The sequence below is a fragment of the Aspergillus costaricaensis genome (genome assembly GCF_003184835.1).
Source record: "Aspergillus costaricaensis CBS 115574 unplaced genomic scaffold BO79scaffold_67, whole genome shotgun sequence".
Classification (NCBI taxonomy): Eukaryota; Fungi; Ascomycota; class Eurotiomycetes; order Eurotiales; family Aspergillaceae; genus Aspergillus; species Aspergillus costaricensis.
The window spans coordinates 1-113,951 of record NW_020291867.1 but is presented as its reverse complement, the minus strand read 5'-3'; the positions used below and the strand labels follow the sequence as shown (position 1 = coordinate 113,951).

Sequence of the window (113,951 nt, the reverse complement as noted above, 5' to 3'; positions counted from 1 at the left end):
AAATAATGCGCGGACGTGTGAATATGAAAGGGAATTAGGTATTATTACTGGTCATTATAAAGGAGGAAATAAGTTCGTGTGCGTTAATTAGTAGGAAAGGAAAAATGAGGGGGTGGAGGGAGGAAGAGGAGTAAGGTGAATGGTAGGATGTGATTGATTGATGGAAGGTTAGTTCGTAGTGGTTGGTAGAGAGGATGGGATGGAATGGGGATGGGATGGGATGGGATGGATGGGCCAGTTGTGGATGTTTCCCAATCGTCATCTAGACAGGTGGAAGTGGAGATGGCAGAAAGACAGAGGAGAGGATTACATACTCGCTCGATCGTAGGGGCGCGGGTGGGTATTTGGGAAAAACGTGGACCGGGCGACCCAAGCTTACCGCGAGTGAAAGACATAAAGGGAGAGATGGAGAGACCAAGAGAGAGGAGAAAGAGAACTTTTGGCGCTAAATGGGGGTTTGAATGGGTGAATGGATCTGATCGATCTTGGGGTTGTAATGTAAGTATAATTGTCCCTCTCTCCCCCCCCCCCAAAAAATAACAATAATAAAAAATAATAATAATAATAATAATAATAATAATAATAAATAACAATAATAATAATAATACCCTCTACTATTCCGATCTTTTATGTCAATGGTCGGGTTCACTTGATGGCCAAAGTTCTCCCTCTCCAGAGCATGTCTAAGATAGTAAGAACTCCTACTTCTTTTAGACCCTCCCCATTAACCCCTAAAAGAAACATAACCCACGCTTTACCTACTACTACTAGACTACTATTCTTGTGGTCAGATTTGTGGGCAGGCCGGGGGAGGCAAAAAGAAAAAGGGACTAATGTACTAGTAACTCAAAACGCCAGTGGCAGCAATTACAACGAGTCAGGCCAGACAGGACACACTCAGTTTGCCTAGCTAGGCTTTCTCTGTCGCTCGTAATATTTTAGCGTGTGTCTTGTATTCTTCCTTCCCTTTCCTCCAACCAACACTTACTACAACGACTACTGTGCGTCCACAAACCCCGAGTGAACTAAGGGTTTGATTCTCTATTGACGGTATTGTGTCACATCTGGTCTAGAGCCGATTCGGTGGTACCCCGTGCTCCTGAATATCCAAACAAACATTTTTCGCATATTTTCTTGACGCAGGGAGTGAGTGTCGATCCTCTTATATACTTAGATCTTCTATATTATACATTTCTTCTTTGGTTAATTATTGTGTATTTCTTATCTTGTATTGATGGTATCCTTTTTCTCAGTTTCATTTACCTTTCGGAGCATCATCTTGCCCAGCAGCACATGAAGTGAGGCTGTGGCTAACAACAGCACCCGAGTGGAACGCTGTGTGCTTAGAAGATCATCAGACTAACCGGGCAATTCATGAGGCTACCTGGTCACTTGTCGCTACATCCAATAGCATCATCCAACCGTCCCAATTAACTTAGTACTTTACGCTTAAGCATGATAGAAACCAGTATTCGCTGGCCTGTCGATATAAATCAGCTCAGCCCCCCATTGACTGCAAAGTACCCAACTTGTGTTATAGCCATGCTTTGGCTGTATCAAGAATACTAGTGTAGGGGCGCCCCTTGTCGAGCATCCCGTCCTGGATGATCGTTTTGGACGTATCCGAAAATGAATGACTTGATTCTAAGTTTTCTCATTTTCTCACTATGGAGTACACTAGTATCCGTTTTGAACTCCTCTTTTCCCCCCACTGCCCTCGAATCCTGCGTTAATAATAGGAACTTGGATCGGAGAAATGTTTTGAGACAACAACCATGTGCACATGAAACACTGGCTGTAGCTACCACAACTAAAGACACCCCTAGCTCTCTTTCCTTCCCCTCACCATAGTTACATCCATTTTTATTCTCTTGCCCATCAGAATTTTATGCTGTAAGAACAGAAGAGGGTGTGGTAAATCCCAAACATCTCTTTACACAACAGCAGAAATTCACTTCGAGAGCGTGCCATGCGAGTGAAAGAAAACTGAGGATGGACAACCGAGTTTAGATGCAATGGAATGATGGATTCTAATGATGACATGCCACTTATATTCATATCATGTCAGCAATTCGCGCTCGGATTTAATATTGCTCGCCCGTTGCATCTTATAATTCTGGACTTTGGAGACACGGACGGGTGACATTACACAACACTCGAGGTTGATTGGCCCTGTCATGTATTTGTCTATATATTCACAGCGACATTCTGCAGCTTATAGAGACATGTTAATTGATATTGAGCCTGAGAAGCATAAGCATTGTCCAGAACCGTTAGTCGCGGTCACTGGCTTTAATCAAGGTTACATAGAATGCGGCTTCATGGACCTACCGGGCTTAGACGTTACCTCGTGTAGTAGCATGCCAACGAGTCTACGGAGTACCGCTGGTCCCATTCCCAACGGAGCCACCTTCAATGTGTTGACTGTAGTGTTAATGCTGATATTAATTTGTTCATTGGAAAATAAGACATGCAGTGGACCATTTACTCAGGAATGTAGAGCAGTTAATAATGACTCGAATTTAGACACTGTCAATTGATCTCGCAGTTTACAACAGAGACTCTTCATCCAGTGTTTTGACATCAGCTTTGCAACCCCCTCACATAGAACGGTCATGCCGTAGGACGTTCCTTTCTTCATGCCAACATGAAACCAGTCTGTTGTAGTACAGCAGGGATGGCCGTGTCAAAGCGGCATGTCATGTGGCATTTGCCCATTGTCGAAACGTACCTCCATTGTGCCACAAACTCCTTGCAGTTATGAGAACCAGTCTTCTACCGGTCGCTCCGAACTTGAAATCTTGTGTACTTAGTATCAGGGTTGGGAGAGAAACAGCTTTATGGTCAGAGCGCAGATAATGATGGGGTTGGACCATCTCGGGTAAATTAGGTTGTATCGGCATATAGTCAGTCATCCTAAGACCTCGCTCCCCTCCTGTCAGGCAGCATGGCCGCTGCCGAGCACTAGTAGCTGCGTTGGCACCCCGTGCAAATTTCCTTGTGCTGAAACTCCTCGATTCTAATAATGGCGTACGAAGGGAAATCTGTCAAACTAATAATCATGACAGCCTGAACAGCCTTACACAAACCCGGATATAGTTTCCATACATAGCACGGAATACTGTACTAATGTTAGTATCACCTGATTGTCCTTTTCTGTCCTTTTTCCCCCCGGTCCCCCCCTTAGCCAGAGTTAGAAGCTTTGGCGGATACAAGATTGAGTGTGCGAGAAGATCGTTGTTCGGCCGACATGTTAGATATGAATTTATCAATGGACAGGAATAATTTTGGATGGGTTGTTCGTCACGAAATTGGTGGAATTGATTGGAACCGGCTGAGCCCCACCGAGGGGGGGGTATGATGACATTGAGGAGCACAGCTTGATGCTAACTAGTACTGATAGTATGGTTCGCCCCGGTTGGGCATTACGTAGTAGTAGACGCCTTCTTGGAATCATACTTACTGTGAGTAGTATTCCGATCGATCGCGATGATGGTAGCCCATCCATCGATCATTACTCTAGTCAGTGGCCATATGAATGGGCTGACACGGGATCTTAGGGTATACCGCAGAAGATATGAATCTCTCCCACATACACACACTCTCTCTCGCCATATTCTGGATAGTTAGGTTGGGATGTTTGTAAGTACCAGTAGTTAGTCTGGGACAATACGTATATGCTCCATGACTATTCGCCTTTTGAGATTGTTGCTGATGTACTGGAGGAACAATTCTGGTAGACCCCGCGGGGGCATTGATACTTCTTTATATATACAACATCGCAAAAGATCTAATAGAGAGACTACTAACTAATGAAGGACTAACTATATATCAATTACATGCCAATGATAATGATGATATGATTCTCTGGATAAAATTTCCCATGGACTGTTATGTAAGCGTGACGGACTTCTTCCCTGAAATTTGGAACCCTCTTCCAACCAATTCAACCAATGGGTATGACTCAAGAGTCTAGACAAGACCGCGTCACAGTGGCAGTGGCACTAGTAGTCGATCGGTAGACGAGAGGGAAGAAGAAAAAAAAAAGGAACCAAGAATCGCAGAGCTGCTCTTACACAGTACACCGTAGTAATAGTTGTTGTGCCCACACCCAGCCGGACCTTTCTGCGATACCCTGCTTCCGTCGCGGACGTCATCGGTCTTGTTTTGGGCGTTCCGGAGACTGAGAACCTCAACGGACTAGTAGGAATTACTAGAGAGAGACTCGTTTTCCCCACACACACCCTGCTGGGCGCCACCTACGGTCTTTTGCTGCCTCTTTCTCTCTCCAACACCAACAACCAGTTGTACCTCGTTCCTACTTACATCCCGCATTTTTATTCTTGCTCTTGTCGTTGTTCACTTTAGCCTCTCCTGCTACTGCTTCTTTTTTTTTTCCCCCTCCAACTCTACCTGCCTCTCCCACCTCACTCTCCTCGATCTCTTGTCTCTTTTGGCTTCCACTCCTAATCCCCAGATCTCCTGAGAACGAGCTCCGAGGCTCCCACTTTTCCCCCCTCCTTGAGTGCGGTGTACCGTCATCCTTACTCCAAAATGGCGGAATTCGTGCGTGCCCAAATCTTCGGCACCACCTTCGAAATCACAAGCAGGTGCGACTCTTTTTGACGATTTGAAGAAGATCAGTATGATCTATCGATCATTTACTCATTCTCTCGCAGGTACACAGACCTGCAGCCCGTGGGAATGGGCGCTTTTGGTCTCGTCTGGTGAGTTCGACAACCCCTCTTCTGGATTTCGCCGCCACGCGGATGGCTTCTGTGGCCCGCCCGAACAGCACATGGACTGACGCCTGTCATGGTATAATTCAGTTCTGCGAGGGATCAATTGACAGCACAGCCGGTCGCCGTCAAGAAGATTATGAAGCCGTTCAGCACACCAGTTCTGTCCAAGAGAACGTACCGCGAGTTGAAGCTGTTGAAGCATCTACGACACGAAAATGTTAGCCAAAACCCCCCCCACCAAGAGGCGGTCCGCCATCCGCCGTACCGCAATGCTGACTATGAGCAGATAATCAGTCTCAGTGATATTTTCATTTCTCCGCTCGAGGATATGTAAGAAATTTTGCCTGCTTCGAGTTCTCACTTAAGTTGCCTTGTTTCTTTTTCATTCTGACGATCGCTGCAGCTATTTCGTCACGGAACTCCTGGGAACCGACCTCCATAGACTCCTCACCTCCCGTCCTCTGGAAAAGCAGTTCATTCAGTATTTCCTCTACCAAATTTTGGTACGCCATTCTGATAGTTGTTTCCGCGCTTTTTCTATCGTGGATCTGTCCCCTGGCGTACGCTGACCATCCGCAGCGAGGACTAAAATATGTCCACTCGGCCGGTGTTGTTCATCGCGATCTTAAGCCGAGCAACATCCTCATCAACGAGAACTGCGACTTGAAGATTTGCGACTTTGGACTTGCCCGTATCCAAGACCCCCAGATGACAGGCTATGTCTCGACCCGGTATTATCGCGCTCCCGAGATCATGCTCACATGGCAAAAATACGACGTGGAAGTGGATATTTGGAGTGCGGCCTGCATCTTTGCGGAGATGCTGGAGGGAAAGCCATTGTTCCCAGGAAAGGATCATGTCAACCAATTTTCGATTATCACAGAGCTTTTGGGCACCCCGCCGGACGATGTTATTCAGACCATCTGCAGTGAGAACGTGAGCATCTCCTCCCCGCTACCGTGAATGCTGCTCTTTCGATGATCTATCGCTAATACTTTATCATGTTAGACTCTGCGATTCGTCAAGTCGCTGCCTAAACGCGAACGTCAACCTCTGGCTAGCAAGTTCAAGAATGCCGACCCAGATGGTATGTATATCACCATTAATCAAATCAGTCGACGCTGGCCCGGTCTCTAACATCATCATAGCTGTTGATCTCCTCGAACGAATGCTAGTTTTTGACCCGAAGAAGCGAATCCGTGCAGGCGAAGCGCTTGCGCATGAGTATCTCGCACCTTACCACGATCCCACCGACGAACCTGTGGCCGAAGAGAAGTTCGATTGGTCCTTCAACGACGCCGACCTGCCGGTGGACACCTGGAAGATTATGATGTGGGTACTTGCGAAGTAGGGTTTCTTAAGTATTGATTGCTAACCTAGAGTAGGTACTCGGAGATTCTTGACTTCCACAACATTGACCAGGCCAATGATGCTGGCCAAGTGCTCGTTGAAGGAGCAGTCGCCGATGGACAGCAGGCCTTCGCATGAGGAGGTTCCACAATATAATGCCATGGACAAGGCGCAGGCAGCGATGCGATATGATTATGACGTCGTCAATTCCTTCGATTTCTCTTGGTATGTAGACTGGAAGCGGGGACTGTGATATGGTGTTTTTTTGCCCGACACGGGTCTTCTTGTGCTCCCTTACCAAATTTTTCTTTTTACTCTTTCATCAATCCTACTTCCAGGCGTTTACACACGACCCACGCTTGGAAACTTTTTCTACCTGCGTTGAGAGTCGGACGAACTGGAGATTGGACCCGTCTGTAACACGACTGAATTATTTTTTGTTACCCATTCTTGATGCTATATATACACTTCTTCTTGGTCCACGATTGATGAGCATGCGTGTTATAAATCTCTTTTTGATTAACTTGAGTGTATTGGGGTGTGTGTGTTGTGCCTGTCCCTCCCTCTCTCCCTCTGTGTGTGTGTGTGTGTTTGAGGAAACTGTTTGGATTTGCGTATGTGCGCCATAGAATCGAATTTGAGAAAAAAAACATACTAATTTCGTGACGTTTGAGGTCTTTCTGGTTTCCTTTGGGTCTAAGGAGGGAGGGTGGGGAGATGGAAATGGAACACAAGTACAGTGCGAGATCGTAGTCCCTAATAAAAGTGCTAAGGAGCAAGAGGGCGTCAATTCCTTATCTTTCATCGAAGCCATCAGCACCTTAAATAGTAGCCAACCTTAATCCCGAGGCAGCCTGTCCAGCGGGGCGTATGGGGCCCTCCTTTTGCAGGAGTAAGTTCTGTCTCTCTTTCCCCCAACTTCCCGTCACCGCCCGGCCGGGGGAACCAATCTGCAGCGGATCTGGATCAATCTGCCAGCAGCTTGCTCCTTCCCCCCCTGGTCGGGGGTCCAGTTTAATTCCAAGACTACCGACTGACTCGGACTAGTGATCGCTTCCTCGAGTCTTGCATTAATTGTCTGTCGTCCCTTTCGTCCCACGTGAGGCTTCGTCCAGTTTTATCTTTTATTGGGTTCTCTTCTAGACAGGAGGGGGCTTCCTCCTATTTTCAAAAAGGTGGAAATTGGCTTGGAACGTGTCACTTCTCAGTCCCCATTTTCTATGACCGTCCCCACGCCATGTCTTGCGTCCGCAGTGGTCAGGATCCCATTGTCATGGTCATAGATTTTCACCATGCAAGGTGAGTGTCTCGTCGTCGGCTGAAGCAAGCCCAAGAGGGGCAAGAAAGATGTTCTAGAAGGGAGGCTATGGAGTGGCTTGCTCCCCAACCACTATCAACATTCCTCGATTGCACACCCTTTACTACTACTACTAGTGGCTCACCTCCCCGCTATCATGGTGACTGGGTCGGAGTCAAGCACTAGCACTTGTACCTCATCTCTGTTTCCTGTGTCTCACTTGTTTTCTTCATTTGATCCATCGCCCCACGAGCTAGATTTGCTAACCATCGATATTTATTTACTCTACCAGGGGTCCCGAAATAGAACTATGCGTTGGAGACGATGGAAGCGATCCTGCAGCGGAGAATGACTGGTCTTTATTACCGTTTATGGCCTTATCTGATGGAGCGCATATGTACGACCCGAACTGTCTTATCCATCCCTCGTGGACCAATACGACTACCGAGAGATCGCTTTGAGCTGCGTTGACACACATTGTACCTTCTAGGTCCACCGAAGAGTTCTCGTACTTTACCGTGCGGCGGAAGGAGACCCCTACCGAACCTGCGACTTCACTCTTCGGCATCTCTTGTTCCCGACAGATCGATTCGAATCTTCTCATATATCGCCCTCCGGATGTTACAAGATCCACGGTGCAAAAAGCGGTGGTAGTGGTGACGGATAACCCTCGGAGCTTGGGACAACTGAGGGAGAAACTGTCTGTTGTGACTTCGGCTTGGTTTGCCCAGCGGTATGTCTATCAGCCAATGCCAATTTCTGGGACGATCTGCTCTCGCTTGCTATTGGGCAATGGTACATTGGATAATATCGTCGGGTGTCTTGGCTGACACAGCATCAACAGGGATTTTTCGGATATCGATATTCTAAAGGTGCGCTCTTAGATAGAAGTCTGTCTCGACCCTTACTCACATCTTCTTAGAAATTTAGGGAAGGCCTCGTGATCAGTCTGAGGAAGGATGAGGGATCAAAAGACCAAAACCTAGGTATGACTGCCCTGCATTTTGGCTTCGCGATTCCCTCTGGTTGACGTTTTGTATCAAGGTCTTTCCCTGCGGGAGATGATCCATGAGTTCAAATATCAAACCTTGGTTCTCTTCAAGGCTCTACTTCTACAGCCAAAGGTAAGCAGTGCCCAGAACAACGGTATACTCACATACTAATGTTACATAGATGCTCTTCTTCGGCTCCCGATGCGAACGGCTGTGCATGATTCAGTTCTCTCTCGTTTCTCTCATTCCTGGGCTTTTGAATAAGTTACAGGACTGTGCTGATCCCGCGTTTGATACCTACGCACAGACTGTGGAACAGCCGACGTCCCTCAAGACGAGTGATAGAAATTCTTGTACGTCATCTAATCCCTTCTTCACTGGGTGTATACTAATATCCACAGTATTGGCATATATGGGTCTACCTCTGCAGATTTTCGGCAAGGTTCGTGAAAACACCATATGTAGAGTTTAGGCTCTTCTAACATGATCTAGGGAAGCATGTTCGGGCCCTACACGCCATTGCAGCAGCTGGATCTGCTAGCCGATTATGGAACAAAGTCGTACGTTGTCGGCTCGACTAATTCATTACTGTTACAGCAAAAGGATCGCTATAGCGACATACTAGTTAATGTGAGAACAGTTCGACCCTTTATAGATTCTCTGCTAACATCTGAAATCTTAGCTTGACGAAGATACCATTAATATCTCATCTCCCACCCTCCGGAATGCCTTGGCACTATCTGTCGCAGACCGGCGCTGGATTGACCTTCTCACCCAAATCATCAACGACACATGGGATGAGGCCCATCCAGAGCAGCCTAAGACCCACGGATATATGGGGTCGGAGGAATTCATTAGACTACAATTTGAAGAATACCTCTTAGCACTCCTCGCCTGCATGCAGTATCACGAAGAGCTCAACTCTCTGAATGCTGACGAGTTAGGCCGGAGGAGCCGTGCCCATCTAGAAGCATTCAATATTGAGGGAGACCCGGCTTTGGAATTCAATTCCGAATTCTTGGCGCAGTGGAGGAACACGCCGAATTATTCGCTGTTCAAACGTCTGACCTCTGATGCGCTTCTTTTTTCGATCGTTGAGCCTCGCCATCCCTGCGCAGGAGGGCTCACCATTGATGATGTCCAACGACGTTTGTCTCAACAAGTCGCGGAGCTTCACTTAGACGAAAGGGTCCGTGAAAGTCGCGAGGCTCTGAACAGGCACATTTCTACTGGGCAGAAGAAAGTGAGCGCGGCATTCAACAGCTTCTGGGCGGACATCGAATCCATGCGGGAGGCGCAACGCAAAAAGAATGAAGAGAAAGCCTCCCAATCGCAATCGCAACGTTCATCCTTGGACAAAGGCTCTCGGAACTCTCCACCGTTTTCACCGTCCGACACCGCATCGGTGCATTCCACCAGCGGTGCTTCCTGGTTCTCTGCGCGTAAAGCTCCTGCTGTCGATCTCACCCAAGCACAGGCATCCGTGAGTGCAGCAAGCCAGAAGGCAGGTGCTTATCTCAGCTCCTGGGGCTCTTGGGCCAGTGAGAAGCGGAAGGAATGGCAAGAGAAGAAAACCACGCCGGCATCACCAACTTCCGTCAATTCGCCATCGGCTCCGGCACTAAACAGCATCACAGAAGCCAGCGAGGCGGACCGAGGAAGACGGCGGTCCATGCAGTCTCGCCGCAGCGAAGACTCCACAATCTCCCGCAGTGGAAGCAGAAGAAAGCGGTGGAGCAATATTCTCCTGCGGCGGGAAAGCGGGGAGTTCAGCTCCGCCTACCGAAAGGACGACGAGAGCAGCAACAACGGCGAGCAGGACACGTATTCGAGATCGCCCTTGTCTCGCACAGCTTCATCAGTTCACGATGACGAGGTCCCCGCGATAGAATCAACCCAACCGCCTATTGAGCCCACAACCCATTCCGCACCCGAAATCAATGAGCCCGCACCTACCACTGCAGCGGAACATACGAACAAGTCACCACCTGATGAAGCCGAAACCTCTAAACTGAAGTCCCCGGAAGACGAAGCGAAGGCTCCTACTACTACCCACTTGCAACCATCTCCTGACATCAAGGAGGTGTCCCCGGAACCGATCGAGCCGCATGCCGAGAAATAAGACAATCATTCTGTTGATGTCTACTCGATCATTATAATAGTAATAAGGGAACAACCAATTTCCCCCTGTTCCCATTCTGTATGTAAGCCTCCCGCTTTATGTCACGACAGGCTTTTTTTTCTATTTCTCCCTTTCGGGGAGACACCCCTCTCACCCATGCTCATCTATCATCGAGAGCTCCTGATACCCGAAGAGGACACAAATAATGCCTGTATATATGACGACGCATGCCATCTATCTCAAATGTCGTGTATACTCTGTCCCATCATGTGAACTGATACATAGTAATAGCATAGTAGCTAGATAACGCTCATAGTGTTTTGATACCAATCATACATAATATTTGCATCAAATATTTACTCACTAGTTCTTGATTGTATAGTCTAATATTAATGAAGGGCTGTCTTTCAACATATAGAAAAATATTCCAATTTTTACTAATTACTCAGATCGCTGCTCAGCCCAGTCTCAAATCGGAGTTTCAGTTTAGATGAATTTAGATGAAGGAATATGATGAGAAAGTGAAAAGTGGGATCCAGTCTAATTGTATATCTGGGTTGTCATTTGTCGTAGCAGCGCTGTGAAGAAAGCAAAAAACACAACGTTTCCCATCCGCCGCTCCTCGATGTGCCATTGGGACAATATGAGTCAAGATAGAAGAAGACTAATGTAAAAATAAGGAAGCTACCGCGCTAACAGGACATTTGAGATGATGGTTGATGTGGTGTTGTGATCTTGATCCAGGATGAGGGGATTGAACCGCCAGATGAAAGGAAAGGATGAGGAAAGGGAATGGAGAACTCGGGCTGTATGGCGATCACGCGATGTAAGCGATCTCATCACCGTCCAGCCGCTCTATATAATCCTTCTCCATGAGTGCTTCGATGTTCTTCTTGATGTCCGGGACCTTGGGAGGGAAACGCGACTTGACCTGTTGAATCACTTCTTGGACAAGTTGCACGTGCTTCATCTTCTTGCGGGATTTCATGATACGGACAATGGCGGACTGTGTTATACACATGTTAGCGACATGGAAATTCTTCCAATATGGCATATTTGCAAGGGACATACCTGAAGCAGCAGCTTCCGATCCTCCTCAATCGTCTTGTGCGTATCATCAGACTCAACCTTCTGCTCAGACTTGATCTGGATGTTGAGGTTGACCTTGATCTTCTTGTTCTTGAAGTTATAGTTCAGGGAGAAGGATGTACCAGGTTCTGGCTTCGACCCCTCCGGATTTATGATGAGCACCTTGGCCTTCAGGAAGATACTCAGGTTCGGGTCAAGGATCTCGGGAGCAAGGGATGTGGCTTTCTGGATTTCCTCGTAGGACAGAGTGTCATGTTCGTTGAACAGTAAGAGAATACCCATCTGGAAGGTCGACACCTGGAACGTGTACGGAACCTTGGTGTTTTTGATGTAGTTGGTCTTGATTTCACCTTTGCATAGCTGCCAGAGCCATGTCAACTTACGACCGTTATGCTTGTCAAAGTAGAAACTCTGGAACCGTTCAGCAGTCTTGACGATTTCCGGTGGCGCGAGGAAGTCAGTCGAAGGCGCACTAAGGGGCCAGAATCCAGTCCCCAGGATCTGGAAGTGTGAGTCCACCAGTTTCCTCCGATCGTCATCGTCGAGAATCTTCTCCTGCCAGTCTCTGTAGCTGGCGTTAAGATCCTTCGAAATCTGAATGTCTTGGAACATGCGCTGCAGCTTGTTGGTGTACTCGAATCCACACGCCTCCTTAAGCTTGCTAATCATACTGGTCTCTGCATCGTCAGAGACCGAGCTGACGTGGACGAGACGTTTAGCCAGCATCTTGGAGTAGAACTTCTGGAACACATCCTTGTCTTCAATGTACTTGAAGACAGTCATGATCTGCACCAGCATTTCTTCGAGTTCAGACTCTTCCGCTGCCTTGGAGCCCTTCTTGAGCAGTGAGTCGGTGTACCGGGCCAGCAATTCCGGGGTCTTTGTTGAACCAGATTTGCAGATCTTATTGCGGTTTACAAATTCACGGCAAGCATTATCTAGAGACCGGACGAACTCCGACTCGCCGTTGAAGGCTTCGCTTACCAGACTCTGATACCGGGTGTGCACCTGCAACAGTGCATCGACGTAGAGCTTGGGCTCAAAGGATTCGCCATCCGCGGCAACCTTTTCCACGGCAGCCAAGCCTGCCTTCCTGACGTGGGCTTCAAACTTAGTGCGGAGAGGGTCCAGGCCGTCTTTAATGCGAGACAAGAGTCTGTACATCCGGGCTAGATCTTCTTGGCGTTCATTATCCAACAACACTTGGAACTCGTCCCGCAGGAGTTCGGAGTGCGCGGTAACAAGCACATCCAGGCACGTGTCAGTGAGGTGCTTAGAGATATCCGGGTGCAGATACAAGCCCACGCGCGCCTTCTCTTCGTCCAGACGAGCCTCCGCCTTCTTCATGTACTCAACAACACTGTTCTCTGCGACAAACTGGCGTGATTCATTCTCGTAATAGACCCTGGTGGCATCAATGAAGGGCTTCTCGAAGTAATACCGATAGACCTCCAAGGTGGATTTGCTAGAGTCGCTCTCGTCCAAGCCAAGGGAGACGAAGGAGTCAACAATGCTCTTGATCTGAGACTGCTCGATGGTTTCGCCGTTTCTCTGCTTCTCAACCAAGTTGAGCACCGCTTCCATGACCTTCTCATGGACCTTCATGAAGAAGTCATCCTTCCACTTGACCAAGTGCAAGGTATACACATCGTATACATTCTTCTTGCCTTCGTCAATCTCCCGCTTGACCCAGTGACGGTTCAAATATTTGAAAAGATGGTTGATGTACTTAGCCGCCGTCGTGTAGCGGAGCCACTCTCGGATGTAAAATCCTAGCAGGGCCTCTTCCGCATGACCCTCGGACTCCTGGTATACCGCGTCAAGGTGACGAGAAAGGTACTCCCCGAGCAACTTGTACAGTTCCTCTCCTAGTAGGTGTGCTGGTGATGCCGTCAGCTGTGGGGTTCTGAGACTCAAGAATTTGTGTGGTTGTGACCGACCGCCATGATGCGCTTTTATGTTTTGGCTGCTGCCGATGGCCTTTTGTGACGTGCAAAAGTTATGAACGGCGCTTGTTTCTGCAGGTTAGCCAATACATGGGGGCAGGAGACGCCTCGGAACCAGGACATACGTATACAACGCCATGTACTAGAACAACGAAGATGATATGTCAGCACACCATCCAGCTCGGCAGACAATGATGGTCCTGACGGGGAAGCCAGGAAAAGAAATTTGAACGGCATACAGTTTTCATATCCACACCTTCCTCCAACTTGAGCATCACGCTGTCGATGCCCTTCTCTAGGAACGTCCATCTGCGCACCGTCAGCCAAGGTCCCGACCAAAGCCGCTATATAATTCCTTCTGACAAGAGCGGCCGCCCAGCTCAAAAGGACTCACGTTTCATCCAAATCATCCTTGTGAGGGATTTGGGGGATAAGAGCAGGCATTCTGCGAGCTATGGATAGTCGAGTTCGAGCCTTGAGCACAGGTCTATGGAGTAAACGGGACAGCATTAGCTTATGCGAATTTGAGACGACTCCTTTTGAGGAGTTGTCAAGGCGGAGGAAGGTTCTCGTTATGGGACGAAACAATGGACAAGGAGACGATAGCGACCAGGCACAAAGACATGTGAGGATGAAAGGGAACACGGAACTTACCTCAACGTCTCAAGGATAAAATGAGTGACCGCACGATGAGCGGTGGGCGGCTAAGCTTTAAGGCAGCGATGATGAGTCTAAATATCAGCTTCAGGACCTCAGCCTAGCATTTAAGGCAGAAGAGAAGCTGGCGCGTTGTGGGAGACGACCCAAGGAGCCACGAGGATTGCACTGCAAATGCCCGGAACTACTAGAGTAGGTAGTGACGCGCCTTGGGGGAGAGAGGGTGGGGAGGGTAGAAAAGCGAAGGCGGGAGGAGATATGATTTGAGCAAAGGAAGCAGAAAGAGGGCGTGGCGGTTGGGCGGAAGAACTAAGATGGGGGGGAGAATGATGATGGCTGGTGGTTGGTGGTTGGTTTAGTTTGGCGGTTACTAAGTAACTTGGTGGAGGTTCCTCCAACAGAGGGGGGGAATTGCTCGCTATTTGCGGTAGGCGGTCAAGCGTTCTCGATCTAGATTTAGATTCCCCAGGCCGCCCTGCTGATGATCGGGACTAGTACAGAGTCCTGTGAATAGTCTTTCTTTAATTTTAAATTACTCCAGGGTTCGTTCCAGGTCTCTTCAGCATCGTGTTACACTGTGCACGTCCAGCTTTATATTTCCCCCAAGACCTTCCCCAAATTGTATCCTTAACACCCTTTGGGTAGGCTGGCACGGGACCCGACCCTTGGGATCAACCGCTACGTAACCGCCTACCTTTTTTTCTGACCCCCCCCCCCCCCAAAAATGTTCATCTGTCACACAGCCAATGTCGATCTGACTGGACACATCCTCCGCCGTTGGAGAGAAGACGTATCTAAGATCTCCTGGCATCAATGACACGTTGGATGCGAGACAATCAGCTCATTGCGTGACAAAATGCTAACTGTCATGCATTCTTCGTCCCCTCACAGGGGGCAAGCAGTACCAATGACGTCACACATATTCTTATTACGGATGAACTGATCTTTAATTTAAACCCTCAAGAAAAATGAACCACCACAACTCCGATTCCATTAGCACTAATATAAAGGAAGTAAAAAAACAAGAACGAATGGCCGTGTTGACACTCGATCAATCATGTCGTTCTCTCCTCCTTCAGAAATTTCCGTGACATCTCGCCAGATCCCCAAATGGGGTGGTATCCCCAACACCTCGATCCAGTCTAAACCACTCATGATCTACCACAAAGCTTTTAACGCGTCCGCTAACGATCTCGCGGCGCACCTGGAGGAAATTGGTGAGGTCAGACCACAGTGGGTCTATTCCATGTACAGTCAAACGCACTTTCACAGCACCACTCACGAGGTGCTGGGGGTGGTTTCCGGCCGTGCACGGCTTTGCTTCGGTGGGGAAGCGAACCCCGAACGCTTCGAGCCGACCGTCGAAAAAGGAGATCTGATTATCGTGCCCGCCGGCGTCGGCCACCGGCTGCTGGAGGAGCTCGGCTCTGACCAGGGTGACCCTTTCCAGATGGTTGGCGCTTATCCGCCCCAGAAACAATGGGATATGTGCTATGGTGACTCAAGGGAGGAAGACAAGGTTTCGCGGAATATCCATGCCTTGAGTTGGTTCCACAGCGACCCCTTGTGTGGGCAGGATGGGCCTGTGCTGCACGTCTGAAGGATTTCATTGGGATAGATTTCCGAGCGACAACAGCGGCCGTGGATTCTTTACCATCAAGATTTCATATGTACATAATGTTCTTATCGTATATGCACAGTGATCGTGTAATCCAAAAAAAGAAATCAGATTTTCCCTTTCCGACCCAATGCTTTGAAACTCCAACCGACCACCACGACAAACATAAAACTCCATAACTAAGCTCGCGAAGCAAGGATATAGCGCCCAAGTAAAGCAAACGGGGGAATGAGAAGAAGAAATTGAAGGAGGTTTGAAAGGGGTAAGCCAAGAAAGGAGTAAGAAAAGAACTACCGGAAAAGCAATTCGGGGTATTAATGTGGTGGAAGGGGGGATAGAAAATTGCCCCAGAGGGACTATAATAGAGAGATGAATAAAGGGGTTGGGGGTATATTGTAGAGCTGCACTTCATGAAGCAACTCGTTCGACAAGTCTAAATCGAAGCTGTCAGTATCGTCATTTGTGTAACATGGTAAGACTCTCGTACCTGAGGACACTGATGGAAAAGGTAGTAAGCCAGGCTAGTAGCGCAATCAGTAGTACACAAGCCAAGGCGATCTGCCGGTCGCATATTGCGTCGTTTTTCGGCGCAACCTCTTGATTGACTTCAGCCATTGTGCATGCGCCTCTCACGGTCGAGAGTGATTCAAACGCCAAACTGAGATTGGCTGAGTCGAACACAATGAAAAAGATGTCCAGAAGAATGAGTCGTGCCTTGGCGGATGGAGAGCGAAGACCCAACGGCTTGGATGTGTATTCATCAAATGTAATGTAAACGAGGTAAACCAAGGCAACCGCATCGACGATAATCGCCATTAGTGCAGAGGGGCCTTGGGGATGCTGGTACTTCCCCGAGAGATGCTGAATAGAGCCTCCAAGAGCCAATGCAGTGAGGGAAAAGCACCATACCGTAAGTCGAAAGATCAAGGGAACCATAGGGCTCTTGAGAAGCGTACTGTGGAAGCGCTTGAACCAAATTTCTCGTCGTCGTCTCATCCTCAAGGGGTCTTCGGTATCTTCATCCGGTTCGCCCTCGCCTCGCCAAGGTTCAGAATAATCACCGAGATTCTCATTCAACCAGTCCGGCGTGACGGATTTCTCCTCAACTCCTTGTTCTCGAGGGTAGGCGATGTCCCTGGAAAAGTTCTTCCAGCGCGACTCGCGCTCTCGTCCGATGACACCCCTGCTACTTTCACCCTGTCCACTCGAAAGGGTAGGTCTTGATGCTGCATAAGGCGAATGATTGTGCTGGGCGACAACGGCTTCTCCTGGCTGTGATGGAAGTAGCCTATCTGTGACAGCTGCTTCTACATCGTCCTCCGTATACTCGACTGAACGGATCCATGCTATACAGATCATCGATGGTTAGTTGACTTAATCCGGTGGATCCGAGATCGATCAGGATACAAGGGGAAACTCACCTGGTAAAGTCCGAGGTTTCTTCCCCATTGCCGGAATGTTGTCGAATTCGCCCACGACTGTACTCTCTGGCGAACGTGAGTGTCCAGCCGAGTAGTCTACTGCATCATGTGGGTGAACGATATCATTGTCGCTGTGGAGCGCGCCAGTAGAATGGTTCGATTGCGCCGACATCCACTCGGTAGCGGAAGGTTGCTCCGACAGCTGTTCGTCAGAGAGCGGAGCGGCATCTGGAGGCTGCAAATGTGAGTTGCGCACATCTTGTGCCATTGCCGTACAGTTCAGCGGTGGTTCCAGGCGAAGGTGCGTCGGCGGGTCGGAAGCTGGGGGCAAGCCGCGGATCTAGTCTGCATCGCCTCAAATGTCCCTCGGAAGATTAGCGGGCACCGGGCTTGACTGAAATTTGGGAAGCCTTGGCCCTTGGGAGAGATAGGATCATCGAGAGAACAGTCAAGATGGGTGAAACAAAGCGACAATGAACTGAGATCAGACGTCGCAGAAGGAGGGGAAAAGAGAGCGAAAGGCTGGGAGGCTGGTTTCAAGAAATTTGGATGATGGAAGCCTACGTAGTAATTCGTCCGGGCTGTAATCTTAGCTTGGAGGAGCTAAACCCCCAACCGGTTAGCTGCGTAACTTACAGCCAGGTACAATCAGTACTTACCATACCGTACAACCTGCAGTCACAAATCTCCATATTGTCGGCAGTTGCAGTGTCATGCATACCGTCACAACAGTAAGCTGAATGACGTCTGAGATGCAACTAAGCAAAGCATCATCCATCATCACCGCCGCCGCCGCCAATTAATGGTCCGGCAACCTCCACGCATCCATCTCGGCTACACCCATTCATTCCCTGATATCAACTCAGAAAACGGTAACAACTACGACTCGAAAAGCCAATTCAGGCCCCTTGACCTTCGAATACCCTCATCAGACAGGAAAGGCATGCCACTTTCATCTACGCCCTTGAATCGGTTATTTTCTCTCGTCGATCGCTAGCTCTCCCTGGCTGCCTCCCAAATTTGCCCAAATCAGCCATTGTCGCTGATCCTTGGAAACACGCCACGGCACTTATAGTAGTATCACAGAACGGATCCCTTCCTCAGTTGCTATGCGACTCTTCGTCATCCCTATCTCGACGCGACAAGCTCTAATCTACGCTCGACCCCTCCGCCGTGGTCCGTCGCAAAAGCCTTCGATACATGACCGGGTCATACAAAAGGCTGCAGAAACATGGGCGAAATGGGAGGAGGCCGATAAGGGCTGGAAGAAGCATTTGGTCTCCTGGGGTAATCGGGTGCAGCAACGCATCCCGTATCAAGAATGGGGTCTGAAAAGTATTCCATCTCTCGCAGCGGTGCGGCGACTTGATGAATCTTACGGGACCAAGAAAGTGGACGTACTATTCCCGGGGAATGCTATTCGGCCAGAAAAGCTACAAAAGATGCTGCAAGCAATTGCGACGGAAAGGCAGGACTTGCATCGCCGAAGGATGTGGTTGAGCTTGCTTGCGACGCCCTTGACCGCTCCCGTTGGGCTTATTCCTCTGTATGGAGCCCTTCTGATTTACCCCGATTTGAGTGGCTTGGTTGACCCGTATATGCTAATCACATAACTATACCTACAAAATAGTGTGCCTAATGTCCCTTTCTTCTACCTCGTGTACCGAGCATGGTCCCATGGACGAGGTTGGCTTAGCCCCCACTTCTTTCCCACTCAAGACAGTTCGTGAACTGACCACTCCAAGCACTTAACGGCTCTAAACACTTAGAGTTTCTTCTAGAGAAGAATCTCCTGAATCCGATATCATACCCTGGGCTCGAAGAACTGTACGCGAAGCGCGTATCTTACGCATTGGAAAATACTGGGGTGGACAAACCCATTGCGGAGATGGTAGAAGACGTGGAGAAGAGTGATGACAGGTTACTTCTCCGCATGACAGATGCGAAGAAACTAGCCTCGATACTCGAGGCACCGGATCTTGCGCTGGAAGCTGAGCGAGCCATCATCCAAGTGGAGGAAAAGCTGAAGGCGGATGCGAAGAAAGATGCTGAGGATGGGGCCTCTGAAAAGAAAGATACATGAGCAAAGGGGATAATTATGGGAAGGATTCCTACACGGCAACCATCATGGCCCGTGGCTGCCCCAGGTCTTCCGAGGACAAGTCAGTACATAGTGTTTGTAAATGGTGCATGGCGAATGGAGCTTGGAAGCACACGCCCAGTTAGAGTGATAGGAAGTATCTAGACATATTGCAAAATAATGGAAATCACGCGACTCCCCAAGCACTCCATAGCTATGAATATTGAAGCTATCCAGAAACTATCTATCTAAGATAAAGTCGATTATCTAGAGCAGTACCTGGACGGAACTAACTTGTTCCGGTAATCCCAGCGGAGCCATTGCGGGACGCCCGAACCGGATGACGCCCAGCAATCCAGCCAAACAACTTCCCCCCATTTATTCCCCCCATCCTGTTCACTTCATTCATTCTTACCTCCTGTCTCCCATTGCTTGGTGTCCTGCTGAACCCCCCAAGTCGACAAGCGACTCTGCCTCCAATCATGTCAACCAAGAAGATCGAGCAGTGGGAAATCGAACGGTACTGGGAGATCTTCGCATCGCTGGCAGGCGGCCAGCCGCGTTTGAACAACTCCCAAGCGGCCTCGGTACTCAGGAACAGTCGGCTTCGTGATGACCAACTGGAAAAGGTCTGGGATCTGGCAGATGTTGATGGTGATGGCGAACTAGACTTTGAGGAGTTCTGTGTTGCCATGCGATTGGTGTTCGACCTTGTCAATGGGGTATGTGAGCTCCCCTACTGCGGCGCCTCCCGGTCCTCCTGGTGCTGCATGTCTCCTTTCCCGCCCGCTTCTGCAGTCCAATGCTCCCCCCACTCCATTACGTTCCATGCTAATATATCCAATCCGCAAAGGAATTACAAGCAGTGCCAAACGTTCTGCCTGATTGGCTCGTTCCCGAATCTAAAGCTCATTTAGTCCATGCGACCCGGGCCCTGAGCGGTCGTCCGGAGCAATTCGAAAGGATAGAAGACGAGGATGACACTCCCGGCCTAAAAGATGGCTTCGAATGGTACATGAACCCATCTGATAAGTCTAAATACGAAGAAATCTATCTCGCGAACAAGAACCACCGCGGGGAAATCTCCTGTATGTCCGAATCCAAGCTCCCCCCCACCCCTCCCCGACTTCAATCTCCTGGGCCATGAAACTGACATGATGCGGGTCTTGTATAGTCGAATCGCTACAGCCTCTTTACGACTCCCTTGACGTCCCAGACACGGACATCCGCTCTGCGTGGAACCTAGTCAACCCTTCTGCTTCCCCGACCATCAACAAAGACGCTACGCTTGCATTCTTGCATATGCTTAACTACCGCCACGAGGGCTTCCGCATTCCCCGCGCCATTCCTGCATCCCTGCGCGCTTCGTTCGAGAACAACCAGATCGACTACCAAGTCGACAATGCCCGTCCCGCCCAGAAATGGGGCGCGAGCGGCGATACGGAGACTCTCACGGGCAAGAAAGCCAAGTTCGGGGATACCTATCTGAGTCGGCTGGGTGCCGGAGGGAAGACATCCTATACACCCAAGGGCACGGATTTCAGCGACACCATCCAGGATGAAGAGTGGGAGAAGGTCCGGTTGAGGCGCGAGCTGGCGGAGATCGAGTCCAAGCTGGATTCCGCTAGAAAGGCCTCCGAAGGACGACGCGATCGACCTCGGAACGACGGCCGGCCCAACTGGGTGTTGATCAAGAAAGAAGCACTCCAGCTGCTGGAGTACAAGGAGCGGGAGCTACGGGAGCTGCGTGAAGGCGCAGGCCGATCCAAAGACGGCCAGAACGTAGAACGTCTCAGAGATGATGTCAAGACCGTTGGCGAGCAAGTCGAGGGATTGAAGAGCCATCTGGCGCAACGGAGGGAGGTGCTCTCTGATCTGCGGGCACAGGTCGAAGAGGCAAAGTTGTCCCGGTAATCATCTAATCTATTCCTCGTTCGACTTGTCTTCCCTTTTCTTGCTTCGTTTTCTTGAATATACTTTTCACCTGGGTTGCTTCTGGTATTTCCTTCTTGCCGTGAGGGGTCTACGCTCACGAGCTTTGCTATTGTGTTGTTGTCGTTGTATAGCCATTTTCTTGGCGAGGAGCATCAGGCGCTTAATGGATTGATTCGTGTCTCGAGTGTTTATTTTCATGCATGCTTCGCTTCCACTAGAGGTGTGATTTGTTCCAACTCATTTTGAGTCCTCAGTTTGGACTTGCTCTCGCGCATTACCCGCCTATTACTCCTCTTCCTTTTCCAGTCACCCCCTCTATCTAATGTACAGTACATAACAAGAACGCCCTATAGGCCTAGCCTAGGTTCCGCTTTCCCTGACCTGACGCCCACCCCATAGTAAGTAGGTCATAATGATTGATGAAGGGCACAAACAACCTAAACACCCGCCTTCATGAGGAATAAACAAAAAGAAAAACGAGAACCAAAAGAAGGAAGAGTAAAGAAACATTACTTCCCAATAATCTGCGCCATCAAACCATCACCATCCCTCTTCGTCTCGACAGCCATGAAGGCCCGTCCAGTAGTATCCAATCCCTTCTCAGCACGAGCATACGCCTCCTCACTGCGATCCGTCAAGATATCCAAATCCTTCTTCGAAAGCAAAGTGGCCGGGTCCGCACCAGCCTCAAAGCTCTCATATTCATCCTGCCCCAGCGCCTTCTTCAAATCATCAACGTCATTGGAGCTAAGTCCACCGGAGTCCAACAGACTCCGGAACTTGCCCTTCTGAATAACCAACCGTTCAAGACGACGCTTCGAGTCCGCTTTCTCTAGCAGCGTCTGCTCCACGGTTCCCTTTGTCGCGAGGCGATAGACAATGACCGGTTTCGTTTGCCCGATACGGTGGGCGCGGTCTTGCGCCTGCAGATCCTGCTGCGGATTCCAGTCGGAGTCGAAGAGGATGACGGTGTCGGCAGCCATGAGGTTGATTCCTTGGCCACCGGCGCGGGTGCTGAGGAGGAAGAGCTTGTAGTTTTTGTCGGTGTTGAAGGCTTTGATTTGAGCGCGGCGATCTTCTTGGCTGACGGCGCCGTCGATGCGGCAGCAGTTCCAGGAGCGGAGTTGCGTGGCCCAGTCTTGGAGGATGTCAAGTTGGGTTTTGAATTGCGAGAAGATGAGAATTTTGTGGCCCTTGTTGAGAAGACAGGGGACTAGTCGGTCTAGGAGGAGCATTTTTCCCGAGGCTGTGACGAGAGTTTCGTCGATGGAGGTCGGGTCGTCCATCCAGGGCCAGTAGAAGTTGTGTGGGGAGTTGCAGGCAAGTCGGGCTTGCATGATAGGGTTTTGCATCTTCTTTTGAGCGATTTCTTTCTCTAAGGGGTGGGAAGGAGATGTTAGTTTTACGATGTAAAGTGAGGGCAGGGATAGGGAGGTGCTTACTGGCAAGCCGGATGGTTTTGGCTCTCTCTTGCTCCTCCTGTTCTGTCTCGCTGGGTTGTTCAGCGATGTCCAGATCTTCTTCTAAGCCTTGCTCGAGTCTGCGAAGTCTAGAGTTGAATTCGCGATCGCTCAGCTCCTTGTAGCTCGACACCTTGCCGCGTCTCCGGGATGTGGGCAATGCTGCACTGGCTGGTGTGGATGAGCGGCTAGATTTGAGACTCTTGTTCGGTGATGAAGCTTCGCTGGTATCAGCGCTGCGTTTCAGGCTCTGAGATCGTGACGGTCTTCCACTCTTAGCCATGAGACGTTCCGTGGCTTTTTCCTCGAGGTACTGGCGACCAGTGCCGTTGAGAATCTCACGGTATAGGTCCTTCTGTTCTGCTGTCAACGGCGCATACAGGATATACTCCCGCTTCTTGGGGAGAGATGTCTCAACGTCGGTCTTCACACGTCTGAGGAGGAAAGGCTTCAAGATCGAGTGCATCGTGGAGACCAGCGTGCGCTTTCGACGTTCCATGACATCCGTCTGACCATTGTTGTCCAGCATGGACGAGAAGTCAAACCAACCCTGAAAGCTGTTGAGATCATTGAAGATCTCAGGTAAGAGGAAGTGCAGTAGTGACCAAAGTTCTGTGATGTTGTTCTGTAATGGTGTGCCCGTGATGAGGAGCCTGTTGGCCGAGTTGTAGGTGAGCAATTCCTTGATCAGTTTGCAGTTCATGTTCTTCAAGCGATGTCCTTCATCCTGCAGACATGTTAGAGAATCGAATCATCTCAAATGGTCATGCGATGGGGGAGCAGAACATACCACAATGATATACCGCCACTGATATTGCGCGAGGAACTTTCGATCGTTCATGCAGATTTCATAGGAAGTGCAGACGACAGGAAAATCTGCACTCCTCTGGTCCTTCATGTTCATGAACTTCCTCCTTAATGTTGCACGTTCATCCCTTGTCCCATGGTACAAGACCGTCTTAATTCCAGGCGTCCACTTTGCAAACTCGTCCACCCAATTGCTCACCGTGCTCAAGGGAGCAGCAATCAGGAAAGGGCCAGAGACATTCTTCTCCTTGAAGAACGCAATTAGTGAGATAGCCTGAACGGTCTTCCCAAGACCCATCTCATCGGCCAGAATGCCACACAGTCCATTCATCCAAAGCGACTTAAGCCACTCCAGCCCCTCCAATTGATACTTCTTCATCTTCCCTCCAGTCACCAACTCCGGTTGCTGGGTAGCAACCAGTTCCTGACCACCCAGTGCCGTTGGATTCGCTTCATACTCATCTGCGGCATGCTCCAAAGCTTCCTGAACCGTCGGCTTATCCTCATCGACCTTTACATCCGCCTTCTTGAAGTAGCTGGAGATGGTGTTGCCATTCGCAGCCGCAGAAGCAGGCTTCCTTCCCCGGCCCCTCCTAGTCTTAGTGGTTTCTTGTTCTTCCTCCTTCTTCCCTTCTTCAGTGGCAGCTTCCGTTGTAGTGGCAGCGGACTGCCTTGCACTCGTGCGCGTCTGTCGCCGTCCAACCGGCTCGCTAGCAGCCTTGGGTTTGGTTTCAGTCTTTTTCCCTTGCTGTTGCTGCTTGGCTGCTTCAAGTCTCGCCTCTTCCTGCTGTTTCTTCATTTTATCCGCCATGATCGCAACGAAGACCTATCAAGAGAGAGCGAACTCATCAGCAATAGTTCTGCGCCACCAAAATCCCTTCCAACCCCAGGATCGAACAATCGCACCTCACTGGTGTTAAGAAGATGCATCAACGCCTTCGCCTTCACATCCATCCCCTCAATATCCTCCGATAAATCCATCTTATCCTGCGGCGTGGTCTTCTGGTCTTGGTCGGGTCCATCTGTCATCGGCGTGGACGCCTGCGAAGAGCCTGATCGTGGGGCGAATTCATCAAGGGAATCGGTCCCGGTGATGGGAGTATCTGGATTCGACATCTTCCCACTCCGATTTTTCGTCTTTCACGGATATCGCTTATAGGGTCTGTCGTTCAGCTAAATATTCCTTCTGCGCGGTCAAATGTCGCAATTGCCTCCCACAGCGGGATACCGGAGCAGAGTGAACTTGTCCGATTGCAGATTCACTAAAAAGGCTTGCGGTGAGTCTTTATCTCCCAGATGTCCTGCAACTCCGTTAAACAAGAGGCGATAAGGATGCCCTGTAATTGGGACCAGAGCATCAACACTGGGCAGGCAGCCTGCACACATGACGGACGGGCGGCGCGCCTTTGTTCTCCCACGCGGATTTTCGCGTCAGTGCACGGACCATCTCTAAATGGGTTTTTGCCTTTCACATGAACAACCGCTTCTTCCTCTTCCTCACGAAGGCACACCCTACTTGATACAGTACTGCAAATACTGCAAACGATGTTTTATGGTCCAGGTAGTTGTGGACCTCACCGATCATGCTGATAATGAATTAAGATTGAATAGTGCATCGTGGTTCTGCTATAATCAAAGCCAGTTCTGCAGGACCCGGAAAGTACTGTATATCTATGGATTATCCCCCGACATATAAACCATCAATCATCATCACCATGATGCATGGCTGTGTTCAGTGCAAGTTGCCAGCTTTTAAGGCACAGCTAAACTACTATACCCTGTACCTTCTATCGGGCCCCAGTGACACTTTTGTTGTCTTGCAACGGAACATACCAAGCATCCACGCGTTCTTTGTCTCGATGCAAGAAAGATATTCACGCCATGGTGCTGACGTCCTTCGATGCCCTTTGCTAAGCCTGAATGTCGCTTCTCCCAGAAGAGACAGTTTCCTACTAATCTAATAGAGTCCATTAGGGACCTTCCATTCAATACTGCATACCCCGTACAAAGGACTCCTATGGTTTATGATACCTGAGCTTCCTCCACATATCCATGCTACAACATATAAGATGCAGAGGGACAACACTAGGTCTCCCAATTTCCTGCTCGCCCATTTCAGTGCAATCCCGGCTGGATTTAAGCTAAGCAAGAAACAACAACACTCTCGCAAGATATACCTCGCTCAGGCATCATGGATCGGTTGCCCCCCGAACTGCATGTAAAAATCGGCCGATATCTCTGGTTCAACGATTTATACCAGCTGGTTCTCGTCTCGAAATTCTGCCATTCCACTTTCACCCCGGAGCTTTATCGCGAGATTCAACTTCAAGGGGTATACCGGCTGTGGGAACCCAATTTCCACATGGACGAGGATACCTCTTCTGCCCGATGCCTCCCTTATGCCATCATTGAAAACCCAGGTCTTGCTGGTTTCGTCCGGTCGCTGCAGTTGGTCCCATTCATAAATCCGGGTACTCCAAAGATTGAGCTGTCTAGAGTTCTTCAGGAAACAGGACGGGGAGACTTCTTGCACTCTCATCCGCTGACCAGACAGATGATCCTGCGTTGGCATAAGGAACTTGAATCCGACCCAAGACTCGATTCCTGCCAGCCCCTGAGGAATCCCTGGTTCGCTCTGCTATTGCTTCAGCTAAAGTATCTGCAACATCTTTATGTTTTCTTGCCATGCGATGAGCACGGGCATGGCCAAAAAGGCCCCGCTCCCACGCCACATTTTGACGAAGTCATCTCCTGGGCAGCAAACCCTGAATCAGGGATCCTCACCCGCTTGACACATCTCACACTTGAGGAATCTCAAGCACGTTTTGATTATAAACCGCCAGGTATATCCGTGATCCGCCTGATTCCATTTCTCGAAATCTCTTCCTTAAGACATATTCGTGTTACGCGGATTGCCGATCAAAACGAACAAGCTCTCCCTCGCAAGTTCAACAGCAAAGTAACCCATCTTGACGTCAAACAGTGCGATAAAACCTTCACTCAATTACCGCAGCTGCTCATGGGGTTTCAGAGCTCGAATCCTTCACATGGACGCTTGAGGAGTCAACACACCACCTATTCAGGCGTCCGCACCGCCCTGGCTTTCACTGGGAACCCAACCGCGCATATGATGCCATTTACCAACTCCGCTCCACGCTGCGACACCTTAGTATAAAATCTCACATATGCCGTGGCGACCTCTACCTTCATCACGATGTGGAGTATCCCCAGCCAGCATACTTCGGGTCCTTATGTGACTTTCCTGTCCTAGAAACCCTACAAATGCGGATGGTTAATCTACTGCCTTCTCAACCCGGCACTCGTGTCCCGACTTCTCCTCTGTGGAAAATTCTCCCAAGTTCGCTGCGGTTCCTCTCCATAGACGGTTGCCTTATGCAGACATCTAATATGCTGTGCGATGAGCTGGAGGACTTGGCAGCACATTGCCAGACACATCTCCCTCAGCTAGAAAAGGTGCACATTGCGTATTCCCATTATGAGAAGATAAATGAGCAACAATGTCTAGCCTGTGAAGGCCCGGGTTCTGTCATGTCGTACAAAAAAGTTAAGGCAGACCCGGCGATCGTTGCGCGGCTTCGGGCATTGGGAGTCAAATATAATAAGCAAGGGGTAAGGCTCCGCCCCTTCGGTAAGTTCAAGGACGGGAAATATGTCGATGATGCTAACCGGTGGTGGTACTAAGTATTATGAAGAGTTGTTGAACAGGGCTTGTGATTATGGTCAGTGTCTTAACTTCAATATCACTTTGCTTTTTTCATGGTTTACGTTTACTATAATCATATTATGGATCGGCTGTATTAGGCAGATGTGCATCAGCCTCCCTACTGAACACCGATAACTTTCATTTGAAATAGTCCAAGTTAAAGTATCAGAAGGCAAAATAGTTAGTGGTGTGGGCTATCAAGCAAGGCCCTCATACATAAAATCTGATGTAATATTGAATGCATGTATTCGACTTGGCTGTATACAACAGTGTATTGTATGAAAAGAAAGTTAGATACATGGCTTTGCAATACATATCGATGCAGTGGCGAGTCCAGGCTCTCTCCCCTCTTTCCATAGATCTCAATAACGATAAATCACATGCTATGCTCACCAGCAGAATCTTAATAGTGACACAGTGGTTTCGTGAATTGCTTTTCTCTGTCATGGTGTGTGTGTGTGTGTGTGTGTGATCTTCATACTATCCCCATGCCCTCAAACTCCAAAAGGTATATAAACTAGAACTTTGTAAAATCCAACTCGGACTGTTCACGGCAAAACGAACTGCGCCCTCTCTTCAAAAACTTCCCGTAACCCTTCTGACCTACGATACCCCCGTTATCACGATCCCAGACGACCTCCCCACGCAGCAGGGTGTATCGCGGCCACTGGGTTACCATGTGCCCTTCATACGGTGTATAGTCCACATTATGATGTAAAGCAGAATTCGTGATAGGGAATGGTCCCAGAGCAGATGGATACCAGATCGTGAGATCCGCATCGGAGATACCCGGGATAATGGAGCCTTTCTGCGGATATAGTCCGTACATTTTGGCTGGGTTGGTGCTCGCGACCTCAACGAACTTCTGAGGAGTGAGACGGTTGGAGTTCCAGACCAAAGGAAGACGTGTTTCAACTCCCGGGCAGCCGTTGGGGACATTTCGGAAGCGGCCTAGGGGTTCGTCGCCATTGATGGCTATCTTCTTTCCATTGACATCGTCATCGTAAACGTATGGGCTATGATCAGAGGAAAGGATTGTAAATGTTCCATTTTGCAGCCCTGTCCAGATGCTTTCCAGGTCGTTCTCACCCTCGCGGGGCGGGGGTGAGCATATGCATTTGGCGCCCTCGAAGCCGAGCTTGTCGAGGTCTTTCCTGGTCAGAAACAAATACTGTGGACATGTTTCGGCAAAAATAGGCCATCCGTTGGTCTGCGCGCCGCGAATCGCGTTTGCGGCTAGCGGCGAGGAAACGTGGACGATCAAGATTGGTGTGTGGATGAATTGGCTCAGGCATATGGCTCGACTGGTAGCTTCACTCTCCAGGATTTGGGGCCGCGAAGTGGCATGATATTTCGGTTCTAGTAACTGGCGATTTTCGAGTTGCTCAGTCATCCAGGTGAGCATGTCGCCGTTTTCAGCATGGATAAGTACGGTTACTCCATCTTTGCGGCCCTGCATCAAGACATCCATGACCTGGCAGTCACGTAGCTGCATAGATTCGTAGGTCATGAATATTTTGGCCGAGGACACGCCGCGCTCGCGAAGAATGGAAAACTCGTCGAGAACCTCTCGGCTTGGGTTGGATATCATAAGGTGGAGAGAATAGTCACAGTATGCAGCATTTTCGGCTTTCTTTTGCGCTGTTTCCAGCGCCTTGACTAAGGATGGATCAGACTTATCTTGAGGAGCAAATGCGATGATGCTTGTTGTGCCACCAGCAATAGCAGAGCGGCTTCCTGTCGTGAAAGTATCGGACGTTTGACCCTGGCCTCGCGGTTCGGCCAAGTGGACATGCGCATCAATGCCGCCTGGCTAATAGTGACGTGTCAGTGATTGAGACCATTACTGTACTTTCTGTATGGATGAAACTTACCATAACATATGCACCCTCGGCGTCAATAACTCGAGAAGAGCGAGCTATGGCCAGGGACCGCGCAGGAGCAAGTATAGCAATCTTCCCATCTTTGATGCCAATATCATACCGACCAACATCAGCGGCCGTAACAACGGTGCCATCTAGCACAACACAGTCAAATGAAGTAGTGAGCATTCTAGGTGCCAGTGCAGCTGTTTTGCCTTAACAACTCTTTAGGGAGTGGACTAAGGTATTGAGATCGTGGAGAAGCAGCAAAATTCCCTTGTTTAGGGTGCAGTGATTCATCGTTCTAGGCAAGATGAACGCGACACCATCAACGAAACCGGCAAACAATTGCCAGGCCTTCAACGTAAACCACACGAATTCGATAGATCTACTTATCTCCAGACTGATCAGTAGGGGATGAGCTTACCCACTATCGACCCCGGTTTCTCGGGGCTTTAAAATGCCTTTATAAGGCATCCCAATAGTATCCAAAACCCTGAAAGTTTATCGCCAGATCAAACCCCGAATTAAATCATGGGTGCTAGTGGCTGTCAGATCCTAGGTCGGGGGGCTTCAGCGTACGTAGACAACCACTGTTGTCGGATAAACAAGTCATCCAGCCGAGCAAAACAGGTTTAACGCCAATTACAGATGGTATCCCCATAGCTTAGACCATCGTCATGTGGCGTCGTGGTGATTAAGGTTATCGCTTCGAGTACCATCAACCTTCTTGTGGATACAAGTACCTTCGTACACACTCTTACATGGAACTGATCACCTAGTCATCTGGGTCTTCTAGGTCGGTATTATGCACTTTCAGCAAGCCTGCCGAGAAGCGAACCCACAGAAAAGGGGCACAGCCAGCTTATCGACACAACTGTGACACAACCGGGAAGGAACCTCTGGTGTTGCAAGGGCTCTGATGGATACACGATTCCAGGGGCGATTGTGCCATTTTTGGTAGCATCTCGCCTCTCCTGGCAAGCTGATTTCATGGTGCAATACTCCTCCCACAAGCCTCGAGTGGTTATCCTCCTTTCGGTCTCGATAGCACTGGGTACTAGATGACTTCCTTGGCTGCCTAAGCTTTAAGCAGTGCTAGGCTCAGTTGGAGGCCTGCTGTCCGCTCGGCGCTTCGAAGTAACTGCTCTTGTAGACCGCATCTATCACTTGATGCCGATGACCCGTTCATTCAGCTCGTAAGAGTGGGCCTTGGATGCTGGCTCAATGGCTTTCAAATCGAGTAATGGTTCCACCTCAGCTCCTGCCTTTCGCGTATCAGATCCTTTGCCACTGTAAACTTATTGAGTATGCTTTTGCATTTGGGAAGAGATAGTTTTGTGCCGGGTATGTCCGTAGTATAAACCTGGCAAGCTGAGGACTTGATCAGCAGCCCTTTTCAAAATGGAGAGTTAATGGCATTACCCAATGAGTAAGGTTTGTCCCCAAGACGCACTTACCTGGAGTGCTTCGAGAGGCTGCTGACATGGATCATGAATCTCAAATATGATGGGCTATAGGTCGCATACCTACATTGACGAGATGGGGATTGCACAGATGAAGAAGTAAAGAGATGAAGAATGAGAAAGGAAAGCTCCCGTGACTCGTAAATAATATCACGCGACGTGTTCTGGTGTGGCCCTGCACACCCCAAGATTCACAAATAGATGCTGTTCCAATCTCTTGGCCTCGCGTACTTCTGGTGGCTTCTAGTTCTTGATCTTGCACTTAGATCGCAAGTAATTTTACTCTTGAAGGACTAAACCCGCTGGGAGTGGCTACAAACCTAAGAAAATCAGCAAATACAGAAACGTCGGACAAAGAAATTCAAAAGGTCTAGGTTGTATAATGCATCTCAGTTCCGTCTTTGGGGCCAGATATTCATTATGGTCGATATTACTCTTTGCTGCGTGCAAATTACATTTGATGGTGAAGGAGCATTAACGAAAATGTGGGCAAGGTAAACGGTAAGGAGTCTTCAACAGCAACAGTCTAATTCTCGCAATTTCTGGAATACCTGGTCAGTCTAACTCGGGTACCATTGCTCTAGGGACGGGCATTCTCGATCTTCTTCCCTAGTTTGCGTCCTTACTAGAGTTTCTTGTGAGTGGCTATACAGGTAGAAGTACCACCTCGTCATAGTCGTTGTCATGGCTATCCTCGCTGCTGTCATCTCCGTCGCTCAGCTTTTTAGACAAATGCACTTTGTTCTCTTTGGAGACTAATGATTCGGCTGGACGTTTCGGGGGGGTTCCCAGCCTCGAGTCTTCAATTAGCACTTCGTGACCCGAATTCTGTGCGGCTGATTCTCTGAGGACCTTTCTTGCTTCCAGTGGGAACTGCGGTGCACTGGTTACATGCGGTGATTGTTTGTTCTCATCTGCGGGAAGACAGTCGGGACTTGTGGTGGATACTGCTGTATTTGGGGTGGCTTTGGGGGTCCAAATTACGGGGCTCGAAGTTTTCCCTGATTCAGATAAGGTAGCATACGTGCTGCCACTGCTTGATCTGAGTGGAATCTCTTTGCGTACCTCTGATGCTGAACTTCCGTGTCGTGGGTCAGGCCTCGATGAAAAGGCGGTTTGGCCTGCACGCCTGTCAGTCATACTTCCATAAGGGAGCCTGGTCGGAGGAACAAAGGCTGCATTCTGGGACCTCCTTGCGTCGAATTTGTTGCCGTGGGTATTATAAAATGTCCCAAGGATTGGTCGTGGCCCATTAAATGACAGACTCGTCAGAGGCATCTCCCAAGGTCTCGATGCCAGCTTGGGAATTCTCCATCTCGTATCGCAAACATGAGCAGCTTTCTCCGCGCCAACGCTCAGACGACAGGGCTCACTCCCTCGAGGGTCATAATACACTACCTTGTGTCTGGGTTGAGAGTCTTTGTTACATTGCCTGGGCTTGTTGAAACGGAATTGGTGTAGGTACTTGTTCCTTTCAGAGTTCGGGCAGTATTTGGCCATTTCATACGCCTGTATCGTGCAATTATCATCCGGGTCAGGCACATTAGCATTTTCGTCCCCTCGTGCTGAGAGACCTGTTGCATCAAATTCTGCACAATCCACTAGGCGCTGCTGGGTCCTCTCGTCATCATCGAGACACGGCTCAATGTCATCGTCTTCAAGGGCCTGCCAAGCAGACGTACCATTACCCCATTCTCCTGCATACTTGCGGTCGAGTCCACGCGTGCGCAGAAACAGTTTGGCATCTAGCAGCTCACTTTGCTGGCACATTGAAATGTCCGAGTCGATCTGATTCTGTAATTTTCCGGAAACCTGACGGGAAATTTTGCTGAAGATACCTTGGTGTGGAACGCGATTATGTCCACTTTTCGTATTGTCGACTCGCAGGAGTGCCCTCAGTTGCCTTTCTCTCATATCTTCCAACTGTATATCTTCCTGCTTAGCTTGCCGATCCCGTTGGCGAATATTCTGCTGGGTTTCCTCGCGCTCCTCTGCCGTCAGCCCCAGTAAATGGCATATGGTTGGCCAGTCAAATTCTTGGAGCATATTGTCAATGATCTCAACTTGAATTTGTGGGGAAAGGTCGCTCCATTCACAGGGACGAACGGAGGCTGTCGCTGAAGGAGCCTGTGCAAGGATAAGAAGTTTGTTAGACACTGGCTGTTAAGAAATGGGAGAAGGATAGAATTTAGTTCATGCTCAACGTACCTCTATATCCTCCTCGTCAGGGGCATCAGTCATGGCTTCATCCATGTCGCTGTTCATTAGATATCTTTCGATCGATGACTCCCGACCAACATTAGCAAGAATGGTCATATTTCTCCTGTAGACCGGATTAAAGTTCCCGTTACTTAAGAAACAATTTTGACCTGACGCTGGAGGTCTGGTCTGTACGCCTGCATCTGCCCCACGCACACGCTTGTTCTCGGTATTTTCGTCATCTTTCTCCTGCCCTCTGGGGCGCTTGGAGAGATCTGCCTCCTGCCCTTTCCAACGTCCCTTATCTTTATCGCGTAGGCTGGCGGGAGACGGATGATCTAGCGTAGGAAACGCTGCCGGAGGTAGGTTGGGATCAAACTGAGTGCTATGAATGCAGTCTTGGTTTTGTGGCACACGTAAAGATCTCTGTGTACATGGGCTGTAGAACTGGTCTTGGTTGAAGCGCTCTGGTGGGCGAATGCTCTTGCGAAGTTGCATGGTGCTCTTGGGTGGATAAGGAGTACACGTTGCTAGAGATATGTAAAGTCACTGTGAAATAAAGATGAGAAGTTAATCGTCATCAATCCCGTATATCAGTTCATGGTGTGGGGAGGTGAAGGTGAAGGCAGAAGTAGTAGCATAGACAGGGCAGTGAATGCTATTTCATAGTTGACGGGCTGAAGGCGAGCCTTAATTCAGCTTCAGAGCAGATGCTCCGACTGTGTGGTGATGGATTTCCCAGGGAGGCTTCCGGAGAAAACACCATATAAAAATGAGAAATTTGTATTGATGGGCCTTGCAGGTTTTTATTTGCCATTGGGCTTTGGGGTCATATGTTGACTTTACGAGGCGACAAAAGCACGGCGCCTTCCATCTCGGTACGGTATCTGATTACAAGCACATCATGCATGAAATGCACGAGGAAGGAGGCAAAATGGAAGACGGTTATTTCCCGCTTTACTCTAACATATATCTTGTCGCTACCAAGCACAATCTATCTATTTCCTGTGACAACTACTCTCGGAGAATAGCATTGGAGATCAGTTGGTAAAACGATCTTGGAACGGTGCCAGTGGTTTTCTCTCCAGATCCCAAAATTCGATCTCATCAATATCCATGTCGTCAGTATCTCGGCTATTGGTTCGCTTCTTCGAGGAAGCCGATGTATCCAAGATGCTGGCTCGGCGCACTCTTTCGACATCCCGTTTGGCCACGATGATAGCCTCAAATGCCAACAGTAACTGCGACGCCGGCCCGTCCACGATTACGCTCAATCGCTGCGACTGGACCAGATCCAAGGCCTTCATTGGACTGATATTGAGCATCACCATCAGATAGGCCATCACCACCAAAGCCGACGAATGGTTGCCTGTTTCACAGAATACAAGAACCTTCTTTTCGGTGCTCCGGCTCAGGCCGAGGGGAACCGAGGACGCGATGTGTTCATTGATGCCGTTAATTACATCACGAAGATTGCTAATGAGTTCTTGATTATCTTGATAATCAATAGAGGCTGTCATGATATTAAGCGCGGCGGCTGTCTTGGCTCCAGAAAGAAGACCCGCCTTGGCCAATTGACTATGTCGGATGCCTAGGAGCAGGGTGATTCCCTCTTGATTGAGCCAATCTCTATCCGCGAGGCAGCTCCAGGGCCCCAGGTATAGGAATGGAAGTATTTGATGAACCTGTCTGCGCTTCTCGTATCTCCAGTCCACACTTGGAGAGAGGGTATCTTTGAAGAGATTTATGTCGACCTTGTCGAAGAACCCAAATGGAACAAACTCCCCCTCAGGGAATTGATGCACAGCAGGGTTATCAGTGTCACGGAGATTTGAGTTACCCGCCCCGAGCGGCGACCACGTGTATACTGAAGGCTGCTGGCTGGATTTCCTCGAGCTATACTCTTGAGTTGCAGTGTATTGGGCGTTGGCGCTATGGGACATGGGAAGCTCCGCCGGATGGTATGGTTGAGCCATTATTTTCCCGGGGGCTTACGTGCACAGCACAGCCCAATTTCAGTGATTGAAAACCAATTTCTTCTTGGAGTTTTCCACGGAAACAAAAACTTGAAGTTGTGGAGTGAGTCGGGGAGAGGGAGGAGACCGTCCCTTATAAAGCGGGACTGGGTCAAGTTCAAGTGAATTGGGTCTAGTCATTGGGGGAGGGGGGAGGGACTCTATTCCAACCATTGTGGGCCATCTCGACATGTGTTTGTCTTGTTTCTCTTTCACTCTTATTCATTGTCAGATGGGTTTCTTTCTTATTCCTTTGTAGGCTTCTGAGGACAGTGCATTTTCTTTGCTCACAATCTCGCATTTTCGGATAATACCAGCTTGCCAGAAGGGGCATAGTTCTCCGACACGTTCATCCTTGGTTCACTCCGCCGTGGATTATTCCCGACTCGTCCGGCGTTTGTTGCTTCTCAACGTACCCCTATGCCTGAGATAGCAATGCTTTAAGCGGCTGTCAACTCGTTTGATACTGTAGCTACATGGTTGTCTCCGACTGGACGATTTCTGGGCTCTTCTGTGAGGCTTAATGTACCTAATACTCTGTTACTCTGCTGCCTTATGTTCCCGTATCATCCATAAGAGGCCTGGGTGTTGGGAGGGTGGTGATAACCTGTGGGTCGATAGTAACCTTATGCACTTTGCGGCTGGGAACCTGTTGGGTCGCCAGTGATAAGGATGTTGCTGTGCAATTGATATGAGATATACTACACGACCGGGCTCTTGTTTGAGCACGGAAGATGTGACTATCACCCGTTTTGCTTCACGGTCGGCGCCTTCTAGCCTAATAATTGCCCCAGCGAACATTGAAGATACTGGATTTAATTCTACTGATATGATAGACTGGTCTGGGACTGATCTACAGTAGCTAGATTTCAACTAACTAGTGCGCTCTAGTACCACCCCAGATTGTCACTTGGTGGGTCTCCTGGGGTTGTTCCGGTTTCGAGGTTCTTTGTGTGCGACATTGCCATGGGCTGCTCCATTGTTTAAATCTAGTTGTGGGTGGTACTGATGCCGCTAATACTAAGCACTGTGTTCATTGTCGTGTCATTCGGCGGGGGGGCATTTGCGGGACATTCCATTGGAGGGTGTTGTCCATATATATATATAATCTGACCGTGCACCAAAAACCCTCTTAAAACGATCCCGAACATGTCCCGATGTAGTAGTAGTAGCACATTTTCATTCAAGCTGAAATTGAGGCCACTGAAGTTGCCCAGTGGCATTCAAAGCCACTTGGTCCAAAGCTTTTGATGATCATAAACATCGTGGTCTAGTACAACCTCCACTTTGTACACCCGCACCATCGATCAACAGCCCATCGGATTTAGATTTTTGGGAAGGCCACCCCCAAGCGTTTTATTCCTCACATAATGCTAAAAACTTGAGCAAATCACTATCACAAGTCAGTGTGGCCGAGTGGTTAAGGCGATAGACTAGAAATCTATTGGGTTCGCCCGCACAGGTTCGAGTCCTGTCGCTGACGATCTTTTTGATCTCTTTTTTTTGGATCCCTTTTCCCTTACCCAGCCACTTCTTGTGGGAGTGGATCCAGCGGGTAACTGACACCGCAGGAGTCAGACTGCACAGCCAGGACTGCCACCTCGGCATACTGACAAAGTTCTTTTACATATAGACGCCTCGATACCTGCCGGAGAATTGCATTATTAATTCATGACTGCCACTGTCAGTCAATGCTGCCTCGGAAAAACATACACTAGACTCGGTGAATGGCCCCAATCCTGCCTCTGAGGACGCTCATATTGCGCTTGGTAGTGCTAGGAACTATAGCATGCAAGTCCAAGACGTGCTACCTGGAGGCATTTAGGCACATATAGCCTAACCACAAATATGTACCGTAATAACGGCTTCCAAAACAAGCAGCAGTCAGTGTGGCCGAGTGGTTAAGGCGATAGACTAGAAATCTATTGGGTTCGCCCGCACAGGTTCGAGTCCTGTCGCTGACGTTTCTTTTTTGTTCTTTTTCTTCTTTGTTCCTATCATGATGTCTCGATTCAGATCCGTATCTGCCGGCACAACAATGCCGAGTCATTGTTTGGCCATTGAAGAAGAATGCCCGGTACCCATTCTTCCAACAAGTAGTGCCCCAACTCATACACACCAGGGGAGACCGTACTGATCGAATGCAGCATGCCAGATCAAACAGTTCTTCTGTGCTGACTCGTTTCATTGCCAGCCCTGACTTGTATGCAGAACTAAAGAGTCCTTTTATGGGGGAGTTCCTTCTGAATTCCCCTGGTAACCTGGGGCAAGCATGGTAATGCCGGGGAACTCGGCTCGAACATGTGTACATTATTGCGTGTGACCTTGGGACAATACACTCCAAACTCTGCCGGGTTGTAGGGAGTGGATGGAAGCCCCAGAGGTTGAGTGCAGTCTTATATGCCTCGAGCCAACAGACTATGGGCTACTCCACTCAAGTAAATACTGCTTGAGCACTATCGTGCCTCTCCACCGCGCATATGGCATGGATGCCGACCATCGTAGGCCTGAATATGATTTCAAATTCCCTCAGATATCTGCCCTTGTCAAGCCAGGGTATTGCATTCTGTTTTGCCAGCCCTATAGAAGATGCAATTCCTATAACTCAGTTCAATAGCCTGTAATAGAGCAATAGGTGCAAGGTAACCTACCTAATATGTATACCAAAACGAGAGGGTCGAATTCGCAGCGAGCTAATAGATCTCCGAGGAACGGATGATCCATAGGTTTTGTTTGTCGCACTCGCCACCAAGTCAACAATATGTCAACCCCTCGAGCTGCAGGGTAACAGTGCCACCAAAAACCAGAAGCAGATACATACGTCAGGAACGCACGAAAAGCTGCTTCCGGTAGTTTGACGTGGGCAACACTCGCACCTTCCCGACCAGGGAGGGATGCCAGCGGATCTTCCACATCTTGCGCTCGTTCTTCCTCCTATATCATTAGCTAACTTCTGAAATAGAGACATTCAGCATTTTGAAGCGACCATCCAGAGCTTTCTATATCTTGTTTTTCATTTATAGAACAGGCATCAAACCGCAGCCCGAGACGACCGTGCCATACCAGCCTCCACTAGCACGGCCAGGAGTCACACATAACATGCAAACACATCGTCACAGGCAACACAAGACGCGTATAGACATCATGATGAGGTGAATGCAAAGTTTCTAACGCGTCTCTTCGACACGTCCCCATTGGACAGAAGCGAGAAGTGGATTTTCGCGATTGTTCCAACATCTCGCCCAGCTGAGGGTCCTCATTGGTCTGCCAGATCATATCAGATTGATCTCACAGTTACTTCAATTTACCGTGGGCCTGACGTCTAGCTCATTGTTATTCACCAGCCGGGCTCCCGTACTGTTGACCTCACAGCCCAGCGACACACGAGGTCGCCATAGCCGAACTTCCGACCCAGGGGTTCTAAGAGAGTCGACCAAGCTTCCATCTAATTCGTGCTGAGCTGTGAGTTATAGTGACTTGTAGTATACTGGTCAATCTGTTCTAACTTTGAGCTTTAGAAGATAAGTCCTGCGCTTGACCTCGTGAGCATGCCTATATCGCGAATACAACAACATGGAAGCCAGATGAGCTAGCAGCTTCACAAAAACATACACTGCATACTGTGTGTCTTGCAGCTGGTCATGTATGCAGGTAACTGAAGCTGGTCATGTATGTAGGGTCAGCACGCATGATAAGGTGTACTCAAGCCAGAGGCCATGGAAGTATCTAGTGCAAGCTTGGTACGATTCAAAGCTGGCTCTCACAAGGCAACACATAAAGATAGACTTATCAGGAACATTGCCATCATTGTTGATGGATTCGACATGAGACGAACCTGTATTAGCGCCCTCATTCCCACCTACGACCAGCAAACTGCCCCGATCATAGCTGAATGCCAGCAAAACGATCCATATGCACTTTGCACATTACAAGATACCATCTTCTATGTCGCAGCCAGAACTGCGCGATGTAATACTTACCATGACGCATCGTGCCGCTGACGAGGAGATCTGTCTCCAAATGGAGAGTCAATGACAGGGGTTTATGACAGCCAGAGATCCCTTTCGCAAAGACTGGACAGCAATGCAGCTATATCTCGTCTATAACAGAGGTCTGACATCTCAAAACAATCAATCCAGTGATCACCTTGGTACACCCATTCATAAGAGCGTGGAGAGGAAAAAAGAAAGGGAAAAAAATGATGTGGTGGAGAATACTGAACGGTTCGATTCCCCAACCGAATTTGAAGAAAGCAAAAAACGTCAGCGACAGGACTCGAACCTGTGCGGGCGAACCCAATAGATTTCTAGTCTATCGCCTTAACCACTCGGCCACACTGACTAATTGATATAATATGGCTCAGTTTTAGGAAATAGGAAGCAGCAATAAATTACCCAACACATGGCTCAGCTGACTTACTGTGGATGCTGCCTGCACCACCAGGCATTCAACCTTCGAATATCAACCTCCTTCTCAGCATCGTTATCACATGCGATCGATGCATCCTAATACATTACCTTTTCCTTACCACGCCCTTCTCACCTCCACCACTAAGCGTTACCCAGTTTAGTCCCGACAGATACCGCCTCAGGATCCCCAAGCGCTACCACGGCGCCTACCCATAACAGTACATATCCGCCGAACACGGCGCAGCATTCATAAGCCATCAATTCTCCTACCCCTCTCCACAACACATCTGCCTCATTCTACGGCTGTGGATCCTCAAAAGAAGCTAGGTGTACACTTGTCACCCAGCACCAACACCGCAACACATCTCATACTCCATCGACCCGATGGAGTATATCCAGGGCATGCATACAGCCAATCACCAGTAAGCAATCTATACCCTCACCACAACCGAAGTAGATCCCTACCAGCTAGCTCCAACAACCCACCCATCAGATTCAGACATACTACCCTCGCCTACAAGGCTAACATAACAACCGACCAACCAACCACCCAATAAATCAACAAGCACATGAAATCCGAGCTACCACCCCTGAGTCATATCAGATAAGCACCCAGCCAACTACCCAGCAAACAAGCTAGTCCAGCAGTAGATATCTACCGAAAGTGAGTGCTTACTACCGAGACGCCAGAAGTGTGAGTCACGGAAAGAGTCACGCGCAGTAATCTAGACCGGGTAGTGTCTGTGTCCTTCCTGGTAGGGAGCCACGTTGAGCTGGCTGGACCTTATGTACTATGTAAGGGGGGAAGAGGAAGTGAGTGAGTGAGTGGGTGACGACGACTGACTACCAAGTAAGACTCACTATGGGGCTTGCTTGTTACCCGGACTACTGCTGTACATGGCTAGTTGGCTGGTCACTGGGTGGTGAGAAGAAAGGAAGGAAGGAAGGAAGGATGATACGTGAGGTATGTGTCATACTAGCATAGTATGATACCAGGTGAGTAATTGAGTGCTTACTAGCCTTGTTGTGGTGATTTGCTTGGTAATCATAGAGTCGGAAGTGGGATGGATGGAAGGATGATGGTGAGGCTGGTAGCCTTGGATGCAAGGCCAACAGATGCCTGCTCGCCTGCCTGCCTGCCTGCCTAGTCTAGCTAGAGGAGATCATGAAAGATGCAGAGCCCGAGGACTACTAAGTACGTTACTCGACTAGTATGTGACCAGGGATGTACGTGCCAGTCATTATTACAATTTTCGATACGAAAGGAGCCCCTTGGCGGCATCCAGCTTCTCACGAAGACAAATAAATGATTAGATAGGTAGTTAGATGACAGACATCTTTTATGATTTCACCCCACTGACGTGGTGGAGGGACTACGTATCCCCAGGATCGACAGCTACGTTTGCATCGGAGGATTTTGAAGGCACAAGTGAAGAGAGACAAGATTATGGAAAAGGTCAAAAGGCAACAACAAAAGAAACGGGGTGAAAAACGCCTGGGTATATTTCAGGGAATAATAAGTAATGAGGAAATAGAGAGAGATAAAAAAAGAAATGTAGGGAAGGAGATGAAAGGGGGGTTAGGAACCATAAGGATAAATCACAATAAGAAAAAAAAAACACCACCTGGTCTGTATCAACGACCTCGAGCAAACGCCATCATCTTCAGAGCTGCCTGATCTTTATCCATGCGTTCCGAGATGTAGACCGACCCATATGAACCACCCGTAGATGTTGTAGACAGATCCGCGAAAACAACCAAGGCCCCGTAATTTGCATAGTTTGAACGCCCTTAGAATGCAAATTTCATACAACAAACCATGAAAATGAAGTGAAATGACTCTGAACCAAAAAAGTAAGAAGCGGGGAGGAAGGGAAAGCGAAAGGGAAAGAGCCAAAGTAGCACGGAAACAGGGAAACGCAACAAATGATAAGAAAGAGAAAGAGCGATCAAATCAATACCACTCGTTGAAATCTTGATCCAGCGCATCCAGCTAGCCCTGTGACGTCGCGGTCTGAGGAATAGCCTGCTGTAGTCCAGCCACGATGCGTTCCAACTCCTCCAGTCGGCGATCCTTCTCTTGGACCTCACGACGCAGCCTCTTCAGTTCATTGCGAAGATCCACCCCGTTCTCTTCCTCCTCGGGAAGCTCGAGGGTGGCCGGATCATCTCCGAGAGATTCGCGTTTCCTCTTCAAGGCTGCGGATGCCGTCGCAAGAGACGTGGTGCCATCCAGATCGGGCGACGGGGCGATGGGCAGCTCGGACGCATGTCCGTTCTCAGTGTGCATGTGGCGGCGGCGAAGGTGCTCCTTCAGGTTTTCTTGACGCGTAAATCCGTTCCCTGTGCTGCGATTGCAGTCGGCGTAGGGACACATCAAGGGTTTCTTGGCATTGATGTTCTTCTTATGCACCTCGCGCTGATGCCTCAGCAGACCGCCAGAGTATGTAAAACCTTGAATCTTGTCGCAGCCGGGTTCCATGCACTTGTACGGGCGGTCGTGTTTGTCCATGTGTTTGCTGTGAAGTGGCAAACGGTTAGCTTTTCCTTGAATCGGGGATTTTGTAGATTTGTCTTTTTTCTTGATCATCATCACCATCATGAGGGAGAAAACTTACTTCCATTCGCACGGACGGCGAAATGTTGGGGGCGAGTGCTGGCACTCGGGATGGTCGCAGTAGATTTGACCGGCAGTGTTCTTGGGCGGATCCCGCGCTCTTCTCACCGACAGTCGCGGGCGCGTCCCTTCCATGAAGTTCGGAGACAGCTGGTCGTTCATCTTGGGAGCTGGAGAAAGCGAGTCTTGGACAGTGACGAGAACAGAGGTAGGTCCACCGGGACCTTCACTTCGTGGACTAGGATAATCAGAGCCGTCACCCATAGCGTAGCTACAACCCCGCCGTCAATTGCGAAGGGGGTTGGCCCTGGTGGCGTTCGGAAAACGAGGCGGAGAATAGAAAATAGGTAAACGGTGGTAAAGATGAAGTAAGGTCAAGTGCAGCGGTTGAAAAGATGGGAGGAAGAGGGAGTTGATATTAGCTTGGTTGTCGAGCTCAATGCGCGTCGGGTGGCACTGGGCGATGGATGGTTGTTTGCTCAGTTCGGAAGGACGGATTGCCAATTTTTTCAGGACGGAAAACAAGGCATCTAGCGACACGCGCACGTGACAACAGTTGTTGGCCAGTTGGGTAATGTCTTGGCGGATCCGCCACTCGATTGAAAAGGGAAGGTCGAAGTTGGTGTCCGTTGGGGAAGGAGCAATGTATGATCTTGTTTTAATAATGAAGAGGGAGAAAGGCAAGAGAGATAAGTAGTTGAATCTTTGGTTAGTACTTCGTACTTATACGGCATTAATAATCCCAGTTACTTGGTGCATGGTAGAATCCAACAGCAACAGCAACACCCGTCTAATTTATTTTTAAATAACCCAGATTAAGACTCTGGTAAGGATACTCAAGTATCATGCCTGCACACGTGGTGTGATCGGAGACAACTACGCCGGATTTGTGTTTTGTATGTATCAGTCAAGCCTTGATGGGCGCCGAATCACGATGGATTGACTGCGGCATGGATGGCAAAAACTTTGTAAAGGGTCTTTAGGCTGCGACTAGTGAGTCATGCTAGGCAGGCAACCAAGATAACTTACAGTAACTCCTTCCTGTGCTATTACTAGGATCTACCAGAGGTTGACTTCTTTTCTTTGCTCAGCTTCGACAAGGCCATCCGCCACAATTCCCACCCCAGTCGGGTTGCATGCCTCATTGCTGCCTGCCAATCAGGGCCCTCCAGCACGTGGTCTGCCTTTTTCACACCCCCAGCCACATTGCCGGTTTCGGTCAATTTTCTGTGGCGTCTCGGGAGTCATGGGATCTGCCTTACAAACCAACTCGGACATGCCGGTTGTTGCTGTGTTTTTTGGGGGGGTTTTTTTTTATTTTATTTTTGATTTATATAATATTCTTCGAGTTTCTATTGTATTCCCATACATCACAAATTAGAGCATAGTATACTCTCTATCACTCCTGCGTGGCAGATGGAGAAGAAAAGAGGTGTGAGGTATCTACGTAGTAAGGTGATAGGTACCTTAGGTACCCAGCAACCAGCATAACTCCGACAGCGGTTCTTGCCCAATCCCATGCCCGGCGTTCCGTCAGGCAAAGAACCCGCTTAAGCGCTCTGAGCCCAAGGCAAATGGAATCCTCGGAAAACCAAACCCCCAACACGAGGCAATAATGAGAGAAGAAAAAAAAAAAAAAAAAAAAAAAAAAAACTGAGACGCTTGACTTGCCTTTCACGCTAATGTGAAAAAAAAAAGCAAAACTGAAATAGGAAAGACAAAAGAATAGTTCTACTGCTTACTTACTGACAGGGTTGTTTGTAACAATGTATGCCAACCCTGATCCACTCAGACGGGTTCTTCCCACGTCTGACAGGCAAGAGATTCATACATACTAACCAGTAGTAATGCTTAAGCTGCATATAGTTTTGATCGAATAGATAGATCTTTCTCTCATCCTCACTCTTGATCCCTGTCCGTAACAATCGCCCTTCCCGTGTCAACGTCAAGATATCTCTGCCGCCCATCCCTTGCATAGGCGACAATTTACGCCCAAAAACTATGCTATGCCTGGACAGGGCGAATCGCTCCCTGCCTCGTTTAGATTGCCAGCAAACGTAACTCACTAACCTAGTTAGCCGGCGTGCATTTTCCTCAAACTAAGTCTGTTTGACATGGCTGTTAATTGTTGTTATTGTTGATGTTGTTGCCTGCAAAGCACGGCCACAATCGCAAACCACAGAAAAAGTAAACTTAATCATCTATTATGATTGATTGTCAGGAAACCAAATCCTTCGATATCAGATCGTCGTAGGCATCTTCATTCTCAAAAATAGCATCATCAGAGACGTCTGAGTGGGGGAAGGGTTACCGATTCCCCTTTTGTGAGAGGACGGATCTTCCCCAGCCAGTGGCGCAGCGCCCGCCACGATGTATGCAATACTATCCTTGTCACTCCGAGAGAGATCTGCATGGACCAGTAGTTAAAGCATCCTTCAGTGATCTTGTTACCCCCCTCCTATCCTCATTCCTTCTTCTCCGCAGACGAGACGGCCGGTGTCTCCGTGGATGATGGGATGCGCGTGTGGCTTAGAGGTCTTCCTTCAGTGGAATGAGTAGTGCCTAAATGCATCGCCTGCAGGTAGCTGGCTCTAATTCGAATGTGCTGCTCCTGACAGGACCACTAGATGAAGGATCAATGCAGGTTACTCTCGGTTATTCACAACAAGATCGTGGCGGAGTCTTCTATCGAACGTGCGGATCATTCTGCGAAGGTGGAACCGGCGGCCGTATCCGCCGTCATCAGTTTACAAATAACTACCGGACAGTGCTAAGGATGCGAGATATGCGGATGCCTACTCATCCTGCAGACGATCGTTATCTTTGCTCGCATACTGAGACGTATCATGGTGAAGCTACGAGGCGGTGTGGTGAATGAACGACAGTAGTTGGATTGAGATGCGGGACTAAACGGCTCATTCGAGTCGACAATCGGCATTGCCATGACTCTCGAAATCCGAGACATACGCGTAAAGAGACACAATGGGCAGGCAGTGTTCGGGAAAATATCCTCCTGGTCCCAGTTGCCGAGATTCAGAGAGAAGTACTGCTTAGCCATAGCAGTGCCACAAACACGCGAGAACGATGGAAACAGGAATTGGGCAAGAAGAACGAAACAGAAAATAGGCAGTCATAGGATTTTTAAATAGTATCGGGTAAACCAGGATTGGCAACAAATAGAAATGTGTAGCATCATCGGTGATGAGCCACCCTCTTCCAGCTGTCCGCGAGAATGCTAGGACTCAACAGCTTCCTCGAATCAAGTCGAACCCGAGTGCAGCCGCAAGCCAGAAAGATTGCCTTGACATACCACTGACTCTTTTCCCTATGGAAATAGTCGATGGCGACAAACCATATCGATAATGGGCCATGTAAACGGAATAGTCGCTGCCGTTGCATGCCATGTCGCAGAGCGTTCTATGTTGTCATCTGACGGGAGAGTCACTTGTCTAGATGACACGTAACCGTACGTAGCTCCTGTAAACTGGCATCTTTCCATATGGATAAAAGCAATGCGAAAGAATCCGAGGAATGCCTCAATTCCCACCAGATGGTTGAGGGGTGGCTCTCGCCAACGCTTCCCTGAATCTTACAGATGTCTCACGCCTAACGGTGACATGGATGACGTCGAGCAGAATCCCAGGAATCAATTCAGTTGGAGTAACCCGATGATTCGATGGACGATTGCCCCCCGAGCTTCGGGAAAGGCTGCAAGCTACTGGGCCCGCTCTAAACCGAAAAGGGTACGAGTGCTCCCCAATCAATCATAGTTGCCCCCAACCTGACTGGCAAATGCCGTCGAAACACTGCGCGTATCATCGTCGTCATGAATGTGGCCTGGCACACCACGAGTGACACGAATGCTAGCAGAGCTTCCGCCGAAAATGCTGCCGTTATCGGGAACGCCGGGCTTGTAAGGCTCCCGGCCTCCGGATTCCACGTAACGCTTCAACCGATCAGACTGACTGAGACTGGGCTGCTTGCCCATATCGTTGATGCTCAAGCCAGCAAGGCTGACACCGCCTTGGTCGACGCTCTTCCCATCAATGATGCTTCCAGTAACATCAGACTCGGTGGCCGCAACAGATTCTCCGGCAATGCTAGGTGCTCCCTTCATTCGGTTACCATTGGCCCGACGGGCTCCGGGAAGAGCGGGCCACGAGTCTGCGAAGTTTTGGAACATGGGAGGATACCCAGAAGGAATGCCAACCCCACCCAGGGCAGAGGAGTGGACGGAAGAGACATCATCGGGGATGTAACCAACCACCGAGCCGGTGTCATGGAAGTCATTGCGGTGACCGTTTCTTCCATTCATCAACCCGCTCGTAACGTTAGAGGCATGGTTGTACGCCATCTGGAAGCGTTGAGGACCCCGGTATGCCTGCTTGGGTCGGCTGAACTGGATCAAAGACTCTTGCAGGTTAGACAAGGGTCCCTCAACCAGACAGTGCCTTTCCTTGAAATGCTGTAGGAGACAGTTCCACAGAGGATGCTTCGACAAGACCTTAGGGTTTCCAAGAATGGCCAAGCCATACTTGGCACGGGTGAGAGCGACGTTGAGACGGCGAGGGTCACTTAGGAAACCAATGCCCTGGTGGTCGTTGGAACGAACACAAGAGAGGATAATGAAGTCCTTCTCACGACCCTGGAAGGCATCGACTGAGGCCACTTCGATCTCCTTGTAGTGTTCCTTCTTGAAGGTGCCATTAGCTTGCATGGAGCTAACAATGTAGCTGCGCTGACCCTCATAAGGAGTGATGATACCAATATCCTGCGGCTGAACTCCAGCTTTGAAGAAGCGGGTGACAATTTTCTCCACGTTCGTCGCTTCAGTGCGGTTAAGGTAAGAGGTTCCGGAGGCCGAAATCTCCTCATTACCCAGATTCGACCAGAACATCATAGGGTTATCGGCAATGGGCCAGGGGAAGTCGACATCACGGCGGAGACGCTCAAACGAAGAGATACCGTTTTGTAGAGAACCTTCATAAAACATGTTCGACGGGAACTCCGACAGGCATGGGTGCATACGGTACTGAACGTTCAGACGGATGGGGGAGCAGCCAAGAATGACGAGACGTTCAAAGAGTGACTGGTTCAGACCTGCCTTAGCTGCCTTCTTGTTCATGATAACAGGTCCCAGCTGTTGGTGATCACCGACAAGGACGACTTGCTTGCATCCAAGGACCAAGGGAATCATACACTCTGGCTCAGCTGACTGGGTCGATTCGTCAATCAAGACGGTACGGAACTTGAGCTTCGCCAGACGAGGATCACCAGCACCAACGCAAGTACAGCAGATAACGTCAGCGTTATTCAGGATCTCGCGCTCCGCTGAGCGAGTTAGTTGTTTCAGTCGCTTCTCATCTTGACTGGACAATTCTCCAAGCTCGGCCTTGAGCTGATTGAGCTTGATGAGTTCGATATTGGTATCGTTGATGCGGACTTGCTCATGCAAGGACAAGAAGCCAACAGGCGATTCAACATCCTCTCGTGATTTAGCTGTCACACGTACAGTCTTCAGACCTGTTCGGTGGATACGCTCGCAAAGTTGGTCAACCGCAACGTTCGAGGGAGCGCACACCAATACCTGACCACCGTTGATCTTCGCAAGGTGGTAGATGATCGTAGCAGAGGTGACAGTCTTTCCCGTTCCCGGAGGTCCCTGAATCAAACTCAAAGGTCTCTGCAGCACGCTCTTCACAGCGTTGATCTGACTACCGTTGAGTTCAGGAAGTCCCGGAACGCTGAACTTCTTCGGCATTTGGGTCTTCATCGGCGCGGCGGCGACTTCGTGTCCGAGAAGGCGATGGAAGATGTAACCGGAGACACTCATCTCATCCACGGCAAATGTCTTCATGGCCAGCTGCATACGATCGAAAGATGTAGACTTCCAGACGTAGTCGGCCGTGAAATTGTGAGTGCACTCCGTAGGCACAGACTTATGATCACCCTTTGCTCGCAACTCGATCGTCACCTCATCAGACTGGTTGTTCGGAATCTTGATGACATATCCAACTCCTTCCCACTTGGGCCGCAGTTCACCGGTATACTTGAGGCGCATTTCATCTCCCACAGCCAGTTTAACATCGCCAAGTTCAAGCTTAGGCAAAATGAAGCTAGCCAGATGCTTGTTGTTAAGACCAAGGTCCCAGCGTACGATCAGTCCATCCTGCGACTGAGATTCCTTCAATTTGCGGTCATAGTCGGCCTCAATCTTGACCAGAGGCCCAAAGATGTTCTGATACTGGAAGGCATCATCATAACGCAGAAGCACGGGTGCTGGCTCATCGTCCACAGCCGTGGCCTTCTCCAAATCCGAGAAAGTCGCATGAGAATTTTCCTTCCACATCTCTTCCAGCTTAGCAATCAACTGCGGACTCAGGTGGCGAGCGCGGAGCTGCTCCTGGTCGGACGGGGCAGCAACCAGCCATGGCAAGAACGAACGGTCTTCAATCAATGGTTGCCAGCGCGAAGTGTCCCAGTTCATATCTTTGGAAGATGGCATAGCGGCGCATGGTTGACGGCATAGCAACACGACAACCGTGTCAGACTTGGCTGGGATGAATCCAAGAAGAAAAACGTTCTTAGTTCCGCAATTGTAGCATTCCAATATCGTATCTCCAAGCGACGAGGCCGGATGCAACTGAACTTCCTTGTGGCGTGCCCGAACGAGGTGATTGACAATATGGGAGGACGAAGTGTTACCACGGGCGCTGCAAAACCACTTGCTGCAGGCCAGGCACTTGACTACGCTGCTCGGGTTATGAATGCCGCAATACCTGTAGAAAGCTCCAAGTCAGTGAAGATGTAACAGAGCAAACGCTACGATATACTCACGCGCAAGCATGTGGCGGGAGTTCCTTCTCCTCCTCAAAGTGACCCTGATGATGCTTGTTGTCGGCTGCCTGAGCACTAGTTGTGCTCTCTACATCGTCGTCTCCGGAAGCCTCATCGTCATCGTCATGTCTCCGCGGGCGGAACTGGGAAGCTGCGTCGTCCATCTCCGGCGGAATCCTGTCATCGCCAAGTGCCGCCATAATGATGTAGGAGAAAGAAAAAAAAAATCCGATGCTCAAACCCCAATATCGCTACCCAGGTCAAGACAGAAAGAGCGAAATCAGCGGAAGCGAAAGCGAAAGACGCCCAGGACACCGAAGATTATGCGGTCATACACGAGTCTGAAATGTCACGCGAGGCGATTTGAAAGATGTAAAGAGCGTGGAGGACAAAACAGCCGTGACTGTCCGAGGACAGAGGCAGGAGATGTTGTGTTTTCTTTATCGGAGGTCACCAGTGTGCCACAGCAGAGGGGCAACTGTATATGAGATTAGAACTGGAATCCAGTCAGATTCACTTTTGTCCGTGGGAATTTATAGAGCCAACTGGTGAAAATGATGCCTTACATTCAAGTCACAGAGCCCTGCCGCCACTGAAGAGCTTGACGCAAGTGAATTGGGGCGTGTCCTGGAAGGCAGGGAATGATGGACAATCCACAGGACCGGATGGTGGATGATTTGCGATCGGCTCAGGCCAAGGCATTCGGAGTCGTTGCCGCCAAATCCCACACAACTCCGGTGGCCAAGGCGGACCAGACCGGCAGTTGCCGCAAGAAAAAAAGTTGCCCGCCTTTTGCGTTCCAGACCCCATTCTGATCTACTCAATCATTCTTCATTATATACACACACGATGTTGGTATGTCGCTGCTTGGATTCTTAAAAATAGCTATCCCCCGTGGTTCCAGACCTCTTATCGCTAACTACTGATTCTTCAGCGTCGTCAAGCCCGTGAGCGTCGCGATTATCTGTACCGGAGAGCTCTCACTCTCCGCGATGCCTCCATTGCTGAAAAGCGAGCCCAGCTGAAGGCGTCGCTGGCCTCCGGAAAACCCCTCGACCCCTCCATCGCTGAAGACAAATCGCTGCGCGAAGATTTCAAGTACGATGAATCCATCACCCCGGATAACCAGAACAAGGATGGCGACGTCGATCTCGATGATGAATATGCCCTCACCTCCGGCATCGCCGACCCCCGTCCTATCGTGACAACCTCTCGCTCCCCTTCTGTCCGTCTGGGCACATTCGCTAAGGAGGTCCGTCTGCTTCTTCCAACCTCCATTCGCTTGAACCGTGGTAACCTCGTTCTTCCGGACTTGGTTTCAAGCGCAACTGCCGCCGCGCTGACCGACATGATTCTCGTGCACGAACACCGTGGTACGCCCACTGCGATGACGATCTCCCACCTTCCCCATGGACCGACCGCTAGCTTCTCCCTGCATAACGTTGTTCTCCGTGCGGATATCCCCAATGCTGCTCGCGGAACTGTGTCGGAGAGCTACCCTCACCTCATCTTCGAAGGTTTCAAGACCAAGCTGGGTCTTCGTGTGGTTCAGATTCTGAAGCATCTGTTCCCCCCGCGTGAGACCGGCAAGGTTGGAAACCGTGTCGTCAGCTTCGTGAACAAGGAAGACAACATTGAGGTCCGTCATCACGTGTTCGTCAAGACCGGATATCGGGATGTTGAGCTGGCGGAAGTTGGTCCTCGTATGACCATGCGACTGTTCGAGATCCGCGGTGGAACCTTGGAGAAAGGTTCTAGTGGTGATGTTGAATGGGCTCTTACCCAGTACACCAGGACGAGCAAGAAGAAGGATTATCTGTGAGCCAGTTTTAGTCTTGAGGACACCTGTGGCTTTCAGTTGGCTGTGTATAATCATTTACGAAGGCAAAAAGAAAAGTCTTGATTCGGCGCATGAGGTGTTCAGGAAGGAGCTCAAAGGGGCGGCATTTACATTTGGCATATCTGATCGCTATTGTATACCCATCTGAAAGAAATTTTTCCATTACTTCTCTCCTTTCTACCTAGAAATCATGTAGCCATTGAAGTATGATCGCAGTGGTAACAGAGGTAACAGATTGAAAATCTAGTATACGGCCGAATTAATTGAAGGTTCAGCCTCAGCATCGATTAGGGCTAGCCGACCGGATATATTTATCTCGGGGACAGCTCAGAATCTCTATGTCCGGACCAGTCAAATCGTATAGTACGATTATCGGCTCGTCACTGCCCGGCCTCTCGCCATTCCCATCCTGTGCCGACTCGTGCTCAATGCCCTGCAATGATGCATCTAGATAATCTTGCTTAACAGTCACCATGTCATCGCCGTCGGGTGCATCAACTCCCCGAAGGAAATTTGACAACAGTCCAGCCCGATCCTCGTAGTAGAACCAATTCTGGTGAGGAGGCAGTAACTTGCCAACAGTATCTCTCTTACCCTCTGGTAAGACATCATCCAGTCGCTCTTCCCACTCCTTACCTGTTTTGTTCTTGAAAGTCTCCTTGAACGCCGTCACCGCGAAGTCACGATCTGCTTTCAGCGGTGTCAGGAGTTGGCTCTGCTGCTTGCCAATACGGCTGTACTCGAGATGTGTAGCGTAGACACGAGGTTCTCTATTAGACTCGTATACCTACATACAATTTCTCAATCAGCCCTTCTCCTGATACATATACCTCATCTGCCTGGAGAGAAATAAACGATCGCGACTCCACAGCATTATGACTAACTCACCCTGACCACATATCTCTCCTTGCAGCTTTTGCCCTGCATCAACCGGACAAGCGTAGCATTGTACGTCACCCTCGCCTCTTCATCCGTATAGATGTGATACCTCGCTACATCACCAGCCTGGATCAGCCTTCGTAATACGCAGGAGCAAGATAGACGATAACATACAAACCGCAGTCCCGGCCTTTACGCCCTTTCTCTTCCTACCAAAAGGATCCTGATTCTTCAGATTGCCTAGTAGCGTCATGTTAGTCACCAAAAACTTATATTATCTATTCAAGTCCGTTCGACTTCACTTCGTCGGTTGGACTCCACCCCAACAATCAACAACTTGCCCCAAGAGCAAAAGAGCAAACGTACCTTTTCTCCTAGGCTCTTCTTTCTCCCTCTTCCTTATTTTCTCTTTCTCGTTCTTCCTCTTCCTCTTCTTCTCGCTTTTGAGTATATTCGCAAGAAGATACTCCGTCTCACGCTTCGGTCTCCGATTCTTAGACAATAGAGAGTCTTCCAGCCAGTCATAGGAGACTATTTTTATAGTTCGTAGTTGCTTAGCTTCTCGAACTATCATTCGGTTTCGCTGTCAGAAATATATGCGTAACTTGCATTCAATAGGTTCAAAGTACCTACCTACTTCAACATTATCCTTGAACGCTTCTTTGGTGGTGATTAAATGAGTGATGTCTGTGCTGATATCCTTGGAATATTGGCCTCCGTTGGCCCGTATCCACTGGGGTACTTTGTCCGAATTTCCATCGAATTTGCCAAATGAGGTGGCATGTATGTTTTTGAAGGTCTTGCCCATTCTGAAGGGAATCTGGAGAGGTGGTATTCCGGTGGAGTCTGATGTAACCGCTGAGGCAGAGTCTCTTCAGCTGACTGTATCAAGGGTGCGTTGAGGGAATATAAGGGATCTTAAAGGTATATAGTAAGTAGAAAGCTCGGGGAAGAATATGATAAGTAGTACTACTACTACGATACTATTCGGTCATGGCCGAATGAACGAACACTGAGAAGAGAAAAATGTGATTTATCTCGTCACTGAATGATGAGGCTACTGTAAGCTGGCAAGAGTGTAGGATATCTGAAGTGGCCGTGTCATTGTTTGGCATCATGGCTATGGTAGATCCGAAAGGTATCAACAAAGTGAAAGGTAATAAAAATCAAAGAAAATCAAATGAAAAGACCAATGATGCCTGGTAATCCCATGCGTGGGGATATATAGAGACGATCCCAAGCTAGAGTCCCCTCACGGCCTGCACAAATGCGCGAATTTTGTTAAGATCCTGAGCGCCGTCTGACTCTACGCCAGAACTGACATCTACGCCAACGACCTTGCGGCCAGATTCGCCAAGCTTCTGGACAATGCCAGCAACATTGGTAGGATCTAAACCACCCGCCAAAATAACGCGCAAACCACTGTCCTTATCGAGGACATTCTGAACGCGGGACTGGTCCAGCAACTCACCAGTTCCCCCAACGCCAGAATCCAGTAACGGTAGGGAGTGGTAAGCCCTGCGGGCGATCGCAAGCTCATCAAGTCCAAACTTGCGGATGACAGGCACTGGGATCAACTTGGCCCATTCAAGCGGCTCAGATCCGTGAAGTTGCACGATATCAAGTCCCAATTTTTGTTGCTGACTCAATATATAATCAAGGGGCTGGTTCTGAAAGACGCCCACGAGAAGCGCCCGGCTAGGATGACGCAGAATTTTGGCTGAGTGATCAAAGTACTCCACAGATGTCGCAGCGGGAGGTTCTTGAGATGTGTGAAGAGTTTGACTAGCAGGTTTCGGGGTGGACCTGACCACTTGGGATATGCGGAGCGCCACGTCATCAGGGACGCATCGCGTTCGCCCTTGCACCATGATGATTCCAATTAGGTCTGCTCCAGCCTCGATCGCTGCTCGTGCAGCTTCTTCAGATCGAGTACCGCAGATCTTTACCAACGGCGATCTCCGGGACTCGCTGGAAACAGTTTGTGAGCTGCCTCCAAGAAGCTCAGCAATGAAAGCAGCCGTGTCTGCTGCCCGCATCAGGGCTTCTCCTACTAGGATAGCTTTGACACCCTCCTTCTTGTAAGCCTCCACATCCTTCGGCCCGGAGATCCCACTGAGAGCACACACGATGGTGCTGCTGGGCACCTGATCCATGAGCCGGCTAGTAGTGCCGAGATCAACCTCGAAGCTTGTGAGGTCCCTGTTGTTGACACCGATAACCTCGGCTCCAAGGTCGACCGCAATCTTCATCTCTTCGGGTGTGTTCACTTCAACCAAAGGCTCCATGCCAAGGCTACGGGAGTAGTGATACAATCGAGTGAGGAGTTCAACACTAAGCATCTTCACAATGAGCAAGACCGTGTCGGCACCGGCCAAACGGGCCTCTAGGATCTGGTATTCGTCAAAAACGAATTCCTTCCGCAGAATGGCAGGCCTGTTAGTCATGCCCTCCAGACTTTGGCGAACGGCACGCAAGTCGTCAATGCTGCCTTTGAACCATTCAGGCTCTGTGAGCACAGAGATGACACTGGCACCGGCCTTCGCGTATTGCCTGGCCTGAGCAGGCGCGCATGCATTTTCGGCTATCATACCCTTAGAGGGAGAAGCACGCTTGATCTCTGCCATAAGGGACAGTGGGTAGGGCGATTGTCTAAGACGAGCCGGAAATGGGACCTGGGGAGGGGCCAGATTAAGGTCATAGGCAGCCTGGAGGTCGGCTGGCCGTTGAGAGGGGATAGTCTTTTGCACGGCGACAGCGGCTCTCCGATGGTCGTAGATCCTTTCGAGGATGGACAACTTCTTGTCCGTTTTCGGGGCAGGGTTTGAGGGAACGGTGGCCTTGGTAGTGCTGCTCTGCTCACCAAAATGTTTCCCGTTTCCTTCCCAGGTGCCTGCAGTAAGTTTGAGGAAGTTGCGGAACATGATACGGCCGTACTCAGTGAGGATACTTTCGGGGTGGAACTGAACCCCCTCCACGGCCAACTTCTTGTGTCTCACGCCCATGATGACATCCTTGTTACTGTCATCCGCCAACTGAACGGAAGAGGACACCTCCAGACAGTCGGGGATTGTCGCATGTGTACCAGCTAGAGAGTGATAGCGAGTGACGGCGACCGAGCCAGGTAGTCCTTCATAGGCACCTTTGCCGTCATGTTTAAGCGGGGATGTCTTGCCATGAAGGATCTCGCCGGTGACATCAACTTTTCCACCAAAGCAAGTAATAATACATTGCTGACCCATGCATACACCGAAGATGGGAATCTTGCCGCTGAAGTATTGAATGGCTGCACTGCTGATACCAGCGTCAGTCTCGGGGTGACCGGGACCGGGACTGATGACCAGCTGTGTGGGCTTTTTGGCGATCAGTTCCTCCAAAGTGATCTGGTCATTACGAAACACATTGACTGTAGCACCCTCGAGAACTAAGTACTGGTAGACGTTCCAAGTAAACGAGTCGTAGTTATCAATCAAGATAACATTCGATGCGGTGCTCAGTTGGGCGGCCTTGGTGGGATGGTGGGGGGAATGATCGACGAGTCCGGAGTCCGCCATGACGAAAATCTGCGCAGGACAGGATCTTCAATTAGATGAAATCAAAGAGCAATGCGATAAGGAAAAAGCAGCCAGGGCAATGCGCATAGAGACACACTCACCTTTTTGAAGTTGAACTGTCAACTGCCGGAGTAAAGTGAGGGCGGAGCAAACATCGACGGTGGCTGCGGCCTGACTCAGATCCTCGGTGGATCGTGTCGCCTTCCGGATTGGGGTTGGTAAGCAAACGGCGCAAAACTTCAGCTCACCGCCTTGGGCTAAACCCAGATAGGCAGTCATTGTTGACCTCCAGCCAAACCCGCTCCTGGAATAATATTCTTGGGTTCCCGCCTTTGAGCTTGTGAGCTCTCTGCTTAACACTCTCAACTTGCCTGCCCTTTTGCTCCGGGTCTCTGTCGCTTTGGACCCTCGCGAGCAGCACATTCTTTTCGCATCCCATCGAGCATCTAGAATGATATAATTGTCTCGCCAATGGCTCCCGTCCCGGAAGCCTATTTCCCGTCCCTGGACAAGTGCTTCTCCGGGGACGTCCAGCTTCTGTATGGGCTTTACATTCGTCTGTTCCCAATTGACGAGCATTCACTGATTATCTATGCGATCTTAGGTCCTGGAAGAGAGCCTTCCTTCACATATGCAAGATTGATAGCAACATCGAAGATGTGGAAAGACTCCATGCCTTCCTATCGCATCCCGACAGCGTCCAAATCCTCTCGAATTGCCTCACCGGTTTTCCTTCTCCTTCCACCAAATCAAGATCCGACTTTGAATCCAAGACAGCCGCAATCAATGTTGAGACAAATGCGCAATCTTCGTATGATTTGAAGGAGATCAAAGCAGATGCTCTGTGGTTGAGCGAGAAGGCGGGTATTGATGAAATCAGCGCGCTCCGATTAACAGTATTAGAATGGCAAACCCGACCTGCCACGCGACTTCTCAACCGTTTTGCCGACGAGGAAACAACCAGCTTGCAAAGCGCGGCGGGAGGTGACAATCTTCGTGTGTCTCTCGCAGGACCTGCCCTGGCCGAAATTTTCAATCAGAAAGCAGCCCATGTTGACGAGGCTTCCGATTTTTCTTCTGAAACTAGCCGCCGCCTGCGGCTGCGCAGCTTATATCTATCGGAGAGAAGCCATGTCGTCAAAGTGGCATGCAAGCTGCTTGCGTTGTATCTCAGAGATAACCAAGGGCCGGCTTCCCAGCGTTCTTCGGACCTTCCCTCTCAGCAGCTGTCCAAGCTAGGTGACACAGTATTCAATGGAAAGTCCAAGGGTGAAGGCTGGCGCACGTTCAACAAGAGCTGCGTCGAAGCTGTGCGGAGTCGGCTGTCTTCGTTGGACAGCGGTGGTGGCTGGCTAGGCGCCACCGAGAGTAGCCAAGAAATCGAAGAATTATGGGCCACTATCCTTGTTGAGGAGGTAGTACATATTACACAGATGCTGTTCCTGCAACTTCAGGCGTCTAGAGAAATTCCTGGTGCGGAGCTTCTGCTTTCTTGGCTTCGTCTGATGGTTGACTACAATTTCCTAGAGCCGCTCCGAGTCGTGAGTACTGCCTTATTATGTTTACCGCATGATCTTGTTGCTAACTACAAGAAGCCATGTCAGAATCCTCTGGAGCTGTTGGTCCCACTTCAAGGCTTCGTCTCTTTGACAACACTAGCTTTTCTGAAGCTGTCATTGTCGGTCCCATCGATCATCAACAATTCCTCACACAAAGGCCCGTCGGCTGAGGCACCTTACTACCTCTCAAAGGAAGAGATTGGCCAGATAAACGAGCTCTTCTTGACAGCTGGTGTAGAATCTAAAATTGCTAATCCAGCTGCGTTTTCCTGGGGACTGATAATGCATACTATGAGGGAGCTTGCACTCAGCGACAGAGAAAGCCGAGAGTTGGAGCAATTCCACAGTGCAGTGGATTCTTTCCAATCGAATACACCTCATTCGAATCCATCCAAAGCCTCGGAGATCACTTTGTATGAAGAGTTGCTCGAGAACGCACGTACTCCGACCTGCACAGCGGATGAGGCGATAACTCTTCTAAGCTCAGATGCAATGAAGGATATGGTGTTTGAAACCGTCCTTGTTCTGGCTACGAAAGTTGGAGCTACCTCAGCAGTCACTGACATTCTAACAAGCCAATGGATTCAGCTCGTGCTTCTAGATTTCATCCGGACCACCGTGGTGTACCTAGACTATTCCCCCGAGATCGTTGGGTCCACTCTGGCAGTTCTTCAGGGCTCACCGGTAGAATCGCAGTGGTTTCACGGTGCCCCGTTAAACCCCATCAGCGACCCTCGTTCGGTTTTCGTTAAGGATGATGCTCTGATGGACAACATTTTCCGCATAGCGCGTTCTCGCTTCCCCTATGAAACAGTGCCTTTCCTGCAGCTGTGCCGTGCATTGGTCAGCAAAGATCTGGTGAATGAGGAAGGCCTTCCAGTTATACTTGGAGAGTTGGAGAACATGGATTCCTTTACGCAGGTCGTACCCCACGGATTCCAAGGCTACGAAACGATTCGCGAGGATGAGAACGCAAATTTCGTCACCCTTGTTCAGTCACTTCCCATGGTCGGCACATCTCCCCGAAGGCAGCTTACTGATCAGGAAACCAGTAACGCCCTGGTTGTCACAGGCTCTTCGCAGATACCGTCTTCAGCAATTGGTCAGGTCGTCTCCGAGTCAAGGCCTGCGGTGGTCATGTGGCACCATCAGTATTCCTGCCTGAGCTATCTCAGCAGCTGGCTAGAGGAATGGAATGAGAATGGAGGCTTTTCAGCAGGTTATGGAGAAGATTCCGTGGCCGATTCGATAGGTCTTTTGGCCGATCTTCTCTTTGCAGCAAAGGACTCGCAAGTGCAAAGCGGCGATGGCTCAAGTGCTAAGAGAATCTTGGAAATCGCGAGCGATGGGCTATCCCGCCAAAGCGACATTATCTCGCTTGTTTTCGAGATTTTTGAGCGCAATCTACCCAACATCGGACCCAGAACAGGATCTGATATTGTGATGGAGACTACAATTGCCTGTCTGCGATTCATTTGCGTCCTCATCGACGTTCTGCCAGGCAGAGTGTGGCCCCTACTTTCCCGCAGCAGCTTGCTGGGCTCTGATGGTAAGGGTGGCATCCTGACTGCGATTGTCTCAGCTACAGAAGTGACATCGGGAGACTATCCCTTCTTGCTGGGCTGTGTTCGTCTGTTCCAAGCAGTTGTTGACGACGCTGCTTCTCGGGCCGTGTTAAGAAGGAGCCCCAACGGTCCCAATGGGAAGGCCATTCTTCCTTCCGATTTCACCGCGGGCGTTCCCTCGCATATGCTGAGAGAAACTCTTCTGAACTTTGTACGGGTGATGGTGGAAGTTTACAACAGCAATGGCAATTGGAGGTTCAATGTGCCGGAACAGAAGCTTGAAATTAGCACGAAACTCGCAACAGTGTTTGAGAGGATACTCTACTACGCTTATGGTACGAACGAAATTACCAAGCTGGACACCAAGATCACGGGCGTCTTTTCTTCGTCAGCAACCTATCTTCTCAGTGTCTTACGGCCGCAGTCGGCCGCGGATTTACCCTTCAATTCCATCCTTCGCCTTATTGTCGATGGCCTTCAGACACCGTCGACGCTGTATCTCCGCTACATGATTTTTGTGCAAAGACAGGTGTTGGCGACCTTGGACCTCTCGATCAGGCTGCTACAGGCGGCTCAGCTCCTTGAACAGCCACTATCCTTGCTGGAGGACCAACTGTTCAAGGCTACACCCGCTCTGATCAAACTGTATGCTTTGGATGATGCCTATCGGCTCCCGGTGGCTTCACTGCTCAATGTTCTCATAACAGGCGCAGCTTTGGACCCGGCAAATGAGCCGCCGTCCTTGGTCGGTCACTTGGGAGCGGAATCCGCATGTCTTTTCCTCGACGTCCTTTCGCAGTTTGACAAGCCGCTCAGCGATTCCAACCTGCGCTTGAGTATATGGCACTTGCTAACAACTCTTGTCAGCAAGCGCCAACAGTGGCTGGCCGTCTACATCCTTACGGGCACCTCACCACGCCAGTCGCTGAGGAAAACCGACACAGACAAGGGAGCAGCAATGAGGGGCACCCCGTTCCTGAAGATAGCACTTGATATGCTGTCTCATATTGAGCAGCTTGACCTTCAACTGGCTGTCGCGCTGCTGGAATTTGTCTCCCATGCTCAGGAAAACTGGCCATGGGCAACACCAGAATTGAAGAAACATTCCCTTTTCTTCACCAGCCTGGTGAATTACGTCTCGAAACTGAAAATATCGTCCCTGACCATCAAGAAACAGATATCTGCTACCCGTATCGCAGCTGTCGTGGCAGATATCTGCGCCGTGTATCTGCACTCAGCCAAGGAGATGCAGGACCGAGGCTTTTACAAGACTTTAATTCCGCTCGTGTCTTGGTATTCCAAGGATGCGGTTGATGTGTCCGGTTATAATGCCTCGTTGCATGCCAATCTGAAGAAGAATTTCGAGATGAGGTATCCCGGGTGCAAGCTCGTAGACTTCAAGCGGACACCTTTGCAGTCTCGCTACCTCGGCCAAGACTATTACTACGACATCCAACTCGGCAAAAAGCTCCTTTCTTATGATTTCGCGTGGACTGGAAGTCGCAACCAGGGATTCGCCGAAGAATTCCAGCGGGCCAATCTGAACCTGTCTTTGGTCGAGGCGCAAGTGGTAAGTACTGACCGAATCAATAAACGAAACTATTCTAATTGTTGGGATTGCGCAGAGCCTTCTTCATAGTTGGAAATTCTTCGCCGTCGAACACTGTGCGGACTTCATGGCGGACCGTGAGGTTCAGAAGTCGATGGCCGTTGTTGTGCAAAGTTGCCTGGAAGCCAACACCCGAGGCGTCCCGCAGGAAGCGATCTTCGAGAGGATACAACAAACCCGGGTAGAATTCGCCCAAGCTCTCCTCCAGCGACTGGTTGCGATTGGAGCCAAGGGTGCCGAAGTCTTTGGTCTCCTCAAGATCGTATGGGACGCTCTACGCACGCGCCGCGCCACCTACGAGGACGCATTGATCAACGATGACACGGAATATTACCGATCCCTTCTTAATGTCCTCTTCCTCGCTCTCCAGTTCCATCTGGATTCACCCTCTCGAACAGCACCTGAAACAATTACCAAGAAACCAGAGGTATCATCTGACCTGGGAATTATCGTTGAGATTGTGAAGGTGGTTGTGGCGCAAGGGTTTAAAGCTTTGACAACCTACCTACATGATCAACCAGACAAGTGCACGCCAAAAGATTTCGCCATCGTGATCGCAATTCTGCAGAGCTCACTCCAAGTAAAGCACGTCGACCGCCTCTTTGAGCACATCGTCTACCATGTGGCCGACAATGACACCGCGAGACTGGCGACATCATTGTTCTCGTGGGCTGATCAGCTAGCTGTGGCCGGCGATCCGGTATACGGCGACCTCAGCATGTCACTCCTGGTTAAGATGTCTACGATCCCTATGCTGGCGGAACATTTGGCGGTTGAGGTGGTTCTGTCTCGGCTCTCCACCTGCCGCCTCACGAACATCCTGCGCGATTCGAAAGGGTTTGGGCCTTTTGACCCTGTGCCCCGCCTGTATTCCATCTGGACCGGTGGCATCCTTCCTCTGTGCCTGAACCTTCTCTACCACGTCGTTCGCACTGCGCCCGAGGTAGCGGCATTCCTCAACCAGTTCGAAGGCCAGCTCAAACGTGCTGCTGACTCTTTTGCTGCCGGTCGCACGACAGCGTCGGCCTCCCGAATCAGTCTGAGCATGGTCTCCGAGGCGTACTCACTGGCGCTTATCTCATACATCCTGACCCGATTCCGGGAAGCTGGAGCCAGCCTTGGCATTGATGCGCAGTCGATCCAGGAGCTCAAGTGGGACAAAGCTCAAGTGAAGGAGGATATTGAAGAACTTCTGGAACGGAAACAGAATCTTCGGGCGCGGATCGTTGCGACGAGTGAAAAGGAGCTGGAGTTGTCGCGCCAGAAGCCGGTCGATGCAGCATCGGGAGCACAAAGTCGGCTGGAGGAGAAGATTGTGAGTGAGCTCAAGGCAACGTTGGCGTGCCTGGGAGGGGATGGTGACGAGGCATAATGACATTTCAAGTGACAATGGGTGTTCATAGCTGATTTTATAAGGTGTGCGGGGGATGGTTTAATCGATTTTCTATTTTTCTTCTTGGTTCTCCCTCTCTTTTCGTATAGGAGTGATGCCCCATCTCTTCCAAATCCTCTTCCTTGCTTTCAGTCAGCATCATCTAGCCAGCATGCATTAATCTAGGTACACAGTGAATTGTCTCAGTATGTCTCATAAATACCAGTTATATAGATCCATCATTCCACAACGTCTGCATGCATGAGCCAGTTCATTTATAGATCTGACTGCACCGCACATAGCCGCGGACCTCTTTCTCTCTTTCCGTGGTATCCCTGTCACACCTTGCCTTGTTCTGTCGGTATAATAATTTCCATAATCTCCGGAACATAAACAAAACAGACTAGTACTCAAGCACAAGGATGGTAACTAGTAGTAGTACGTACTAGCACCTATCGTTCTTCCTAACAGTACAACAATGTGATGTGATAGTGATCAGTTCGATCTCACACATAAGATGTTTTACTACATGTACTTCCATCGTTCCCAAGAGTAGAAGTAGCATCCGAGGTAGAAGTGCCTCCCAATTGAGTGTAGATACTTACCCTAATAGGAACACCACACCCCCGCTCTTGTTCTCACTGACAACTAACATAACCTGTTCCCCTCCTTACTCTTTTTTTTATTCCTTCTCCTCATTTTCTGGTTATTCCCTCGGCCCAGAGACACATTCGATGAACCGAGGAGCAACAACCAAACCACAACAACAACAACCACAACCGATTGGCTCGCTCGGTTCTTAACTTTCCTTTCTTCCTTCCTTCCTTCTCCAATAAACCCAAATGCGGGGAAAGCTTTCCCTTCCTTTCACCTTCTTTTTATTTCCCACCCGCCTTACTAAGGTAAGTAAGTGAGTGGGTGGTGTCGTAAGTACCTTTCCAGTGTCAAAGCAATAGTAACTATACTTCTTTGAGACATTTTTGACAACGGGTATCCCGGAAAAGCAGGGATTATGAATGTGGGGGTCCCTCTATTCATTTTCCTTTGTCTTTTTCTTTGTCTTGTTGCTTATGTGCTGACGTGGATGCATGGATTGTGTTCCTTGTTTCGGGGGTTTCGACTTGACTGGTCCGAAATACAGATGAGAGTTATGAAGGAGTATGACTGCATAGGGTGATGATGAGGGGGAATTGGAGGGAAAAATTGACTTTCGGTAGGTGCCAGGGTTAATGAGTAGTAAGATGTTATATCATATACTATTGCTGCTTTTATTTGGGGGCTTGTATCGCCTCTTTCTCTCTCTCTTCTCTCCCTTCCTTACTCTTCTTTCTTGGTTCTAATTGTCGATACGAGGCATTGTTGCATTTTTAGAGGGATTGCATAGTCCCTACTATTTACGATTATATACTGCAAGGTTGGGTGTAAGGAGTCACTATTACTACCACTACTTAAGTCACACAACATCATATCATCTTTCCAACAGGGAACACAGGGTTACTTGCGACGGTTACTATTCACAATTACTTACTTGTTGTCCAACTGCATGGGATCACAACAGGTTGTCTGAGTCGTTCAATTCGCGCATTGTTTACAAATTTCAATCATTTATTCGGCATCAGTACTAGTAGTAGTCTTTACCGTGCTTGCTGGGCGAAGATGCCGTTCAAGTCGCGCTGGCAAATTGACATCCCCAACACCCATTTGGCCTCGGCTTTGCTGACTTCGCCAACTCACCCCCTCTCCAAGACGCACCGCTGCTTCTCTGAGGCTGCTCGTCCCGACACCCACTACTTCACCCCCCACGATTTCCGTCTATGGTGTCAACGATTTGCTGCAGGCTTGCGCAAGCATGGCCTACAGGCGGGTGACCGTTTATTACTTTACTCCGGCAATGACTTGTTCTTTCCTGTTGTTTTTCTCGGCACTATCATGGCTGGCGGCATCTTCACCGGCGCAAATCCATCCTACGTCGCCAGGGAACTGGCCTATCAGTTGCAGGATTCCGGTGCATCGTATCTGATCTGCGCCGAAGGTAGTCTGGACACAGGGATCGAAGCCGCGAGGCTGGCTGGACTCAACCGCGATCGGGTGTTTGTCTTCAATAATGCCATTTATGATGGTCAAGGACATGCCGTCAACGGCTGCCGCTACTGGGGCGACCTGATAGCGTCTGAGGACGAAGGCAGCGGATTCGCATGGGATGACTTGTCAAGCCCGGAGTTGGCCGATCGGACTCTTGCCCTGAACTACTCCAGTGGCACCACTGGCAGACCCAAAGGGGTCGAGATCACGCACAAGAACTATGTCGCCAACCTGAGACAATTCAACCACCTCTCCTACCTCAATCCGGATTGGAAGGACAAGCAGTCCCGCTTGCGCTGGCTCTGTTTCCTTCCCATGTACCATGCCATGGCGCAGAACATCTTCATCGCGTCTGCCCTAAGTCGCGATATACCCGTATATATCATGCCGAAATTTGACTTTCTCAAAGTTCTCGAGTACACGGAGAAGTTCCGCATCAGCGATCTCATCGTGGTTCCACCGGTGGCGGTCGCATTGGCCAAGCACCCTGCAGTCAAGAGCGGCAAATACGACCTGAGTAGTGTGGAAAGTATATCCAGCGGCGCGGCACCTCTAGGGAGGGAGGTATGTGTGGAGGTAGAGGCATTGTGGGAACCTGGACGCATCAACCTCAAACAGGGATGGGGCATGACCGAGTAAGCTATCCACCCATTGCTTTTGTATATTCAGTGGCGAAGAATTTGCAGGCTAACGAAGTTTCTGTTTTTCTTGCCTAAAGGGCTACGTGCTCTATGATGGGCTGGGATCCCAATGAGATATGCGAATCGGCGTCGGTGGGAGAGCCCAATGCCAACTGCGAGGCGAAGATCATGGCCGATGATGGCGTGACAGAATTGGGACGCAATCAGCGCGGTGAACTTTGGGTTCGAGGTCAGAATGTCATGAAGGGCTACTGGAGGAATCCGCAAGCCACGAAGGAGACCAAGACGGAGGATGGATGGCTGAAGACAGGAGACATCGCTTATGTCGACGACAGCAACAAGTTCCACATAGTTGACCGAAAGAAGGTGAGCTGAAAGAACAAGAAGAAAAAAAAAAGTCCCAGAACTCGCCACCTGCGATGCAGGCCAATATCCAGAACATTGCTTCTGTCTCGTGTTGCATGGTGCTAACTGGCATGGTTTCGCTAGGAGTTAATCAAAGTCAAAGGCAACCAGGTCGCACCAGCTGAACTGGAAGCCCTTCTGCTGGAGCATCCCGGAGTGGCCGATGCTGCAGTCATTGGTGTTCCAAGGTGGGTTAATAAGAGGGGTTCAATCTAGCGAGCAAATGGGCTGATGTGGTGTTGACGAATAGAAATGACGACGAGAGTCCCCGGGCCTATGTTGTACTAAAATCCGGACAAACCGCCACCGAGAAGGATATTATGGCGTTCATGGATGGCAAAGTGTCTGCGATCAAAAGACTTACCGGAGGAGTGGTATTCGTTGATGCGATTCCGAAGAATCCTTCAGGAAAGATCTTGCGCAAGGCGCTCCGCGATCGCGCTAAGGAGGAGATGCAGAGAGATGCTGTCGCCGCTAAACTGTAGGCAGGCGACACCGCGGGGCCCTTCATTACATGCGGCACTTGCCCGGGACGCCAAATTGCCCGTCCAGTCGCATTGGCCGACCCAACCGGGAGGATGAGAGTTGTCAGATTCGGATATCGCCTGTGGTGGGGTGCATGCAGCGTAGTATTTGGAATGGATATGGAAACTCATTAGATCGCTGACGTGCGTTTGAAGAGAACCCGGTGCTTGGGTCGTGGGCTTGGAAAATGGGGGTGGAGAGAGCGATCAGATCCCGACGATAGACAGTGATAATACCAGTAGACCCATAGCAATGCAGATGAACGAGCGAATGAATAATAGTGAACGGAGAATGCTTCCGGGGCCAAAAATGGCGTGGCGTGTTTAGTTTCAGTTGGTACTGTAGGCCAGGCCGGCCGAGGAGCCTGTGAGCCTGTCAGAGGGCAAAGACAGGGCAAATCTAGCGCCACACTGATCGCCGAGAACACCGCCACACTGGGGCGCTAGACGGATCTCGTTCCTGAGTCGCCCATCTTCGGGGAATCCCAAAGGGGGGAGGGCGGAATGAGAATAATGAAAAAAAAAGTGGCAGCCTGTGCAAAGTCAGATGTCATGAATGTCTCATGAAGCATGAATCCACTCTGCAATGGCGAGCTGAAGATAACTATATTCATGACCCCCCCACCGGGTCAGGACCCGAAAACCGTGGAAGTCGAACTGGATCTGCGGCAATCCAGACGATCAATTTCATTTTCTGGAGGGGGAAATTCGGGAGAATGGCGCAGCTGAGGTAAATTGACGGGCTGTGAAGGGTAATGGAGAGCGACGACACCAGGAAGCCATGAAACAAACTGGTGATAGTTTAGAAAAAAGGGAAGGATGAGTAGGAAAAGGAGGAAGGAAAGGGGAAAAGAGGCGTTGAGTTGTTGTGTTGTACTAGTAGTAGCAGGGAAGTTCTACATTCTAGATCACGAGGCCGGTAATCTTACAGGGGGGGGGGGGGGGAAGAATACTACTTAGAGTATACAGCATGTTGGGGTGGGACAGGTAATAATACGCGTGGGCACCTGACCGGAGGAATCCCTAGTCGAGATTGATTTGATTTGATTTTATGGAGACTTATAGATTGTTCCACACGCATACTACTGTACTACTAGCTAGTCAGTCGATACATACAGTCGATATGTTCAGTTCAGTATCTAGTAGTCATGAATATCTTCTAGTAGTTAGTTATATCCATCCCGTCCAACGACTTTTCTTTTCTCCACTCAGTCTTGGTCGCTGCACTACTACTAACTAAAAAGACTCCACTTCAACACGCTCGGTCTTACTCTGGCTTCAGCGGACAAATTAGAGACTCAAGACAAGACTAGACTCTCCTCTCTTCAGTCCGCCATCTCCTGGTCCCGACAAGTAGACTACCAGTCTAGTGTTCGAGCCTCACCCGGTCCAGGTCGCCTTATACCGTCGATACTGGATACTTGCTGGTTTGCTTGATCTTCACTGGGTCGGGAACATTCGCTAATGAGTTTAGCGGGCCCTTTTTCTCCCCCCAACTTTCCTCCGCCAGCCGATATCCTGAATGTGGCGCTCTATCTGGACAGCTGAACCTGCCTTGCGTTGAGACGTTCCTGGTCCTATGACGGGGGTGCATTACAGTTGGAGTCCCCATTCCCGTGGGTTTCGTCTTCCCCTTCATTATGCTCTCGTGGCTGAACATGACAGAGCTGGACCTGGAGGGGCCACTTTCACACTATCCCAACACAACCCCCCCCCTCTCTCTCCTCTCTTTCCTTCTTCCTTTTTCTCTCTTCCCTGCCCGTAGTTAGCTTAGATTACACACACCTGCAATGCGAGCTTCAAAACCACGCTGCGATCCCACTAGACGGGGATTTTTTTTGTTTTACTGTAGATGTCCCTGCATGGTGGAGTCGCGCGCACCTTTCCTTTTCTCCCTGGATACTATAATATCAAAACAGACTATGGGAATTTCCCTCACCGGATCGTTCCAGGACAGTGGTGCTTGAATATTTTTTTTTCTTTTTGATTTGTTGATGCGCCATGCTTGCGCCATGCTGGTCTTAGTTATAAGTACCTTCCAGATCGCATCCTTGAGAAAAGAAGTCGTTGGTTTTTGAATTGTAACCACTTGCCTTATCCATTCTTCATTTACTTATTTACTTCCTCTCTCATACCTCCCACCCCATCTTCCAACCCTATCTGTGATACTCTGCGACTACTTTTACCACAACTAGCCTGGGAGTGACTATCTCTCACTCTATCTCTTCTACTGCTATCGTCATCTCTTCCCCTTCCTGGAACCGGAAAGAAGCACTATACAATAGAGAGATTCCAACTATATCCGGTAAATAACCACTACTTCCCAATTGCGCGGGTTACACAGCTCTCCCCCCCTCCAAAAATAGATATCCCTAATACTTACTGATATACATTAGAGAATAATCAAAATCCTGCATTATTCCGTCAGCAGGGAAAGCAAGCAGTGCGTGTGAGTGTGTGGTGTGCGGCCCTAGGACCTAGCACATCTAGAGAATCCTGCAATGAGCTGTATGGACCATGAATGGTCAATCCCGAAAAAAGACATTCGGATCCTTTCCTTCGCCATTCTGTACGTGGTTGCCAGCATATTCTGCATTCTGGTCCTACTAGTTCAGCGTCTTCGCCGTCCACCACGCTTTAGATCCTTCGCCTACGTACCGCCAGAGAGGCAAATGATGGACCCGCCGCCCTTTACGCCGTCCGAGAAGTGCGATCGTGGTGGTATCGTGGGTAGTGGTGGCGAAGAGCCCGTCGGCAGGACTGCAGCAGTGGGCCTAGGCCTAGTTCAGGGCCACGGCTACGGCGTAGGCTATCTCAATGACCCAGCCTCCCAGGGCGTTGGTCCATTCCCTTCAGCCTGTGATGTCCTGCAGCCACTTTCCCAGCTGTCTCCCTTACCTTCTAGTGGTTATCTAGCGGCTGTCCTGGCCCGCGAGCGGAGCCTTTGGACAAAGCAAGCATCTGGAACCGACGGTCATCTGGTGCCGTTGTCGCCCGGGTGTGCCGCCTCCGCCCCTGTCCACGACCATCGTTCAGCTACACCCCCCGCGGTGAGGTTGGATGATCGCCTCGGTGACTCGTCATCTGAAGCGCCAACTCACGGTTCCATGGTGGTGTCAGATCCTCTGCGCCAGCCCGGAATTCCTGCGCCGGTTCAGTGGTATGCCAACCCTATTGCTACTAGCCACGAACAGGGGGTCCCCAGTATCGCAAACCTTATCGGATCCCATCCTTCCCAAAAATGCGGCTACGCAGTTCAATTCATGCACGATGCAGATGAGGAGGGTACGCGCTCCTGGCGACGGTTGATGATTGAGTACAGCTAGCCTTAGCTGACTGATGGTGTGATGTTTCCTCTTCGAGAACGATGCATTGTGGGGTTCTTTTCATCCTCCGGGATTTGGCTTGCTCTTTTTCCCTTTCCCTTTTTAGTTGTGGGCTTCGCTGTTCAGTTTACCTGTTCTATTGTTTTTTCCCCCTCTCCCGGGGACGCTTATGAGGATTTTCGGGCTAGTAGCATAGGGCGTCTGTCCCGAACGACAGCGCCCAAAAGGATGGCAGACTGTGCTTTAATTTTTTTTTTTTTTTGTACCTACCTAGCTTAGCATGCAATGATGATTGATGACCTCCACGATGACAATCATCTAGTACCTTTGCGAGCAATACTTGGAGGCGACGAACTCCCTCCAGCAAGCGCGAGAGAGAAGAGAACAACTGAACCCCGAGAGACGCTCTATAGTCCCCGATTTCCCGATTAGGACTAGCCCAAACATCCAGCTCGATCTGGATGAGTCAGCAGATCTACAGGCCTCCCCGTCACCACATGATGGAATGGCCAGAAGAGCTTCATGCCCAACCTTCCCCTCCTCTTGACTTCTCCCAGCACACATAGCAGAAGCAGAGAAGATGACTCTCACAGCCTACGCCTCATACCCGGACTCTCCGGACCTCGCTGCTTTGAACCTCTCGCGCCTGGTTGCTCGTTTAGAACATAACCTTCTCTCCTCGTCCGCGGATCTGAAGCCACTACGCCAGTCAGAATACCAGCGCATGAGAGTCGGAGCAGTACGTCCTCGTGCCTTTCTCCTACTCGAAACTACCTATCGCGTTGCATAGTCGAGGATACAGCTACAGCCACCGCCATGACTATTGACTAACCTATAACCAAAGAACATAGAATACGCCCGCACCAACCTCCAAACCCTCGAACGCACCCTCCCCCAGATCAAACCCACCGACCGTCGCAACGACCTACAGTCCGACCTAACACGTCAACGGCAGGTCCTCAAACAGCTCCAGAATGTCCTCGACGAGATCAGTAGTTCCCAGGCGGAACCTCAAGCCGACGACGACGAAGAGGAAGACGACTCTCTAGACGGTGAAGACCTCCTCGGTACCCCAGACGAGGGCAGCACCACCGACGAACAACTCGAACATGAAGAGAAGGACCGTGATATCGTACCGGACGATCATGAGCCAACAACAACAGCAGCAGCACCTATCACCAACACTCTACCCGCACCACCAACGACCACCGAACCATCCTCCCAAACCCCAGAAGCCACTCCCGCCCCGACACACGAACAACCATCGACAACTCTCCGAAACAGATCACACGCACCCACAACAACCCCCTCCACCGCAACAGCCAGCGCAACCGGCTCCTCTTTTCAGAAGAACCCTCCTTCCCCACAACAATCCTCAGATGCCCGATTACAAGCGACAGAAGAGACGCTGTCATCTCATCGCGCGGAACAGGAAGACCTGACATCGTCTATGCTTGCGCTAGCAACGCAGCTGAAGACTTCGGCTCAGACGTTCCACTCCTCCCTGGAGGCGGAGAAGTCGGTGCTGGCTCGCGCGGTGGATGGGATTGATCGCACGGCGGGGAATATGAAGGTCGCGGAGCAGCGTATGGGCATGTTGCGGAGGATGACGGAGGGGAAGGGCTGGTGGGGACGGATGATGTTGTATGCGTGGATTTTTGGGATGTGGCTGGTGGCTATTTTGATTGTGTTCTTAGGGCCGAAGCTGAGGTTTTGATTTTTTTTGGGGGGGGAAAGTGAGTGTCCATTGGGGAGGAAGAGAGTGCCGAGTGACAATAGTTAGTAGATAGTATTATTATCCGCTGGGCGGAGATTGAAGCTGGACCTGGGCCTAGAACCTGGACATTTGGTGTAGATACATGCTAATAATTGATAAAATATTGTTAAACACTTTTATTAGTTCTTCTAATGTACACCGACTCTACGCGAAAACACATTTTTAACAGAAGATATATTTCACAATCCTTAACTCTGACTATAACCCAATGACCGACCCGGCATGACACATGAGGAAAAGACATGATATTCAGCGTACCCTGTCAATCTCCCGTGCCCGTGGCCTTGTCGTCGTTCATTGCCCTCCAATGTACGTGAGACCCATATGGAAGAATGCGTAATATATGGTTACACACAGAATTGCGGACGAGGGGCACCAAGAGATGATGGGATATCCAGCTGGGGAAAGAAGACACAGGATGAAAAAGGAAAAGCGGAAAGAGGGGGTGGAGGGTAACGCGAACACGGAGGGAGGTAGACCAGAAAACGACGCGGGAATCCCATATAAGTAAATAAAGGAGAAAAGAAGACACGCAAGCACGGGCTCTAAGAAATCTATAAATTCCGATGGAACCACAGATGACCCGCTGCTCACAGAGAAGAGAAACAGAATAGAAAGTGCAAAGGTAAAACAACTCCTGCTCTGTGTCATGGGATGGATATCGGTAATGCTGATAACAAAGAGCCGGCTAGATATCATTTCAAGACAAAGGAAATAGGGAATTAGTAAAATAGACAAGTGAATGTCTCAACGCCAGGATCTCTCAAAAGGGAGGAATAAAAAGAACAGAGTGCGACATGGTATGGCAAAAAGCAAAACAGACAAGATTACAAGTCACATAGCATACGGTCTAAATGTCGAGAAGTTCTCACTCGAGCGAAATATACCGGTCATTAGATCAAACCACACAGTCTCAGGTTTTCTTGGATGATGATGTCTAATGAGAGTCAGTATCTGAGCATGAAACGGTTCGATGAGTGTGCGGAACATACCGTTAACTGCGGCCATGACGAAACGGATCTGTGTGGTATCCGTAGCACATGTGAAGTGAGTGTAAATCTGCTTCTGCTCGGCTTGGTTGAGAGAGACAAAGCGGTTGAGGATGTAGTCGCAGGCGGCGGCGTAGTCGGCACCACCCTCGTAGTCGGGGAAGTAGTTCTTCATAGGGCTGACGGGCAGCTTCTCCTTGAAACGATCGATCTTGTTCAGGAAGAGAATGATGGAAGTCTTGACGAACCACCGGGAGTTGCAGATGGAGTCGAACAGGGTAAGCGCTTCCTGCATACGGTTGACGGTCTCGTCCTCGAACAACAGCTGGTCGTATTCGGAGATGGCGACCAGGAAAAGGATCGTGGTGACGTTCTCGAAGCAGTGGATCCACTTCTTACGTTCCGAACGCTGGCCACCGACGTCGAACATGCGGTAGGTCAAATCACCGATGATGAAAGTAGTCTCGGTGATACCGGTGGTCTTGACACGAGAGCGGAGGACATCCTGGTCGGTGGGAAGGTAGTCAGGCTGCGCGATACGGTCGATGGCATCGAAGTAGCTAAGAAATCGGTTAACAGAGGCTCCTGACGAGCCCGAGACAGATGCGGCACTTACTACTTGGCGGAATCGTTCAGCTGGTATTCGCGAGACCGCTTGAAGCACTCCTGAACACCGCTGTCGCGCCACAGAGCACCAATGGCGTTACCGACCTCCGGGGGCAGGTTGTCGCCCTCGATCTGAGCGGGCTGCATGAAGACGGTCTGGACGTGGTACTCATTGCGAGCATCCTCCAGAGGCAGCTCCAGCGACTCCATAGCCTCCAAGATGACGCGCATAGACTGGACGGTGTTGCTGTAGATGATTTCCTTGAAGGACTCGCGCTCATCGCGGGAGTAGCTGCCCTCGTGGATCAGCTTCATCTGCTTGAGAATGGTCGATTTTCCGGACTCTCCAGCACCTGTTCAAGACATCGTTAATCTTGCGTCCCAGCGCGAAACCTACACGGGGGTAGAGAGAGAGAGAGAGCGCATACCTAGCAACAGCATCTTGATTTCGTTCCGCTGCATCATCTTGTCCCGCTTGAGCTGGTTCTCAATCTCCTCGTTACGGGCCTTGCCCTCCTTGTCTTCAGTACTCATTCCACAACCCATTTTGGCGGCGATTAATGAACGTGGGAGTGATGGATGAAAAGTCTAATGTGTAGCGGGGGGGACGGAGTTGGGTGGGCGGGTGGTAGTGAACGTCAAGAGTAACGAGCCTGTCCGCAGGGAAAGATGTCAGTCAGCCATGGAAGCGAATTCTCCGTGTATTGTAAAATTGGGAGCCGGCCAGCCCCTTGCCCCGTCGACCGTGGGTGTACGCGGAAAGAACCACTATCGGACACCCCAAGAAAAACAATCGAATGAACGATGCACGATTTGATTTTTGAGTGTCGGAAGAGGATCAGAACCAAAAGGCAGCAGTCTCCCCAGGCCCAGAGATCGTGCTGACGCAAGGAGGTGCAGCTGATGCATCAACCGGAAGGCCTGGGAGCACCGTCCACCATGGGGGAGGAACTCCGGGGCAGAGAGGAAGCGCGAGGAGGAAGAGGGAACAACGACGTGAAAAGGGCCACTCACTTTGCTCGAAAACTTGATATATCAAACTCCAACTGAGAGGAGGAGAAAAGAGAAGAATGGAATTAAACCGGGGATGATATTATTACTAAAGGCCAAGCGGACGCAAAGGAACGGGCGGCAGGGGAAAAATCAAATATAAGCGCGGAGCGTCTGGGACTAGTAGGCGGAAAGGAGGCGAAAGGAAGGTGGAACAGGGAAATACACCAATCGCGGTGATTTCAACAAGGATAATCCAGAGAAATTGGACTGAAGAGGATAGCGAAAGGAGAAGTAAAATAATGGAGAAAAGAAATGGACGAAGTAAACCCAGGGATTCTAAAGGGAGATGCTGGTTCTATCCCGATCCGTGAAAAAGTTGGGGTTTGAAAGGAGGAGAAAGGAAGAAGAAGAGGAGGAGGAGGAGGGGGGGGTGTGGGAATAGATGAGACAAGAGATCGAAAGGGAAAAGAAAAGAGAGAGAAGAGAGAGAGGGTAAAGCGAGCGAGGCTGAAGGGCCGGAGGGAAAGGATTAAGCTCAACAGGTTGTAAGGGGGGGCAGACTTTCAGCGTGAGCGAGTCGGGCAACAGAAAAAAGAGGGGCCAAGATGAGATCCTGAGGCAGTCCCGGGAGCGTGCCAAAAATGAAGAGCAACGAGAGAGAGCGTGTGTGAGGGAACTAACCTGGAGAGCAGACAAAAACCCGGGAAAAGGAGGGATTGATTGGGGGGAAGTCTGAGGAAGAGGGGATGAACTAGAGAGAACGCAGCAGGCTGATACGCCGACTCCATTACTACTACTACTACTTACTTACTTACTTACCGGGTGCCGGTACCTGCTTGCTGCTAGTCTACTAGTAAACTATTCTAGTACCAAGTGAGTATCGGGGGGGTGAAGCCTGAGGAAAGGTTCTTCCTCTTCTTTTTCGCTTTTGATTTTGATTTTCCCCAAATAAAAATTTTATAAACCTTTTTTTTTTTTTTTTTTTTTTTTTTTTTTTTTTTTTTTTTTTTTTTTTTTCCCCCAAAAAAAAATTTTTAAACCTTTTTTTTTTTTTTTTTTTTTTTTTTTCCTTTTTTCTCCTTCTTCTTTCTGCCATTGACCATTCCCGCTTTTTTCTGGAACGATAAGCTGGCCCGGTTCCAACCTATGAGTGACGATGACTGGACCACTTCAATAGGGGCAGTGGAGTCGTCTCGTTTGGTAAATGCAATGGCGACCCAGTCATCGACTGCTGATTGGCTCTGCTGGTAAGGGGTGGCAGTGGAGGAAAAACCAGCACGATCCAATGGCCTTGCGATTCTAATGAGTAGCCTTCCCCTTTTTCGACGACCGGCTCTTCTCTGACTTAGGAGTCTGCTCTGTACGAAGTTTGTTGTGCTCCAAATGGGATTCTTCTCCCGATGGTAAGACCAGCACAGTTCAGAAGAGGCATAGTCTCTTACATTTTAGTCCCGAAAAGCCCATCCCAGACACGAGTACAACTATCTACTAGATACCACACCATCCTCTGCGTCATAGATACTGTCAGTCGGCAGCATAAGACAGGCATGATACAGTGATGAGACAGCAAAGAGGTGTCCAAACCCGGATCCTATATAGAGTTACAAACTACTAAGTTTTCAGGGCTGTCGTTGCCGTAGATATTATGATTAATGATTCAGTTGCATGAATTAATTTCCGGATGACGCAGATCTGCAGTGCGCACCTGTAGGCAATGGCCATGGCGACCGGGATACTATTCGACAGCCAACCCATCAGGCCTTTTTTAACTCTTCAAATCATAATAAGCGCTAACCTCCACTGGTGACGAAATCAATCCTAGATCTCTCTCGTCTCTGCTGCTCATCAGTAACGGGCTAGACTAATCCTGCAGCAGTAATAACGACAACGACAGCAGCAGCAGCAGCAGCAGCAAAACATCGTCCACAGTTCGCAGTAGCCGACCGTTTCTAAACCTGGTCAAGGGTGCAACCTGGAAGGGCGCCTGCAGTTTCAGGTGCCCACCACGCGGTGGAGGTCCGGCACGCTCAGCGCCCGATCGCCAGGTACACCGCGCCATCACACAAAGTTACGCGGTCGGTTGGCTTGTTCCAGAATGTCTTGAGAGTTGAGAGGCTTGAGCTGATAGAGCCAGTGACGCATTTGTGTCTATTCAGAGGCCGAACATTCTGAGGAATCAAACGTGGCGGAATAATCATGCATGTCTGATGTGATGATTATACGGGGTAGAATGCATTCCAGCGGAGGCTACTACTGCAGCTCTAGACTACCATGTGGAAAAGAAAAAAAGGTGGATGACCTCAAGATTGGGATGGACATTAGCGTACGGAGGAATATTGTCGTTCCTGTTCCTACGGCCAGGTACCGTATGGTAAAACTCCACTTGCAACTGCCCGTCGATCGCTTCTCCGCACAAAAAGGGAGAAATTGGATGAGAAGCATGCATTCACAAAGACCCATTCGCTGCTCACCATATCATCTGATACACGCTTGTGGTTTCGTCCAGTGGCGACCTCTTGGTTTTAGTATGCACTTCTTCCATCGCATCATCTCATGCTGTGACAACAACTCCCATGGATGAAGAAGGATTCAGCCACTGCTGCCTCCCACAACCACTGGACATGCACAGGCGGGACGACCCGCCTGAATCGTGCAAGATGAATCTGCTCAGATGTTGCTTGCTGGAATGGAAGTTGGTAACCGAAATTCGTGGTTCTGCAACTTGACTAGAGACCAACTTCTCCACTGTCTAGTCGCCTTTAGTCGCTTGCTTTTACCGCCCACGCTATTATTCATGATGATTGTCGTCTCCTTACCATCACATCACGTCTTTCACCCCTTTGACTAGGGGAAGGGCCTCGTGGCGAGCTGCCTGACATGTCCTCTCCTACCACTCTGGGTTATAGTTACTAATTATGATAATTAACTCCAAGTTATACATACTCTGTAGTTAGTATATCCCCTGGAGGGTCGCGACTGCTTATACTACTTTCAATTGAGAACTCCTGCCGCTGTCGACCGATAACCTAAGAAGGCAGCTCGAAATGGACTAATCCCCATCTTTGCATGGAGCATGGCCAGACTATTGACTTGGTTTCCACTCTTCACTGGCTTGGTGACCTTGGCGTAGACACCTTATTATGTAGACGCTTTTACTGACTCGGTTGTAGATATAGCCTGGGAGAAATGCTGAATACGGTCAGTGCTCAGCAGTAACCGATGGAGGTCATGGTTATGATTTCTGGGTCCAGCTGCAAGAATGCCGAATGGGTAAAGAGATTGGTGGATGATGATGGTCGGCAGGATCCTCAGTAAGCTCGGAAATGGGCTGACAGGCTTCTAAAGTGTCCCAGTCCGTTGTGACTCGTGATGGGGTGGCTGACCGTGCATCCTGTCAATACGAAGGAGGAATTGAGGAAGACCGTGCAGAGTAAGACACTCAACTCCAACCCGATAACTAGATTGTCGCCTACCGCATGAAGTTATCTAAGAATGAACTGAGGAGACCATGGATTTCCAATCCAGCCCAGCCTTTTTCCTGTGCGATTCCGCCCACGATCCCTGGCTGGCTCATCGGCCAATCCGATCGTCGCTCCACTGATCCATCCACGGATCCAATCCCCGATCCATCCATCTCTCAGGGACTGCAACATCCACTCGCGCGATCGGCCTTCCTTCACAGCCTCGCCTTTGCGCTACACTTGTTTTTTTTTTTTTTTTGCGACCGAGGACATCGCATACAGACTATACCCGTACGGATTGACTATCCGTCACAGATACGCCCTCTTGGGATCATAACATCCTCTATCTTCCGCTAGATACCCCTTTTCGTCAAAATGCATGAGCATGAAATGTCCTACATGGGCCCTCGGGGTAAGATCCCTTCCTACCTTCATAGCCACAATCTTTAATTAACTAACAACACCGTTACCGAAGCCTTCAGTCACGATCAGAGCCAAGATGCAGAGGCCGAATACGACCGTCTCCGCAACCTAGCCCGACAAGAAGCTTCAAAGCGCAACTCATGTTTCCAACGGGTACGCCATTGACAACCACTGCCGCAATCACCCAACCGCTCGCCAGAATAAAAAGGAACAAGCAACTAACCAACTTTCAACGGCCAGTCTCAAGAAGCCTACTCCAGCGGCGATGGCGCTAAGGCCAAGGAGCTCTCCGAACAAGGCAAAGCCCACGGTCGCAAGATGGAAGAATACAACAAGCAAGCGTCGGAGTTCATCTTCCGTGAGAACAACGCCAACGGGCGCGTCGCAGCAGACACCATCGATCTGCACGGACAATTCGTCGAAGAGGCAGAGGAGATCCTCGAGGAGAGGATCAAGTATGCGAAAGCGCACGGTCAGGATCATCTCCATGTGTAAGCTTCCTTTTCACGTTACACACTACACAGGCTTCTTTCTTACTCTCGACACAAATCGCTAATCATCCAACTTTCTGCCACTCAATAGGATCGTCGGCAAAGGAAACCACTCGGCCAACCATATCCAGAAAATCAAGCCCCGAGTAGAGCAAGTCTGTCAGGAACTTGGTCTTCAGTACGCGACTGAGGAAAATGCTGGGCGCATTTATGTCAATCTGACTGGTGGACCGGCGGATATGGAGACTGCGCCTACGCCCAATCATCCTCACTATCAGCAATACCCTCAGCAGCAGCAGCAGCAGCATCCATCGGGCACCTATGCTCACCCGCATCAGCAGCAACAGCAGCAATATCCCGGTTCGCAACAGCAGCAGTATTCTGGTTCTCAGCAGCAACAGCAGCAACAACAGGGTGCGGGTAACCAGGATGAGATCGAGCAGGTGGTCAATGCGGTTCTGCCTAAGATCCTTAATAAGCTGGAGAAGGCTTGCTGTGTGGTCATGTGAAGAGAGATTCGCGCTTGGATACATAACAACTTTTGGCAAAAGAGTAACTTTTTTTGCCTATATATGATACGATCTGATGTGTGATTGGTATAGACAGAGAAGGGTGCGTGGGCAGACACGACCGATCATTGGACTTCTCGCGCAATTGGGCATTTGGCGGAAGACTACATATACCCCGGGGCTGTGTATTGGATTCGGTACTACCTAGACGGTGATTAACATGTTCTGGTTTCTTTTTGTTACGGACTAGAAGATAAGAAGCAAAGAAGCAAATCAAAGTTCGTATTAAGAATCGCCATGTTTGAATGTTTCAGATCATAAGACAATCTGATCAATAGGCTAAAAGGTATCACGTTTTAACATCCTGCATAAATACGAGGTCCCATGCAATCCACCAACCAGCCAACCAGGGATGGCGGCGAATAACCTCCGAGCATGGACGCTTGATCATCGTCCGCCGAACTTACTGGGGACCACACTCCCCCAGTGTCGATTCGGTGATCTTGTTGAGGATCGCCCGGACCATGGCGCCGTCCTCACGTCCATCTGCTTGATCACCATCGATCGCTTGGATTAGGGTCAGTGCTTTGGCTCGCAATTCTCGGACCACGTCCCGCGTGTGCGCGAAACTGCCAGTGCTCTCCATGTAACTAACTGCATACAGTTTGACTTCTTCATCTTTCGTCTTTTGCTTGAGAATGCTGAGGAGCTGATGGTTTCCGGGGTTGGAGCGGATACTATGGATGATGGGAAAAGAGAACTTTCCCTCCGTGAGGTCTTCACAGAGACCTTTGTTCTTGGTGTAGGTAGTGTTGGACAGGTTGAGGTAGTCGTCGCAGATTTGGAAAATCAGACCCATGACGTTGACGAGGCTCACGCAATCCTTGCCGGAGCTACTTTCGGCCTGCATTAATTTCACTGCAAGTCGGAACAAACCACCAGTTTTGTTACCGACCATCTCCAGATACTCGTCCTCGCTGGGGCAAGTCAAGGTGTCTCGCCAGAAGAGATCCATTCCTTGACCGCGGTGTAGGTTCAATAACTCTTGAACGTAGATGTCGATCGCAGCGGGGTTGTTCAACTTCTGCACCTCTTGCAGAGCGAGGAAATATACATAATTCGCAGAGTTGATGGTCTGCGCGGTGCCGTATATGTTATGGGCTACTGGGATACCTCGTCGCAAAATGGAGTTATCTTCGACATCATCGATCCTGGCTCATACGCCATAGGTCAGGTAGGTGTCCAGACTAAACCGAGGCATGATGTAGAGAGCTTACAGTAACGATGCAGTATGAAGCATGGCCACCACCTTTGTGATGATTGAAAGGCTCTCCGGAGGTACCTTCAACCACATATTGAAGGCGTTGATAAGCTGCCGCCGTATGTCCTTGCCGGGGTGCTGTAGCATATAGTCGTACGGCCCCATGACAATTCTCTCATTTTCAGGCGACCATTGTCCATCCTTGTATTTGGTTCCATCGACACTGGAGCGATTACGATTGTGCATGCGCGAGTGGTTCGTGTTTGTGGCGAGCCCATCATCGTTTGAGCTTGCGTGATCCATGGCCGGACTCACCAGGAGATCTGGCTTTCCCAGACTAGCTGCGCCTGTGCCGTCAATTGAACTACCTGCGAGAAAATACAATTCGGGGTGAGGAGGACCGCTAGCAGAGATTTCAGGAATGGGTCCTGCAGACATGGTTTGAGTGTTAATCGCTTGCGTGTTTTACGGGGGTGATTGCTGGGTCTCGTCACGAACAGAGAGGGGGAGGTTTTTGGCGAGCGGGCAATGCTGTAACAGCCAGGCAACCGTGAGAGAGGGGAGGAGTGAGCAAGCCCATCTTACAGGTAATCAGGAAGAAGGGCACAACCGCAATAAATAAGGTCCGTGTCCCATAAGAATGAAGGCAAAAGTAACCAACTTGAAAGGGTATATTGCAGGCTGCACAAGGCTCTCTCAAGAGAGCTTCTGCTGCGGGGAAATCGGCCAAATGACGAGGAGCATCACATGCATTGCCATTGCTTTTCCCCTGCTGAGGTCACATGACTCCAATGTCGGCGAAACTGGGAAACTCCGATCCGGTGACAGCTGGGAATGCTCCCTCCCTCACTTCCCCTCTCTTTTACTAAAGTTACACCAAAGCTCCCCCTCCCTGTGTGATTCCCCATGTGACGAGTGTGACGGAATTTTCAATTCTACCGCCTGCAAGGGGTGGTGACGTTTGAGTGGTTGCACCAGCCACGAGCAGTAGTACTTAGTTAAGTACTTAGTTGTCATGGGCACGGTCGGTGGGCCGGTAAAACACCCATTCCATGCTCTGGAGACTGCTTCCGTGTTGGTTCTCATACTGACCGACTTCTTCAAGAAACTCTGGCAACCCAACGGGTGACGGCATTATTCATAACCTTCAGGCCTTTATCTTGGCCAGGGATTGTCTTGGTGGCGTAGCTGAAAAATGGATCCCCTTTCTTGACATCATTAGCTGAAGGCTATCAAGGAGATCCTGTTCTTCATGGCGTCGAACGTAGCACGCCTATTGGAACACGATCGTGCGTCTCCGGGACAACCATCGGGTGTTTGTGTCGGATGTGGGGGAGCTGCAGTCACTAAGGCTGGCCAGTGACCGAGTCTAAATCGGCTCGATCAGCTTCACACGATGACAACAACTATTTCTTCGCTAGTTGATTGAGCCCACCGACTATCGCTCACCAATCATTGTAGCCTTTAATTAAGGCCCCCATTCTCCAAGCGCCTGGGCTCAGCCGTGTTCGATTATTTTTCTGGCTCCTCTCTCTAAGTTAAGGTACTACATATAGATAGCGCCGTATCTCTTGGCCCAGGGTCCTTTGCGACTGACAGATCACGGCCCGTCTTTTTCTTTTTCACCCCCGTTTTCCTTCACCTGCAACCTAGTTCCTTATTTCCCTGTTAATTCTGGAAATAGCCGTGCTACTCATTATCTCTGCCCTTGTATTACTCATGGAGGCTTTGCTGGCACACTCGTTCGACTACCTTTCTTCTTACGAACCAAGCAAAGTTCGCAAAGGGCTGCGACAGGTCGAAGGGCTCCTCGCACAGATTTGTTTATCCAAGACGAAACGCCCGGCGTCTGACAAACGGCGTTCCCTTTTGTCGTTTGGGGCTCCGCAACCGGTGCCCAAGACTTTGGCCGAGCTTCGAGATGATCCGGCCTTCAGGGAATTTTTCAAACTTCAGGAGGGGTTTCAATGGAATGGTAAGTGTCGAGCTATCCGCCGACTCGCGATTATGTGAGTTCCCAACACTAATGCACTGCAACCAGTCGCAATGCGCTTGGTGACATGTCTCGAACACCTGCTTGGGCGGGGGAGCAATGGCACCAATGACCTTCTCATCGTCTCCACACTCGATCTGATACAGGGTGTGCTCCTCCTCCACCCTCCATCGCGCACACTGTTCGCGCGCGAAATCTACATGAACCTACTTCTGGACCTCCTTGATCCAATCAACTGCCCCGCCATCCAGTCTGCGACCCTTCTCACCTTGGTCACGGCTCTATTGGACCACCCCGCCAACACGCGCACTTTCGAGGAACTTGACGGACTGCTTACGGTGACCTCGCTTTTCAAGCAACGTGCGACATCTCGTGAAGTCAAGCTCAAACTCGTCGAATTCCTGTATTTCTACCTGATGCCGGAAACACCGATGATCCCCACTAGCGCAGCGAGTGCGCCCAACACAGCAGTCCTTGGACATCAACGGAGTCCAAGTAAACTTGGTGTTTCCCCGGTCTCCCGGAGTGTTAATGTCCCCGGTGCCCACGGCGGCGGAAAGGCGCATCGGGATACACGTACGACTGACGAGAAGCAAGCATTATTGGGCCGGTATTTGAACAATGTGGAGGATCTGGTCGAGGATTTGAAAGAAACCGCACCCTTTGGAGCAACAGTCTATTAGCGGTGTTACGAGCGTTGAATTTCTTTGTTTATGTTGAGCGTGCATGGATAACGGTATCATGGCTGGGGTTCTTTTTCTCTAATGGTTTTTTCTTGATATCCTCAAGCTCCTTTTTCCTTTGTTCCTTTGTTCCTCTATTTCCTTTGTCTCTTGTTTTCTCTTCAGCCTTTCCCGTCTGGTACGGTCTATGCATCCGGCACAACAGCCTCTATCCTGTTTCTTCCCTCATTTTCTGTCAATGCCTTTCTTATATGACTCATGCATCCGCCTGATGTCTCATGTGTCACGTTGAGACCATGTCTTTATAATCTTATGCGACCCTGAATGAATTGTTATGAATGACAATTGTTTGCTACTGAGTAGTGTGACCCATGCCTGGGGCCAATGCATGTCTTAGATCCGAGCTCCGGCAACTTCTGAGCCAAACTTTCTGAGCCCCATCGCTATGGAAACCACAATCTCTCGTACAACTCTGTGTCTCCCTACATATGTACAGTCAATCATCTACCCACCTACCTGTCTATTCATGACCCCTATCTAGTTACTCCATTCCAACCTTACTCAACAACCAACCCCCATTCTGCAATGTCTGAAAGACCCCCTCAGGGTCATACTTCTTCGCCACCTCCTTCAACCGTCTTACGTTCTCCACACCATAACTCGCCAACGGATCCTGGTCCCACGCCGCATAATTCGAATACTTGTACGGGAGATACACACCCGTCCGTTTTGCCGCAGATTCTGCCGCATCCACGATCTTGCGCACTGCCTCGCGCACCCGTTCCTCATCTTGGATGTTCTTCCAGTCTGCTCGGGCGAGGAACCCTGTACCGCAAGAATAGATGTATTAGCTACCAGGGGGAAACGTAAGACATCTTCCTTGTGGGTATACGTACACTGCTGTCCAACGGGCTCCAGACCTAGAGGACTTCCGCCATTCTTGAGCGATTCCCTCATGGCGAGTGACGACATAGGCTGAATGACGGTCGTCAGGGCGATGCCTTCTATGTCCTTGAGAGCCTCGGCTTGCTTAGCATGAGCTTGTTCGATGGCCTTGTAGACTTCTAAACTAGGGCGGCTGGACATGGTGCGAAATTCATGGCTGTGAGAGTTGTTAGATTGGCACTCTTCAATTGGTAGATTCTTCAAGGATATGACATACACAGTAGGTTCAGCTTCATTCACGGATGCTACGGCCTGGACTAGATCGTAGACGGTGCGGATACCCGGAGGCACGAAGCTAGTGAGATGAGGTATGTCGTAGAAGGCCTGGAAGACGGGGGGATTCTCGACTGGCGCGCAGTAAAAATAAACGATGAGAATGATGTCGTTGGTGGCGTTCCAGATGAGAGATGCCTTGTTGTCGGTTTCAATGGCATCGTGATATTGCATCAGTGCGGCGCGCAGTTGGTCGGCTGCCGTGAGGGGATAGATACGAACTTCGGTCCATATCTGGTTGGGGATGGTGTTCATCTCGATCTTGGTAACGATTCCTGCAAAATGTCGAATTAGAAGTCTGCTGCTAGGTATTACGAAGACCGTATATGCTGGTGTTGCTGGTCATGGAGCATGGTAATGGTAGGTGGTATAGTACCGAAGTTAGGCCCGCCACCCTTCAGGGCCCAGAATAAATCGGGGTTTTCGAGGGCATTGGCATTGATAATTTGCGAGTTGGCGAGGACAACCTGATCAGTGGTGGTTAGATGCTGTATTTATTTGTGGGAATGGAGAGAGGAGATAAATGCTAACTTCGTAGTTGCAGACGCCCATGGCACCCACACCATACTGACTATTCTGGAAGGAGATGCCGCCGCCGAGCAACAAGCCGGAAACCCCCACGGAAGGCACTCTTCCTCCTGCAACCGCCACCCCGTGCTGTTCAAGTCGGCGATATACTTCCAGCCATCTCAATCCGACGCCAATATTTGCCGTGGATTTGTCTTCAGCCACCCGAACTTGGTCAAATGCTCCCAAGGAGATGACCACGCCGTCCTGGTTACTGGTGAAGCCCGGAATCTGCAAATGGCCCCCACCCCGGATGGAGAACTTGACGTGGAAAAAGCGGCACAGCGCCAACGCAGCTGCAACTTGTTGGGCAGTTCCGGGACGGACGATTACCCGAGGTTGAAGCCAGCAATTGGTAGACCTGACCGGATTATGGTGGTTGGTAAAGGCATTCTTTTGGTGGTCGAACCAAAAGTATAGACGTACCAGGGAACTATACGCTGCGGCTCATAGCCATTGGACCCGTGCACGACGGCAGCTGCGCCAAAGAACAGGGGGAAGACGGCGGCAACGTAAGAGGCTCGTTCCTGGTCTTGCTCTGCAGCTGACAGGCTGTCAAATCGCGATAAGAGGGTCTCTATATGCGTGACCTTCTTCTGCTCTAGATGGCAGGCGTTGGCGATGATCTCCGAGACCACCGCAGCCATTGTGTGATCTATGCACGAGCTATAGATGCAGGTAGTTGTCACAAGCCAAATTTTGGGGAAGCAAAAGAAAAAAAAAAGAAAAGAAAGGCAAGGAAGACCGAGAAGAAGGCTTCTGCCCCCAATTCCGTGATCCGGATGGTGGATATCGGCTCGGAACCGACTAGACGCTATCTGCGCCGGCGTCTTGAGCGATCCTGCGACCAGGATTCAGACCCCTGTTAATGTTTGAACAAGCCTCGAATTTGAAGCCTGAGAATCCCAGATCCCTGTTTCATTTGTACGTTAAGAGTATTGGCATCATCGACTTGCATTCCTTCGTGGTCCACAGCACCTCAGACAAAATACTTTAGAAATGATGGCTCTCCCCGCTTCTGCTCTCTCTTCTCTATCCATCCTGATGACCACCTCTGCTTTGGTGCATGAGAGCCGGTTAGGATGGGTGGGTCTATCGAGCAACAGGGCGATGTGCCAACATCGTCCATGACCATCGCGGTGCGGATCATTGTGTTAGTGCTGGCGGTTCCGACAACCTTGGTGTGCATGCTTCGAGTATGTTTCCTCGATACTCCTGCAGGCCATATGGAGTCCATAATGACTGAGCTGTTGTAGCTGTATATGCGCAAGTTCGTTCTGAACAATTTCGGGCTTGATGACTGGTTGGTGCTGGTTGCTCTTGTGAGTTACGCAGCCGGTAATTTTCCCTGCGCCTGATAACTGACTGGCTAGATCGGAGTGGATCTGTTCTCTGCCCTGGCGTATATCATAACGTACTATGGATTGGGTCGGCCTTTGAAATATGTTCCTGAAGATCATCTGGTTGTCTTCCTCACGGTTCGTACCTTCAGGTCCAAAGCTTTTAACCGAACTGATCTTTGCAGCTCGAATATGCCTCACAATGCGCCTACCTAGTCATTGCAGCAACTGTGAAAACGAGCCTGCTCATATTCATAATGCGTCTGTTTCCGACTCGCTTCGTCCACATTGCCGGGAAAGCCCTTCTTGGTATCATCGCGGCCTTCACCCTTTCGGGGACCCTCGCGCTGGTCTTTCAATGTCGCCCCGTCCAAGCGGCCTACGACAAGACTATCACCAATTCGAGCTGCTATCCCACTGAGACCTCGTACGCAATTCTTATGATGCAAGGTGTCATCATGTTCGTGCTAGATGTATCGATCCTAGTACTTCCGATACGGCCTATCTGGCAGTTGCAGATGCCGATAAGGAGACGAATACTTGTTCTGGGGCTACTCTGCATTGGTGAGTTTTTGAAAGAATTCAAAAGTCCGATAACTCATTATTGTGCAGGGTTTACCGCATGTGTTGCTGCCCTCGTGCGTTTCTCGACACTAAAGTTTGCCAATGATACGACCAATTTCACCTGTATGGTTTCCTTCAAGTGGGCAGAAGATAGATTACTGACTGTTCCCAGACTCAGCCTCCACGTCCCTCATTTGGATGGAGATTGAATTCAACCTCGGCCTAATGTCAGGGTCTCTTCCTTCTCTGCGAAAACTTTTCAAGCTTGGCACTCAATTTCCCACGAGCCGCTCAACGAAGACACAGCAAAGTTATGCATCGAACTTCGAGTTGCACCGCCACAGTTGGACTATAGGTGGAATCACAAAGAAGACGGAGATTCAGAGAGACTATGAGAGAAGTGAGAGCCAGGAGTTCATTGCCCCAATATATGGGCAGGGAGAACTGACCACAACTTCCAAAGCGTATGCGGATGGGGAGACAAGCTCTGCCAGTAATGTATGATGCCCGGGTCGTGATGGCTAATGTATGGTATCTGTGTCTCGAGGACGCCAATAGAGCCATCCAAACACAGAGAAGACCCAAGCGGGTTTGCGCATTCAATTTGTGAAGGTTCCATCCTATTACTGCCTCCGTCAATGCCGAGCCGGTCGGTGTGTGAGGGTCAAGCCGACGTAATGCCTGTATGTCCGGAATTGGTCTCCGATACGCGGAAATTGACATTGGCTAGCGTAGAAGCTTACCTCCTTACTAGTACTATTAGTTTACAGGTCCAGCCACTGGAAGGGAGATAGACAAAGACTTGCCAATATGTTTCCTACAGTATTGATATTGCTTGACCGGATCTTGTCCAAATGGGTTGATCAGGGTATAAGGCTGTGACGAATTTCCTTCAAGGCGTAGGCCTGTTCCAGTTCTAGTTGGGTAGCATTGACACATATAAGTTGTTATTGTACAGTAAAATTAGAGGATGCTTTCACAAATCCATCCGTCTAGAAGAACTTGAGGAGTCTGTCACGATGTTGTACAAGGTTCTCGTGTTGGCGCAGCAATTGTCCCAGCCGGTTCCGTCGCCACCCTAGCTTCTCCTCCAAGATCAGGTGTGTGTATGCGAAAACACTAGCATCGAACAGACCCGGATTCGGTCGGTCAAAGAAGTGCAGGTTATCGCCCAGTAACGTGGACAGTGCCTCGAATGCGTCGTTAGCTTCGGCCTCCAAGGCACCCACATCGATATAAGATGACGTTTTTAGGATCTCTGTCCGGGCAGCTTGCTGGAGCTGCAGCGCGAGAGCGGTCCGCACGGCGGAATTCGTACTAGATGGGTCCACGTATAAAGGTCGAGCAACGGCCTCGAAATCCTCGGGATCCAGGTATAGGGTATATAGCTGCCCCGGCGCCAATTAAGTCAGTCAAAACTCATCCATCGACAATGGATTCCGGGGGGTTGGGGGACCGCAACGCACCCAAGCATTTCGTATCCGGTGATCCAGCAACGACGCATATACCTCGAAGCGCAGATCCAACTGCTGCTCCTCTTCGCAGTGAACTTGCTCGATGGCCCATTTTTGGAGCTTGCTGGAAGGAATAGGGGCGTTGTTGTTGATGGGGTGGGCGGGGATTAGGAAAGGAAGGGCGCCAGAGGGAGATGCATGGTTGTTGGAAGGAATCACGTCGACGTCGATCCCAACGAATCTTAAGTATGCCTGGAGAGACACGCAGAGGGGTATCAAGTTAGTGATAAACTTTAGAACTAGCGCAATGCTGCATTTCCTAGTACGTACCTGCCACTTGAGACACTGCGGGTTGAACGACGGTCTGCCATGTCTGGCACCTGCGGCATCGGTGAAAACATACAGTCGATTGCCACGTTTGTCGGACCATGCGCTGTGCGGGAGATCATTGGAGGGGTAGGTGACGAGGGGAAAACGGTCGAAGATGCGCTTGATTGGCGCAGGAACGGAGAAGAAGTCTCGAGCGCGCGACACCGTGCTCACATTGTCCGGTGCCTGGCCGGGGACATCACGGTGTTCGGGGGTCATTGGATGATGGGATGGAGGGAGGGAGGGGATTGCGCAACGGGGCGGATAAAGAGGGCGGGCAGAGCTGAGATGTCAGTTTGATAAAGCTGGGGAATTGGCGACAAGGCCAGCTAGAAGACCCGAGGTCGATGTAGGTTTGTTTAATGAACAGAGGGGACAGATCCGTTTCTCGCCCAACTATTTACTTAGTTAAGTTCAGTTGATCTTGTTATTCGCCGGCTGATAATCTCCGGCCGCCAAGCCCGCACCCATTTTGTATGCCTTAGGCAGAGGCAAGGATGATGCTGCCTGAGGTTGCCAATGGGCTGCCACGCGTTGGATTTGAATTACTCTTATCGGCTTATCGTTAAGTTTTGCTCCGCCGTTCGGACGGCAACGGAGACCTCCACCATCTTTCTCTCTTTCTCGGCTTGACCACCCACGGCATTCTCTCAGCAATACTTATTATTCAACTTCCTGCGGGGTTGTAATTACATACTGCAGCATTCTTCCTCATCCCGAGCTGCAATCTCCTCGGCCTCGCCGGGTTGTCGTTCGTCTCTTCCCCGCCTCTGGAATCCATCCCACCGGGTAACCTTTGCGCTCGTTCGAATCCGTCGCTTGTCCAACCCCGTTCCAGCCTCTCTTTGTCATTCCACTTGTGGTACATCCTGGTCCGCCTTCGCTTCGAGGGGAACAATAACTTGTTTTCTCGGTAGACGTGCACCGCAATTACCTGTCTCTAACACACTGCTTATTTCTTTTCTTTTCTTCTCTTGTGATCAACTGAGTTCTTACGAAAGCCTGCTTGCGGCCGTGGTACGATCAGACCTACGGGCGGGGTAAGGCCATTCGCACACTTATATCTCACCTGAAAGCTCAGGCCCTCCCGTGGATTCACTATTCAGCATACTCTCGGCTGATGCTGTTCTGGGCTCGTTATCATGCCTCTCGATGAAGAAGGGGCCAAGTGGTCATGGTATGACTCTCCGCCGGTGAATAGGCTCTCTGCTAATCAGATGCGCTTCCACTTAGTGAGCCATGTATCCGTGGCCATCGGTCCTCGAAATGCCAGCACTTCGACAGGATGATGATGAAGGTCCCAAAGGCCGGACGACCGCTTGCTAGATGCCCTCATCCGAAGGGAACTTGCAGCTGCCAGAAGCTATATGCGTTCATGATTCGCATTCCTAAAGGTGGGTATATGCGACGGATATAACCTATCGTCTATCCTACCGTGTCATAGTCGCGTCTTTGGTCACTGACTTTGACTGTGTCATGTAGGCTCGACTTGCTTGTGTAGACCAGTGTACCAAGTGCCTGCCGATGCGGCGGAATCTGCTTCAACCACTCCCATTTCTGCTCCTCCGATGCCGATTGCTGCTCCCAACAAAATCCAGAAACCCATCAAACGACAGATCAAGACTGCTCCAGAGAACCTTACCAAAGCCTTGAACTCCATACCAGAATTCGGAAGCCAGCAATTGGAACATGGAAATCTGGGCCGACCATCTCCTTATCCGGCTCAGGAACAGCGTTTGTCCAGTTCATATGAAGTCATCAAGCAAGAACCAAACCCTTCGCACAAGACCTTCGAGTGCACCAGCGAAGATAAGGCGCCGCAGGGCGGCAGCTGTTGCTCTCGCAAGTCTCAGCCCTCACAGACTATAATTCCGGATGTTCCAGCTCCTGCAGTCCAACGTTCCTGTTGTAGGAAGTCCGATTCGGCGGCACAAGATGTCGAGAAGGAGGACAGCACTCCCAGCGGTTATGATCACTTCCAACCTCCAGCCTTCGACAGTGATAATGCAAGATACACACCGAGCTCTATTCCCCAGGTTTCGACGTGGCAAGATTTCCAAGCAGCGAAGCAGAGCCAGTACATGCAGCCTTTCGCATTGCCCGTATCCGAGTCTGGTTATCTCCCAATGGCTGGACCTGCCGCAGGTTTTAATTCTAAACCACTAGACTTTCAGCATCCGCATGCGTTCAACAACTATGAGATCTTCAACAATCAGATCTCTCAGCCGACGTCGGAGAATGCTATTGCAAATGCAGCAAATCCTGCTGGCGAAGCCTCCCATGATTGTAGCTGTGGCGATGGTTGTCAATGTCTTGGTTGCGCGTCTCACCCCTTCAACAACACTACTAGACAGCATGTCCAACAGATGGGCCTCCTGGTGGCCCTCCGTGATGATGAACAGAGCCCCGACAGGCTGAACAGCCATAGAGGCTCTCCTTTGCAGACTCAACCCCCGGACTTCTCATCATTACAGTATTCCTTCGCCAACTTCGGTAATCCTCTGGGCGACAACTTTCACCACGTCGCAATGCACCCATATGCCCAACAGAGTACGGACTCGGGTCACGTAAACAATGGCTATTCATCTCCGCCTGCGGATTATCTAGGACAGCAACTGATGGTACCGTCAGAGTACTATACTCTCGAGTACCCAGTGGGGCTACCTAGCGCTTGCTCCGATACAACTGGAAGCTGCCAATGCGGAAGTGACTGTACTTGTGTTGGCTGTCTTACCCACAGTGGACACAACGGACTGCCTCTTGAGCCCGCCATGCCTGAGGGCAACTGGGACCACATGAACCTTCCAGGTTTCTCCATGGACGCTACAGGTCACAGCACGTCACAGATGCCCGTGATGGATAACTTTGTCGCTCATTCGAACTCTATGCTGTAGTACCCCACCTTTTATTCGCATTGGGATGCAATGCGACTCCGCCATCTTTCCACCCTTATGCCCTTCCCTTGCTTTTCCTGCGATCAAGTTCTCACTCGGATGACCGATGCTTGTTCATGATACCCCTTGCTCATAGATGTTGGATGATAGAGGATACAAAAGTCTTTCCGTCCTCTCTATTGTTGTATATATTCCTCAGCCATTACCTAGGTTTGTCTAGAGTCGCAAACGCACGGACCAATCTCCTCCCCAAGCTCTATGAGCCCTTATTTCTCTATTATTTCCATTCGTTCTATACTGATTGGCAAGATATCGGTAGAGTTATCGCAAGAGAGACTCTGGTCTAGACCGAATGCAGTAACCTGGAGAGAACTAAGCCCAGATGCTGTATAATGTGGTCGCATGAAGGGCCTAGATGCTAATGAATAGCTACTATCAAAGCGGCATTACAGATGCCTTAAAACAGTTAGAAGTGGTAGCACAACGATGAATTGAATGCTAAAGTAGGAAAAAGTCTAAAGAGACCATTTCAAACACGACGAAAGATGTTCTTGATGCAGCTCGTTTTCCTTCCCAGCTATACAGGTATCATACAGAAATGGAGGCCCGAGCTACTCTACCTACGCAGGGCATCTCTGACCGGAGAGTCGCCCCGACGGAAGGAGGCTGTAGAAAGTTAGCTTAAACAGTTCCCTCCGGTATTGGAAGAGAAGGGGTTGAATGCAATTGCATGAACGTACAATCAGCTTCCTCCCAAGCACGTCCGGCACCGAAGCCGAGACCAACCCACGCGGGCCAAGCTCTCCGCTTGAAGAGGAGCACGGAGAAGACAACACCGAAGGAGAGACCGAGGGAAGAGCGGATGATGAGGGAGGAGATGGCGCGATCCCACTGTGCATTGAGAACTTCCGTATTAGCCCGAGCACTACTGACTACACTTCCCGATGACATATGTGCGTCTGTCCCGCAGTTGCAATTTGCGGATGGGGTTCTTCAAGGGCGGAGAGGCCCGGCGGCTCCATGGCAGGCCCAGCCAACAGAACATTCAACATCCAGACGGAACAAAGTGATCGATGGAAACTTCAGATGGTGGTGCAAAGTACCTTTTCGTTCAGCAGGGCCTCGCTGACGGGCTTGGTGGAGCGTGGGACCGGTGCGACCGGCTGGGATTCGTTGGAGTCGGCCATGGCGATAAGAGCTGAAAGTCCGAGAGTTAATTCAAAAAAGACCCAAATGAGGAGTCAATTGGATCGACAGGGACCTGACTGACCTTCGGCAACAAACTACAGAAGGGAGGGTTAACTGGTTGCAAGCAAAGGAATGAGAAGCAAGAAAGAGAAGGAGAGTCGATGGGCGGACAAACTGATCGGGTGCGACGTTTCGAGCTCTGCCGGGCTAAAAGGCGGTCGGAAAAACTAGGCAAAGCGCTCTCCGCTTTCTGGCGTCAGTCTTCAACTTTTTCGACTTTAAGGAATCCCTCCTTGGTCCCCGCAGACCAAAAAAAAAATTAACGTCTAGGACGAACCACTTCCCTCGGACTATGTTCGATTTGTGCTGACGCGGTGGCATCGAGGATCTTGGGGAAACCGGTACTTTACGATCTGACTCGTCTCATCCGAGATGCCTTCAGTCGCGGAGGTATGTGTTGGCTCGATATCTTTCAAGCGTTTTCGGTTGTATGCAACTTTGAGTGTTCGGCTAACCTGCTGGGATTATTTCTCTCTATACAGCGCCCGCGCTCCTCACAGGAAGCTTTACTCTGCCTCGAAAAAGGCACCGCGTCTCCGACCACACAGCTTGACGAAGCCGCTCAGATCATCGGCCTGGATCTTGCCCTATGTGCGAGTCACCCTGAAATCAACCGAACCCCTCATGTTCAGAATAACGCCGCGCCGAAGGAGGAATGGGTGCTCCGATGGTTACTGAAAAAATTGCGGGCGGGCAAGAACTATCGCGTCGACTCTACCTCTTTTCTCCTACTCCGACAGTTGATCGACCTAATCCCGCCAAAGACCCTGGCTACGACTCTGAAGGACCAAAAATTCCTCGCTATTTTCAATCAAGCTATTGCCGACCTGGAGGAGGATGTATTCGCAGCGCTGAAGACGGGAACGACTGATTTACTGCCCTCCGATTCGGATTCAAGTCATACCTTGAGCGATTCTCCGCACCGCAATGGCGATTACGATAAGAAGGGAACGAAGAGAAAAAGGGCCGGCGATGATGAGGCAGACACTATGGATGTTGATGACCAGCCGCGCACGCCGATTTCGTGTTTCTTGGCTTTTATTCGCGCACTGGATTGCCTGTATAGCTTGATCATGCTGGCGAATCGGACTCTTGGGGTAGATGAGGTCGCTAGCTCCCATTTGAAGCACGCTTTGAAGGGTGAGCCAGAGCCAAACGCGGTGACGCTGCAAAAGTCTTTCCGACTGGCTGCCGTGATTTCGACGCAATTTTCCCATGCGCGCAAGACGACGGACTTACAGCACCTCCTATACGTGTTTCCTGCGGTCTTGGAGCTGTGGGAACTGAGGTCCTCTCGCCGTGATGACTCAGATAAGGGACTGAGTAATGAGTGCTTTGCGAAACATTGTTTCCAGAGCGCACTCAGACTTCAGGTCTCTGTTCGATCGATCCGACTTGACACCGATGAGAGGGCTCACGTACTGCATGGGGTGGAGCGCTTGATCGCTCTGCATGTGGTCATACCGACACGCGGTGGATTCTACGAGCGAGGAGGTGCAGGTATCGACTATTCAGCTAGTGAACCGGATTGGACTCCGGTTAAACCTATCTCTGATACACTTAGACCTATCCTCTGCAAACCAGAATGCCCGGCAGAGACTGCAGATGAGACCACTGTACAGAAGAAAATCATGTGGAAGACAGCAGAATTGCTCCCGGAGTTTTTCGATATCGCGGTTCGTTCTGTGCCAAGGGACACTTTCCGGAGACAGACACACGAGGCGCCGTGGCTGGAGACTCTGTTTGTTGCTATTGCAGAGCTGGCATTCTCAATTGTTAAGTCTGAGAATACAACCACCTACCTTCCCGAGTTCGTCGGCATTTTGGAGCGTCTCTTCCGTGTGGTTCTTGTCCGTAACGTGCAGTTGTCTCTACATACGTTGCTCACCCACGCTTCCTACACCGGGCTCCTCAAGGATGGCTTGTCGCAGATCGAATGGAATCTTACATCGCTGCTTGTTGAGCTCGGTGTTGATATCTTCCTCCCTAATTCTGGTCTCAGTGACTCGACAAAATTGCTGAAGGCTCTGCTGGGGAAGATCTTCTTGCATTGGCGCAGCGGTACGCCCCAAAGTGACGGCAGCTATGACACCATTAAAAACGGCATTGTTATACCTCTGCTACGTGGTTTCGTGGCCGCTCGAGATTTGCCCACCTTCATGGAGTATTGGTACGAGCAGCTCATCGAGGTTGAAGAGGCACGGTCGCAAAACAAAAATCTGGAGTCCTTTATTGTTTGGGAGGATGATGACGTGTGCAATGCATATGGCGATGTAATGCGAAGTCCCCTCACTCACACATTTGCGGCTGCGCAACTCAAGGCAGCTGCGGTGGAAATTAGGAGCGAGGATGGGAAGATTGCCGACGCGCCCGGAGCCTACGCCCAGTTCGTGATCTTAGAGTCTGGCTTCAGATACCGTGATTTGAGCTTCGCGGATAAGAACGAATCTCTTAGCTCTGTCATCCAGACCGCGGCATCAACGTTGTCGTCAAAGCAAAAGCTGCATTGGCGATGGCGGCTGTGGCGACTCGCTCGAAACCTCTTAGAGAATAATGTCCAATCCACCGACAATGATCTCGGGGTTGCGATTATGAATCTGGTCGAGACAGGTGCAGCGACCATTCGGCGTCACCATAAGGACCGGCTGCAGAAACCTTGGTCACCCTTGGAATGTTTCGAGGCGTATCAATTTACCCTTGCCGCCGTCAAGGGGTCTTTGAACAATGATCAGTTCAAATCACTTACCAGCCAAATAACAGAGCTGGTCAAGTCAATCTCCGACAAAGATGCTTCGGACGCAATTGTCTCACCCTGGAACGGGCGTATCGAGACTCTGAATAGGCCGGATACTCTTGCCCTGGCGTATTTCCTGACACTTGTCAGGAGTCCGGACGTCTGGGATCGGGTTGAGCCTGAAACTAGACGCTCTTTGTTTGGCCATATCCTTTCTTTGGCAACATCTCAGTACAAGTCTTCACCATCGGCTTTGGAGACTGTTAGCCCTGAACTCAGATACCTTCAGGCCTGGGCTGGCGTTGTCTGCCATGAGTATTTGCTCAACGCTCCGGCCATCGCGTCTGATCTGATCTCCGTGCTCTCGAGCCGGGTCAAGGAGGACATCACGAACCGCAAACTCTATGTTGAGAGCTTGCAGAGGATTCCTGCCCCGCTTGTCGTGCGCCGGCAGAGAGCGATTTTGCTGGATCTCTTGCAGGAGGTTATTGTCCAGGAAGACAGCACGCCCGAAGTCACTGTTGGAATGCTGTCATTGATGGCCAAGCTGGCCGATATGCCTAAATCTGCCGCAGCCGTCACCAGCAATTGGGAACCGGTCTGGACGATTGCGAAGGCAGTCACCTTGCAGGGAAGCGAGGTTGATCTTCAAATCATGAAGGCCTTCCGCAATCTGCACAGAGCAGTCATAGCTAAGCTGCTTGTTCTGTCCGACGAAGAGCGTCACAAGCTTTTCAAGAAGATGTACCGCAAGGTCTCATCTAAGGCATCGAAATTACAGACTCTTGACCGTGACTCCATGGACTGCTTCTATCTTAGGATCTCTCTGTCTCAGCTGTGGCACCACCGTAAGCAGCTGGAAAATGTCTTCGAAGAGACGGATCTTGCTGCTTGCCGCCAGAAGGTTTTCGACCTGGTGGTTGCGGAAGTTAAGTCTGTCAAGGATCAGTGCAAGAAACAGCAGCTGGAAGAGACGATCACCCTGATCAAGATCATTGATGCGCTGGAAGACTTTGAGGATCTTGCCACGGACCATGCCGAGGTCGAAAAGTTCCTGTCAAAAATCGAAAGCTACGTGGAGAAGTCGGTTGATTCGGGCTCCTCACTGAGAAGACTCATAAGACGTCGAGTCCTGGCCGGTCGCGGCTCTGAAAAGAGTATTACACAACCTGTGATTCAATGTGCCGAGGCCCTCCCGCTGCAGCACATGTACAGCGAGGAACAGCGGCTCTTCATCCGGTCCACCTCTGGAAGGTTTCAGTCCATGTCCGTGGAAGAGCTGACTCGAGTCATCCAAGACGTGCGGCAGTTAGGCTTTGTTGGCGAGAATGCGGAGTACCATCTGCTCATTGCCGGGTTGGCTATTGCCTCGTTGCCTCCAATCGAGGACAAAGAGAGCCTCACGGCCCAAGAACTATCGTTGGTTTGCACCGCAGTGACCGAATCTCTACCCCGCAACAAATCCATCGAGCAGTTTACACTTGCGACCGAATGCCTCGACATTCTCCTCCGAAATTACACTCGCTGTATCACGCAATGGAACGTCGATAACATTCTGGGAACTATTGCAGTGTGCGCTTCTAAATCAGGACCTTGCATCGACCCCGAATTCGCAGGAACCGTCTATATCCGCCTGTGTCGCCTGATGGGTGTCCTCTTGGGTATCCACCGTCAGAAGCTTGGAGGCCGATTCCACCTCATTCTGCCTGTTGTCGAACGACTGCTGGACTGTTTGTTCGCTCGTTCCAAGAAACGCAGTCGATCCATGCTTCATGAAAAGAAACTCGGCCAACAACCATACTGGCTTGCTCCTTTGCAAGCCTCGCACGCAGTTCACTTCACCCGTCTCCTCACGTCATTGTGCGACCCAACCGTATCCGCAGTCTCGAGACCGACACAGTCCGCAGGTGGTTATGAAGGGTTGACCGATCAGACCAAGAAAGCCAAGCGGATCGCAGGACAGTACCTCCAGTACCTGATAATGGAGTATACGCAGAGTTCCCTGCGCGGCACACTCGCTCCCGAAGTGAAGGCCGCAATTGTCCCTGGTCTCTACGCAGTCTTGGATGTGATGTCGCGCGAGACGATGCGTGCCATGAACGCAGGACTGGACGTGTCTGGCCGGGCGGTGTTCAAGGCGCTGTACGATGATTATGTGAAGTTTGGTAAGTGGAATAAGGGCTAGACGATTGCATAAATTCGGTGGTTGGCATGGCGGGATGTAGATTGCATATAGACATTTCTTCTGTACTTAGTTCAACGGGTGCTGTGCTTTGCGCGCACCACGAAATCCATAATCATTTCGAACATATGATTTGCTCCTAATATGCCCTAGACTTGAGTGTACCTCTGCTAGTCGCTTTACCTACCTGCCTCTCAAACTCTACTACTACTCACGTACAAAAGTACAATGAATGCCTTGTTTTCTTGCTTGAGACTTCAGACCCCCCGCATAAGAAAAAGATGAGAAGCAATGGTAATAAGCAAGAAGAATATGTTAGGTTTTCCAGGATCCAGTTCCAAATTCTCGCACACCACTCCCCCTTCCCATACTACCCTTTACCCCCTCCAAGAGGCTCGGGATGACGTGTATGGCACCGTCCTGAGCCACGTTTTCAGTGATCTGATCGCCAATTTTGACTTCTCGGGAACTGGGATCTGAGTTTGTCGGGGCGAGATAAAGGTAGGGAAGGGGGAATGTTGGTTGTTGGTTAAGGGAGAAAGTGTAAATTGTTTGCTGGTAGTTTTGGTAAGCAGTCATGTAGTAAGTATGAGCGAAATGATGAGGGAGAGGCGTTCTAGACAATCTGTGTGAGGTATATTTTGAGGGATTTCAATGAATGCTGTATTTTCTTATTTTCTTACTTCTCTTTTCTTTTTTTAAGGTTAGTTGTGTTGGGTAGGACTGGATATGTGAGAGTCTCTTTGCGTGTGTAAAAGGTGGTGCAGGAGGGGTTGCAGATGACGGGGAAGGGGTTTATAGTTAGTAGTTTTCGGGGGAACTGTGGATGGATTCTGGTGGCGGTAGTGGTGTGGTAGTATGATGTCGTAGTCAGGGTAGACTGCTAGTAGAGTATGCGAACGGGATTAAAGGTGGCTGTCGAACTACTATTAGTTAAGTGCCTCCGGTAGTTGGTTTAGTTGGTCAATCAATCAGGAATGATTAATTAGCATTACAGACAGTAGTAAGTAGTTCACTAAGTTTTGTTATTAATTTCGATCGCTAGATAGCAATCCAAACTGCATGCACAATCAGGTGATCCCCACCTGACTAGACTATACACGTGCTTCCTCCCCTTTCTGGATTTGGATTCGCAAAGAGAACCTCGGGTTCGACTTGCGGGAGAGGAACCGGTTATCAGCCGACGATGGGGACGGATGAAAAAGAAGGAAAAAGTAAAACAGGAACATCAGCATCTGCTGATGGTTCCAAATCAATCCTTTTAGTTACTCGATGGCATCGAGTCAGCCGGGCTGGTGATTAGATAGGCCCTAGCCACTAAGTGGACCCGTGAACGGCTGTGAGTCGCTGATTGAACTGGGGCACCCCCGGGCTCGGACTGATTGCGGAGGACCAGTGGAGATGCAGAACAGCAGACAAGTCCCGATATCTTCCCTTGAACAACTGATAACGTTGACGCTTACTCGACCCGATCGAGCAATGGAAAATGATTATCGTCCTTCCTTTGTGGTCGGCTCTCCTGGTACGTCCGACAAACGGCCCATGGAGGGCGATAAGCTCGCTTCACATGGGTGGCGCTGTCCAGGTCGATCCCGGCCCTCTTTTGACCAATTTTCTTATCTTTATCTCGTGTCAAATAAGGCAAAGAAAATTAAGAACAGAATTAAGACATGGGTGAATGAATGAATAACTCAACCCCGGGTGTCATGCTGGCGTATCCAGCCATTATCAGCCCAGAATCCATGATGGAACCCGCTCCATATCTGTTCCAGCACCCACCTTGATTGGCCCATCGCTGGGCGATGACGCCGATAGTAGTAGTACCTTCCGGTTCTTCTATGGTATACGCCCAGACAGACAAAAAGTGTTTATATCTCTTCGTTCACCCCCCTGGATTGTCGTGCCTGGACTGGTGAAAGAAATTATTACCTTTTTTTCCTTATCTTCTGTTCCTCCGTGGCTTCTGTTACGAGCATATAACCCTGGTGGTTCTGCTCCCATCAGCCCTAAAAGAATATTCTCCTCCTCCTCCTCCTCCTCCCCCACCCCAAACCCCAACAAATCGACCTACTACACCATACTTAACTATCGATATCTCCCGGTACATACTGTCGCTGTGTTATTCGAACTCTCGACGTTTGTCAACATACCACATAGGCCAGGGATGCCTCGAATCAAAGAATGGATCGAAAAGCTCGAGGTGCCTACGGAGCCCGGGTTGACCAATACTCAATTGATGTTGACGAACCGTGACTTGCGGCCAGGTGAGATCATGAAACTGGCTGGCGGATCACCTTGAGACGCTCCGTGCTTGTGCAGCCGGATTCAATAAGAGGACACTGGAAGCTGACCGTGTGCAAATTTGATTTCCGCCGACTGCAGTTGAACACGAGCGTCGTCAATGGAGATGGTACAACTTCATCGCCTTTTGGATTGCAGACTCTTTGAATATTGTAAGTGTCTCGTGCTGCTGTGGTATCCAATTGAATCATCTTCATGCATTATCCACTGAACTAACACATCATCTCGCACATAACAGAACACATGGATGATTTCATCTTCGATGATTGTCGACGGTCTGTCCTGGTGGCAGGCATGGATTTGCGTCTGGGTCGGTTATTTCATTGCTGCTTGTTTTGTCTGCTTGACCGGTCGCATCGGTGCAGTCTATCACATCTCGTTCCCGGTCGCATGCCGGGCCAGCTTTGGAATATGGGGTTCTTTCTGGCCCGTCTTCAACCGGGCGGCAATGGCTGTCGTTTGGTATGGTGTTCAGGGTTATATTGGAGGTGAGCCTTTCCACGAGAGTTCACAGTACAACGGTTCCCTTCCGGATGAGCGAAGCTAACCCCGAGTACTAGGCGAGTGCGTAACCTTGATGATTGAGGCTATCTGGCCAAGTTATAGAAATATCCCCAATCATATCCCCGCAAGCTCCGGCGTCACCACCAAGGACTTCCTGAGCTTCTTCCTGTTCTGGCTCCTGTCACTGCCAGCTCTCTGGTTTCCGGTCCATAAGATCAGACATCTCTTTACCGTGAAAGCCATCTACTCTCCCATCGCCGCCATCGCCTTCTTTGCCTGGGCCATCTCCCGCGCCAACGGAATTGGTCCCATCGTGCACCAACCTGCTACAGCTCACGGAAGCACCTTGGCCTGGGCAATAGTCAAGTCTATCATGAGCTGTCTCGGCAACTTTGCTACGCTGATTGTGAATGACCCGGATTTCTCGAGGTTCTCTCGGTCGCCGAAAGACGCGCTGTGGTCCCAGCTGCTCACCATCCCGATCGGGTTCGGCATCACCTCCTTCATCGGCATCATCGTCTCATCTTCTTCAGCTGTTATCTTCGGCGGTGACTTTGTGTGGAACCCGTTGACGCTTCTGGGTCAGTTTCTGGATGGCGCCAGCTCCGCCGAGCGCTTCGGTATCTTCATCATCTCGACTGGCTTTGCTCTGGCCCAGCTGGGCACCAACATTTCTGCCAACTCGGTCTCTGCCGGTACCGATATGACGGCCTTGCTGCCTCGATACCTCAACATCCGCCGGGGTAGTTATATCTGCGCCGCGATCGGCCTGTGCATGTGTCCAGTACGATTATTCTCTCTATCATAGTCTGTGTGGCAGGAGAAAAGCTAATAGACTCTTAGTGGAAACTCTCGTCTTCATCCAATTCATTCACAACTTACCTCTCAGCCTACTCCATCTTCCTCTCTTCTATCGCCGGGCCTATGATCTCCGACTACTACTTTGTTCGGAAAGGATATCTGCGAGTGAAAGATCTGTACAGTGTTGGAAATGACTCAGCATACCGCTACACGTACGGCTTCTCCTGGCACGCATACGCTTCGTATCTTGCAGGCATTCTCGTCAATATCGTCGGGTTTGCCGGCGCAGTTGGGCGTACCGTGCCTGTGGGAGCCCAATACATCTACAACATCAACTACTTTTCCGGTTTTGTTGTCTCATGTGTGATGTATTACGCATTGGCCCGACTGTTCCCCCTTTCCGCCACCAGCAGTACGTGGCATGAAGCGGATATCGACGTTGATGAAGACCGTCTGTCCGTAGCGGATGGGCAGGAGGTGTATCCGGAGGATGAGCATCCGACAGGCAAGCCGCTGGACGTCGAAGCTCCTGTTGATCAGAAGCACCCGAAGTCCACCGCTTCATCGGTGCTATGAACGAGACATGACTTTTTCTTTCTTTACTTGTTGATATTGTATTCTAATGACGGAACGCTTACTTTTCCACGGGAAGGTACATATTGATCCAGTGCCATGAACGACCAGAGATCCATACTTAGCAAGGAGTATTCCATCTCATAAGTAGAAGAGTATAGCTATCCCAATCAGGTAGGTGGGGAACGATAGTGCAGATGCGATTCCCCCACTTGGTGGTCCGTTCCGATCGGTCTTTCCCGTTTCGGAAGTCATTGCTCTGCGACGTTCTTGAGGATGAAGCGTGTCCTTCATCACTATCTCATATACAACACTCTCCTTTGACAGATATACCGCGCTGCTCGCTCTGTGGCTGCCAGTGTATACACTGATGAGGTTGGTACTTTACTGTCGAGAGACGGTTATATACTATCGCACATAATTTTACTAGGAGGGATTTGGGACCCACGCTATACAGTCACCCTTGCTCTAACTGTCGGGAAAGTCTGTCCTAGGTACGCTCTCAGTCAATTACTCAAATCTGTGGCTGAGCATTACATATGGGTGTAGTATTGGCATGTGCCGACTTATGATTCTCCTAGTGCTCTACGGTCTAGGATCAGGTATATATTTACGTCGCTTGGGGAGGGAGGTGAAGCCATTGTACTAGGGGGTAGGTCCAGCTCTTGCACCCCCGTCGCATTCTCTTCTCTGTCCCGTCCTCGTTTTTTGTGTTGCATTCATGTTTACCACTAGCTGTTCGCCATTTCTCTTTTTCTTCTGCTTATCCTCTCTACTCTTTTCAAATCGGGGATAGTTCAATGCTAATCGGGCAGTCAACTCATAAGAAGACTTAGTGCAACGGAATGTTCAGCCCAGGCAACATTGCTGGCTTGATCGGCCTGCAATAGAAGTTTTCGAATATCGCTTGCCAGTAAAGATCTGAATACTGAGCGGAATACATGCATAGAATGGTATGATGCGGATACAATTACAATTACTCGGGCTAGGCCTGCTAGTCGATAGATCACGGATCCTTGACGGAGAAAATGAAAGTAGCAAACCCAAGTGCTACCTGTGGCTCACAGAAAGAAAGATTATTCAAGAAATGATGGCCTTACGCGCGTATCGAACAGCTTACAGTATGTGAGCAATATGATGACACTGTACGCCTCCTGAGTGTCGCCTGTCAGTGTTCCCCAGACTTGCCCATACTGGTTAGCGGATCGACAAGCTGACCTGCAGTGCCTGGAGCCCAGGCCCAACTTGTAGAGAGTGAGCGATTCAACACCAGAGTCTTGTTGTCGTCACCAGCCAGACTGATATTATTGATGTTTATGCTAGCGTCGACTGCACTGCGGGCTCTAGGGTGCATCGCACCGATCGCGTGACGTGGCGGGGTCTCTAGCTCTTCTGGTCTTGCCTTACTTGTCTTCTACTCCTATCTACCCGGTGTCTGCTGCTCAGTGAAATCCACACTATCGCCAAACAATCATCGTGTCGCTGGTTCAAACCAGGACGGTCATGATACCCCACAATGGCCTCACTGGTTGTCATTATAGCCCAACTTACAGTGCTCACTCTCGTTAGTCGGATAGTTTACTTATGCTACTTCCATCCTCTGGCACCCTACCCAGGCCCATTTTGGGCCCGCTTCACGAACCTCTGGTACGTGTTCACCCAGTCATTTCCTTTGCGTATTACGGGAGTCTTTGAGCTGACTAGTTGTGAGTAAAAGGCGGTTCTTCACGTTCATGAGCGGCCAACTCCATCTTGCGGAACAGCAACTTCATCAGAAATATGGCCCTGTTGTTCGAGTTGCCCCGAACTGGCTCTCTTTCTCGAGTTTGGAAGGCTTTGAAGCTATCTATGGATTCAACAAGTCCGTCGAAAAGGGTGATTTCTATTCATTTGGACGAAGTCCCAGCCAGCGTGAGGCGAGTATTTTCTCAACAAAGTCGGATAATATTCACCGCCAGAAAAAAAGGAAGGTCTTAGGACCGGCTCTCTCGAGTTCAAAGGTAGGAAGGTATGAGCCTGTTATTGAAGAACATGTAGCCGTCCTATTGGCGCGACTGGAGGCGTCCCGACACCCGACAGGAGAAGGAATTTCAACTGCAAATGTGGCTCCATTGGTAACTCGGTTCACCTTGGACACAATGCTGGAAATTCTGTTTGGCTCGGCTATAGCATCAAACCCATATACTGATAGTGCTGCCGCCGGTGCCATATGCTCGCAGCTTCGCAAGATAACCAAGACAGCATGGAGTTACTCTCTTTGGCCAATGTACGGGTGGGTTATGAATAGCTGGATCATCAATTCCTTGCCTCGCAGCCTTTTCTACAATAAAGATGGTGCACAGACTGGAATGGCTGGGCTCGCGGCTGCCGTTCACAGGGCAATCATGCGGGATCCTCAACATGTCATTCGTTCTCCAAAGCCTGGAATTGTGAAAAGCTGGCTCGAAGTCCCCGTTGACGATGTAAATCGTATGAGACAATCTGAGGTTTTAGCTGAAGCTATGAATATGGTCTTCGCAGGCCCCGGGAGCATGGCGGCCGCTCTCACGGCTATAGTATACCATCTGGGATCGGAAGAAGGACAGGTCTGGCAGGATAAAATTCGCAGGAAGGCAGCAGTCTCTAGTCAGAGTATAACGACTACCACAATCCCCATCGAATTGCAGGCTGTGATGAAAGAGACGATGCGTTTCCAAGGAGTCTTTCCAACGGCATTTCCTCGCGTGATCATGTCGGGTGCTGAAGGAGTCATTCCCAGCCTGTTAACACCGCTACCGGTCGGTACTACAGTGTCTGCGAATACCTATGTCCTGAGTCGGTCGCGCGAGATCTGGGGTGACGACGTCGATGAGTGGAGGCCAGAGCGATGGACTGGAGGTGCTGAACACAGGCGGCAGATGGAAACAAAGTTTGTAGCCTTTAGCAAGGGTCCGCGAGGCTGCGTTGGGAAGGACCTGGCACTGATCATAATGGCTAAAGCGATGATGGGACTCATTCTACAATGGCAGATCAGAAGCGTGGGCAGTCTGCGAGGAAAGAGCTGGCTGGAAATGCAGTATGACGACTGTTGGCTGGAGCTCAGACGATTATCCACAGCGCCGTGAATGGCGGCCGACGATGACTCGGTCGGCGCGTCGGGATCCCTTTTTGGAACGTCGGGGTCCCTTTTTGGAACCGACAATGATCCCATTATGGCATTCTACCGGACTGAGCTCTCTACTGGCCATTTCAATCCGTTACAATCGCCTCGAAAGCTTCGCCGTCGAGATTTCTGCCTGAGTCACGGGGTCCCACATGTGGCTATTTATATGGAGCATATCGCTCTTGCTCCGTGCCGATCATCCTCAATCGATCGATCCCATATTTTACCTCCCTGACAAGATTCTGCTCCCAGTTATCTGACAGAAACTTGAAATTCTCAAAGGATTTTACTCCTCCTGTACTGGTCTCTATTGTTGACCTACCATTCGGCTGCTGCTACGTCCTCATCACCAAGTTTGGATTATCCCCTCCTCGGCCCTCTTAAAGCACCCTCACCACCGTGCTTTCGAAAGAAATGTTGTCTGGCGGGGCACTTCCTCAAACACTGGGATCCATCACTGCAACCAAAATCAATGAACTCTCCAAACAACGAACGCTTTTCGAGAAGCGAAGAGCAGAGATTGTACAAGCTGCCGAGGATGCTCCCAGTCTACGATCAAAGGCCCAGGTCCTCCTGGAAGGGGTGACCAGGCTCAAGGGATTCCCTAATGATGCACTTGACCAGGAGGACCTAGATACGGACGGTTCATCGGATGAAGAATCTGCCGTTGAAGATCAGACTGAGCGCGCTATTCACGCTAATATTCGTCGCTTTCTTCTGCAAAGCAAGTATGATCCTTCTGTCTCAGACCGCAGCCTGAAAAGTTGGATTTCCCAGCTCGAACAGGAGCTTAGCTACCTCGAGCTAAGGCATAAGCATGCCGACTTCTATAGCGAGCTAGTCACGGAATGGCTGCGTGACTTCGAAGAGGTGGCTGCTTCTAGCTCGGCATCGGACAAGGACGGGTCGCAAGGAATGGCTTTCGAGAATGTTGGTCGGTCAGAAATGCACGAACAGCGAGCCACATGGGAGACTCTGGTCTTCACAGAGGCAGATGTAGATGGAATTGCCATTAAAGCATACCTTGACGGTCTATTTAAAGCAACAACACCCTCACAGCAAGCATTGAAGCAACTGCGGGACGCAGTCAGGACCTTTGGAACTGATTTTGCCTCGAAGAAATCTTGGCTCGAGGTCAGCGACCTCAAGTGGGTATCGGACTCATTGCTGAAGTCCGATTTGCTCACCAAGGAAAAAATGGCTGTTCTGAAGGAGTTCATGCGCAACCCGGCAGTCGCCCAGGAGGTGGTAGATGTTCTCAATATGCGCCTTGCTTCTCTTGACAACTGGAGCTGGCCTTCAGAGGGTATCCCAGTGGAGATGCGTCGCCAGCTGAATGGCAAATACCGGGTATACATGGACGAAGATCTGCTGGATAGCCTCATGTTCGAATACCTGGGGATGAAATGGTCAGTGACATTTCGATCTGCTTTCAACTCGTTTCTTGGCACACCAGCTTGGAAGTTTCTTCGCGAACGAATCCCAAGGCGCGAAATGTCGCGCCGTTCTCGATTCACGGGGACGAATGCCAAACGCCTTGGTACAACGAGTGTAAACGATCGCCGAAAGGAAACGTACAAACAAGACTACTTTATGAGCCTCCTACCTTCCTCGGTGGACGCGAATATGGACCCATATGGCGAGGATGCGGAGCCTGATAACGCAAAAAAGAACCCACTGGGAACGAAGCACTCACTGCTACATCTTCTGATCACTGAATCACTCCTATACACCTCGTTGCACGGCCAATTCACCGCTATTAGATCTGATTTCAAATGGTTTGGACCCTCTCTCTCGCACACCACCATACTGGTGGTATTGGAGTACTTCGGTGTCCCACGAATCTGGCTGGACTTTTTCCACAAGTTCCTAAGAACTCCGGTAACTTTTGCACAAGATGGATCAGGTGCCTCCAAGCGAACTCGGAGCCGAGGGATACCCATGAGCCATGCGCTTTCCACTTGTTTTGGGGAGGCCGTCTTGTTCTGCATGGACTTTGCGGTTAACCAAAGCACAGACGGGGCTTATCTATATCGGCTGCATGATGACTTTTGGTTCTGGGGTCACGAAGAGACTTGTGTCAAAGCCTGGACTACAATGGAAGAATTTACCAAGGTCATGGGCTTAGAGATAAACGAGGAAAAAACGGGAACAGTGCGCCTGAAGGGCAAAGATGCGGCAGACCATCATGGGCAGCCAACTGACTCTCAGGAAAAGGAACCGTCAGACCCTCTGCCTGAAGGAGATATTCGCTGGGGATTCCTGAAGCTGGATCCTTCAGAAGGTCGTTTTGTCATTGATCAAGAACAGGTCGACAGCCACATTGCGGAGCTACAGCGCCAGCTCTCATCCTGCAAGAGCGTCTTCTCATGGGTCCAGGCATGGAATAGTTACTTTGGACGGTTCTTCGCTAACAACTTTGCGAAACCAGCCATGTGCTTTGGGAGAAGCCATATAGATATGGCCATATCCACACTGAGTCGTATTGAACGAACTTTATTTCCCGGAACCTCCAGCGGGGTGACCGACCACCTGCGCCAAGTAATCGCAGAACGATTTGGTGTTAAGGACCTCCCAGAAGGGTTTTTCTACTTTCCTGTAGAATTCGGTGGGCTGGAGCTCCTGAATCCTTATATCCCTTTCCTCGCTATGCGCGAGAACATCAAAGCAACGCCTAAGGGTCGGCTGCATAAGGCCTTCATGCAATATGAAGTCGAGTACCATGATTGCAAGCGGCGATTTGACGAAGGGACTTCTGCTGAGCAATCTACTTCGCTGGGAACTGAACTGGACGATGACGTGGCTGACATGACTCTGGAGGAATACACCCGGTACTCAGAAACTCATAGCCGTCCACTTTTGGAGGCATACACGGAGTTGATACGTGTGCCCAAGGAGATCAGCATCAACCTGACGCCAGAACTGCACCGAAACCAGATGTCTCTGGACGCGAGCGTTACCAAGGATACTAATGGTCGCAACGCGATCTCGGATATGTGGTATAGCATGTCAGCATATTGGCAGTGGACGGCAGAGTTGTATCAGGAAGAGATGGTAAAGACTTACGGAAATTTAGCAGCTGTGAATAGGGAGTCTATGCCCCTGGGAGTGGTCAAGACGCTAAAGGAAGGCAAGTTCAGATGGCAGAGCTGATGATGAGGGTGGACTTGCTTATATCTGTATATTGTTTCTTGCTGGTATACTCCCTTTTCCAAGGAAGCTTTGTGTACATGAATGAAGAATAATAATTCCGATCAGCGGCTATGTGCTGTAATGTGCCTCGAAGTCAGATAGTAGGCGTTGAAGACGGTCTTTCTCCTTTTCGCCTCCGAAGATCGCATCGTAGGATTTTCTGCAGATGCCCAGCACATCGGTCCGCGTGAGCTGAAAGTGCTCTGCAGCTAACAAATACTCATTCGATACGGGACTGCAGAAAAACCCTACATCGTCGGTCTGCACCAGTGTCAGTTGGCGGTTCGTGTAAGAGAATAGGGCGATAAGGAAATATGATAGTAGCAGAGACTCACGCAAAGCACAATCGGGCAATTCTGATGTCTCCAATACCCGAAATGATGATCCAAAAAGCCACCATCAAACATTTTTGCGTGCACATTACACGACATACACAATTCAAGTCCCAACTGCCTCCTTGCAATCTCCCGTTTCAGCTCTTCAGGCACATGAATCACATGGCCCAGCCGGTCCGGCTGAAAGTCCAAGAGTGTCTCCAATTCTCCAGGAGTTGCCGCCTCCCTCATTTCGGCGAAATGCACAGTCACGCCTAGTCCGTTAGCTTTGGCTTTCGCAAACGCCTCCCGCAGCACTGAAACATCACCCTTGGTTGGGTTCCCGCAGACATCGATGCCCACGATGCCGCGGGCGCGGTGGGCTAGTGCCAAGTCTACAATTTCCAGGGCCTCAGCAGTAGTGTGATGGCCCCTGTCCAAAGCTAGAATCAGATATACAGACATCTTTGGGGAAGTGGGGGATTGGTTGGCCTGAAAATCCGATATTGCTTCAAGGACGGTAGTAAGGTATTCCTCCCGGGTGAAGGAGGAGGAGGGGGATGCACGGGGAATGGTGCGGAGTTCAAGGTAAGTTACGCCGTCGTTTTGGAAGTCGGTTAGCACGGAATGGGTGGCGTAGGTGAGGCTGGCAAGATCATTGACCAGATTGTAGATTGATTTGTTGAAGGACTGGAAAAATCTGGAAATTAAAGGTTGGTGGGGAGCGTCTTCAATGCATGTATGAGAGTGGAGGGACTACCCACGTTTGCAGGGAATAATCAACCTTCCCAGGCGGCATGGTTATCCATGGATCTTCTATGTTGATGTCAGGGTCCTGGGCCTTCTTCTTGAGCCAGATCTCATGGAGACATTGGCGGCTGATACTGCCGCTGAGGTGGGCATGGAGCTGTGGGACAACACACATTAGTGATCAACCTTGATTCTGTTTCTTCCCTAGTGCTGGAGAGTCGTTCTATTCGATTGAAACGTGTTATGCATGGGGTATGTACTTGCCTCGATCTTAGGGAGGGATTGGGTGAAGGCACGATCGACCGCTTTCGAAAGGTCCATAGTCGATCTTGGTCAGGTGTCTATTGTACACGGACTTGAGGATGTAGATCTATGTGACTAAGTGGCTGTCCGTCTATCTTGTTGAATCTGATTGATGGATGGAGGTGGAAGTTGGGAAGAAGGAGGGGGAGTGCAAGTGGGATGGAATGAGTTGGCGAGTTCAGTTAGTTGGGGAAAGAGCAGGTGACTTTTGCTGCACTCGTGGTTGCCCAAGGCGCCGTTCTTGACTTGTTGCCAGTTTACGCCCACTATCGACCATCTTGAAGCTATGAGTAACAGCTTGAAACAATATGCCTTCTGATTCGAAGAGATGAGGGTTTACCCATCGATACAAAAACTGTCTATTGGCCCTTCGCCGCCGTGACTGAACCAATGACCAGTTCCGACTACCGCTCAGGCTAACTATATCTTGTTTGAAAACCAGGAAATTGCACACAGCACACAGCACACATGCTGCAAGTGCGCTCCATCCGCTATCTCAAATCAGGTCTCTCAGTCGCTCGACGCATACAAGCTCCACATGGTGCCTAGAGCCTCAAATTAAAACACGGCATATAAACGAGATTCAAGATCCAGCGCACGGCCGTCCTCCCGAGACCGAGCACTTCCGACACGGGTCTCTGACGTGTCAAGACTCAAAACTCTTTCCATCCGATTAGTCCATTGAAATAATCCGACAAGGAGATACGGACAACAATAAGCCGTATGGCGTCAGATTGTTGACACCGTTTAGGATAGGTTTGAGTCATGGGGGTCCTCCGATGAGCCGTGTGATTCCGCTATCTACGAAAACATTTCGTGTCCATCGTCATGAACTAACTTTCGCGCCGGATAGACCGATGTCGTCTATAAGGCCTGCAATAAGCAATGATCCCACCAAGCACTTTTCATGAACCTCGTTCGATTCGTGCTCACATCCCATGGCATGTTCCATGGCCCTCTATGGGTGTCAGGTGTCTGTACCACCATCAGGCGATTGGCCAGTTGATTTTGCTACTATTTCTCGCCAATCTGATTTGCGATAGAATTGGTTGCCAGTGGCCTGTGTTACCAGGCCCACTGATAGCGTATGCCTCACACATTTTCGATCAGCGCGACTGATTGTTGCGTGGTTCTAGCGGGCGTTATTCTGCTGCTCGTAGCCTTGTAGGTGCGCCTCAACGTGAGATATAGAGTTTCTGGCATCATCTTAGCTGGTGATATCCAGCCCTTTTTCACATTGGCTATCTCTCAAGAAGCGGCATATATATGCTTCCATATTCAAGTTTCGTATAGATTGAGGCCCTGTGAATCCGTATAACGTATCTTTGATTCAAGTGGAGATTCGCGGCAAATGAACAGCCTTGCAATCAAACCGGTCCCGGGAAGCATTGCCGTTGAGCGTGAAAGGGACACAAATAAAAAATACGCCTTCACAAGTGGCGCGACACTTGTCAAAGAGGCACAAAATCCCAATGTAAATTAGAGTCTAACTGCCGTGATACAAAGCGAGAACAGACATAGCAAGGCAGAAACCGTCTCTATTTGATACGCCACGCAAGCACTTCGGCTTACTGCCCCCCAATTAAACCCCGTAGCTCTAGCAAACAACGGCTTGCGCTCAAAGGGAAATTATAGACATGAACGGGAGTGACACGTGTCGCGAGGCAGTTCCTTACGCTAAAGTAGCACTTGAAGGCTATGCATTCACCGGCGCAGGAAGGTCAGGCTACCTGCATACGCAGCATCCAGTGACAGGGAGAGTCTTTGTGGTACGCACCGATGGCTGCAGTAGTAGCACAGGGCAAACCGGAGCCCAATCTGATAACGGCAAGGGCGGCCGGCGACGCCGGGTGAGTTTTGTTCTTATTGGAGTGGCAGCATATGCTGGATCGGGAATCGTCCCACCTAGGGCCTGTCTGGGGTCGTTCGCTTGAGAGTTTGACCACGGTAAGCTGGATTGGAGTGAGAATCTGCGAAGCGGAAACAACCGGCTTTGCAAGAGACCGTACTAATCGTGTATCTGGCCTGTATTTTGTATCTCCACGGAAAAGGCAGACCCGCAGCTCAGTTTCGCCTCCGTCACGGCTCTCTGTAGGCTTGTATCGTCTGGCCCGGTTCTCGAAGGATTCGAGAAACCCATATACAGACGACTGGTCCAATGGAAAATTGGTGGATAGTGGGAACACGGAATAGCTGTCTCCAGTTTTATTTTTAGCCGATGATCCAGCTTAGGGCCAGGAAACAACGATGGTTGTGTGCTGTGAGTTAATGAGATGCTTTCAATAACCCTTAATAACTGAAACTAATTCACTAACTAGTTAGTGAACCCTGAGTGGGTCACGATTCCGAGGCGAGTGCTTGCCCTTGACATAACGTCATCAGTGCCATACTGAAGTTCAATTCAGGATCATGAAGGCTGCTCACTGTTGAAGATTGCGATATATTTATGACTATTCTGCCAATGAGTACTTTTATGGGAGAGACATCAAAAAACATCAATGTTATGGGTGGGGCTCGCCGGCCTTGTCCGTCTGGGATAGGTTTCGCAACTAAGGAGGGGCAACCGGAACATTACGAACCTTGACAGCGTCTTTGCAATCCATGAAATATACTGTCGGTGGAGCGTCTTGATGTCAATCAGGTGGATGATGTGAGAACCCAGTGGGTGCTTGGAGCGGAGGAGAATATTTCCGTTCGAGTCTCTTCGGTGCCCAGTTCTTAGTCAAGATCAGATTGGTCCCGAACAAAACCGCATTAGTTGTTGTAGGCAAACGTATCCAAGTACTATGTATGAACGACACCATTAAAGGATCGATTTACAAAAAGTGAGTAAGACGATTTGGTTCGTCAGTCAACATATATTGTGCTTATGAGGCCTCCGAACTTCGAGACAAGTCATTCTGATTCTACTGTCAGTTCCTCTTCAATTCGAAAGCGGACTCCATGTACAATTTCCTGCTCGACCTACTTGTTCGGTCTGCTAGGGTTCGCTTCCCTTAGCTGATGTGCCGACAGCATAGGCTTTCACTAACAGTGCTCATGATCGCTATGTCGTGTTGGAAAGCAGAATGTGAGAGTCAAAGGGGGAGTCTGAATGGCAAGCAAGAGCAGTACTTTAGAGTCGTCACCCCCCAGAAAAGAAAACAAATTCAACTTCACCGAAGCATTGGGCTCACCGAGGAGTTTAAGGTGAGTCAGGGATTAGGTGGGACGCCATTTTTTCATTCCTTAAGCGTCTGGTTTCCAGTGACGGTGATCAGGCATCTGCATGCATCCATAACATCACTACAAAGCAATCAGTATTTCATATGGAATGCTCCCTCCTGGAATTTCTATAGCGCCTTGTTGCGGGGGTGCCTGGAATTGTAAAATATGCCTCTGTATATCGCACACGAATGTGAAACAGAACAGGAACGTCTTCATTGTTCAGTAACTATGCAAAGCGACCCTCTGCAATAATTGATGCGGTTCATCTCATACACGATGGCCATGCTGTCCCGCGTGTATTTGAGAGGTATAGAGGAGTAACAGTGTGATCTCATGATTGAACAGCCATGGTCATCAAGTGCAAACTGTGAGGTCGCGGCAGTATCAAAGACACAATCGACTCAGTCGAGCAAGACCATTCAGATGACCGCAATGATATTTTGATACACCGTCCCTGGTCCCAATATCTGGATTTTCGCGATGAATTGACACAACAGATAGTAAAGTACCTAGTAGAAGTTAGCAGTTGGGGCTAATCCCGTTTAGTAGTAGTCCTCCAAGCCATTGAATTCAGATTTCCGGTCGAACAAGTCTGTTGGTTGAGAAGTCGTATTGCCACTGCAGTGGGCCGAATCGGCCGATGCCATTAGTAGTAGCCTCAATTTGGGGCCAGGGACCTGGACCAGGGTCTTCTTTAGCACTATGCAAGAATAATTGTTGCCCCAACCCACTTGACCCGGGTATTTTGTACGGCACGCAGATTACCGGGCAAGATCCCCATTCATTCGAATCGAGGGTGCCAAGTCAGAATGTCTCAGAAATTATTGGGGTCCGGTCCGACTAAAAAAAGTTGTATCGGTAGCCTATGTCACAAGCGATGTTTCTAACTTTCTCCCCAGACGCAGGAGTGTACCCGCTGCTGGTATGCTTAAGCGGCGGGACTCAGACCTGGTGCATCAAGGCAGCCAAAGAACTATATCCCAATGCGGTGCTGATACGATCGGTGGCTGAGATTTGAGGAGAGAAGGACGGAGGAGAAAGAGAAAAAGAAACCAAACTATCGACAGTCACGAGGCTTCATAATCGATGCTGAATGGAATTGGCAGTAGAGGGAGGGCCTTTGCCCGTGCGTGCTGCATAGTCAATTGGAAGGACTCATTCGACTATCAGCAAGCCACAACACGTTATCTGGCTGGTTGGCTGGCTGATAGGAAGGATTATCCATAGCAGAGCCGGATAGCGGCATTGTTGGGATCAAGACCGAGGCGTTGGCCGAATGACACCATGCAGCATGCGCCGTGCGACCGGGGATTGGAAAGACCGAACGAAGGTTGAAGCATCGAAGACGCATCGAAGGAACAGGCTCGACGAGGCTCAGCTCAGACGGTTTCCACTCCTACAGAAAGTAAAGGAGTTGCATCTTACCCCCTCTATCGCTAACGACTTGTTAGTATAGCCTTGCCTGCCCCCAATACCTACAAGGATGGCCGTACAGGATATGCAGCCTCGTTCTACAGGTGTCCTGGGGCAGGCGACAGGTTTATTAACTTTAGAGTTTCAGGGAAAAAATAGAAAAGAGGCCGAAGACGGATTAAGGTACGGCAAGACTCACTATGCCAAAGTCAAAATGCTCAAGGTACTGTGGTTGTTACTAATGATGATGCTCTATGTAATAGATTGTATTTTGAGTGTATGAGAGCTCGTAACGAGCAGCAGTAATTTTCAATAAAGAGCGGTAATACCAGCATCATCTGTTATTAACCAGCCACGGAAATCATTACGGCACATCATGGCAAGACCCCGGTATAGGGGGCGCAACGTTCCACTCAGTTGGGAACGGCTCTCTCGGCCGCCTTCTCTTTGAACCTCAGGACAGACATTGACGTTAGTAACTTTGGGTACCCAGTCTAAATACTGCAGCCGGCCACAGCAACCGAAAACCTTACCACATTTCCAACGTGATAGATAACATGGATGGCAGGTAACGAGTTCTCCTCTGAATAAAATCAATCATGAATATTTTGCAAAACGCTCTTCGGGCTTCCTCAGTGCTACTATACAAGTGATACTATCTTCATGACATATTGTACCACAGAATTAGAAGGTTTAGACGAGGTCCCTTAGGGTTTTGGAAGAAGGACGTAAAAGGAGAGGAAAAGTAACAAGGGACCTCTGGTCTGACGATATGAATCGCGGGCTATGGATGGGACATGCCCTTCCCGTAGGATGAGTAGGGCAACCAGGGTATGATTAATTCTGTACAAACGAGCCATAACTAATACCTGTACGATAAAGAAACCCTGATACGAGGCATACTGTAGCACCGGCAAGGCGGAAACATGATCAGCCCTTGAAATTCCCATTTGACTCTGTGTTTCAATCACCGCTCAGCTTCTTTTTATTTTTATTTTTATTTTTATTTTTAGGAATTTCCTCAAGAATTTACAAGTGTATATCTCAGAATTGCTTATAACATTGAGCTCCTGCGCCTTTATCTCCCTTATTTGACCGACTCGATAAAGCTGTTCTGGCGCACGTCTCCGACTAGCCGTCAGTACTATGATGTCATCGTTTCACCCGATTCTTTGCGTAAAGTAAGAATCTGACCAGTGACAAATTGTAGCGTATTTACTGTGCTGCTCCCTCATTAGTATTAGTAAGGATCTACGAAGTAATATGTGCACAGATGCTTTGATTTTCAGTCAAGGCTCTAAGAGGATTGCATTACATCAACTAGATCCTGCTTTTGGTGTAAAGGGGGGGGGGTTTAGGGAGGCTACTAGTCGGTCACTACTCGACATCGTGATAATAACCACACTTCCTTTGTTAGTACGGCTGAAAACGGCCCCCATACCCTCCAGTCTAGTGCAGTAAAACATAAGCATAAGGGGTAGCAAGGGTCACTTCACACTGCATCAGCAGCCTGTGTGATCGTAGCAAGGAGTTCTCGGGTGCGAGATCCTGAGCGAAAGGAAACCGCAATCGAAGGCTTGGAAGCCTGTCAAGAGTGGGTCGCCGTTTGGAAACAGCCCCACGAGGCAGTGATATTACCCAATCACAGTGGCTGCTTGGCATCATCCCTGTGAAGTTGGTTGCCCAGTAGGTAT

At 49.9% G+C, this 113,951-nt stretch overlaps 36 protein-coding genes and 3 non-coding genes across 39 annotated transcripts; 22 read left to right on the top strand and 17 right to left on the bottom strand.

Moving 5' to 3' along the window:
* Positions 1 to 4,243: 4,243 nt before the first annotated feature.
* On the top strand, positions 4,244 to 6,345 carry sakA (mitogen-activated protein kinase HOG1; the record flags this gene model as incomplete). Its single annotated transcript, XM_025681863.1, has 9 exons — positions 4,244 to 4,610; positions 4,680 to 4,727; positions 4,830 to 4,959; positions 5,029 to 5,072; positions 5,146 to 5,245; positions 5,322 to 5,678; positions 5,751 to 5,829; positions 5,891 to 6,074; positions 6,138 to 6,345. The coding sequence occupies exons 1-9, from the start codon at positions 4,555 to 4,557 to the stop codon at positions 6,343 to 6,345; spliced, it is 1,206 nt and encodes a 401-aa protein (XP_025533871.1). The 5' UTR covers positions 4,244 to 4,554.
* A 793-nt stretch (positions 6,346 to 7,138) lies between these two features.
* BO79DRAFT_183859 (putative Avl9 protein) lies at positions 7,139 to 10,754 on the top strand. Its single transcript, XM_025680292.1, has 10 exons — positions 7,139 to 7,391; positions 7,682 to 7,786; positions 7,880 to 8,122; positions 8,234 to 8,261; positions 8,312 to 8,375; positions 8,434 to 8,513; positions 8,563 to 8,734; positions 8,783 to 8,823; positions 8,874 to 9,011; positions 9,064 to 10,754. The coding sequence occupies exons 1-10, from the start codon at positions 7,330 to 7,332 to the stop codon at positions 10,501 to 10,503; spliced, it is 2,373 nt and encodes a 790-aa protein (XP_025533870.1). The 5' UTR covers positions 7,139 to 7,329; the 3' UTR covers positions 10,504 to 10,754.
* A 566-nt stretch (positions 10,755 to 11,320) lies between these two features.
* culA (cullin culA) lies at positions 11,321 to 13,982 on the bottom strand (the record flags this gene model as incomplete). The annotated part of the gene is made up of 6 exons (XM_025679048.1): positions 11,321 to 11,509; positions 11,575 to 13,472; positions 13,533 to 13,603; positions 13,664 to 13,680; positions 13,778 to 13,847; positions 13,933 to 13,982. 6 exons carry the CDS (start codon positions 13,980 to 13,982, stop codon positions 11,321 to 11,323), a joined length of 2,295 nt encoding a protein of 764 aa, XP_025533869.1.
* Positions 13,983 to 15,391: 1,409 nt separating this feature from the next.
* On the top strand, positions 15,392 to 15,805 carry BO79DRAFT_212158 (cupin domain-containing protein). The gene has a single exon (XM_025683152.1). The coding sequence runs from the start codon at positions 15,442 to 15,444 to the stop codon at positions 15,793 to 15,795; it is 354 nt and encodes a 117-aa protein (XP_025533868.1). The 5' UTR covers positions 15,392 to 15,441; the 3' UTR covers positions 15,796 to 15,805.
* Positions 15,806 to 15,838: 33 nt separating this feature from the next.
* BO79DRAFT_291513 (phospholipase D regulator) lies at positions 15,839 to 17,754 on the bottom strand. Its single transcript, XM_025689009.1, has 3 exons — positions 17,235 to 17,754; positions 16,301 to 17,159; positions 15,839 to 16,246 (listed from the first exon to the last, which is right to left on the bottom strand). The coding sequence occupies exons 1-3, from the start codon at positions 17,500 to 17,502 to the stop codon at positions 16,222 to 16,224; spliced, it is 1,152 nt and encodes a 383-aa protein (XP_025533867.1). The 5' UTR covers positions 17,503 to 17,754; the 3' UTR covers positions 15,839 to 16,221.
* A 295-nt stretch (positions 17,755 to 18,049) lies between these two features.
* On the top strand, positions 18,050 to 19,466 carry BO79DRAFT_291512 (mitochondrial K+-H+ exchange-related family protein). Its single transcript, XM_025689008.1, has 3 exons — positions 18,050 to 18,780; positions 18,865 to 18,920; positions 18,980 to 19,466. The coding sequence occupies exons 1-3, from the start codon at positions 18,344 to 18,346 to the stop codon at positions 19,315 to 19,317; spliced, it is 831 nt and encodes a 276-aa protein (XP_025533866.1). The 5' UTR covers positions 18,050 to 18,343; the 3' UTR covers positions 19,318 to 19,466.
* A 243-nt stretch (positions 19,467 to 19,709) lies between these two features.
* end3 (cytoskeletal adaptor protein SagA) lies at positions 19,710 to 21,595 on the top strand. The gene is made up of 3 exons (XM_025680291.1): positions 19,710 to 20,036; positions 20,168 to 20,402; positions 20,489 to 21,595. Exons 1-3 carry the CDS (start codon positions 19,797 to 19,799, stop codon positions 21,226 to 21,228), a joined length of 1,215 nt encoding a protein of 404 aa, XP_025533865.1. The 5' UTR covers positions 19,710 to 19,796; the 3' UTR covers positions 21,229 to 21,595.
* On the bottom strand, positions 21,486 to 24,826 carry BO79DRAFT_291510 (putative SNF2 family helicase/ATPase PasG). Its single transcript, XM_025689007.1, has 4 exons — positions 24,423 to 24,826; positions 23,500 to 24,342; positions 22,692 to 23,436; positions 21,486 to 22,624 (listed from the first exon to the last, which is right to left on the bottom strand). The coding sequence occupies exons 1-4, from the start codon at positions 24,630 to 24,632 to the stop codon at positions 21,759 to 21,761; spliced, it is 2,664 nt and encodes an 887-aa protein (XP_025533864.1). The 5' UTR covers positions 24,633 to 24,826; the 3' UTR covers positions 21,486 to 21,758.
* An 881-nt stretch (positions 24,827 to 25,707) lies between these two features.
* On the top strand, positions 25,708 to 27,301 carry BO79DRAFT_279371 (uncharacterized protein; the record flags this gene model as incomplete). Its single annotated transcript, XM_025687978.1, has 2 exons — positions 25,708 to 26,540; positions 26,600 to 27,301. 2 exons carry the CDS (start codon positions 25,708 to 25,710, stop codon positions 27,216 to 27,218), a joined length of 1,452 nt encoding a protein of 483 aa, XP_025533863.1. The 3' UTR covers positions 27,219 to 27,301.
* A 270-nt stretch (positions 27,302 to 27,571) lies between these two features.
* On the bottom strand, positions 27,572 to 29,291 carry BO79DRAFT_279368 (hydantoinase/dihydropyrimidinase family protein; the record flags this gene model as incomplete). Its single annotated transcript, XM_025687977.1, has 2 exons — positions 27,572 to 29,053; positions 29,115 to 29,291. The coding sequence occupies 2 exons, from the start codon at positions 29,289 to 29,291 to the stop codon at positions 27,758 to 27,760; spliced, it is 1,473 nt and encodes a 490-aa protein (XP_025533862.1). The 3' UTR covers positions 27,572 to 27,757.
* A 1,922-nt stretch (positions 29,292 to 31,213) lies between these two features.
* On the bottom strand, positions 31,214 to 33,265 carry BO79DRAFT_279366 (uncharacterized protein; the record flags this gene model as incomplete). The annotated part of the gene is made up of 2 exons (XM_025687976.1): positions 31,214 to 32,695; positions 32,777 to 33,265. 2 exons carry the CDS (start codon positions 33,263 to 33,265, stop codon positions 31,214 to 31,216), a joined length of 1,971 nt encoding a protein of 656 aa, XP_025533861.1.
* Positions 33,266 to 33,740: 475 nt separating this feature from the next.
* On the bottom strand, positions 33,741 to 34,847 carry BO79DRAFT_279364 (dual specificity protein phosphatase family protein). Its single transcript, XM_025687975.1, has one exon. It carries the CDS (start codon positions 34,741 to 34,743, stop codon positions 33,808 to 33,810), a length of 936 nt encoding a protein of 311 aa, XP_025533860.1. The 5' UTR covers positions 34,744 to 34,847; the 3' UTR covers positions 33,741 to 33,807.
* A 1,337-nt stretch (positions 34,848 to 36,184) lies between these two features.
* BO79DRAFT_t266 lies at positions 36,185 to 36,265 on the top strand. Its single transcript has one exon. It is a non-coding gene; the product is annotated as a tRNA-Ser (tRNA).
* Positions 36,266 to 36,665: 400 nt separating this feature from the next.
* Positions 36,666 to 36,746, top strand: BO79DRAFT_t267. The gene has a single exon. It is a non-coding gene; the product is annotated as a tRNA-Ser (tRNA).
* Positions 36,747 to 39,042: 2,296 nt separating this feature from the next.
* Positions 39,043 to 39,123, bottom strand: BO79DRAFT_t265. The gene has a single exon. It is a non-coding gene; the product is annotated as a tRNA-Ser (tRNA).
* A 1,903-nt stretch (positions 39,124 to 41,026) lies between these two features.
* Positions 41,027 to 42,205, bottom strand: BO79DRAFT_74025 (putative C2H2 transcription factor). The gene is made up of 2 exons (XM_025689676.1): positions 41,810 to 42,205; positions 41,027 to 41,710 (listed from the first exon to the last, which is right to left on the bottom strand). The coding sequence occupies exons 1-2, from the start codon at positions 42,070 to 42,072 to the stop codon at positions 41,185 to 41,187; spliced, it is 789 nt and encodes a 262-aa protein (XP_025533859.1). The 5' UTR covers positions 42,073 to 42,205; the 3' UTR covers positions 41,027 to 41,184.
* A 7,283-nt stretch (positions 42,206 to 49,488) lies between these two features.
* BO79DRAFT_291507 (snoRNA-binding rRNA-processing protein IMP4) lies at positions 49,489 to 50,625 on the top strand. Its single transcript, XM_025689006.1, has 2 exons — positions 49,489 to 49,500; positions 49,580 to 50,625. Exons 1-2 carry the CDS (start codon positions 49,495 to 49,497, stop codon positions 50,465 to 50,467), a joined length of 894 nt encoding a protein of 297 aa, XP_025533858.1. The 5' UTR covers positions 49,489 to 49,494; the 3' UTR covers positions 50,468 to 50,625.
* Positions 50,626 to 50,762: 137 nt separating this feature from the next.
* BO79DRAFT_162000 (BRCT domain protein) lies at positions 50,763 to 52,172 on the bottom strand (the record flags this gene model as incomplete). The annotated part of the gene is made up of 5 exons (XM_025679049.1): positions 50,763 to 51,272; positions 51,374 to 51,477; positions 51,539 to 51,604; positions 51,692 to 51,895; positions 51,998 to 52,172. 5 exons carry the CDS (start codon positions 52,170 to 52,172, stop codon positions 50,763 to 50,765), a joined length of 1,059 nt encoding a protein of 352 aa, XP_025533857.1.
* Positions 52,173 to 52,459: 287 nt separating this feature from the next.
* BO79DRAFT_291506 (bifunctional anthranilate synthase/indole-3-glycerol-phosphate synthase) lies at positions 52,460 to 55,040 on the bottom strand. The gene is made up of 2 exons (XM_025689005.1): positions 55,020 to 55,040; positions 52,460 to 54,927 (listed from the first exon to the last, which is right to left on the bottom strand). Exon 2 carries the CDS (start codon positions 54,916 to 54,918, stop codon positions 52,606 to 52,608), a length of 2,313 nt encoding a protein of 770 aa, XP_025533856.1. The 5' UTR covers positions 54,919 to 54,927; positions 55,020 to 55,040; the 3' UTR covers positions 52,460 to 52,605.
* Positions 55,041 to 55,284: 244 nt separating this feature from the next.
* On the top strand, positions 55,285 to 61,210 carry BO79DRAFT_183826 (nucleoporin). The gene is made up of 4 exons (XM_025680290.1): positions 55,285 to 55,457; positions 55,523 to 56,459; positions 56,514 to 59,612; positions 59,668 to 61,210. The coding sequence occupies exons 1-4, from the start codon at positions 55,390 to 55,392 to the stop codon at positions 61,021 to 61,023; spliced, it is 5,460 nt and encodes a 1,819-aa protein (XP_025533855.1). The 5' UTR covers positions 55,285 to 55,389; the 3' UTR covers positions 61,024 to 61,210.
* A 1,276-nt stretch (positions 61,211 to 62,486) lies between these two features.
* On the top strand, positions 62,487 to 64,966 carry BO79DRAFT_212148 (acyl--CoA ligase). The gene is made up of 4 exons (XM_025683151.1): positions 62,487 to 63,740; positions 63,824 to 64,112; positions 64,236 to 64,339; positions 64,402 to 64,966. Exons 1-4 carry the CDS (start codon positions 62,680 to 62,682, stop codon positions 64,634 to 64,636), a joined length of 1,689 nt encoding a protein of 562 aa, XP_025533854.1. The 5' UTR covers positions 62,487 to 62,679; the 3' UTR covers positions 64,637 to 64,966.
* Positions 64,967 to 66,759: 1,793 nt separating this feature from the next.
* Positions 66,760 to 68,243, top strand: BO79DRAFT_291503 (uncharacterized protein). The gene is made up of 2 exons (XM_025689004.1): positions 66,760 to 66,980; positions 67,072 to 68,243. The coding sequence occupies exon 2, from the start codon at positions 67,177 to 67,179 to the stop codon at positions 67,999 to 68,001; it is 825 nt and encodes a 274-aa protein (XP_025533853.1). The 5' UTR covers positions 66,760 to 66,980; positions 67,072 to 67,176; the 3' UTR covers positions 68,002 to 68,243.
* A 305-nt stretch (positions 68,244 to 68,548) lies between these two features.
* BO79DRAFT_212146 (uncharacterized protein) lies at positions 68,549 to 69,843 on the top strand. The gene is made up of 2 exons (XM_025683150.1): positions 68,549 to 68,740; positions 68,846 to 69,843. The coding sequence occupies exons 1-2, from the start codon at positions 68,582 to 68,584 to the stop codon at positions 69,716 to 69,718; spliced, it is 1,032 nt and encodes a 343-aa protein (XP_025533852.1). The 5' UTR covers positions 68,549 to 68,581; the 3' UTR covers positions 69,719 to 69,843.
* A 71-nt stretch (positions 69,844 to 69,914) lies between these two features.
* BO79DRAFT_73964 (uncharacterized protein) lies at positions 69,915 to 70,591 on the bottom strand. Its single transcript, XM_025689675.1, has one exon. The coding sequence runs from the start codon at positions 70,475 to 70,477 to the stop codon at positions 70,073 to 70,075; it is 405 nt and encodes a 134-aa protein (XP_025533851.1). The 5' UTR covers positions 70,478 to 70,591; the 3' UTR covers positions 69,915 to 70,072.
* Positions 70,592 to 70,671: 80 nt separating this feature from the next.
* Positions 70,672 to 71,919, bottom strand: gpaA (guanine nucleotide-binding protein subunit alpha gpaA; the record flags this gene model as incomplete). Its single annotated transcript, XM_025683579.1, has 4 exons — positions 70,672 to 70,715; positions 70,771 to 71,327; positions 71,384 to 71,726; positions 71,802 to 71,919. 4 exons carry the CDS (start codon positions 71,917 to 71,919, stop codon positions 70,672 to 70,674), a joined length of 1,062 nt encoding a protein of 353 aa, XP_025533850.1.
* Positions 71,920 to 76,100: 4,181 nt separating this feature from the next.
* BO79DRAFT_183814 (Smr domain-containing protein) lies at positions 76,101 to 77,512 on the top strand. Its single transcript, XM_025680289.1, has 4 exons — positions 76,101 to 76,239; positions 76,303 to 76,403; positions 76,491 to 76,741; positions 76,833 to 77,512. Exons 1-4 carry the CDS (start codon positions 76,203 to 76,205, stop codon positions 77,248 to 77,250), a joined length of 807 nt encoding a protein of 268 aa, XP_025533849.1. The 5' UTR covers positions 76,101 to 76,202; the 3' UTR covers positions 77,251 to 77,512.
* An 88-nt stretch (positions 77,513 to 77,600) lies between these two features.
* Positions 77,601 to 79,178, bottom strand: BO79DRAFT_205536 (FPP/GGPP synthase family protein). Its single transcript, XM_025681862.1, has 2 exons — positions 78,528 to 79,178; positions 77,601 to 78,461 (listed from the first exon to the last, which is right to left on the bottom strand). The coding sequence occupies exons 1-2, from the start codon at positions 78,947 to 78,949 to the stop codon at positions 77,714 to 77,716; spliced, it is 1,170 nt and encodes a 389-aa protein (XP_025533848.1). The 5' UTR covers positions 78,950 to 79,178; the 3' UTR covers positions 77,601 to 77,713.
* Positions 79,179 to 80,230: 1,052 nt separating this feature from the next.
* BO79DRAFT_183808 (cell division control protein 14) lies at positions 80,231 to 81,506 on the top strand (the record flags this gene model as incomplete). The annotated part of the gene is made up of 2 exons (XM_025680288.1): positions 80,231 to 80,486; positions 80,553 to 81,506. 2 exons carry the CDS (start codon positions 80,231 to 80,233, stop codon positions 81,185 to 81,187), a joined length of 891 nt encoding a protein of 296 aa, XP_025533847.1. The 3' UTR covers positions 81,188 to 81,506.
* A 140-nt stretch (positions 81,507 to 81,646) lies between these two features.
* Positions 81,647 to 83,619, bottom strand: BO79DRAFT_241461 (FAD-binding oxidoreductase; the record flags this gene model as incomplete). The annotated part of the gene is made up of 6 exons (XM_025685122.1): positions 81,647 to 82,012; positions 82,084 to 82,289; positions 82,350 to 82,680; positions 82,782 to 82,872; positions 82,937 to 83,333; positions 83,399 to 83,619. The coding sequence occupies 6 exons, from the start codon at positions 83,617 to 83,619 to the stop codon at positions 81,729 to 81,731; spliced, it is 1,530 nt and encodes a 509-aa protein (XP_025533846.1). The 3' UTR covers positions 81,647 to 81,728.
* A 435-nt stretch (positions 83,620 to 84,054) lies between these two features.
* On the top strand, positions 84,055 to 85,380 carry BO79DRAFT_279352 (uncharacterized protein; the record flags this gene model as incomplete). The annotated part of the gene is made up of 6 exons (XM_025687974.1): positions 84,055 to 84,168; positions 84,229 to 84,294; positions 84,346 to 84,450; positions 84,498 to 84,876; positions 84,925 to 84,999; positions 85,049 to 85,380. The coding sequence occupies 6 exons, from the start codon at positions 84,055 to 84,057 to the stop codon at positions 85,378 to 85,380; spliced, it is 1,071 nt and encodes a 356-aa protein (XP_025533845.1).
* A 420-nt stretch (positions 85,381 to 85,800) lies between these two features.
* On the bottom strand, positions 85,801 to 86,918 carry BO79DRAFT_205527 (putative mitochondrial outer membrane protein (Sam35); the record flags this gene model as incomplete). Its single annotated transcript, XM_025681861.1, has 3 exons — positions 85,801 to 86,264; positions 86,343 to 86,582; positions 86,661 to 86,918. 3 exons carry the CDS (start codon positions 86,916 to 86,918, stop codon positions 85,869 to 85,871), a joined length of 894 nt encoding a protein of 297 aa, XP_025533844.1. The 3' UTR covers positions 85,801 to 85,868.
* Positions 86,919 to 87,704: 786 nt separating this feature from the next.
* Positions 87,705 to 89,726, top strand: mac1 (putative copper-activated transcription factor GRISEA). The gene is made up of 3 exons (XM_025689674.1): positions 87,705 to 87,876; positions 87,933 to 88,093; positions 88,182 to 89,726. The coding sequence occupies exons 1-3, from the start codon at positions 87,842 to 87,844 to the stop codon at positions 89,591 to 89,593; spliced, it is 1,608 nt and encodes a 535-aa protein (XP_025533843.1). The 5' UTR covers positions 87,705 to 87,841; the 3' UTR covers positions 89,594 to 89,726.
* A 348-nt stretch (positions 89,727 to 90,074) lies between these two features.
* On the bottom strand, positions 90,075 to 90,933 carry BO79DRAFT_212140 (MICOS complex subunit MIC10). Its single transcript, XM_025683149.1, has 4 exons — positions 90,864 to 90,933; positions 90,697 to 90,791; positions 90,334 to 90,484; positions 90,075 to 90,259 (listed from the first exon to the last, which is right to left on the bottom strand). Exons 2-4 carry the CDS (start codon positions 90,778 to 90,780, stop codon positions 90,210 to 90,212), a joined length of 285 nt encoding a protein of 94 aa, XP_025533842.1. The 5' UTR covers positions 90,781 to 90,791; positions 90,864 to 90,933; the 3' UTR covers positions 90,075 to 90,209.
* Positions 90,934 to 91,082: 149 nt separating this feature from the next.
* Positions 91,083 to 95,862, top strand: BO79DRAFT_183794 (ribosome biogenesis protein URB2). The gene is made up of 2 exons (XM_025680287.1): positions 91,083 to 91,231; positions 91,324 to 95,862. The coding sequence occupies exons 1-2, from the start codon at positions 91,214 to 91,216 to the stop codon at positions 95,758 to 95,760; spliced, it is 4,455 nt and encodes a 1,484-aa protein (XP_025533841.1). The 5' UTR covers positions 91,083 to 91,213; the 3' UTR covers positions 95,761 to 95,862.
* A 1,858-nt stretch (positions 95,863 to 97,720) lies between these two features.
* BO79DRAFT_183792 (nucleobase cation symporter-1 family protein) lies at positions 97,721 to 100,019 on the top strand. Its single transcript, XM_025680286.1, has 5 exons — positions 97,721 to 98,021; positions 98,140 to 98,210; positions 98,297 to 98,546; positions 98,619 to 99,346; positions 99,406 to 100,019. The coding sequence occupies exons 1-5, from the start codon at positions 97,922 to 97,924 to the stop codon at positions 99,937 to 99,939; spliced, it is 1,683 nt and encodes a 560-aa protein (XP_025533840.1). The 5' UTR covers positions 97,721 to 97,921; the 3' UTR covers positions 99,940 to 100,019.
* Positions 100,020 to 101,390: 1,371 nt separating this feature from the next.
* On the top strand, positions 101,391 to 103,183 carry BO79DRAFT_241454 (putative cytochrome P450 pisatin demethylase). The gene is made up of 2 exons (XM_025685121.1): positions 101,391 to 101,583; positions 101,654 to 103,183. The coding sequence occupies exons 1-2, from the start codon at positions 101,453 to 101,455 to the stop codon at positions 103,038 to 103,040; spliced, it is 1,518 nt and encodes a 505-aa protein (XP_025533839.1). The 5' UTR covers positions 101,391 to 101,452; the 3' UTR covers positions 103,041 to 103,183.
* A 106-nt stretch (positions 103,184 to 103,289) lies between these two features.
* BO79DRAFT_205511 (uncharacterized protein) lies at positions 103,290 to 106,298 on the top strand. Its single transcript, XM_025681860.1, has one exon. The coding sequence runs from the start codon at positions 103,493 to 103,495 to the stop codon at positions 106,229 to 106,231; it is 2,739 nt and encodes a 912-aa protein (XP_025533838.1). The 5' UTR covers positions 103,290 to 103,492; the 3' UTR covers positions 106,232 to 106,298.
* BO79DRAFT_212135 (putative adenosine deaminase) lies at positions 106,149 to 107,753 on the bottom strand. Its single transcript, XM_025683148.1, has 4 exons — positions 107,599 to 107,753; positions 107,349 to 107,491; positions 106,606 to 107,284; positions 106,149 to 106,531 (listed from the first exon to the last, which is right to left on the bottom strand). Exons 1-4 carry the CDS (start codon positions 107,653 to 107,655, stop codon positions 106,340 to 106,342), a joined length of 1,071 nt encoding a protein of 356 aa, XP_025533837.1. The 5' UTR covers positions 107,656 to 107,753; the 3' UTR covers positions 106,149 to 106,339.
* Positions 107,754 to 109,274: 1,521 nt separating this feature from the next.
* BO79DRAFT_162009 (uncharacterized protein) lies at positions 109,275 to 109,571 on the top strand (the record flags this gene model as incomplete). Its single annotated transcript, XM_025679050.1, has 1 exon — positions 109,275 to 109,571. The coding sequence occupies one exon, from the start codon at positions 109,275 to 109,277 to the stop codon at positions 109,569 to 109,571; it is 297 nt and encodes a 98-aa protein (XP_025533836.1).
* Positions 109,572 to 113,951: the final 4,380 nt, after the last annotated feature.

Excerpts from the sequence above, each read along its gene's own strand:
- BO79DRAFT_183859 (XM_025680292.1), top strand. The coding sequence starts at position 7,330 with ATGTCTTGCGTCCGCAGTGGTCAGGATCCCATTGTCATGGTCATAGAT. Across the intron at positions 7,787-7,879 it reads TTATCTGATGGAGCGCATAT|GTCCACCGAAGAGTTCTCGT; the intron begins GTACGACCCGAA and ends TGTACCTTCTAG. Across the intron at positions 8,262-8,311 it reads CGGATATCGATATTCTAAAG|AAATTTAGGGAAGGCCTCGT; the intron begins GTGCGCTCTTAG and ends ACATCTTCTTAG.
- BO79DRAFT_212158 (XM_025683152.1), top strand. The coding sequence starts at position 15,442 with ATGTACAGTCAAACGCACTTTCACAGCACCACTCACGAGGTGCTGGGG.
- BO79DRAFT_291513 (XM_025689009.1), bottom strand. The coding sequence starts at position 17,502 with ATGGCACAAGATGTGCGCAACTCACATTTGCAGCCTCCAGATGCCGCT. Across the intron at positions 17,160-17,234 it reads GAAACCTCGGACTTTACCAG|CATGGATCCGTTCAGTCGAG; the intron begins GTGAGTTTCCCC and ends TGATCTGTATAG. Across the intron at positions 16,247-16,300 it reads TTTTCCATCAGTGTCCTCAG|ACTTGTCGAACGAGTTGCTT; the intron begins GTACGAGAGTCT and ends GCTTCGATTTAG.
- BO79DRAFT_291512 (XM_025689008.1), top strand. The coding sequence starts at position 18,344 with ATGCGACTCTTCGTCATCCCTATCTCGACGCGACAAGCTCTAATCTAC. Across the intron at positions 18,781-18,864 it reads CCCGTTGGGCTTATTCCTCT|TGTGCCTAATGTCCCTTTCT; the intron begins GTATGGAGCCCT and ends CCTACAAAATAG. Across the intron at positions 18,921-18,979 it reads AGCATGGTCCCATGGACGAG|CACTTAACGGCTCTAAACAC; the intron begins GTTGGCTTAGCC and ends GACCACTCCAAG.
- end3 (XM_025680291.1), top strand. The coding sequence starts at position 19,797 with ATGTCAACCAAGAAGATCGAGCAGTGGGAAATCGAACGGTACTGGGAG. Across the intron at positions 20,037-20,167 it reads TGTTCGACCTTGTCAATGGG|GAATTACAAGCAGTGCCAAA; the intron begins GTATGTGAGCTC and ends CAATCCGCAAAG. Across the intron at positions 20,403-20,488 it reads CCACCGCGGGGAAATCTCCT|TCGAATCGCTACAGCCTCTT; the intron begins GTATGTCCGAAT and ends GGTCTTGTATAG.
- BO79DRAFT_291510 (XM_025689007.1), bottom strand. The coding sequence starts at position 24,632 with ATGTCGAATCCAGATACTCCCATCACCGGGACCGATTCCCTTGATGAA. Across the intron at positions 23,437-23,499 it reads AGTGGCGGTATATCATTGTG|GATGAAGGACATCGCTTGAA; the intron begins GTATGTTCTGCT and ends ACATGTCTGCAG. Across the intron at positions 22,625-22,691 it reads CAAAACCATCCGGCTTGCCA|AGAAAGAAATCGCTCAAAAG; the intron begins GTAAGCACCTCC and ends CCCACCCCTTAG.
- BO79DRAFT_279364 (XM_025687975.1), bottom strand. The coding sequence starts at position 34,743 with ATGGCTCAACCATACCATCCGGCGGAGCTTCCCATGTCCCATAGCGCC.
- BO79DRAFT_74025 (XM_025689676.1), bottom strand. The coding sequence starts at position 42,072 with ATGGGTGACGGCTCTGATTATCCTAGTCCACGAAGTGAAGGTCCCGGT. Across the intron at positions 41,711-41,809 it reads CGCCGTCCGTGCGAATGGAA|CAAACACATGGACAAACACG; the intron begins GTAAGTTTTCTC and ends GCCACTTCACAG.
- BO79DRAFT_291506 (XM_025689005.1), bottom strand. The coding sequence starts at position 54,918 with ATGGCGGACTCCGGACTCGTCGATCATTCCCCCCACCATCCCACCAAG.
- BO79DRAFT_183826 (XM_025680290.1), top strand. The coding sequence starts at position 55,390 with ATGGCTCCCGTCCCGGAAGCCTATTTCCCGTCCCTGGACAAGTGCTTC. Across the intron at positions 55,458-55,522 it reads TCCGGGGACGTCCAGCTTCT|GTCCTGGAAGAGAGCCTTCC; the intron begins GTATGGGCTTTA and ends ATGCGATCTTAG. Across the intron at positions 56,460-56,513 it reads TCCTAGAGCCGCTCCGAGTC|CCATGTCAGAATCCTCTGGA; the intron begins GTGAGTACTGCC and ends AACTACAAGAAG.
- BO79DRAFT_212148 (XM_025683151.1), top strand. The coding sequence starts at position 62,680 with ATGCCGTTCAAGTCGCGCTGGCAAATTGACATCCCCAACACCCATTTG. Across the intron at positions 63,741-63,823 it reads CAGGGATGGGGCATGACCGA|GGCTACGTGCTCTATGATGG; the intron begins GTAAGCTATCCA and ends TCTTGCCTAAAG. Across the intron at positions 64,113-64,235 it reads ACATAGTTGACCGAAAGAAG|GAGTTAATCAAAGTCAAAGG; the intron begins GTGAGCTGAAAG and ends TGGTTTCGCTAG.
- BO79DRAFT_291503 (XM_025689004.1), top strand. The coding sequence starts at position 67,177 with ATGAGCTGTATGGACCATGAATGGTCAATCCCGAAAAAAGACATTCGG.
- BO79DRAFT_212146 (XM_025683150.1), top strand. The coding sequence starts at position 68,582 with ATGACTCTCACAGCCTACGCCTCATACCCGGACTCTCCGGACCTCGCT. Across the intron at positions 68,741-68,845 it reads AGCGCATGAGAGTCGGAGCA|AACATAGAATACGCCCGCAC; the intron begins GTACGTCCTCGT and ends CTATAACCAAAG.
- BO79DRAFT_73964 (XM_025689675.1), bottom strand. The coding sequence starts at position 70,477 with ATGATATCTAGCCGGCTCTTTGTTATCAGCATTACCGATATCCATCCC.
- BO79DRAFT_183814 (XM_025680289.1), top strand. The coding sequence starts at position 76,203 with ATGCATGAGCATGAAATGTCCTACATGGGCCCTCGGG. Across the intron at positions 76,404-76,490 it reads GCAACTCATGTTTCCAACGG|TCTCAAGAAGCCTACTCCAG; the intron begins GTACGCCATTGA and ends TTCAACGGCCAG. Across the intron at positions 76,742-76,832 it reads GGTCAGGATCATCTCCATGT|GATCGTCGGCAAAGGAAACC; the intron begins GTAAGCTTCCTT and ends GCCACTCAATAG.
- BO79DRAFT_205536 (XM_025681862.1), bottom strand. The coding sequence starts at position 78,949 with ATGTCTGCAGGACCCATTCCTGAAATCTCTGCTAGCGGTCCTCCTCAC. Across the intron at positions 78,462-78,527 it reads CTTCATACTGCATCGTTACT|GATCGATGATGTCGAAGATA; the intron begins GTAAGCTCTCTA and ends CGTATGAGCCAG.
- mac1 (XM_025689674.1), top strand. The coding sequence starts at position 87,842 with ATGCCTCTCGATGAAGAAGGGGCCAAGTGGTCATG. Across the intron at positions 87,877-87,932 it reads GAAGGGGCCAAGTGGTCATG|TGAGCCATGTATCCGTGGCC; the intron begins GTATGACTCTCC and ends GCTTCCACTTAG. Across the intron at positions 88,094-88,181 it reads CATGATTCGCATTCCTAAAG|GCTCGACTTGCTTGTGTAGA; the intron begins GTGGGTATATGC and ends TGTGTCATGTAG.
- BO79DRAFT_212140 (XM_025683149.1), bottom strand. The coding sequence starts at position 90,780 with ATGGCCGACTCCAACGAATCCCAGCCGGTCGCACCGGTCCCACGCTCC. Across the intron at positions 90,485-90,696 it reads AGGCCCTGCTGAACGAAAAG|TGGGATCGCGCCATCTCCTC; the intron begins GTACTTTGCACC and ends CTCAATGCACAG. Across the intron at positions 90,260-90,333 it reads TGCTTGGGAGGAAGCTGATT|CCTCCTTCCGTCGGGGCGAC; the intron begins GTACGTTCATGC and ends AACTTTCTACAG.
- BO79DRAFT_183792 (XM_025680286.1), top strand. The coding sequence starts at position 97,922 with ATGCCTCGAATCAAAGAATGGATCGAAAAGCTCGAGGTGCCTACGGAG. Across the intron at positions 98,211-98,296 it reads TTGCAGACTCTTTGAATATT|AACACATGGATGATTTCATC; the intron begins GTAAGTGTCTCG and ends CGCACATAACAG. Across the intron at positions 99,347-99,405 it reads TCGGCCTGTGCATGTGTCCA|TGGAAACTCTCGTCTTCATC; the intron begins GTACGATTATTC and ends ATAGACTCTTAG.
- BO79DRAFT_241454 (XM_025685121.1), top strand. The coding sequence starts at position 101,453 with ATGGCCTCACTGGTTGTCATTATAGCCCAACTTACAGTGCTCACTCTC. Across the intron at positions 101,584-101,653 it reads GCCCGCTTCACGAACCTCTG|GCGGTTCTTCACGTTCATGA; the intron begins GTACGTGTTCAC and ends TGTGAGTAAAAG.
- BO79DRAFT_205511 (XM_025681860.1), top strand. The coding sequence starts at position 103,493 with ATGTTGTCTGGCGGGGCACTTCCTCAAACACTGGGATCCATCACTGCA.
- BO79DRAFT_212135 (XM_025683148.1), bottom strand. The coding sequence starts at position 107,655 with ATGGACCTTTCGAAAGCGGTCGATCGTGCCTTCACCCAATCCCTCCCT. Across the intron at positions 107,285-107,348 it reads GTTGATTATTCCCTGCAAAC|ATTTTTCCAGTCCTTCAACA; the intron begins GTGGGTAGTCCC and ends TTTAATTTCCAG. Across the intron at positions 106,532-106,605 it reads ATTGCCCGATTGTGCTTTGC|ACCGACGATGTAGGGTTTTT; the intron begins GTGAGTCTCTGC and ends ACACTGGTGCAG.